The 120,549-nt window shown below is 39.0% G+C and overlaps 4 protein-coding genes across 15 annotated transcripts; 3 read left to right on the top strand and 1 right to left on the bottom strand.

Moving 5' to 3' along the window:
• The first annotated feature begins 6,008 nt into the window (after nt 1–6,008).
• On the top strand, nt 6,009–31,392 carry VIRMA (vir like m6A methyltransferase associated). Its single transcript, XM_021543218.4, has 24 exons — nt 6,009–6,141; nt 8,335–8,450; nt 8,690–8,776; nt 9,170–9,218; nt 9,666–9,834; nt 10,730–10,852; nt 11,676–11,978; nt 12,674–13,826; nt 14,864–15,355; nt 16,105–16,259; nt 18,861–18,943; nt 19,380–19,473; nt 19,609–20,153; nt 20,712–20,947; nt 21,673–21,925; nt 23,456–23,673; nt 24,849–24,981; nt 25,569–25,721; nt 27,382–27,542; nt 27,804–27,900; nt 28,824–28,990; nt 29,149–29,480; nt 30,252–30,395; nt 30,845–31,392. Exons 1-24 carry the CDS (start codon nt 6,079–6,081, stop codon nt 31,000–31,002), a joined length of 5,484 nt encoding a protein of 1,827 aa, XP_021398893.3. The 5' UTR covers nt 6,009–6,078; the 3' UTR covers nt 31,003–31,392.
• Nucleotides 31,393–34,124: 2,732 nt separating this feature from the next.
• Nucleotides 34,125–53,560, bottom strand: LOC110477443 (RING finger protein 151). 7 transcript variants are annotated; one of them, XM_085572353.1, is made up of 8 exons: nt 53,442–53,560; nt 51,793–51,867; nt 49,022–49,133; nt 47,842–48,065; nt 46,434–46,573; nt 44,394–44,645; nt 43,144–43,388; nt 34,125–42,173 (listed from the first exon to the last, which is right to left on the bottom strand). In XM_085572353.1, the coding sequence occupies exons 4-8, from the start codon at nt 48,045–48,047 to the stop codon at nt 41,916–41,918; spliced, it is 1,101 nt and encodes a 366-aa protein (XP_085428479.1). In that variant the 5' UTR covers nt 48,048–48,065; nt 49,022–49,133; nt 51,793–51,867; nt 53,442–53,560; the 3' UTR covers nt 34,125–41,915. The 7 variants fall into 7 exon arrangements, with proteins under 7 accessions (XP_085428479.1, XP_021398891.1, XP_085428481.1 ...); XM_021543216.3 differs by having other exon boundaries at nt 43,144–43,264; nt 44,483–44,645; XM_085572355.1 differs by lacking the exon at nt 53,442–53,560 and adding an exon at nt 52,452–53,170.
• A 38-nt stretch (nt 53,561–53,598) lies between these two features.
• RAD54B (RAD54 homolog B) lies at nt 53,599–115,850 on the top strand. 6 transcript variants are annotated; one of them, XM_021543212.4, is made up of 15 exons: nt 53,599–53,685; nt 56,630–56,783; nt 57,427–57,598; nt 92,349–92,549; nt 94,676–94,963; nt 97,587–97,749; nt 98,437–98,662; nt 104,851–105,058; nt 105,584–105,723; nt 106,298–106,588; nt 107,978–108,150; nt 110,260–110,521; nt 111,793–111,859; nt 112,183–112,383; nt 115,013–115,850. In XM_021543212.4, the coding sequence occupies exons 2-15, from the start codon at nt 56,646–56,648 to the stop codon at nt 115,237–115,239; spliced, it is 2,757 nt and encodes a 918-aa protein (XP_021398887.1). In that variant the 5' UTR covers nt 53,599–53,685; nt 56,630–56,645; the 3' UTR covers nt 115,240–115,850. The 6 variants fall into 6 exon arrangements, with proteins under 6 accessions (XP_021398887.1, XP_085428467.1, XP_085428468.1 ...); XM_085572341.1 differs by having other exon boundaries at nt 53,599–53,789; XM_085572342.1 differs by having other exon boundaries at nt 53,599–53,880.
• On the top strand, nt 71,235–77,441 carry FSBP (fibrinogen silencer binding protein). The gene is made up of 2 exons (XM_021543214.4): nt 71,235–71,676; nt 75,957–77,441. The coding sequence occupies exons 1-2, from the start codon at nt 71,306–71,308 to the stop codon at nt 76,480–76,482; spliced, it is 897 nt and encodes a 298-aa protein (XP_021398889.1). The 5' UTR covers nt 71,235–71,305; the 3' UTR covers nt 76,483–77,441.
• Nucleotides 115,851–120,549: the final 4,699 nt, after the last annotated feature.

Genomic DNA, 120,549 nt, shown 5'->3' with positions numbered 1-120,549 from the left:
GGGACATGTCGCAGAGGGCAGTTCTGCTCCGGCCCTGCTCTGGGCAGTTCCGTCCCCCGGGTGGAAGGGCAGGGGAGAGGGCCACGCCGCTCGCAACAGCCCCGGCGTGTCCCCCGCTTTGGTCGGGGGCTGGAGGGACCAGTGTAGTGCCAGGGAGCGATGTGGCGGCGGGCAGGCCGGCTGCTCCCGAGAGCAGCTCCTTACGAGGGGGACCGGGGGCTCGGGGCGGTAAGGCCTTTTCCGCTGTCGATCTTAAGGCAGCGGCATCGCAGCTGCTCTACGGTTCTGGCACGGCGGATCAAGTCGTGTGTTAACAGCTGGCTGGTTTGGCTGTCGCAGCCTTCCCTCGACGAGCTGGTGATTTTGGCGCTTTTGACAATCCCTCTGTTTTAAATGCATAATTCTCCTACACAATATTTGTTTTCATGACAAATCACAGAACACGGTAAACAACACTAACTTTCTACAGGGAAATCCTGAGTTTCATTTCCAGGTTGGGAAACAGGCAACAAGGGGACCCATCAGGATCATTGAGTACAACTCCTGGCCCTGTGCAGGACACCCCAAGAATCACACCATGTGCCTGAGAGCATTGTCCAAATACTTCTTGAACCAATGAAGGTTTGGTACTGTGACCACTTCCCTGGGGATCCTGTTCCAGTACCCAGCAACCCTCTGGATGAGAAACCTTTTCTTGATATCTAACACAGACTCCTCACTCAGCTTCATGGTGTTTCCTCAAGTTCTGTCACTGGTCACAAGAATGAAGAGGTATGTAATTGCTCCTTGTGAGGATGTTGAGGTCTCATCTCAGTCTCCTCCTTTCTTCTCAGCTGCTCCTAATAAAGTTTTCTCTCAAGGCCTTTCACCATTCTCATGGCCCTCCTTTGGACACTCTCTAAGAGGTTTGTATCTTTCTTATATTGTGATGATCAAAATGTCACATGATACTCAAGGCGAGGCTGGCCCAGTGCAGAGCAGAGCAGGACAATCCCCTCCCTTGCCTGGCTGGTGATGCTGTGCCTGATGCATCCCAGGACAGGGTTGGCCCTCCTGGCTGCCAGGGCACTGCTGGCTCATATTCAACTTTCCACTGACAAGGACCCCCAGGTCCCTTTCTGTGGCGCTGCTCTCCAGCCTCTCATTCCCCAGGCTGTCCATACATCCAGGATTGCCCCATCCCAGGTGCAGAACCTGGCATTAACCTTTGTTAAACGTCATATAGTTGGTGATTGCCCATCTATCTTGATTTGTCAATGTCCTCTGCAAAGCCTCTTTGCCCTCAAAGGAGTTGACAGCTCTTCCCAGTTTGGTGTTCTCAGCAAATTTATGTCTTTGAGTCCCATGTCCAAGTCTTCAATGAAGACATTGAAAAGAACTGGGCCAAGGATGGAGCCTTGTGGAAGCCCATTAGTGACAGGTTGCCAGCCTGATGTCACCCCATTTACTATAACTCTTTGCACCTGACTTGTGAGCCAGCTGCTCACCCATCATGTCACCTGGTTGTTCAGCTGTGTGCTGGACATTTCTATGAAGGTCTGCCTTGTGTGTTTCTTCATCACTACTCCTTATGCTGGTGCAGGTTCACAGCTTGCACCACCTTCTATTAACACAATCACACTTGTTTGGCAGGAAGGGAGCAGATGTGTTTCACCACTTCTGGGGATCCTGTCAGCCACTGACTTGTCCCCATAGTGCCTGGCATCCTCTTCCTGCCCTACTGTGGTTTGGTGCAGCCTGGTTCTGCTTGTGGGGACTGCCACCAAATTCCAGCATGACACATCATAGCTGGAATAATTTTCACTCTCTCTGGTCCAAGATTTCAAATCTGACATTCACTTGTAGCAGACACTGCAATTTAAGGGGTTAAAATGTCAAATTAATCCCTCCAGTTTTTAAAAACAGTAGCTGAAATTTTCCGTGTGAATCCAGTGTCAGGAAACAACTAAGATAATTGTACCCTATTTGTCAGAGGTTTAGAGTACCTGGTTTTCTTTGTGCATTTGTCTTCTGACTTTTGATGCATTGAATAAAACATTTGTGAAGTGAAGGTCTGGGGTGTTTTTCCTCAGTAGTGGCTGCAGGTGATCTGTACTCAGCATCTGAGGAGTAAGGTTGGTCCTCACACAGGGAGTTTGCTTTGTCATCTGTGCCTAGCCTGGAGCAAAAGGATTCAACAGCATAGGATGTCTTTGTGCAGTTTTCCCTTTCAGGTCTTAGGTTACTGCAACTTCTTAGAACAACATTTATACTTTAGTACAAAAATCAGAACGTTTCTGAAATTACTTCACAGTGGAGCATGCCAGACAGAGAGTTCTGTCTTGGTTGGCTGCTCATCTTTCAGTGAAACTTAATCATCTTTCTTAGGCAGTTTCATTCTCAGTGCCAGCTTGGCTTTTGAGATGCAGCTCCTGTCTTTCTGAGAACGATTTCTGGATGGGCACGTGTTCCTTTACTAGTGATTTGTTGTATTCTGACTTACACACTTTTTTTCTGATTTTTGGATGGGCACATGTTCCTTTACTAGTGATTTGTTGTGTTCTGACTTACACACTTTTTTTTTGTCTCTCTTCTGCCTTATTGTCTCATCCTATGTTTCTGTCCATCTAGGAGCATGAGAGTCCCTAGATTATTACTACAGCAGGCTGCATTATGTAAGGCTCCCTTCCAAAAGTGAAACTGTACCCTGAAAGTATTTTTAATTCCCATTATGTCTTTTGGATTACTGGCTAACCCTTGTTTCATTTATTCATTTGTTTATGAAGCTGCTAGTCACTAATTGCCACTGTAGAGCTATTACCTTTTATTTTTCTCTTTCTTGGCTAATACATTCCCTAAACCACCTGTTATCCAGTCACAGTTCCCATTCCACCTTCTTTCTTGCATGCTTGCAGCATCTGGTCTAACAACATGCACCAGTTGGTCAGGTTCCTGTGTTGTGTTGCCCAGGCTCCCATTCCAGTTGCTTGTCCCAGGCCACTCCATTGTCCTGGGACTGGCTAAGCATAGTCTTTGCATGAAATGTCACCTTCCAGATGACATGGGCATTGTTATCTACAGGAAGGAACTGGGGTGCTTTGAAGTAAGGTGACCTCTCAGGGCCAGCACACTGTTACTGTTCTCATCTCCTCTCTGGCAATCCTTTTGTTTCCTTTGTAACCGTTTTTCTGTCGTTTTTGTATTAGTTGTGGTGATTTCCCACCACGTGTCCTTTTGTTCCACTTACTGTAACAGGACAGTTGTGAAACAACTCACACCCTTCTTGCCAAGGAGGTCACACCCCCCGCCCCCAACACTGCAAGACTCCTGTATCCTCTTATTTATTTCCTCCATTTTTCTGAAGTTTTCTTCTTTCACCCATTGATCCCTTCCTAAAAAACAAACAACCTGTGACTTTGCACTTCTCTATATGTCCAGATTTCTTCTGCCAGTTCTGAATTGCCTGCCCTGCTCTATTGCTCTACAGAAGGGTCTTCACCTCAATACCACCTGCAACTGTTGGCCTTTCCTGCACACACATTTGGTCTCTGAAAAGTACCCCACCTGTATCACTTTTCCTCAGTTTCCTTCCAGAATATCAACTTCTTACAACTGAAATTGGAGAATCAGCTCTATCATTCCTTTTTGAATGTGTTCATGTTTACCACCTTTTTTTTTTTAACGTCTCTAAGATAAATGCTGTTCCTAACCAAATTCTGTTGTCTCCACTTTCATCAGTGGAGAAAATACCCCCCAAAATACACAAATTGCTTCTTGATATTGTGCAACTGTGTGTGACGTTCAAGCACTGCTGTTCTTGCAGCAAGGAAATGCCTGACCTGTAAGCCCAGCCATGTGCTGAAGTCAGTGACACTGCATTGAGAGCCACCTAAATTGAATCCTGCAAAGCTGATTCTGTTCAAATCCAGAGCTGCAGCTGTTCCCAGCAGCGAGAGTCACTGCAGATAAAAACGCAGGGCTGGAATTCCCCTGCCAGTTACCAAACAACTCTCAGTGGCTGACCTGGTTGCAGTACTGTTGCAGGCTATCCCAGCAGAGAAGTCATCTGACAGGGACTGCGCTCCTCTGGCACAATGGCACACACGGTGATGCCCATGTGTGGAGCAGTTGCAAAGCTACTGCCTCACAGAAGTCTCCAAAGAGCCCCTAAACCTAATCAAAACAAGCTGTGCCGAGTGTCAAAAGGCATTGTGCTACTGTGGTAAGCACATTTCTCTCTCTCAGAATTTTTCGTAGAGGTGCACAGAGGGAAAGAAAGAGAAAACAATTTCTATTTCTAGTCCTTGTTTTTCCTATGTGAAATGTGTTTGGAGAATTGTTTACCTGGGGTGATTGCTTGATTGGATTCTGTGAGAATTGTTTGAACCTGATGGCCAGTCAAATCCACTTGTGTCTGGACTCTCAAGAGGCGGTCACAAGTTGTGAGTTAGTTAGATATGGTAAGTAGAAAAAGTAAGTATGTAGTTTTAGTATCTCCTTTAAATAGTATATTAATATATTATAGTATACTCATAATAAAAAAAATCATTCAGTCTTCTGAACTAGAGTCAGATGTTATTTCTTCCCACTGGGTTCACCTACATTTACAATATGCTACTTCAGTAAAATACATATAAAGGGGTTTTTCTTCTTTTCTATGTAAAGATACTGTATTTTACTTCAGGAGTCTAGATCTGGTAATTCAGCAGGATGAGACAGGGAATCCATGTTGGGGCAAGAATCACAGTAGGCAAATCTACCAGCATGGCCAAGGATGCTCCTTGGTTTTAAGATTGTGAAATATTTCTTTAAAGGGATTTATACTTTAACTACATCTGTTCAAACAGCATGAGGCAGAATCAGGTTTTCAGTGAACTGAGAAGAAATTCTAGTTGATGAGTATCCCTGCACTGCCATAAAACACCTCTTCAGGTGTGTCAGTAGAACCCATTGGGGAACTGCATGCTGTGGCTGGCTCCCTAACACGTGCTGTGGAGACAGGAACTTCCTGAACTAGTTTCACCACCGCAAATGGATGTATTAAACCACAGCCTTGTTTAAAGTGATGTAACATTTTCATGTGCAGTACAACCTAGAGGACTGCTGCTCCTGGTTTAAGTAAAAGTTTGGAATGATAAGAGAGCAGCAAGCTCAGCTACTGGAACAAAAAAGGGGCTTGTGAAGTCCCTATACACCCATAAACCAGTGTATTTCATAAGCAGCCGTTTCAGACACAAGAGGCAGATAACAAGGAATAATTATCACCCTTAAGGACAGTGCTTAAGGTATTTGGCTGAAGTTTCCATCTAGAGATGTAACACGTCATTTTACCGCTTCCTCCAAAGGCACATGGTGCAGCTTTGCTGTCAGGCACGGAGCTCGTACAGAAACGTGTGTAACCAACACCGCTTGCGTAAGATTAATTCCACATCATTCTCCTGGCCAGGGGCCGGCTTTGGCTTCGTGGCGTCCCCAGTGCTTGATTGCCGTTGCAGAAGAGCAATAGATGCTAAACAGGTACTTTGGCGCTGCGGAAATGTTGAAAGGAATTCTGCTACACGGACTTGAGAGAAGCGACAAGTTCTTCACCTGAAAAGCGATTGCTTTAAGCACGGGAGAAGCTGCAGAGGAAACTTCTCAGGCGGGGCTGAAATTAACCAGCACCGCGCTTGTGAACCCGAGCGGAGGCTGAGGCTCGGCGCGGGCTGCGGGGACTGGGCTCTGTGGAGAGGGGGCAGCGCCCCGCCGCTCACAGCCCCGGCTGCGGCACGAGTTTCAGCAGGTGGAAGTGGGACTCGACGATCTCAGAGGTTTTTCCCCGACCTAACTGAGTCTGTCACTCGATGAGCGCTGCAGGGACGCAGCACTGTCTGCGCTGGCGGCACTGAGGGCGGCGGGACCGGCAGTCAGCCCAGCCCCGCCGTCAGACCAGCCCTCAGCCCAGCCCCGCCCTCAGCCCCGCCCTCAGCCCCGCCCCGCCCTCAGCCCCGCCCTCATCCCCGCCCTCAGCCCCGCCCCGCCCTCAGCCCCGCCCCGCCCCGCGCGGCCCGGAAGCGCTGGCGCGCGCGCCGGAAGCGCGTCCCCCGCGGCCCGGCCAAGATGGCGGCGGATGCCGCCACCGAGCTGCTGTTCCTGGACACGTTCAAGCACCAGAGCGCGGAGGTAAAAGGGCGTTCGGGTTCCGCCTCGCCTCTCACCTCCCTTCCCCTCCTCTCCCTTCTCCTGGGCTACTGCTGGCGCCCCCCTTGCTCGCGCCGGGGCCTGCCGGGAGTGCGGAAGCCCCGCTGGGGCGGGCCCGGCTGCGGTCGGGCAGCAGCAGCCCTGGGGCAGGCCCCTTCGAGGGGGAGCTGCCGCCTCCTTCCCGCTCGCCTGACGCGAAGCCTTGCTCGAGCCGCTGTCCTGGCAGCCTGAGTGCTGCTGGCAGGGGGCGGAGGGTGGTGGGAAAGCAGCGGGGATTTAGAGGTGGCGAGGAATGTAGGCGAGCGGAGAACAAAGAAGATAAACGTGCTTCGAGAAGTCGATATAATGGAAGAAGTTGACTGGAGGGCTATGCCCTGCCGCTTGTGAGATTTCTGATGCTCTTGTGTAGCTGATGATGAGGAGGGATATTTGCGTGTTTGTGAGGTATTCCCTTAGATTTATTTACTTTACACTAAATGAGCGTTTCAAGCTTTTTTGGCAGTGGTAGATCGTGCAAATATTCCACTTTGAGGATGTTGGGATCCTGAGCATCTTTGAAACTGCTGATCTTGCAGCAGATTTGTCTGGGGCTGTGCTCGATGAAGAATTCAGGGAGGAGGAATGGGACTGTTAGGGGAAAAGTAACATGAGAAAGACGTTCAAATTCATAGAATAACTGGACTGCATTCGTGAATAGGCATTAAGGAAAGAGCTCATGCTGCAATGAAATGCAGTTGAAAAGTTATTCTGGAGTGTTGTAGCTGTCTGGATCAGCTAGGCCCCAATTGTTTTTTAATTCCACTGTTTAAAACAATGTTAGGTGGGGAGTGCTACCCAGTGCTATTCCCCTGGATAGAAACAGTAGCCACTCTTAGGCCTCTCCAGGGCCCTATGTTCTTTTGTTGAACATTTTAATCTTTAAAAATCATTTTCTCTCACTTTCATTCTTATCAGTGGCATTGTCCAAACCTGAACCTTAGGTTTTTTATGTGTATATTGAAAGTCTTCTTTATGTTAGGCTAATTCTTTGGCTTTGTGGATTATGAATGTTTTACTAGAGCTTACAGCTCTTGAAAAGTACTGCTGTGTTTTTGAATAAAGTAATTTATTTGGCTTAGCTATACAGTTTAGAGTAGTTATTGAGTAGTTCTGATGGAGGGTCTTTTTTAATGTTTTGTAGGAGAAGTGGGTAGTATTCACTTGCTTTGGTGATGTTGGTGCATGGCTGTCAGGCCATAATCCAGTATCATTTAAAGAGGAATTTGTCTTTATGTGGGTGGTGTTCCTAGGGATGAAGCTCCCCAGAGCAGCCCTTTCTCCAGAAATTTGAGCTTCCTGCATGACTCAGATGTTTTTTAGAGACACAGATGAGCTCCTACAACCCTCACTCCATGTAGGCTGCACTCGCCCTGTTGCTGTTCGTGTGTCTGTGCTTCCTGTCCTAGTGGGATTCCTTTGCTTCCACCATCCAGCTTCTACCACATCAGCCCACAGGCCAAGCTGTGTTGTATTGTCTGCAAAAAAATGTCTGCATCGATTTTTTACAAGACAGTAACACATGCTGAAAACCATATCTTAAAAGCTGTTTTAAAACTCCAGTTTGTCTGTTTCATTGCTTACTAGCTTTCTAAAAATTTTAGTACTTGCTTTCTGCTGGTTTAATTTGCTTTCTGATTGTAGTGAAAAAGATACATTTCGACTGCAAATCAATTTGTTTTTTAATTTTAATTTTTTAGTTGTGTTAATAGACAGGTCGGTGGCTTGGGGTTTTTTTCCTATTAGTCTGGTAATTCAGCTTGCTAATTGGAAATGTGATTCTGAACTTCTCTTAAGAAAGTATTTATATGTTTACAATTAAACATAAATTTTATATGTGTACCATTTTATGCGTATAAATATGATAAAAATGATGGATAAATATAATATGATCTAATGCAGTGAATTTAGTGAGAGAAGATGTCCAGCATTAATTTTTTAGTAGCTGCTATATGAAAAGTCACTGTAAGTTTGATAACTTCCTAGTTTGCTCAAACAGCTTTTTGGAGGGTGTAAGAATTCTTTATACTTGATGTTTTATTATTAAGACTGCAATATGTTCTGTTAGTAGAGAATGCAAGACCATGATGTTGTTTGTGTTTTACGTTTCCTAGAATTTGCTTCCTCTTTGTTTTGTAGCAAAGTACCAATATCGATGTGGTTCGTTTTCCATGCGTGGTTTACATAAATGAAGTCCGAGTCATTCCTCCTGGAGTGAGAGCTCACACAAGTTTGCCTGACAACAGGGCTTATGGGTAAGTGAAAGATTCCAGGTATCAGATTCAAGAAAACCTTCCTCTTACTTTTTTCTTGAGCTTTCATCTCTCAATAGACCTTCCTACATATAAATGTAAAATGTATTTGGTTGTTTGCCACACTTGTAATTATTTTGGGGCATTCCTTAAATAGGATAAATTTGTGGTTTTTATCTCCTTGGTAGTCCTGCTTACTCTGATAAGGAACTCATCTGATTTTACTTTCATTCTGTTCCTAGAGAGACATCCCCTCATTCATTTCAACTGGACTTGTTTTTCAACAATGTCAGCAAACCAAGTGCCCCTGTGTTTGATCGGCTGGGAAGGTAAGTTCTTTCAAGATTAGTGTGTGACTTCCTTATCTACCTTTAATTCCTGAAAATTTTTAGAGTGCAGAGAATGTGCAATAGAAAATCCTCTATCTCCCATGACTTTCACGTTTGGTTTGGATTTTGCTAGTTTGTGTTCTTGTTCTTTTCCTCTCATCTGTGTGGAAGGACAGAGGTTTATGCTTAAAGTAAGAAAAAATTCTGTTATTTTTAAATTTACAGAGTCCATATATATTAATGCCAAGAATTCTGTAGAAACAAGTGATTTTTCTTTCTTGTACGTATTTGTTCAGTGTTTTATTGTTGGCTTGTATGATTACTATTGCTGTGTTTTATTCTGTAGACATGCTTTGTATTAATGGAAATTACTTTGTATCTTCCATTTAACAGCCTTGAATACGATGAAAACACTTCAATTATTTTCAGGCCCAATGCAAAGGTAATGCAGTGTGATTTAAACCTCTTCTTTCTCTGCATATCTGTCATTTAGGTGTAAATATAGTTTCATGTGGTGTGTTAATGCTATGTAAAGTGTTCTAAAACCTGTCTGTAGTTTAGATACTCTTTACTTTAGAGTTTTCTTGTGTTTTTCATGTTGCAGTTTGTTGGGTTTTTATTCGTTAATAGTCTGTAGTAGATTAGGGATCTATATAGTCAATGAATATACTGCAAGGAGTTTAATGCTTTTAGAGAAAAGTTATTTGTTGCTATGATTGATGTGTTCCATGTTTTCTCAGTTTTCAAAATGTGGGATAAAGAGGTGTTTTAATGTTGGATTTTTCTTTTGGCTTTTATGCAGATGCTGATACAGTGATGCTAGAGTAACTGTTTTGAAGTTGTCTTTAAGTGCTTTTACTTTTTAATTTTTTTTTTTTTAAACCAACAGGTCAACACAGATGGATTGGTTCTTAGAGGGTGGTACAACTGTCTGACTTTGGCAATATATGGCTCAGTTGACAGGGTAATAACTCATGAGAGAGAGTCACCTCCTCCACCACCCCCTCCGCCTCCACCTCCCCAGCAACAGCCTGGATTGAAAAGGAATCCAAAACATGGTGAGTCGTGGGAGAAGACAGATTTTTTTTTTTTTTCAAATCAGTGTTACAGTATCCCATCTGAAAAACAAATCCCCAATTCTTCCACATTTTAGATTACAGTGGCTTTCATTTTTCTTTATTGTGTCTTTAGTTTCATATTTTCTTCTAGATTTATACTGAATGGTTTTAAGTAGGGTCTCATCCAGTGCTTTTATGAGAGTGATTTATTGGTTTGTTGCTAGTTACTTTGGATGGTAAAAATGCAGTTTATCTTTTGTGAACTCATTACAATGAAGATGATTAGAATATTTAAAAAAAAAGTGATTAGAATAGTATTAAAATCATAAAAAATTTCACAGTTGTAGTTAACTTTGCTTATCTGACTTGTGTAAAATACATTACAGGAGAGTGCTCTGCACTGGTTTTAAAACCATGAAGAGAATCCATGGTCAAGTTTCTGGTTCAATTTTGGTTTTAGATTTAAAATGAGAACTATTGGTTAAAGTATGGCTAGAAGACTGCAAAAATTGAATACTGTGTGCAGTAGAAAACAGTTGTGAACCATAAAAACCAGTTGAGTAAAATGTGAAATTTTTTTAAAATCAAATCAGATATTATTGATAGAGCTACAATATGAGCAGTGTCAAAACCAAAATTGGCAATTACTCATGTAAGTTTTAAACAAGTATTACATTAAAAAATCAATAATGTTAATAAGCTTGTTTACTGATGTAGTTCTTGTTTACATCAAAAATTACTTTAGAAAGTTGCCTTGTCTGGTGCGGAATATAGATAAAATAAAAGCTGGGCAATGATGTTCCCCAGTCAAAAGTAGCACCAAAACCCAAAAATTTTCTACTTTTATTCCTGTGATTTCATTAAATGCAAGTTTTTATTTTCCCAATAAATATAGTTGATGGAGAGAAAGAAGACCAATTCAATGGAAGTCCTCCAAGACCACAACCCAGGGGACCAAGGACACCTCCAGGCCCTCCTCCTCCTGATGATGATGAGGATGAACCTATGCCAGTGTCAGGTAGAATGAGAAGAGACTGTGTTTTATTTGCTGCCCATCACTGCTTAGAGGAGGAGGCAGAATTCTCTGTTCCTGTCCAGTGTGAGGTTTCTTGTCTGCTCTTACTTTTGCTGGACAGATTCAGTTTTAGGAAAGGGATTTGGAAAAAAGAAAAATTTTGGGTTTGTTTATTTGCATCATTTTTAAAGATAGTGTATTGAGAATACTGGCTGTTAAGCAATACACTGTTGAAGATGTGCTCATGTTTTATATAAGTGTTCTGTTGACTCTGGTATCTATTGTCCTTCTGCATTATTCTGCAGCATCTGCCAAGTTACCCAGTCTCTGTATTGGTTAGAAGTGCCAAGAACTCTACATATTCATAGTCTGGCTGAACTAAGTGCTTGTGTTTAGTCAAATCACGAGAAGATTTTCAAGATGTTTTTTTGCATCTCTAGGGTATGTGATGCAGAATCCTAAAACATATGTTGCCATTAAAGACAATAAAATATTTCTATAAATACATTAGCAAAAAAAAAAAGGAGGACTGAGGAGAATCTTTTCTCTTGGATGCAGGGAGATACATGGTGACAAAGGATGTGTAAAAGGCTGATGTAGTTAATGACTTCTTTGCCTCAGTCTAGTACGAAAATCAGTTACTCTCCAGGTACCCTAGGCTGGAAGACAGATGCAGGGAGCCAAATGACCCCTCAATAATCAAGAAGGTAATGCTCAGGCCAAGTGTATGGGGCCAGATGGGATCTACTCATAGGGCCAGTTCTGTTTAATATCTTTGGATGTCAGAAAAGTGCTCTTATTTCTGAAACTTTGTATGTATTTTTAGTGGTTGGAGAAAAAGAAGATGATGTGGACCATAGGGAGGATTACTTTGAGCCAATTTCTCCTGATCGAACATCCATTCATCAAGAAAGCCAGTATTCTGATGATGGAGAAGTAGAGGAAGATCAGCCAGAAGATGGGGAAGATGATGATGATGTGGATGTTGAGGAGGAAGAGGATGAGGACGATGATGACGACGACGATGATGATGGTCATACAGTAGAGAGTATTGCTGATGAGGAAGAAGAGGAGGAGGAGGAAGATGATGAAGATGAAGAAGAGGGTGAAGAGGAGGAAGAAGGTGATGGTAAGTTACAGAGTTTAGAAAAAAAATTGAGGTTTCTGAAATTTTGATGGCAGTACCTTCATGATGAGTATGTGCAAAGGGAACTGAATATTTTTCCCTTGGTTATTGCAACATTGCCTTATTTGTGGTCCTGACATCTCTCAAGAGCAATATCTTGCTGTGGAATATTTATTCCTTTATAGTAAAACTTTCTGTAAATAGAGGCAAATAGATACAGTTGTATCGGTGAGAATGAACATTCAGTCTTGTTATGTTTTGTTTAAAAATGTAGGAAAGCGGTGAAAGATAATTTCTTAAGTAAAAAAAACAAGTGAAATTGTATATATAATATAGTTAGTTGTCATCTTCTTGTATTAAAGATCCCACCCATGTCTATGCAAAAATTTCAGGCTAGAAGTTCTATTATAGGTGCAGAGGAAGAAAATTGGACAATATAGTTGTAGTAATGTGCAACAAGTTAAACTTCTGTATACATTCTTTTAAATTACTCCAGTATTACATAAAAAAGCCATGTCAGATGTGGCTTTCACTCAGATCTTGAAAGAGAAGGCATTTTGTAGGTTAATGTGTGATTGTTCTCTAGCTAGTAATATTTGTGTAAAATGAATCACTACTTTGTATTTGGAAGATAATATCTGCAGTTATGAAGTGGTGTATTCATAACTGATTTGGTAACTTAATGTGTTTCTTTGTAGGAGATGATGGCTATGAGCAGATTTCAAGTGATGAAGATGTAATTGCTGATCTAGAACGTGAAACATTTAAGTATCCAAGCTTTGATATTGAATATACTCCAGAGGATCTGGCATCTGTGCCTCCTGTGACATATGAACCTTTTGAAAAGGAGCTTGGACCACTTTTATACTTCAGCTGCCCTTACAAGACTGTATTTGAAAATGAAGTTGCTAAAATAAAGGACCAAGACCCAGAAAAAGAAAATTCAGGGGCAGCGGAAGGCTCAGTTAAATTAACTGAACTGTTGGAATTATATCAAGAGGAAAGGGGTGCAAAGTGGGTCACAGCATTGGAAGAAATTCCAAGTTTAATAGTTAAAGAATTGAGCTACCTGCTGGTGAAAGACACAAAGCAAGACTATATTACCCAGCTAGTAGACTGGACCCTGCAAGCTTTAAACCTTCAGGTGGCTCTCAAACAGCCCATTGCTTTGAATGTTCGACAACTCAAAGCTGGGACAAAATTGGTATCTTCGTTAGCAGAATGTGGGACTCAAGGAATAACAGCACTCTTGCAGGCAGGAGTTATTAATGTGTTGTTTGAACTGTTGTTTGCAGATCATGTATCATCATCCCTTAAACTTAATGCTTTTAAAGCTTTGGATAGTGTCATTAGTATGACTGAGGGAATGGAAATGTTTCTAAGAGGTGGCACAGAGGTACATGAAAAAAGTGGTTATCAGAAACTCCTGGAACTCATACTGTTAGATCAGACTGTGCGAGTTGTTACAGCTGGTTCTGCAATTCTCCAGAAATGTCACTTCTACGAGATTCTGTCAGACATTAAAAAGGTGGTGGATCAGTTAGCAGAGAACACTCCTCCTCTTCCTAATCACACAGAGCCAGAACAGGACCAGGACTTGGCAGGACTTGAAAGAACCAACCAAGAATATGAAAATGATGTGGAGGCTCCTATGGATATGGATCATCTTTTGGAATCTTCTAATATAAGCGAAGGAGAGATGGAAAAACTTGTTAGTCTTCTTGAAGAGATCTTCCATTTGATGGAAACTGCTCCTCATACAATGATTCAGCCCCCTGTGAAATCTTTCCCAACTATGGCACGCATTACAGGCCCTCCAGAAAGGGATGATCCTTACCCTGTCCTGTTTAGGTACAGCAGTTGCAAATTCAATTTCTAGAGTGTGTTCCCTCCAGCTTGATAGAGATATATTTCAGGGTTGACTTTGTTGAATAACACATTGCTAGATATTTAATTTAATTCTTTTTTGAAAGATTGTAGATTGTGGGTATGAAGTCTGAGAGAGTTTGATTAGTTAATGTGCTTGTTATTTTGTTGGCTTTTGATCAACCTAGAATGCACCTAGTCATAAGTTAACATCCTTATTGCTCCTTATTAATCTCCTTATTACTGGTAATGTTCTTACCCTTCAGTTGCTTCATAGATGCTAATCAATTATGCTAAGTGCTGTCCAGTTTGAAAATTATTGTAAATCTAGAGCGTTTAATTTCTCATCTTGGAACACAACTATGTGTATAGATAAAATAGGTCTGGATTTCGAGGTGGCGAGATGCAAACTGGCCTCAGATTCATGAAGAGGTCATGCAGTGTTGTCACTGTGCTCACTTTCACAGCACAGGCAGAGGAGCTGAGGCCTGCCTGCTTTCAGCCAGTTAAAGCATCTCATGGATTCTTACTCTGTTAGCAAGTTCTATCTAGAGGTGTTTCTCTAAATGCTGACAGATTTCTTTGGTAGCAGTGGTGTAGGTCATGGCTGAATATAAGCATCTATGTGCACTTAGTCTTCAAAAATTGCCTGCTAGAGATGCTGGAATGATTAATTTCCTATCACATTTAAAACATTGACTCTGGCATTGATGATGATTAAGATGCAGCAAATATAATAAAACATAGTGTTCTGTTTTGTGTGTAGATATAATTGAGGTTTTTTTATTGTTTGAGTTTTTTATGGAGATCAGAATTTTAGGACTTACTTCTTGTAAATATACCAATTATGTTTTGTAAGATTTAAATTTTGTGCTACTTCATAATTAGTTACTATTTCTCCTAGTCCACAGAGCAATAAGTACTGAAGCTAGGAGGTATGTAGTTTTATATAAAGTGTTGAAAAATATTTGTAGCATTGCTGATTATTTTCCTGATATTGTTTTTCTTTTTTTTCCCCCCAGATATCTTCATAGTCACCATTTCTTGGAATGCATTACTTTGCTGCTGTCTCTTCCAGTGACAGGTGCACATCCAGGTGTGCTTCAGGCTATCCGAGATATATTGCGTTTCCTGGCACAGTCACAGAAGGGTCTTCTTTTCTTTATTTCTGAGCACGAGGCAACAAACTTGCTGGTTAGAGCACTTTGTCAGTTTTCTGACCCAGATCAGGAGGAAGGTCTGCAGTCAGATGGTGCCAACGAGGATACTTTTGCCCTGTGGCTGCTCCATTCAACACAGACATTACAGTGCATTTCAGAATTGTTCTGCCACTTCCAGCGGTGCACAGCCAGCGAGGAGACTGACCACTCAGATCTGCTGGGAACACTTCACAACCTTTACTTGATCACTTTTAACCCTGTAGGAAGATCTGCTGTGGCTCATGTATTCAGTCTGGAAAAAAATCTCCAAAGTCTTATTACTTTAATGGAGTACTATTCCAAAGAAGCTTTAGGGTAATGTATGCATTTATTTATTTCCTTTAGTTTTTTAATTTTAAAAGTTTCTATATTTTATAAATAATTCAGTAAATCTAAAATAGTTTTCTTTTAGATCCTGATATTTTTATTTAAAGCCAAAACAACTTTTAAGTAGAAGCATGTATACAAAATCAGGCCTGTCATTTGTAATCAAATTTGTAATACCCCAAATCTTTGTCCGTCATCAACAGACTTCTTGTAATATATTTAAAGCAAACTTTTGATTATGTGAAAAAAATCAGTAAGGCAGTTTTTATTCAAGTATAAAATGTTGCCTGTGAAACAAGCAAAAGGTTTTTTGACTGTGTACAGAGAGTACTGCACACTACTCTGGGGTGGGTATCTCTCAATTCTTCAGGTTCTTGTAGATGTTAAATACAGTAATTGTTTTCTCTGGATAGGCAGTTGTACTACTTTAGGTAGCAGTGATTTTAAAATGATTTGTGAAACAGATGAAGTTACATAAAAATAAACTGCATGCCACTTGACTGGATCTCATGGTTTGTTGATGCTGAAATGAATATGAATGTGTATAAAGTGGCAAAAAGTCTTCACTTGCCAAAAAACAGAGGACGAAATTGTTTGAGTTTCTTTCATTTATAATTATATGTGGCAATCCTTTTTAAAAGTAAAAGTTCTGTAGGTAGATTTTTAGGGGTCAAATAATGAAAATCTAACCAGTTGTGTTATCTGAGATCTAAAGAAAATCCTTATTGTTGTTTCAGAGACTCAAAGTCTAAGAAGTCAGTTGCTTATAATTATGCCTGCATCCTTGTTTTGCTGGTGGTACAATCTTCCAGTGATGTCCAAATGCTGGAACAGCACTCAGCACCTCTGCTGAAGCTTTGTAAAGCAGATGAAAATAACACCAAGTTGCAAGGTACAGTATGTGTAATTATCAACTGAATTGTTTGAATGTATAGAATAAATCTTTTTTTATGTGAATAATTGGTGCTTCACAGCTGTCTGGCTTGGATAATGAAATTGCATTGCATTGTTGCATCTAATTAGTTGAGTCAGCGAGATAATGCACATTTTTTTTTCTGTTAATGAGAGTTAAATCAGAAATATTTATAGTTGTCTTGGTTTGAAAAGACAGGTGTTTGCTGAAGAAGGCAGGAGCCTCCCCTGAAATGGGAAATGTAAACTCCCTCCCTCTGAATTGTTATAATTTTGAAATTAAAGGGCTCTCAGGCAAACATATGGGAATAGGAATAACAGTTCTTTATTAGGAAAGAAAATTTGAAAAAAAAAAAATAAAGTAAACATGCAGTACTACAAAACAACACTGACAGAGTCAGAATACGACCTGACGCCCTGTAGGTCATGGTGTTGGTAGCAGTCCAGTTGAAATGGTGACTGCAGTCCTCTTGCAGTGACAGGTGTGGTTCTGTTGAAACTGATTCTGTAGAGGGGTGTAGTCTTTCTCTAAAGATCCTGTGGTGGTGTAGATGGGCCTGGTCTTCCTCTGGGAATCCAGTGGAGAAGGCTGCCCTGGTGTCCCAGAATCTCAGATTATATCCAGGTAGGAATGCTTGGCTCCTCCCCCTGGGCGGACCATCTCACAATGGGATGGGTAATTTTATCAGTCATGCAGGGAGACTCAGTGGTCCATGAACAGAAGATATTTCCAGAGGAAGGATTGATTTGTGGAAGAGATAAAGAAAACTGCCCAATTAACAGAATATAGCTGCCACACCTCTAACAGGTGGTAAATAGAATACACACTTATCTTGCAATCCAGGACAATAGTTAATTTTTTTTTTTCAAGTAAAATAGCTACCATGAATTTTGGATAATTACAGGAAATTAGAAATTATTTAAACTTTGTAGATAATAGGAGAGCAGATTTCTGTAGAAGTGGACTAACTAGTCAGTGAGCTGAGTCTTATTTTTGTTTGCTATTGCTATGGTTTAACCCCCACTGGACACTGAGTACCACTGTTGCTCACCCCACCACCCATCCCCAGTGGGATGAGGAGAATCAAGGAAAAACAAGTAAAACTCATGGATTGAGATAAGAAGTTAAATAATTGAAAAAAAGTAACATATAATAATACTAAGAATTCCAATGATAACAACAGTAATAATTGTAATAAAAAGGAGAGAAGATATAAAACTGAAGAAAACAAGTGATGCACTGTGCAGTTGCCCACCTGCTGATCAATGCCCAACCCCTCCCCAAGCAGTGATCATCACCTTCCAAGCAACTCTCCCAGTTTTCATACTGAACATGACATCCCATGGTACAGACTATCCCTTTGGACAGTTTGGGTCTGTTCTCCTGGCTGTGCTTCCTCCCAGCTTCTTGTGCAGCTCCTCATTCGTAGAGCATGAGACACTGGAAAGTCCTTGATTTAGGGTAAGCACTGCTTAGCAACAACCACAACATCAGTGTGTTATCAATGTTATTCTCATGCTAAATCAAAAACACATCACTTAACAGCAACTAGGAGGAAACAAAGCTCCTATCCCATCTGGAACTAGGACAGTGATGTAATCTGACAGAATCTTTACTAGTAAATAATTCTGGGACTGTTAAAAGGCACCTAGGCCAGCTGACATGGAATAGTCCATGTTACCTTGTTACTACATATTTTCATGTCCAGGCTGTGTCTTGGTGTTTTCCCAGCTTGTGTTGACTTACAGGTCAGACCTGGAACACTCAGAAAAATCCTGCTGGAGACTGTTCTGAACAATGAAACTCTGATGTCCAAAGTTGTGCTCTGCACTGGTTAACCAACTCATGTAGACAATAATTTGTGCCAAAACTTAAATGCACTGAAAGAAATCAGAATTCTTCAAAGTTTTAGTTGAATCTCTAATTTGTCATGCTCTTATTTTTTTTCCTCACCTGATCATCAGACTGCTTTATGAGAAGCAGGGCTAGTTTATTAAACCAAATAAAAATCAGTCTGAGTCATCAGTTCATATCCACTTGGTCTTCATGTTCTTATAGATATTTTTAGGAACAATGTTTTTTAAATCTTTAAATCTCGTATCCCGAGAACCTAGGAGTTTGAGGTTATTCTAGACTAAGACAGAGACTGATCATCTGTAAGGATTTCTAGCATGAGTGGAGTGCAGGGCAGAGATTGGCTGTATTTGGGCACTTAATATAAGTTTTGTCCTTAGTTTGTAATAACCTATTCTGTGCATTAAGGAGGATGTGTCTTGGTTCTTTTCTTTAGCTGACAGTGCCCCTTAATGTCTTTTGTAAAAAATTATTTGATTGCAGATAATGCAGGTAATGAGATGAAAATTACCTTCAGATTGATTTGAGCCAAATTTTGTCAGTGTGCATATTGCCTGTCCCGAAGTTCTATTTTTATTGATGCTTTTCAGCTGGGTACAGCTGCACTATGTGCTCTGCAAATTTTGTACTTGGCTTTAGTGCCTATTTTGTAAATTAAGTACATTTTGATTGAAAAAGGTTTTATGATCGTAAATTCACTGACTTAAGTATTTTTTTTTTCCCCAGAGCTCAGCAAGTGGCTTGAACCTTTGAAAAGTCTTAGATTTGAAATAAACAGTATTCCAAATCTTATTGACTATATCAAACAGGTCAGTAAAATATAGGTAGATGCTATATTTTATTTATGTTCCATAAGCTTAGACCTTTTGTCTTAGATATGCACTAACATATTTAAAAATACATATTGTTATCCAAAAGAGATGTTTCCGAGATTAAAGCTTATGATCTAGGCTGGGTCTTGCATTGTTATATTTATTGAAACAAAATCTAAGGTAAATATATGATACAAATATCTAATTATTTAAATCTTTTAGCTTCTTGTAAATCACAGTGCAAATGTTGATACTTTTTTTTTGTTTCTGCCTTATGACTGCTTACCAAAAGGTGAAATAATTAAACTTAACTGTTGTGACATACTTACAGTAACTAAATACAGAATTTGAATACTAAGCAAGCAATATACTCATTAAGTCCTTCCTTGTTATACAGGCTCATTCATTTTTTCTTTTTCTTTTCCCCTAAAAGAATATTGATAGTTTGATGACTCCAGATGGAGTTGGTCTTCCTACTGCACTTCGTGTTCTTTGTCATATTGCGTGTCCACCACCTCTGGTAGAAGGTATGGCTCATGGATTTGTACAGTTAAAGTATAAACCTCAGGTTTCTGAGTCTTCTAATTAAACCTGGCTAAAGTGTAACTGTGATTGCCTGGGAGAAATTAGAAATACAGAAGTGTTATTTTTTTTCTGTGCAGGTCAACAGAAAGACCTTAAATGGAACCTTGCAGTTATTCAGCTTTTCTCTTCCGAGGGAATGGACACCTTCATCCGGGTGTTGCAGAAGCTGAACAGCATCCTTATTCAGCCTTGGCGACTCCATGTCAACATGGGCACCACGCTACACAGAGTTACTACTATTTCTATGGCACGCTGTACACTGACTCTCCTTAAAACAATGTTGACAGAACTCCTGAGAGGTGGATCCTTTGAATTCAAGGACATGCGTGTTCCTGCAGCACTTGTTTCTTTACACATGCTCCTCTGCTCTATTCCACTCTCAGGCCGCTTAGATAGCGATGAGCAAAAAATCCAGAATGACATTGTTGATGTCTTACTGACTTTTACACAAGGTGTTAATGAAAAACTTACCATTTCCGAGGAAACTTTGGCGAACAATACTTGGTCTTTAATGCTGAAGGAAGTTCTCTCATCAATTTTGAGAATTCCTGAAGGCTTTTTCTCTGGACTTATATTGCTTTCAGAGTTGTTGCCTCTTCCACTGCCCATGCAGACTACTCAGGTATAACTGAGATGTATTTAGTTTTTAAAGATTTTTTTTTTTATTTATATATAACTTTTTTCCCATTTTTTTTAGTGGTAGAAAGAACAGATATGTGAAAGGATGAATTAGAGTTGTTGTAAAGCATTTGTGCTCATGCAGATTCTTTGTACATAAGTCTTTTTCAGCAGAAGCAAAATTGGTATTATTTGGAGTATTTTTCTTAAGCTAGCAGTCATATGTTGTTTTTTGTCCCATGTGAGATTATCTAGACTCCTATTCTTTTACTTATATGACTGTCTCTGAATCTTTTAATTTAACTCGGAATGCTGAACTTGGCATATTAAGGCTCTTTCTTTTATTGTGGATCTTGGTAAGTATAAAAGGTGTGTGACAATCCATGCTCCTGAAGGAATACCTAATTTGCTAGCTCATGCCCTGTCATTTGGTAACAATGAAAATGGCATTCCATATTTTTAACGAGGACAGTAGTCAAACTTTGTTTATACATTGTGATAGAATTCAGGTTTTATCATAAAAATTGACAGGAAGAACCCTCCTGCCCCTCTGTTCCTGCAGGTAATTGAAGCCCATGATATTTCAGTGGCACTCAACACCAGGAAGCTGTGGAGTATGCACCTCCATGTGCAGGCCAAGCTGATACAAGAGATCGTTCGGTCTTTCTCAGGCTCGTCCTGCCAGCCCATTCAGCATATGTTGAGGCGGATTTGTGTTCAGCTGTGTGATTTGGCTTCACCTACTGCTCTTCTCATCATGAGGACAGTATTGGATCTAATTGTAGAAGACCTGCAAAGGTATTTTTTGTTTTCTCTTGCAAAGATTTATTAATGAACTGTTAAATTCACCTTGCTTCTGTGCAGGAGGAAAATGCCTTTGGAAATATTGCTCATTATGGGCTGAATGAATTCTCATTCCAGTGCTATATGCTGTTGTCCTGATAATGCTTAAAGTTGCCAGAGAGCGAGCTCATACCTCTAAGTTTTGATGTAGACAGTTTCATGTTGTATTTTTATGGTAAGTGTTCTAGGAAGTTTTTTTTTCACGTTGGCCTTGCAAAGCCTCATCTTGCCTATAAAGTGCTTTTAAGGACCTTTATAATGACGTAAATAAGAAGAGTAGGCCAGTAAAGTTTGCTGTGCTGGGATTACGTATGTGTTTCAATGTTTGTAAACTAATGGAAATTGAATGATACAGGTTCAGAGGGTTTTGAAACTGACTGCTCTTTCTCTAAAACATAATTATCCACTTAGATACTGTTTGCATAACAGCATATTTATCTTACACAATTAGATGCCCTACAGTATATTACATGCACAGTAGATAAATTAATGATGTGACAAGAAGTTCTTTAGTGAAAGTTGAGCAGTTGTCAAAAAGTAAATGGAACTGTAAGTTTAAGTATGCAAATTAGGTGGATATTTTTTTAATGCAGAGTTACATGGCTCCTGTGATGGTTGTTTTTATAATTTCTTAGATCACTTTAAACCAGCTTTTTCACAGTGCACTGATACCCTTTCAGCAACACAGAAGATAAAGAGAAACAGTACACTGGACAGACTACTCGACTGCTTGCTTTATTGGATGCCCTGGCTTCACATAAAGCTTGTAAATTGGCTATTTTGCATCTTATCAATGGAGCTACTAAAGGAGATGAAAAGTATGGAGAAGTTTTCCAGGAGCTCTTGGCTTTGATGCGATCAGCTGGCGACAATGTCACTCATCAACAGTGTGCTGAATATGTAACTTCCCTTTTGCAGTCCCTCTGTGATCAGGTATTTGCTATATTTAATGCATAATGGGCATTGATTATTGTAGGAGACAAATTAAATGCAGTTGTTTCTTAAGTACCCTTTACAAAATTAAAAAATCGGCATTGTTAAAACACAGAAAGAAAAGTATGCATGATTGGCTACTTTGGCAGACATGCTGCCTTCTTGTTGTTGATGCTTTCCATTTTATGACATGTCTTTTGCATTATGTGCATTGTTTTGGTAGCTCATTAGAGACAAACTGAATGGCACAAAGATTTCCTGTCCCATTGGCTGAGAGAGGGATACCATTTCTCCATGTGGGCCCCTGGGAAAACTTGAGTTGCAGCTGTACATGTCTTACCTAGTTAAATAAATATGTGTCTCTTAGTGGTCTAACTGAAGCCTCTTGAAAATGTATTCCAAATATAAAGATATGTATGCTATGCTGGCACTGTAAAACTCCTCCCTTAAAAAAAAAAAAGCAGAAGTTCCTAGAGCAACGTAAGAAATGCTGGTTGAAAGTTGATTCATAGACTGGCCCTGTAGTTTCTCATTAATGTGTGCACAGATTTGCATGCCATTATTTGTCTCACTAGTGCATGCATTTATTTGATCTAATGCTTACCCAGTTACACAAAAGATACTTGGATGTTGTTGGTCAGTAGAGCTAATCAGGCATTTGTATATAAACAAGATCTCTCTGTCCATACAATCTCGTTGGGAAAATCAATCTTGTTTTATTTTTATGGAAGTGACAGAAGGTCACCACTTCATAGGTGTTGTCTGCAGTCTCTGAATTTTCACAGAACCACAGCGTCAAAGAATATCTCAAATTGGAGGGGACCCATAAGGATCATCAAGTCCCAACTCCCTGCCCTTCACAGGATTATGTAAAACTAAACCATGACTTTGAGTGTTATCCAGACACTCTGAACTCTGCCAGGCTTTCTGCCTAATCACTTCCTTGGTGTCTAATCACTAACCCTGTTCCAGTGATTGACCAATCTCTCAGTGAAGAGCCTTTTCCTGATGTCCAGCCTGAACGTGCCTTGGTGCAGCTTCATTCCACTTCCCTGTGTCCTGTCACTGGTCACCAGAGGGAGGAGAGCACCTGTCCCTCCGCTGCTCCCCTTAAGGCACTTGTTTAGATTGCTGTGAGGTCACCCCTCAGCCTTCTCCAGGCTGAACCAGCCAAAGAACTTCAGCCTCTTTGACCAGAATTTTGAGATTGAGGGACACATTGACTACCTAGGCAGGAAACTGTGTTGTTATCCAGTGACTATTTGGCTTTTATTTTAACTCTGTTACAATATTTCAGAATGTGAAGCTTTTATGTTTTAGAAATAAATAATGGTTTGTAACCCTTAACAGCACTGAACAAAAAATATACTCTAGATTTCTGGTCAGTATTTGAGTAATAACTGAAATACTGGAATAAGATAATAAAGGGATAATGAAAGAATCCAGCGCTTCTGACTTCATGTATGGTTTATATTTACTGCAGGCCTACAGAATGAATTTTTACTATATGTATAATAATAATTCTTTTAGGATATTGCACTTATTTTACCAAGTTCATCAGAAGGCTCTGTGTCTGAATTAGAGCAGCTTTCCAACTCCTTACCAAGCAAAGAGCTGATGCCCTTAATTTGTGACTGTCTGATGGAAACATTAACGAATTCTGAGAGCAGTTACAGTTGTCTGCTGACCTGCATCCGAACAATGATGTTCCTTACAGAGCACGACTATGGCTTCTTCCACTTGAAGAGGTATAGTATTTTATTATATCACTGACAGCTTAAAATTGTTTAAAAACTGTAGTGTGAAATAATTTTCTACGTTTAGTAGAAAATGTTGAGGATAAGGCATCTAAGCTTTTGTTTCTCTTGGGTTTTCAGTGTTTTACTCAGTATTTTGGTCTTTCTTCACTCTCTGAATAATTTCTGCAGTATGCATACAGAAACACTTAGTTTCAAGAAGGAGACAAAGCATTGGAAACAGGTGTCTACACTCTGTTTCCCCACTCCAAGGCTGGAGGATTACAATGAGATACAGTGCTCTTGTTCTTTGCCTTTTGAGACACTCAAAGAATTCTCATCTGGAGTACTGGAGAGCTGACTGTAATTCCTCTATTTTTAGAGGATTCAGTTTGCACTTCCCCAAGTGTTCTGACCTCCAGACAGTTAAGGCTTTAGAAATGAGTTGTTTTTTTCCAAACTATTTTTGTTCACTCCCTTTGAAGAGAATATATATGTGTGTTGGAAAATATTATGTTGTTTTGACACTCGATTCTTTGTCCTATGTTTGGACCTGTTTCTGTTTCCTGAATTTGAAGTGCAGAGGCAAAAAGGTGAGGTTTGCAGAGAGAAAAAGGAGCCTTGTCAATATAAGGTTGTTCAAAACACTTAAAGTTGTGCTGTTGGATGCAAGAAGCCGTACAATCAGTGAAAAATTAGCAAGTTGTAGATGCTGTTCTTGCTATGATCCTGTATGTCCAGCTGTCAGCTTCAGTGCACAGCCTTGCTATTTCTGTTCATGTTGGCTTTACAGTTTGTTTTCTGCAGCTAGGCATCATGGGATGGAGAGAAATTGTAGCTGCAGGCATGATCCTGCTTCATACATAAGGTCCTTGTGCAAGCACATATTTCTGTACTTCAGTCCCTTTTCTACCAAAGATGAAATTGTAATTTCTTGATGTTTTGGAGGTAGTATATATAGCTGTATACATGTGCTCTGAAATATCTACAGACAGTACTGGTGAAAACAGGAATCTAGTATGGAGAAAATAATGAAGCTCCAGCTTTGTAAACAAGGTTGAACTTGATAAATTGTAGAATTTGCCAGGTTTATTTTGCATATATGCCATTTTCTTATAACCAGTTATGGTGGAATGAATACAATGTATGTACTAATAAAGTATTTTCTCTCTTTGTTTTTCAAACAGCTCTCTAAGAAAACACACCAATGCTCTATACAGTGTATTAAAGCGAGTAATAACTAGTTTCAGCAAAGACACGGGTGAACTGGCCTCTTCATTTTTGGATTTTATGAGACAGATCCTAAACTCCGATACGCTGGTAAGTGAATATGTATTGAATGCTTAAACTCAGCTGTATTCTTCTGCAATCTGCAGTGTGAGACATGTTCAGGAACAATTATTTCAGAAAGCAGTTGATTCTGCGGATTGCTGGGTAAGGCTTTTCCATCAGTAATGTTAGTACCATCTTTAGTTTTTAATGAAATCTCTGAAAGCTGGGCAAGGGTGTATGTTTAGTAACAGGGTTTTTCAGTAGGAAGAAAGTCATATGGGTTCATACTGATTTCCTAAGTGAATAGTATCCTGTGGTGTCCCAGTTTTAGATTCACAGCATCCTGTTAGACAGCTGCTGTATTGATGTGTTGTATAGAAAGGCTATAAAATATTTGTTAATTCTGTGATACAGACCTCATCTTGTACAGGAAAGGGTTGCATTTGTCTTGATGCAGTATATAAACTTGCTTGTTGAAGTGTACTTTGTTAAAATAATTTGCATCATATGTTTTTAAATCAAGAGAACTAATTTTGCTAGATTTGCTCTAATGTGTGTTTGAATTCAAAGGGGTTTGCTGTCCAGAAGTGCTGAACATTTATGAATACTTACTCCTTGACTGTCAAATATTTTAGGGATGTTGTGGAGATGATGGAAGCCTTATGGAAACAGATGGATCCCATTCAGGCAGAACCCTGGGTCTTACCACTGCAGAGTTAAAACATCTACTGCAGAACAAAGAAGAAACCCCAGAAAGCCTGCTTCTTGATCTGGAGAAACATGTTATGGTAAAAGAATTCAAATAATCAAGCTGATGTTGCAGTTTTGTAGTAGCACGTGCTATAAGCCCAGGCAGTTATTGGTGTCATGGAAGGCAGTACATGCCTACAAGCAAAGGGTGTAAGGTAGTGGTGAAGCAGATTGCTAATGTAATAAACAACAGGAGCCTCAGCTTAGGAGTGGCTCAATGTTACTGGTGACTGGTAAGTGGTATTAATACTGGAGGCTGGATATTGTTGGATGCTTTCATCAGAGGCCTGAACAATGAATTTGTTCAGTGAATTTCATTGGATACCAGTAGGATGCAGAGAGTGACTGATCTGACATACGGCAAAGCCTCAATCCAGAGAGACCTCAATAAATGCTTTAGGATTGATTTAGCAGAAAGTTTGTGTGGTTCATTAGGAAAAATGAAAAGGTCTGCAGTGAAAGCAGGATAATCCCATGCCTTGTTGCAGGCTGGGCTGACAAGGGCCAGGCGGTTGCATTGGTTGATAGGTTAAATGTGGGCCGACAGTGAAGGGTCACTAGAAACAGGTGAGTGAGTATGTTCTCAGCCATCCTGGAAGGAGCATGGTCAGCACATCCAGAGGCCTTGTCTCCCACCACGGGATGCTGCTGAGCTCTCATGTGGAGTGTTGTGTTCACCTGTGATCAGCTTTGCCTTCTCACCAGTTCTAGAGAGACGTGGAAAAGCAGGAGAGGGTTCTAGTGAGGTGGTCAGGGACCTACAGCACATGTGCTAGAGAGAGGAGGAAGAAGCTGGGCTTGTTTGGCCTGGTGAAGAGGGCTCAGGAACTATTTCAGAGTTTGCCAGAGCTTTGGGAAGATAGTAACAAAGGTGGTGGAATCAAACTTACTTTGGTAATTCCAGATGATAAATCAAGGGGCAATGTCCCCACATTGTGGCTTCAGGAGTTCAGGTTGACATTAGGAAAAAAAAAAATAATCACTGAGAGAGAAGTGAAGCACTGAACAGGTCAGTGGGGCTGTGGGCTCTCTGTCACTGGAACTTTTTTTAGACATGACTGGATAAAGTTATGGCTGACCTGACCTGGCTTTGATCATAGTCTGGCTTCCAGCAGTGATGGTGTGGACTGGACTAGAGGACATGCAGAATTCAATGCATCTGACTTTTCTGTGATTATAATTGCAAACTTAACTCTGTTATTCAAATCTGATTCTATGTAACTGATGGCAGCCATGCAGTAGAGGCTAATTTAAGAGAGTTCATGAAACACCTGCTCCACAGCCTATTTATCACTAATGCCTTTCAATTGCTGTATTCCCTCCTGTCCTTTCCCTGGCTGCCTACATCTATCAGCTAAGACATTAAGTTATTTTGAATGAGGATCAGTAGACACACAGCATTGGAATGCTTAAACAGAGAGCTTCTTAAATAAAACCTGTGTCAGTGTCTTCCTTGGGACTGTTATAAAGGATATTGCATCAGTTGGGAATGAAACCTAGAATGTGCATGTGGTGACATGGTATGTGTAATACCACACCTAGGAGCTTTCTGCTGAGTTTGTGTGCTGAGGTGTCTTACTTTCACTATTTGTCGCTAGGTAGATTGTTGTATAGTACCTCCCCCTATTTTTAATAAGCAAAACATTATTCCTTCTGTGCAGAGGAGAAAAAATTCTGACTTGTTTTATGTTGACACAGGATCGTTCTAAGGAAGATGATGGCCTTGAATCTTTACTGGACAACATTGTTGGAGTGAGGCAGATGCTGGAATCAGCGGGTGATTCTTGTCCACTGAGTGACCAGGATATTGAGCCTACTCTTTCTGCACCAGACTCTCTTCAGAATTTGTTTAACAACAGGTAAAATGGTTGAGTGTGTCAGCAGTCTCCCTGTGGTTTATTTGAGAAAATGGAGTAATTTATACGTATGTAAATTAAGTATATTAAAAGCAGGATCTAGCACTGTTGTCACTGCTACCTACGAGTCCCAGTGTATTTAATGTCACGTTAAGTATCAAGGATAGGGCAGTGATGCTCACCCCAGGTCCCTGTGGTGCTGTGTACACTTGCAGTTGGTTGTGGTTCATAACCAAACAGGCTTTTGGCATTGTTTTGTTGTAGGACCACGTACGTGTTGGCAGATGTGATGGATGAGCAGCTGAAGTCCATGTGGTTCTCACCCTTTCAGGCTGAAGAAATAGACACTGACTTGGATATGGTAAAAGGCTTCATTAATGTATCTGAAGCTGATTTAAAAATGAGGGTTAATCTGAACAAGTAGCATCAGAAATTCATGTGGCCAAATGGTTTGTTTTCCTGAGCTCACCTTTCTAACTTTACCCAGATAGAGGTTGGCATTTGTTAAAGGGGTTATCAAATGCCTTCAGATTGACTTGGAAGCTGCTACAAAATTCAGATCTTTTCCAGTACCTTAGGGGAACAGTTGCTGTGTCAGTCCCAAACTGCTTTTGCACTGCTCTTGAGGCTTTTCCTCAGTTTGTGTTAAATGTAGAAAAACAATGTGATTTAGTTTCTTCTCCTTGCTCGTCTTCTGTCATTGCATTAATATCCACAAGAGCCTGATAGCTTCACTTTTTTTTATTAAAATACTTGCTCTGATGTGATGAAAGTGAGAAATGTGGCGGTAGTAAATGAAAATACCTGCACAAAAGCTTTTCACCGTTGCTGAAACTTACAATCTAAACTTTAAAGCTAATAGTGAAAAATACAGTAGCATTCCTGGTTTTTTAGAACTAAAGAATTGGCAGTGTCTTAATTTCTTGTGTGAGAAATAATCAGTTTCTGTTGACTTAATTGCTTTAATTATTTTTTAGTTTTAGTCTTTTATGTGCAGATAGTTATGCTTTAATTTCTTAAGCAAAACCAAAACTATATAAAAGTGCCATCAATAAATTTATAGAGCTGTATCTTAAGCAAGAGAATTGTCCCACTGTGGGTTATTAAATGACAAGACAGATGTTCATATTTCAGAGCTATGCCCTTCACTCCTTTTGTGTTCAGATCTGTCAAGATAATTTTGCTGCAGCTCTGCTGCATTTTTTGTTTTGTTACTGCTGCTCTTTTTTTTTCTTTTTTGGAGGTGCTAGTAATGGTTGTTTTGATTAAACTCTCTCTTTGAAGGTAAAAGTTGACTTAATTGAACTGTCAGAGAAGGGCTGCAGTGACTTTGACTTGCAAGCTGAATTGGAGAGGTCATTTTTGTCAGAACCATCATCTCCCGGGCGCACAAAAACCACAAAAGGGTTCAAGCTTGGCAAGCACAAGCATGAGACCTTCATAACTTCAAGGTAAAACGGGTTTAATGAGTTTATAGAGTCTTCAGCATTGATTTGTATGTTGTCAAAATGTCAAATACCTTTCAAATTGCATCTCCAGTATGGAGAATGCCTGACCATCAGTGGTAGAGTATTACATTAGCTAACTAAATCATGGTTTGTCATGACAGTGGGAAATCTGAGTACATAGAGCCTGCAAAGAGAGCTCATGTTGTGCCACCACCCAGAGGAAGAGGAAGGGGAGGATTTGGACAAGGAATTCGACCACATGATATCTTCCGTCAGAGGAAACAGAACACAAGCAGGCCACCCTCCATGCATGTGGATGACTTTGTTGCTGCAGAGAGCAAAGAAGTGGTTGCTCCAGATGGGATACCACCAGCCAAAAGGCCACCAAAAGTGTCACAGAAGATATCTTCGCGTGGTGGGTTCTCAGGGAATCGTGGAGGACGAGGAGCTTTTCACAGTCAGAACAGGTTCTTTACACCACCTGCTTCAAAAGGTATGTTGTTCCTGCATTAGAACTGAAGTAGATGTAGTGTGAGAGCTTCCTGAAGCAGTGTTACTGCAATGAGTTGTTTAGCACCAGGAAAGATTGTCTAAAAGGTGAGAACCTCTAAAGCTGTACAATTGAAACAAGGCTGTGAATTCCTATGCTGCCTTTCTGCCTCTCTTTTACAAAAGGAGTCAGCTATTTTAGCAACTCTTGGAGTGCTTCCCTGCTCTTTATGACACAGTAGTTTCTAAAATCAAGCACCACAGTACATCTCTGGGTTTAAATGAGGCTTTGGAATAAAAGGATGGAAGATCCTGACAATAAGATGTAATTTTCAGTGAACCTGGAGATTGTAACCTACAGAGTGTTAAATTTCTTTCATACATAGAGAAGATTGCATTCCTTTTCCTTCCATCCCATAATTAGGTGAAGTCCTTGCAAAGTAGAAACCGAAAATACTTCTATTCATAAAGTTATAAATATTAGGATTTATTTCACCATAAAATCTGAAAGTCTCTTAATATGCTAGATAATGTGATTTCTTTTCAACTTGAGTCCTTGCCTGATAAATAGATCTGTTCCCCTGATTCTGTGCAGAATAGAGTAACTTGTAGACTTCAAGTTGGAAATACTTAGGTATGTTGATACCAAGTATCTTTATTCGAATTGTATAAATATTATGTTACCACCCTGAGTATTGCGAAGATTGAAATGGAAAACAACCCAAAGCCAGTGATGTTTTCTCAACAGTGTGTTGGTTTTTCTCTCCCTATCTAGGAAATTACAGTCGTCGTGAAGGTGCTCGAGGCTCCAGTTGGAGTGCACAGAGTACGCCCAGGGGAACCTACAATGACAGTAGAGGTGGTCAAAGCAATTTTAACAGGGGTCCACTGCCACCACTGAGACCATTAAGTTCAGCAGGTACATGGTATTCATATGGGCATCGAACTATAGAGAATTCCTTGAATTTCATTTTTGCTTTACAAATGAAACCTTGCAAGGATGCTGCAGACACCTTGAAATTCAGCAAATGTTTTAAGCATATATGAACAGTTTTCACTGAGACCGTGTCAGATACGTACTTTCGTATGAACTGCCCTGTAACCTGTAAAACTTGCTGAATTGAACGCTTGATCGCAGAATCTTAATTTTGCACTCTGACTTTTGTCATTCGATTGTCTTCGTACCTCCATGGTAATCATAGCGCAATTAAAGCAGCAATGCTTGCCTAAAAGAAAAGTGAAAATTAAAAGGAGGAAACAGACGCTCTTTGTATCTCATCCTGGTTTTGTTTCTTACGCTTTTGCAGCAGCTACTCCGCCTAGGGCTTTTTTTTTTTTCCAACTGAGTATACTTTTCTTTGCTTTAAGGCTACCGACCGAGTCCTCGCGATCGTGCTTCCAGAGGCCGTGGAGGAATTGGACCGTCTTGGACAAGTGCTAATAGTAGTAGCAGTGGTGGCTCAAGAGGGAAATTTGTTAGTGGAGGCAGTGGAAGAGGTCGTCATGTACGTTCCTTCACAAGATAAAATAAGACCCAATGGTGGAACAGCTCAACCTTGTGGACTTCTGTGAAGATGACAAAGAAAGCAGCGTCACTAACGGACCAATTCACAGTTTCTGGTATCTGGAGGACACCAAGAGAATATTTTTGTCTGAAGAAAAAGCTTTTGTTTGATACAAGAATTGAAATTTCAATAAAATTCAAGACTTTTTGTGTACAATTGTAAATTTTTTGTTCCTTTTGAAAGAATGTTTCCATTTTTTTGTGGATTTCATTAGACAATACTCAGTAAAGCACCTCTTTGAGTTAAGACTTGAAGGACTTCTTAAATATTCATTGTGCCAAAAGAAGGTGCAAGTGTTTCGTGTGTGACTTATTACTGCAAGAAAATTAAAAAATAATGTATGTAAGGCAATTTTGGTTGTTTTTTTTTTTTTTCCTCTCAGGTTTAAAGCTATTAGCCCTTTTATTCCTTTGTTATTTTGTTAGCCAGTCTGGGTTATTGCTGAATGAGGTGTGTCTGCCAGTAGGTGAAGTAGCCAATGGTAGAAGAATAACTGAAAATAATTAATCTGTTAAAGTATACAAATGTAAATGTAATTTATATAGGTTTTGTTGTACATCTTGGGAAATGACATTAGAAACTTAAGTCCCACACAAAGTAAAAGTTGAATAAAAGCTGTCACTAACTTCAGGGAGAATAAGTCAACATTGCTAACTTACTTTACAACTCCAGCTCATGCATTAGGAGCACAGGAGTTATTTCACTGGAAAGCAGTGTTTGCTTTCAGTTAAAAAGCAAATACTCATACCCTTAAAGTACCTGGAGTTAATTTGTTCCTTGCCTCTCCTCTGCCTAACATAGCTGAGGAGAGGACAGAGACACAGGTGTATAACCTGAGCCAACATGTCAGGTAATGATGTTAAACCTGGTCTATAAAGAGGTGGAGTTTTGTTCCTGTGATTAGACTGAGATACAGTGGAAGAAGAAATAGGATGAATAGGAATTAATAAAGAAATATCAATACTCCATTAAATTCTGAATTTATTTTCATATTGAATTCAGTGAAGTAAGGTTTTATGTGTTTGCATTCCTTTGGGCTCCAGGGGTTTCATAGAATTAACAGATTTTCAGTAGCCATTGCATTTTTGGACAGGGTGGGGTAGCCTAAAGGCCACATGCAGTATTTGCAAATGAGCTCCACTGTCAGACTTAAGTTTGATTTTCACTTACGCTTGGTCTGTTGACATTACAGAAATGCTATAGAGGGATCTTATTCAGATACTGCCCACATCATATTTTAAGTGTTTGTAAAGTATGGTAATATGTTAAATTATTATTTTACCTTTATACTGCCTGCCTCAATTAAGTAGGCTTTTAATCTGATACACAGAAAGCCCCTATTAGCTGTGTTTTTCCATGGAGACTCTCAGACTGTCCCAATGCTTGGGAGGTGATTGAATAACCTATGAAAGTGAAAAACGTCTATTAATTGACTGGGTGCACCTACAGGGAACAATATCAATTCTTTAAGGGTTTAACCTTATTTAAAATAACAGATTTGGATTGGAAGCCAAACAATTTTCTGAATGGTAAAATAAGAGGGAGATGCAATTTTACTAATAATGACTAAAATGGGTAGAGCTTTCACAGGCATTACTGTTACTAATGCTATTTTTTAAGGAGCACTGCATAAATATTTTTAAAGCTGACTCATTCCTTTATACCATGTGTTTAAGGTGGTTTTATTTTTTTAGAAATTTTACTGTTTTGAAAACTAGCAGGGATATAAATAATTTGGTTTTTGTCAGGGAATTTGAAATGAAAAGTAAAGTGTCAAGCATGGAATAAATATGTAAATATTCAGTACTGGTTCTTCAGAGTTTAAAATATACAGCATGTCACATTAGTAAGTTTCAAACTAGGAGGAAATAAAGGGTTGGTTACACTGGTGTACGAAAGCTGTGTAAATTTAAACTTGAAAAAATAAGTGTGTGTATATAATGTTTTGGTTGTGCTTTCTTTTTTCCCTTACTAATGATTTTAGTTCTGTGACCCTTCAATACAAAGTGGTTCCTTTCATAGATAAATCCAGCATGAAAAAATGCTGTTTAAAACTCAGGTGTTACTTGCTCTGCTTTTTAAAATGGGATTGCTACCATGAGTAAATAACACTTCAAAGAAGTGTTCCATTTTGCTTTTGATACTCTGGCTAAAAGACATTTTCCAGTTTTGTTTCCTGACTGGAACACCAGGAAGTGGCTACTCCAGAGACTCCTGTGCTTACTTGATGAGCAGAACAGCAGGAGGAAGGTGAGTGAGGCAGAAGAGATTTTCAGAGCAGCACGGAGAGGCAAAGGCACAGTTTGTGTGTGGCATAGGGGTGAGACAAGTCGTGTGTATTTGGTTTTGCTTCCATAATCTTTAGCTGCTGTGCAGTCTGTAATGTGGCTGAGGGCCAGGTGCACATGGAGAGGTGTAGCAGATAAACAGGTTATCAGCCCAGATCCTGGGCTGGTCTCTGGTTGTGCCATGTTGGCTTTCAGCCTTTTTTTTTCCTGCTGAGTAAGTCCTCCATCAGCTAAGAGAATGTGTCTAGTCAGTGAAGACAGAGGACAGCATGGAGCAAATTCCTGCTTGAGTGCCTCATGTCCAGATTGCTCATATTTAAGCAAATAAAACTGCTGGTTTTTGCTCTTCTTACATGTTCCCACCAGGGCTTTTGTAGTGGCCATAAAAAAACTTGCATTAGGAGTAAGATTCCTGCAGTTGATGGACAGAGAATGAATTTTTCCCTTCTTGCCCTTCATTGTCCTATTATCTGTGCAGGACTGGAGTGTTGTACTCCAGGAATTCTCAAATCTTTGCCTTTGCCTTCCAAGCAGCTGCTCATCCCATTCAGAAACTCCCATCTGTGAGGTGGGAGGGAAACCTGGAGAAGGGGTAGATTGAACACCTGCTTTGTTTATTGCTCCCTCTAGGAGGGGAAATGCCACCTTGTCTACTCCAGGACACCAAGCCTGTAACTGCAGTGCATTTGTGACTCCTGTGCTCTGCAGGCCAGTGTACCTGAATGTTGCTATTCCACCTGATCAAGAGGGTAATCAAACTTCTGTTGATTATGTGAAGAATGAAGTGAAGCAAAATTTGTTAAATTATGGTGTAGACCCTTTATTAGTTCAACTTTTGTACAAAGCGTACTACAAAGTGATACAAAGTGTTACCATTTCTTATACACACTAGAGATTAAGATCTGTTAAATGCTGGTTTATCCTTGTGCATGTAAAGGTAGAAAATGTAAATTGACTGGCAGCGACCCATAATGCTGGAAGACGGTTCAATGTTTACTCAGTTAATAGAAAGTTGCATAGAATTGTAGGTCTTTTATAAAGGCACCTTCTGCATGGTAAAATCTCCCTGACCTACTGTACTCCATCTGACACCAGTACAGGAGAAAGGCAAGGCTAGTACTGCTCCTTGTCAATACTACCCAGCACTTCTAAGGAAAGTGGCTGTAGAAAAGCACCATGCCAGAAACATCCAAGAGGACAGCACATGGAAAACTTCATTTGCAAGGCTACCAATTTCTATAAATTGTAGGAACTGTTTACAACCAGGGACTATTAAAATGTTACTTCATACAAACACCTAAGAACAGTTCAGATCAAACCACTTTTGGCCAGTCAAAAGACATCACTATATATATATATAAATATATAAATATAAATATAAATATAAATATATATATATATATATAGATAGATAGATAGATATATATAGGTATTTTGCTGGACTGTGTAATTCCCTTCCCTTCTATGCTGTCAAGAAACTTTTGTATATAGAAGTTTCACATACCTTACTTAACAATTTGCTCTGAGTTTTGTTTCTGAATCTCCCAGGCTTGGTATTGTGACATTGTGTACCCACCTAACTGTGGATAAAGACTTAATCACCATTTAATACTAATGCCATGTTAACTCCCTGCCACACGCTGGCAGCTCACACTGGTAAGCTGGCTGGTGGCACAAGCTGGTGAAGCCACATCTCTGCTTTTGGGCTGAAGGAACAATCCCACCACACTTGTTCTCTTTACTCTCCCTCTTCCAGCTGCAAAAAGCCAGAAGCAGCAATTCAAAATACAACAACTTGTACAGTTACTGTTACACTTGGAGCAGCAGTTCCACAATGGAACTGATTAAAGTGTGATTTAGTATGAGAATCGTAATACCAGTAATTCCATGCTGGAATCCTCCTGTAATGAACTTTCAGCAGTCTCATAAAATGCTAAAGTATGATCATGACTAGGGAAGTATAATTTTCAAGTGAATATCTAACTTATGTCAAGTCTAGTACAATATTTGGAATCTTAGTTTTTGTGAACAGGATTAACAGACTATTTGAAAGAAAAAGTATCCTTTGCTGCTGCCAACTGCTATTAAGAGCTGCATAATACATGAGACTGGAAAAGCAGAAAGTAGATTAAATATTAACATAACAGGCTGTTTAATGTCAGTCTAGTCAATTGTAAGACAGGTCAAATGATGATACTTCAGCAATGCCACCCTGTGAGGGGTTCATTAGTAGAGGAAAATCTCTAGTGCAGAACCGTTACCAACCCAGAGGAATGGCATAAAGCTTAAAGTCACCAGAGGGACCTGATGCCATTAGCTATTGTGTACCTGTTTAAAACATCTCTGAAAGTGCTTCTTTGCTGCTACAGGACACCCAAACTGACAGCCCATGCCAGCAGCTGGAGGACCCAGAGCGTTGCCACATTTCCACACTGGAAGTTCAGACTGTCAGAGCATGATAGCACACCAGAAAGTCCTTCATTGTCACCTCGGACACGTTTGCTCTTGCAGTTTCATGCCATCACTTAGAGAAAAGACAGCAGGCCAAATGTTAAGTAAACATTAAATAAACCCTATTTCCCATGCTAGGAGGAATTTAGTCAGAAATGTGTGGGTGATGTTCCTAAAGCAAACAAATGCAGAGATCCCATTATGGGGAATGCACAGGGCAGGTAACTTGCTTTCTTCTGTGGTCACAACAGAAAAGGTTGGGTTACTGCCCTCTGACTCAGGAAAGATGATCCAGCTCATCAAGTTCTAATGGATTTTGAAGTAACTTTCTTCTTTACATTAGGCAACGTAGATAAAGTCACATCACAACCACACAGTTACAGTACACAGAAAAGCACTAACTGAATCTAACAGCATGAAATGTAGTGTTGTGAAAAAGCTTGGAAATAAGTGTGAATGCTGCAATAATGTCCCACAGAGCACAGACACTCACAGTTTCCTTGATCAGAACACAAGAGTAACTGCATTCTTATTTTCTACCTATTGCTTTAATACACACATTGACGTAAGTGAACTGACCACTGAACATTTAGCGTGAATGAAGGTCTTCCCAAATTATAGCTACTGGTTTACTGTTTTAGATTGTTAAATACAGCTGCTTAAGAGATGCGCTATGGCATGAATTGGTGAGACTGCTAATGCCCCAAATACTCTCAATTACTTTACAGAAGAGCTATTTATGTCAGGTTTTAAGTACACAAGACCAGTTTTTAAATATGTAAGACCTGAATATGTGCACAACCGCCTCAGTGGTACTAAAGAAACAGCAAGTTAGAAGGATTTATTAATGCCCAAAATTCAGACAGCTCTGACCACAAATCTTCATAATGTAGACTGTGTGTTAAAGAAGATTACTGCCTCTTTCTTTGGTTATGCTATTAGCTATAAAAGCATTGCTCTGAGTGACAGCGAGGCATGCACAGTAATGCAGTTGCTTTCTAAACTATAAAATTAACATACAGGTGGTTGAACCTGTACACATTTTCCTGAGCCTCCAAAACTGATTTAATACATTCAGTAAACAGAAGGCCAGATATCTCTATAGTTAGTCCACTGATAAGCTGAGAATATGGCTTAGTTATACCACTGAAAGCAACATGAACAGGCTGTATAAAAAGGTTGGAGAAAGTCTTGGAACAGGTTTCTCATGCAGTGCTTACAGATAAATGTAAGCCTCCTTGATTTGTGGGTCTGTTAAAAAATCCTATTGAAAACTTTGAATCATAGAATCATCAAGGGTGAAGGAGACCAAGTTCAACCCAGAACTAGCCCTGCAACCCCAAAACCACTGCTCAGCCCCAGATCCTGACAACTCTTCAACACCTTTAGGGATTGTGACTCTACCAGCTCCCTGGGCACCCTATTCCAACACTTGACCACCCTAACAGAGAGAAAATTTTTTTCTAACATCTAATCTGAATCTCTTCTGTCTGAGCTTAAGGCCATTCCCTCTTATCCTCTCACTACAGACACAGTAGTAGAGACCAGTCCCCACCCTGCTACACTCTCCTCTCAGGGAGTTGTAGTGAGTGAAGAGGTCTCCCCTGAGCCTCCTCTTCTCAAGACTAAACAAACACAGCTCTTCCAGCTGCTCCTCACAAGACAAACTTTCTAGACCTTTAATGAGCTTTGTTACCCTTTGCTGGACATGCTTCAGCATTTCAAATTCCTTTTCAAAGCTAAGGGCCAAAACTGGACAGAGCACTTGAGGTGTGGCCTCACCAGTGCCAAATACAGAGGGACAATCACTGCCACACTATTTCTGATACAGACCAGGATGCCACTGGCCTTCTTGGCCACCTGGGCACACGTTGGCTCTTATTAGCCTGGTTGTCAACCAGCACACCCAAGTTCCTTTCTGCTCTCTTGAGCCACTCTGTCCTCAGCACTGCATGTGGTTGCTGCAACCCAAGTGCAGAACCCATCACTTTGCCTTACTGAACCTTGTGCATTCATCCTTGGCACACTGATCAAGTCTGCAGAGCCTTCCTACCCTTGAGCAGATCAACACTCCCATCCTACCTGGTGTTGTCTGCAAATTTACTCAGGATGCACTCAATCCCCATGTCCAGATCATTAATAATGGTGTTAAACAAGACTGGCCTAAATACTGAGCCCTAGGGACTAGTGACCAGCTGCCAAATAGACCTAGCTCCATTCCTTACCACTCTCTGGGCCTGACAACCAGCCAACTTTTTATCCATTGGAGAGTCCATCCATTCAAGTGCCACACAGCCAGTTTTTCTAGGAGGACGCTGTGGAAGATGGTGTGAAATGCTTTACCGAAGTCTAGATAGACAACATCCACAGCCTTTCCCTCATCTTCTCAGCAGGTCACTTAGTCATATGAGATCAGATCAGTCAAGCAGGACCTGCCTTTCTTCAATCTATGTTGTCTGGGCTTGATCCCTTGGTTGTCCTGCATGTGCCATGTAATGGCACCCAGGATGATCTCTTCCAGAGCCTTGCCCAGAGCTGAGGTCAGGCTGACAGGCCTGTAGATTCTCAGATCATCCTTCCAACCATTCTTGTAGATGGGTGTTACCTCTTCTAATCTCCAGTCAGCTGAAACCTCCAATTAAGCAGGACTGCTGATAGACGATTTAAAATGTTTTGGCAAATTTAGAGAATTCACAAAATCACTGGGTTGGAAGAGACCTTCAAGATCATTGAGTCCAACCCATGCCCTAGCACCTCAACTAAACTATGGCACTGAGTGCCAGTCTTTTTTTAAACACATCAGGGAAGGTGACTCCACCACTTCCCTGGGCAGACCATTCCAGAACTTTATCACTCCTTCCATGAAAAACTTATTCCTAATATCCACCTATATTTCCCTTGGTGCAGCTTGAGACTGTGACCTCTCATTCTGTCAGTTGCTGCCTGGAGAAAGAGACAAACCCCCACCTGACTACAACCACCTTTCAGGAAGTTGTAGAGAATGATAAGGTCACCCCTGAGTCTCCTTTTCTCCAGGCTGAACACCCCCAGCTCCCTCAGCTCTTCCTCACAGGGTTTGTGTTCCAAGCCCCTCACCAGCCTTGTTGCCCTGCTCTGGATGCACTCAAGCATCTCAACATCCTTCCCAAACTGAGGGGACCAGAACTGGACACAGCACTCAACGTGCAGCCTCACCAGTGCCAGTGAGTACTTTTGCCAGTTCCCTCATTACTCTGGGGTGGATCCCATCGGGACCCATAGCCCTGTGAGTGTCTAACTGGCACAGCAGGTCACTAACCATCTTGTCCTGGACTATGGGGACTTCACTCATCTGTCCATCAACAACTTCCATCTCAGGGAGCTGGGTATCCTGAGGACAACTGATCCTGATATTGAAGACCGAGGCAAAGAAGGCATTAAGTACCTCTGCCTTTTCCTCAACCCCTGTCACTACACCACCCTCTGGAGTCAACTAATGGTGGAGACACTCCTTGACCGCCCCCCCACTTTGCTGTCAGTGTATTTATAGAAACTTTTTTGTTGTCTAAATGTAGTGGCCAATGCAAGTTATAGTTGGGTTTTGTCCCTTTCAATCTTCTTCCTACATGACCTTGTGATGTCCTTACAGTCCTCCCAAGTTACCTGACCATCCTTCCAGAAGTGATATATTCTCATTTTCCCCCCTAAGTTCCAGCTTAAGTTCTCTGTTAACCATGCTGGTCTTTTCCCCCGACAACTTGTCTTTCCACACATAGGGACAGTCTGTTCCTGAATATTGAACAATTCATGCTTGCAGCACATCCAGCCTCCCTGGACTCCTCTGGCCTTCAGGACTGACTCCCAAGGCACTTGGTCAATCAATGTTCTAAACAGGCCAAAGTCTTTTCACCAAAGTCCAAGGCAGAAGTTTTGCTGCTGCCCTTCCTTACTTCACCCAGCACAGAAAACCCTAATAGTTTGTGGTAACTCTGCCCAAGATGGCCACTGACCATCACACCACCACCAGTCTTTCTTTGCCCACAAGCAACAGGTCTCCTCCTCTGTTAAGCTCATTTATCAGTTGTGTTAGTTAGAAAGCTGTCTTCCACACATTCCAGGAACCCCCTAGGCTGCTTCCTCTCTGCTGTATTTCCAGCAGACATCTCTTAGGTTGAAGTCACCAATGAGCACAAAGGCTGTGACTGTGACACCTCTGCCAGCTACTCGTAGAACGCCTCATTAGCCTGTTCCTGGCTGGGTGGCCTCTAACAGACTTGCACCAAGATGTCAGCCCTGCTGACCCTCCCTGTGATCCTTAGCCAGAGGATCAACCTTGTCATCTCCATCAATTTCAATACAATCAGAACACACCCTATTGTACAGTGCTATCCAACCACCTCTCCTGCTTCACCTGTCTCTTCTAAAGAGCTTATCTCCAGCCATTGCAGCACTCCCATAAGGTGAGTCATCCCACCATTTTTCTGTGATGGTGACATGAAAACTTTCCTGCTGAACAGCAGCTTCCAGCTCCTCCTGCTTGCTGCTCACACTGTGTGTTGGTAGAGATGCACTTTAGCTAGGTCAATGGTTTTGCCTGCACCACAGACCTGCCACCCTAGGTTCATCTCTAGTGATCCTCCACTTTCTGAGGTGCATTTGACTGGTACATTTGCCTCAGGGGAGGTGGAGAATAGCTCTATCAGTCAATCTCTTCCTCAGATGCTCTAATGCCCCCTAACCCTGCCACCCCCCTCCTTTGAGTTGTACTGCTAAGCAGAGCAGATCACTGACCTACTCACACTCACAGGGGTGTTCTGTTACCCTCTGATGCCAGTGCTAGGCTCTGGCACTCCCTGAAGCCTGCTTGAGCACTAGCACAGATGTCTGAAGCCCAAGTGACTCTGCAAATATTCATCTCTTGTGCATATCAAGTAGTCTTAAACCTGCCACAAAAAAATTAAGAACACACTAAGTATCTATATATATAGACATTGAGTACCAAATGAACTGGTCTTATGCTTAAAAGATCCTGTAGAAATACCTGATACTTTCACATATAAAAGCTTCAAATTTTTAAGTAAGAAGCAAACTTAAAAAAAACATTCCCACAAACTCGAAGTTATTCCCACATCTGTTTAAAGGATTTTAAGTTATTCTACTACCTTGGGCTTTAGTATTAGTCTTTTAAGTGTGTTATCAGCCTTGAAAATGAGAAGAAGCTCTAAAGCAACAGTCAACCTCACCCAAAGCTGTTACACAGCAGAAGAATTACATTTTAAAGTGCTTGCTTTCCACCTTTGAAATAAGACCTTCTACAGAATACAAACAAACCAAATCTTGTTAATTTCTATTACTGACTTACTAATTCTACTATTCACTTTCCCCCAGATTAAGTACATCTCAAATGGTCACATTTGCTTTTTTGTTTCAAACAGGGATACTGAAATAGTTTTTTCTTCGTGGTCCATAATAGTCTGTGTCTTTTTAAAAGGCTGTAGCTTTCAGTCTTGAAAGATTCCTGTAAGTGGTACAGTAAAGAAAGAATAAATCAAGTCTACTTTCCCTTTTCTATAAAAACATCAACTAAAAATATATCTTCCAATTACTGGTTTTAATGACCAGTATACCCTCTGGAAAAAAATCTTCTGTTTGTTTTTATGGCCCCAAAGGAAATACAGTTGTAATTTAGACTTCAAAAAAACTCAAGTAAATCAGAAATTATATAAAGTTTACCAATCATTCAAAGAGTTTACCAGAAGCCAGTATTTGAAGAAAATGCTTTCTGAGCTTAGTACTATTTAGATAACTGTAACTTCCCTAGGTTTTCTTTTTACACTCTGTGGAAAATGATGGGAGCCAAGTACATTCTATAGAGATCAAAAAGTCTCAGTTTATTCCAATTATGCATGTACAATTAGACCTGTTATAATGAAGCTCATACATATTGCAAAAGCTAAGCTCCTTATTGGTGTATCCTAAAAAGGTCAACCCCACCTTTGGGGACTTTCTATGCTTGCTTTGTTTCCCCTTGGGGACTTTCCATGTCTGATTATGCTTATCTTTTTGCTGTCTGTTCTGCTGCTAGGAACTAGCTTACCCAAGGACATGATATTGTTGCTACATATCCACTATTGCTACACTAACTGCAATTTTCAGCTATTGCTTCACTAACTGCAGGTAGTCATGGCCTCTCTCCTGCAGCCACTCATCCACAAAACTCTCTAGTCGTGTCAAAGGACGGAAATTTGACTTCCTGCTTCCCTCTGTAGTAGTCAATCTGCAGTCCTTCTGCAGCCCCTTCAGCAGCTCCATTAACTCCCGTTTTTCCAGCTCTGCCTGCTCCAGCTCCTGACGGTGCCGTCTCTCCGCAGCCACCAGAGACCGTACATCTGACATCATTCGTGACATCTGACTCTGAAATGCAAATACAAATTTACTGCAAGAAACAAACCCTCTTCTAATGACGGTGCAGTGAAGTCGAACTGGCCATGCACATAGGGTGATGGAGTCTTCAGAATAAAAACCACCAAAATAATTTTTTGATAGTGCAATAAATGTAAACAATTTGAGACACAATCCAGCATTCACCCTGTGGGATGGTCTTGTTCTAAAGATTCCAGTATGTTTTTCAAAAATATTTTGTTTTTGTATTTTGTTTCTTACAAAGTATGATAAGAAACAGCCAATTTACTCACTTGCTACTTTTATTTTCTATTTTAAGAATCCAAACAAAAGATGGTTGTGGTTTTGTTCAGATACACTCTTCAAGGATTTAACTTAAAATCCAGTAAAAATAAAAATGTAAATTATAAAGTTTTAAAAAACTTTATAAAGCTTTTCAAAACTATTGTTTTAAAAATCACCGTTCTGTGATATAATAAAAAGATGACGAATAAAAGGATAAGACAGCTTTGCTTTTTACTTGATGAAGTTTACTGCGAACCTTTCTAACCTTCTGACCACAGTGTAAATACCACTGCTGGCAACAGGGCTCTGTGCCAGCTCTGGACTAAGCCACTTTGAATAGCAATTAAAAATGGAGCTGGATGTTTAATTACATCCAGTTTGTGATGTATACTCTATATTTAGACACTGAAATCAGTTTCAGATTGATCTGTTGACAGTGTTACACATGAACAGAACATGGATGGAGCACCCAGCTGAGCTCCAGTGAACCTGAAGCAGATAAGCCATAGGAATACAGCATCCAGCCTGCTTCTCCACAGAGCTAACCTGGCAAAGCTTTGATGGCTTTGCTTCCCATACTTAATGCCATCTTCCTCTGTATGAGACTTTATTTACAAAATAAGAAACTGCTACAGGGAAAAGCAAAAAGCTAGACTGTTAAAGAGAGGAAAAAAAAAAAAAAAAGGATTGTATTTACCTTTAGTTCTTCAATTTCATTTTGCAGAATACTCTCTTTTTGGACCATATGCCTTCTCTGTGAATCTAACCTTGACTCCATCTCATGTTTTGCCTCCTCCACTCTGCAGATAATTTCTGACCTAAAAAGTTTATTTCTCCTTGTTACATCTTGTAAGCAGAGAAAAGAATGATCTTCAAAATCCAGAAAACCTTCTTGCAGCCAAACAATCTGAAGTGATTCCCACCAAGCTCTACAGGATGTTTCTGTAGAGGCATGATTTATTAATTTAAAATTAAAAAAAACAATAGCATAAAGAAGTGCATTGTGTCCAGGGGCATTAAAGTTCCCATGAGGAACCTATAGAAGGACAATCATATACTATTTCTCAAATAATTCCAAGAGCTCAAGAAGGTGTATTTATGACTTTATGTATTTATGACTTTTCTGCTGTTTGCCTACAGTATGTGCTTGCTGAGTGTTACGAACTAGAGGCAGCCAAGATAAAATGTCTGAATCCTGTAGTACTGCTCAATACTCTTTTTCAATCTAAAGGATTCCATGATTCTGTGTAATCTTCACTTTTATGGTGTACTCTAAATGAGAGTGTGCAGTAAACTGTTACAGCCTAGTCACTCACATAGCTCCACAGCCAAAACCAGATGGCACTACATTAACCTTTTGAATTCAGAGACCAGGTAGCAGAATCACTCGTGTCTCAATGCATTTAAACTATATTTGAGTGTAGCTTCACAGCAGTGCTCAAAACCACAACACTTAGGAGCTGACATATACAGATGGGACGGAGCATGAGGGGGAAAAAGAAAATTACAATTAGAATATAATGAAAAGGGAAAGCTACAGAAACATACATAAAAGGAAAACAAGGATGCTGTTAAGAAGAGTCATATTCACTGACTGTTAATCTACCAAATTAAAAAAAAAAAATCAAAATTAGACCTTCAGTGGTTGAATCTACCTGTACCTGCCCAAATAATATTTTTATCTTCTCAATCTGTAAAAACATGAACTAAATACAATTATTAAATAACATGGCTTTGTCTCTGTAACAGGCCAATGGAAAAATGAAATTGCCACCTTCAATAAGGTTGCAGTTCTGTTCAACTGTAAGCAATGGTATTTTAAGATCTATAATAACTTGGAAAAAAAATCCCTACTACAAAAGAATCAAAACAGCAAGAATTTAAATTCTATGCTGACACGTAATAAAATTCTGGCCCCAAGTAATTAACGGATGATTTAACATATACCAGAATCCAGTGCTAGTATTTCAAAGTGCTTCATGCAGTGACTTGAAGCCCAGCCCAACGGAGACACGAGAGAAAGAGAAGCTTGGTACCGAAGCAGCTCCAGCTCGGTCCTTAGCTCGGCCACACAGTTGTGCTGCGTGTCCTCTGCGCTGAGGACGGTGTAGCCGCAGCCGTTGGGGCACTCCCGGCTCCGGTACTCGCACACCGCCAGGTGCCCGTCCAGGTTCCGCCGCTCGATCTGCACGGTACAGCCTCAGCAAGGGGAGCAAGGCAAGACTGTCAGCTACAGCAAAAGCATTCTCAGTCATCCAAACAATCCCTCAAGAGTGACTTCTTTAGGATGCGAAATATGGCAGTTACACACACACAGCTACTAATTCAACGCTCTCAAGATGTCTTATTAAGATACTTAACCACTAACTGAACATACTGAAAGGTTGGAAGGAGGTATTTTCTGTAAAGTCTTCTATTGCTGGTCTGGCATTAAATCAATTTCAGTAATGACAATCCTGATGCCAAGCTAAGACACTAGCAGCTTGCCTGTGCTACCACAATATATGGTAATGACTAGAATTTACAAAGAATACACATGTGTAAAAAAAGTATTATGCTACCAAACTTATAGAAAAGTCCAAAGATGTAGTAAAGAGAGATGTGGGTGAGATGGAATGTAAACTTGTTTCGAGACTATTTGTTGGTCTTGTCCATAATGCGCTAGATCATAATAATAAGTTACAAGATTTATTTATGAACATTTAATAACTCATACAAAGATAGAAATATTTCCACAGAAATTCTAGGATACAAACTTTGCAGTTTGGTAGTAATTAAAAGTAAAATGTAAAGAATCAAAAATAAGCACTATATAAATTATTGCTATATTTAACAATCTAAACTTGAAGTTTGTAGTCTCAACTTATGAAGTCAAATTTAGGAAGTTTGTAGTTTAATTGTTGAGGCTCACTTTCTCGAAATACACATTTGCATTTAATTTGAAGAGAATATCAACTTAAGGAAACTGAAACAATGGAATATTGACACTTCCCAACAAACCATGCCAGAAAATGACAAATGAGTTATCTAGAAGAGCTTTACTAATAAATATAATGATTTGTAATTGAGGTACTCAAAATACACTCCATGTATTCTTGGGAAAGAGTTCAAGAGATGTAAGAGCCTTCACACCCCAGACACCCAGTGTGGTGTAAAAATACAAATCTGTAAAACACTGTAAAATACATAAATCTGTAAAACACTACTGTTTTTGTAGGAAGTAGAACAGGTGAATCAATCATCTGCAGAAATCACTTCTGAGAAAAATTATAACTTCTAGCAGAGCAATTCTAGTACCTTAATAATATCATAATTAATTACAATGGCAGACTCAATGATGCTCTTAACATCATTAATTAGATTTTAACTTTATCTAGGTACAGACAACATTTCAACATTTCAAATTAATTCATCTGAGAAATTTTAACAGTATGTTCCTTTTTAGAAGTATGTTTTTTTCTCAGGAGGTGTAGCCTTGCTTTAATAAAAACCTCAACATGAACAATTCTAACTAGAATTTAGCTAGAATAATTCTTATTTCCAAGATACATTCTTGCTAAAACTATGTCACAGAGTTGGCAGCTGCACATGCACCAGGCAACCAGGTGTTTTATAAATAAATTATGATCCTTAAGTCTTCTGCAGGGGCTACTGCATTCATTCAAACATCAAAACATGCACTCAGAACTGGAAAACAAATTCATAACTTGACAGAAAGCAAAACTAATGCACTATTAAATTTCCATACATTTGAAGTTCATCATATTAATTTTGGTTAGTTTTTGGATAAGAAACAGTTGCTAATCATCATGACTGCCATAAACTGGTACTATATTTTGTTCAAAAACAGTACTTTAACGAGCAGATCCTGCCAAAGCTTTGAATTTCTGTTAGAAAATAAGGACCATTATTGCAGTTCTGTTGATGGGAACATGACAATTGTGTTTGTTTAATATAAAGGATTCAACTTCTTTGTATGTTACTCACCAGCATTGGAGCAAGGTATCTGACTGTACTCACACTCCTTTTCATGCCTGTCTATAGACTCCAGAGAACAAACCATTTCGCAGCCATACTCTCTGTTTCTGCAATGTAGCTGAAGACGGTTTAAATCATTTTTCATATATCTATATGCAAAGAAAAGAATTTGTTCTTAAATCTGGGAACATTATTGAAAAATTTGTATTTTCAGCTTTTGGGAAAAGAAAGCAAGATTGTAATCTCCTAATCACATTTCCTAATCATAATTAGGATTCCTAATCACAATTAGGAAAAATTGTGAGTAAGTAGCTGAATTTATTTCTTTTTTTAAGAATTCAAGTGACCATATCAGAAAAAAAAGCTTGAAAGAAACAATGCTAATGAAAAATTCAGTCTCCAAATCTAAATGCACAAATGAAATCTTTATTTTTGAATAATTTTTAATCATGACCTTTCACTGGCTCAGCTGATATTATCAATAACAAACATCAGGGCCACTCATTTGCCATTTAAATTCTGTTTCTAAACATGCCAGACTATAAAGGACTGCAGTGAGTACAGATTAAAAAAAAATCTAAAAGTTAAACTCTAGTGCTCTGTCGACACTATAGTTAGCTTCCAGATAGTAAAATCTCATGAATGAAAAATTATGTTATAAGCGCTAAGAAAGTTAAATTTACTGTAGCTGGAGACTTTAAATAATAACTGCTAATCTGAGCAAGATTAGATAATGCAGATGTTAAACAACAAGCTGTGTCTACTGTTGAAACTGTTTTGTTCTGACACTAGCAGGGAATTAACCATTTAAAATACAACAGTTTGTTTGGGAAAGACCAACAACAATCATATGGTCCAACTGCCTGACCAGTTACCGAAGGCACTAATGACAACAGCCTGCTTTACATGACAAGGTGGTTCACAACAGACATTCTTATGTCTAAAGATCTTTTTAGAAAGGATTTGAAGGTCAGAAATTTGGTTAATATCTCCAGAAATTGTTAATTACAAGTTAACTGCAGCATCTAAGACTGAAAAGAGGTATAGAGTGTGTAGTGTGTGTAGTGACTGGCATTTGCTTGCTTTCTCTAAATTCAAGTATGGAAAAGTTTTTATGGAATACCTGTAAAGGATATTCAGAACAATATTCAGACAGGTATCTAGAATCAGCATTCAAGACATAAAATGGTGGAGAACAAACTAAGTGTCCTTTCAGTTTTGAAAGCCTAACACCCCAGAAGTTAGTCACAATAAATAGAAAATGCTAATGTTTTCATGTAAGTAGTTGGTGTCTGCCACAGGCACACTGGATAAAGACAGCCTGAGCGACAGTATCGACAGGAGATGAAGCTGTGCAAGCAAAATGGAGAAATCCTAAATTAATGTAATTTCAACACACAGCAAGATTATTGGATACCTGTAGAGAGGTCGTAGCAAAGACACATCAATCACTTGTCTGTCTTCAGGGCAGTTACTGTGATGAACAAGCCACCCATGGATACAGGCACTGCAGAAAGCATGTTCGCAAGGAGCCTGCAGTGGATCTTCTAACACATCTCGGCAGATGGAGCACAACAGCCCCTCGTTAACATAGCCCACAAAGCGCTCAATATCATAACCCATGCTCTCCACACCTTCAACCTATTCAAAAACCACAAACACACAGAAATAAAGCAATCTTTGTGCTGAATCTGTATGGGTAGATCCACAAAGAGGCCTGAAAGCAATTTGAAAAACATGGAGAACTTAATGTGAATAAAGAAGTGAATGTGTGAATACAAACAAACATTTACACACTTCAGAAACTTTCGGATTTAAGCAGGAATTTGAGACTTGTACTACTGGATGTCAGAATCACAATTTTCATAAAGAAATTTCAAACTCTGAAAGCAAAGACTTTGGCAGAGGAGCTGTGCTTCTTCTGAACACATTATTGAATAATTGTAGCAGCCACTGTGAAACAGAGTTTCTATTTACATTAACTCTACCTGAAGCAGAAACATCACAGAAGTTTAAATGCAAATGTTTGCTTTCCATTTTAATACCTTTCATTTAATGCCTAACAAACTTACAAAACGGTTGGTTCTTACCAACAATAGCTGTGGCACTTTTAGCTAGCAAAGAGTGGATTGATGAATTGCACATCACTTAAGATATGGCTTTCATACTGAAAAAAAAGATTCTCTCGTCACTGTAGACCTCCATTCCAGAGGGAACAGCATGAAATCTCCACATGATTAAAGACATACTTAATATTCAGGAAGTAAAAGAAGCCAAAACTTCAGCTAACCCAGAAATCATAAAGAGCTACTGTCTTTTCCTACATGATCTATTATATAAAACTGAGGCATTTTTGAATGGATTTGAAAGCTTTGTGAAGAAGAACTAATGCACAATCTGCCTTCATCTAAATCCTATAATGAAAAACCTTTGGAATTTGCTAAAACTCCACAGAACTAGCTTAAAAGAATCAGTTTTAGGCTGTAAATTGCTCCTTGACATGTAAAGTAACTTCTGTAAACCCAGTGAGACTCATGAAAGAGGTTTTCATTAGTTATGAGGTTTTCTAAATAAAATAGAAGAGGAAGAGATCTTACCTTTGTAGATTTTACTACCTAGATATGTAGTTTGCCCAAATACTTCAGAAAGTTTTCTGATCAGTAAGGCATGTAATGCTTCCTTCAGTTTCTCTTCACTCCTTTATTATGCCTATGAGAAAAATTAGGAAGAGTAAGGCTCAGTAGTGTTTACTAAGTTACTGAGTCTATGTCTAACAAGCCAGCTACTGAATAGATGCTATCCTAACAGCCCATTAAAACCAAGTTTTCCAAAGCAAGCCACTGAAAACCTAAAATTCAACACAGGAAAATTGACTAGATTAATGTGAAAATAATCATCAGTCTCTGTTTCAACTACTACTGATGCAGATATTTATCACAAAACTGAACACTCTGCTGATGATCAATTCTGAAGCCAGTTATCTTCTTAAAACTGAAGACAACAGAATCAGTATTACTGAAAAGTAGCAACTGAAATCTGGTAAAATTATATTCCTTAAAAAGATGGAAGTTCCTTATCTACCTGTTTTTATCCAGCCATGACAGGCAGTTCATTTTTAAAACAAAACCATTACAAGTTTGTTGTATTGGCAGATATAATTGCTGTGTAGAATAACTAGGGTTGCTCACTTAAAACATCATAAAAGATGCCATTATTAAACCCCTTAAGTTATGCCAGAGGACTTAAACAGCATATATAGATTAGATAATATGAACTGTAAGTCTAACACTTTGCTTTGGTTTGGTGAATTCCAGAGGATTCTGCTTTTAGAAAACTTTCAAGGACAGATAAGAGAGCAAAACTATGTACTTCTACTGTCCTAGAGTTTCTGTTCTTCTAGAATTGTGGATGCTGTGAGCTACATTTTGCACAAACACTGCTTAGTCCCTGAGGACTAAGTCTTCAAGACACTCTTCAGCACATTTTAGCAAGTTTGAAGACTAATGGAATGCAGGAAAGAGTATTTTTATCAAATGGGGAACAAAAATTTTACTTGTGCTTAACAGAGAAATGAAGTGCAACAGCAGCAATGTATATATTATACACATATGTTTCTGTATATAAATATATATAGATGTATACAGCCCTAGCCTAACTGAAGTTCAAATGAAGAGCGGATGGGAACTTTGAGACAAAAAATACAATCAAGGGGGATTCTTCAGGACATTTTGAAGACTCATGTTGGATCAGCAAAACACAGTGCTGGAACCTTTCTGGCAATGGATCTGGGACCTATGACAACAGCTGTTACTGAAGTCCCAGACTTCTTCCAGTAGAAGTTTTCTGACCTGATGAACCAGAGATATTTTCTTATCAATTTCAAGAAATGCACCTTAGTCAAGAGATAAGCAGAGGGAGAGCATCTGATGAATGTCATGCATTTCAGCAGTACAAATCACTTTACCCAGTATCTTTACCACAAAATGAGATAATTTTCAGCTTCTGCTTATCTCCAGAAACTTCCCTCTTCTCCATTTGACCTCAAAACTTATTTTCCCAATTCTACAATTCACCAATTGTCACACTCTTTTTGATTGCACCTAGAAATTACATTAGTTTGTTGAGAGATGTCAGTTGCTTGCTTAAGCAAGTAACTTCTAAATAGATTAAGTCACTTATAATTACAATACTCTGTTGATTTAGAATGCTGTTTGCTTATATCTACTTGCTTAGCACGTGTAGCTTGGGTTGCTGGAAGCCTTAGGCTGAAAGCTAAGGAATTTTGCCTAGACATGCTTTTGGCTGGAACTGAGTTAATTTCCTTAGCAATTTTCCCAGTAGCTGCTACAGTGCTTCGCTTTGCCTTTAGAATGAAAAGAATGCTGCCAACACACCAATGTTTTAGTTGTTGCTAAGTAATGTTTATCCTAAAGTCTAGGACTTTAATTTAGTTTCCCATGCTTTACCGGGGAGCAGGTGCACAAGTAGCACAAACCAAAAGATAAGGAGCTGATGGTCATCAGCAGAAACTGCAACTCAGTAACAGTTAATAACATGGACATGGAGAGAGAATCCAATAAGCTGTTTAGAAGAGCCCAGACCAAAAATCACCACTGGACTAAAAGGGCTGTGTGAAGAGCATGTAGGGGAGGGTGCATAAATTGTAAGGGTATCATTGTGCAGGGATTTCTTTGTTTGTAAGAGAAAGCACACAAACTGTGACATGCTATTTGCTCTTTATTGTTTCATGAGTTTTATTTTCCCCCGCAGTTCTGGACAAGTAAAAATCCCCTCCAGAATTCACAGGTATCAAGCAATTTTTCAACAGTTGTCATCCCACATTGTTTGTCAGCAGATGCACATCCAAAACCAGCCCTGAGCTGTGGACTTCACTGCCCTCTAACAGAGATTTGGTGAGGATATGGTAACAGGGAGAATACAGATGGGATGTAGTTCCCAACAACATCATCACATAGCTTGCTAAATGCCTGGCACTAATCAAAGCTATTCCACTGTGAAAGTCAGGACACCAAAATTAAATTAGTGACCTTCACTTTTGCATCTGCAGTAGCTTCTGCATTTTAAAAAATGCTTCTTTTTCATGTGACAAAACAAAGCATAACTGTTTGAAAGTCTGGAGTGAACCACAACAGAACTACAAATGTGCATGGCTAAGAAAGCATTTTCAGAAACGCTAGAGGAACAGTCTATGCAGGATCCAGGGATGAGGTGGCACTGAGACATGACATTTCTTCAGCTTTTATTTTCAGAAATCCTGCTATACAGAAGCAATATTTTAGTGTTTTTTGCCACTCTAACACTGTAAGCCACTTCAAGCCAGCATCAGTGCCCAAAGGGGCAGACTCACCCCTTCAACTGTGACTGTACAAGTGGTTTCTCAGGCACTTGATGCATCACTCTGAGTAACTGACCTGTTTTAAGACTGAATTGGGGGAAAAAAAATAACTTTGGCAGTTTTATTACGATAGCGCTAACCTATGTATCCACAAATTAATATTCTCCCCACCTCCTCCTCTGAATCAGTGAGAACAGTCAATGTGCTCTGTTCCTGAACTGGCTCATGCAACTCACCATATAGACAACCATACCCTGATTTAATTTCTTGTAGATGGCTCAGCAAAAGCTCTAGGGACTGCATAAGCAGGGCATGACCAGGGATAAGAAACTGCAGCCAGGGCAGAAAGGGAAGCAAGGCAGACAGCAGCAGTCTGTGGTCAGTGATGCTGAGAGATGCTACTCCCTCAGCTCAGCTCCCTAGAGCGGTACATTGGGGAGCTGGATGAACATTCATGTAAAAGGAAGAGAGGAGGGTAAGAATAAATGAACAGCAAGAGCACCTTACACTGATGCAAAAACCTGATTTTTTTTTTTTAATATAAAAAATACGAGGCAATTTAAGGCCTCTTCCAGGAACCACGTAACCACTATAGCTATTTTGACAAAGAACATTTTTGTACAACACTTGTCCTGCAAAACCTAGTCAGAACAGAGCCATCCATGACCTGCCTTGCACAGACCAGAGTCCAGAGAAGGGCAATGGAGTTGGTGAAGGATCTGGAGCACAAGTCCTGTGAGAAGGGGCTGAGGGAGCTGGGGTTGTTTAGCCTGCATAAAAAGGCTCAGAGCTTTTGGTCCACCTAAAATGAGACTGCAGCCAGGTGAGGGCTGGTCTCTTCTCCCGGGCAATAAGTGACAGGATGAGAGGCCACTGACACGGGCTGTGCTGGGGGTTGTGTTTCAGCTTGGACAGCAGAAGAATTTCTTCACAGAAAGGGTGGCCAGCCACTGGAATGGGATTGATTATCTCAGAGGTCTTTTCCAACCTAATTAATTCTGTGAGCACCTCAGCCCTCCCTACAAGCACCTTCGAGCACAAGGTGCAGGGCTGGGCTCTGACACCCCGAGCCAAGCCCAGGGTCAGACCTCGGAGCTGTGCGAGGGGGAATTGTGTACAAGGAACAGAGGAAAGGCCACCGGATTCGGCCTGGGAAGGCGCTTCAGGGACGGACAACGATCCTGATCCCAGGGCACAGAGCTGGCCCAGAAAAATCTGGAGAAGCAACCCGACACCAAGGAACAGCACCTGCGCTGGCTCAGGCAGCGACAAACACCCTCACAGCTGCACGCACCCTCACAGCTGCACGCATCCTCACAGCTGCACGCACCCTCACAGCTGCACGCACCCTCACAGCTGCCTTCCCCACACGGCGGCGCTGCTGCCGCCGGCCCGGCACCGGGCCCCAACAACGCTGAGCACAAAGCCGCCCGCCCCGGGCCCGGGCCCGGGCCCGGCCCCGCTGCCCCCACCCGTCCCGCCCGGGCCCCGTCTCGCCCCGGCCCCGTCTCGCCCCGTCCCTCCCGGCCCCGGCCCCGGCCCCGCTGCCCCCGCCCGGGCCCCGCTGCCCCCTCCCCGGCCCCGCTGCCCCCTCCCCGGTCCCGCTGCCTCCTCCCCGGCCCCGCTGCCCCCACCGCCTCCGCCCGGCCCCTCTCGCTCACCCGCCCGCCGCCGCTCGCTGTCGCACAGCCGAGCTTCCCTTTACGGCCGCTCTCGCTTGACGGCGGCGCGACGCAGCCGCTCCGCCATGCTGTGCGCGGCAGAGGCCGCGGACCGGCACTCCGCATGCGCGGGCAGCGCCTCCCGGGGGCGGGAAGGGAAGGCTGGCGGGGCGCAGGCGCGGTGCGGCCGCAGGGCTGCCGGGAGCGCGCGGCGGGACAATTGAGCGCGGAGGCGGGAGCGCAGGTACGGCAGCCGCGGGCCCTGCTGGAAGCGACCCCGGGACAGACCCTACCAATGGCATCGCTTCACCCCCCTGCCGTGGGCAGGGACATCTCTCACTAGATCAGGTTGCTCAGAGCTTCGTTCATCCTGGTCTTGAGCGAGGGGGCATTCACAAGTTCTCTGGGCAGCCTGTTCCAGTGCCTCACCGTCGTCAGAGTGAGGAATTTCTGCCTTACATATAATCTATCCCCGCTACCTCAGATTGAAGCCACCCACCCTTGTCCTACTGCTACATGGCTCTTGTAAAAATTCCTTACAGCTATTTCTGGTTTGAAGCGATTTTTCAGTAATGCTGATGTTCTAGGCGATGCGCTTGCTGCCTGCAGTTTAAGGTGATGCTGTGTCACGTCTCCGCAGTTGCCCACAGCCCCTGTTCTGCCTCTGCATCTGTGCCGGCAGTGCCTGTTCAAACACTCCGGGAGCAGCTGCTCGAGTTTGGGCCGGGGTGGGCATTGTGGCTGCCTTTAGCAGAGCTCCGTGCGCACCGTGTTGAGCTGCATGTGTAAAATCTCGAAACGTTCTTTGTATGCATATTTAATTTTCAATGCAGCTACTAATGTACCCTTAAGGGAGAAAGTACAACCGAATTCAATGCCTGACAAACTGTGAGACGGTTTGGGCTGTGGTTACGTGGTGCGCTGGGTTTGGTCAGGCACGGTTGCTAATAAAAGCCGGAGCAGTGCTTTTTGCATTGCTCGCAGCTGTTTCCCTGCAGCCAGACCTAGCAGTAAGGCAAGGGCATGGTTCCCGGTGTACCGGTGCTGTCTCTCAGGAAAGGGCATATTTGCATATTCTTTCATTTAGTTGTAGTCCGGAGCTGTTCCTTGCCATGCTTCACTCACTCTGATCTTATCTGAAGGACCTGGCATCAGTGGTTTGTTGTACGTCCCTGATGTTCTATTCCTATTAGGTAGTAGTGTAAAGTTAGTAGTGTAAAGTAAATTGTAAGCGTTTTGGTTATTTTTTTTAACATATTAAAAATTCATTATATTTTATGAAAACTTGTATTTTAAAAAACAAAGATGTAATTCTGGCTGCCATATTTAATTTTAAAACCCACAAACCTGTAACAGTCTTTTTACTTACACGTAGGTAATATGGTAACAGTGAAGTTACTGAGTTATCAAAGATAGTGTCTTCAAATGTCTTAGTAATTTTCAGATCTCCTAATGAGTTTGTTTTTATGGTTTTAGACTAAGTGATAGTGCAATGGCCAAATAGATTTGGGAAACAAAGCACTTTAGTCATGGATATGTGCAATTTATGAATTATACAGCTTCTCTGTCCCACAGAACCTCAAGTGCAGTGGGCAGGGTTAATGTAGCACTGCAGCCATGCTATGCACAGTCCTCCTGCAGAATCCTGGGGTGTCCTGTAATGTCTTCCCAAGCATCACTGTGTAGTGTCGGGTTGGGAAGAGAACTTGTTCAGATTCCCATGGCACCTGAAGCTGGCTGTGGTGAGCACTGGTACTTGCAGTCTGCTCCCCCTGAATATTCTTGACACTTTTGCAGTGTTCACAGTGGCTTTTCATGCTACAGATCTTCCTGTTATAATAACCATGCTACTCCCTTATTGCATAGGGTTAACTAAAACTCATTTGCTGTCACTGTTGTCAGGTAAGCCTAACTTAAGTGAACTGCTGCATACACAGAGGCTTCTTTCCTTGTATTTTTAATAACAGCCACAGTGGAAGTGACAACAGTTGAGGCCATTTTGCCCCTGCGATTTATGTCTAGTAACAGCATCATATATATGCTAGTTGTGCAGATATGGGGAGAGAGCAGTACTCCTGCTACCAGTCTCTGCATGTTTGAAAAGTCTTTTGGCAGTGCTCTGTCACTACTTCAGTGCAAACCTTGGAAATAATGGTGGTTGTGCCCCAGGAAGCCACTGGAGTGCAGAGTAGCGCCAAAAAAGGTGCAGAAACACACTTGCAGCAGAATGCAAACATGCTTTTGAGATGTTACAGAAGTTTGATTCTGCAATCTGTATTGCAGTTTATTTTTAACCCAGTTGTTGGTGCAATCATTTAAAATAAACGTGTAAACAGAGAATTAAACCTGTAACTGTAGTGCAAGTTGTGCTTGCCTTCTTCATTTTGGCTGCTGTGTCATTCTGTTGGCATTTTCTTCTTTTGTTTGATTTCTGTCCACTTCTTTGAAGCATTAAGATTATAACTTGTTTTTCTATTGGTTGCAAAAGTAAACTTTGTCATATTAACATTGGTATATGTCTGGTTTTGCCCTAAGATTTTTCTGGGGAATAATGGTCTTATACTTTGAGGGAAAACCTATAATACATTCTTTCCACTGTTCAAGTGGACATAACATGAAGCAATAATATTCACTGTAATTCAGTGATAATTTTCTGCTGAATATTAATCTTATTATGGTGAACCTGAATGACCAATGTAATTGACTGTTTAATGCAAAATGCTGGTCCCAGATATGAGACATACCTTCAAGATTCATTGTTCATTGTGCACTAATAATGGGCTTTTCAAAATTATAGAAGAGTGTATAGAATAGTAAGTTTTGCTTAAAATTGTCTTTCTTTTAATAAAACTGCTGTAAGTTTGCTAAGTAGCCCTATACTGTGTATCTCCAGAGCATTTATTACTGTTGGGAACTCCATTATTGTCTTTTTAAATTAAAATCGAGGTGTTCAGTTGCAGAATTTGCTGTAGTTGATCTTTCTTAGTACTTAAACACAGCATTGCAACGATACTACCTTTTCTTAAATGTTACTATGCTTGTGAATTAATATTGTTATTTTAAGATCTTGTATGCTCTTTTATATTTTGAAATAGTGCTTTTGTTGTCACCTATGGATATATTTTTATATTTAAAGCCTATTCTGACTACAATTGTCTTTATCTGCTTCCTTCTTGTCCACTCTGCAGAGCAGTACAGCTGAATATGAGGCGATCTGCAGCTCCCAGTCAAGTCCTAGGAAATGCTGGCAAAAAGCCAAGGTTTATACCACCAGGAAAATGTACTGCTGTTTGTCTCAAGAATGAAACTAAGGAGATGGACCAAGAAATTAAGTCGAAGGAGGTAAACTGAACAGTGTACTAAAAGTATTTTGTACAGTATTGTGATTAAAAGATAACATCTGAGCTCACTACAAACAATCTCTGTTTAAATAATCTATTCAGAACAAATTTTGACAGCTTTGCTGTAAGTACCTTTGACCTTGCTTCTCAGGTTAGGCTTCTCTCACTGTGGAGTGGTTGCAGAAGAATGTTTTTCAAATAAATAAAATTAATCAGTATTGAGCCCAAATGCAATTCCCAAGTGTAAATGAGGTGGAGATTGCATCTTGTCATGGGCTTTATTGGATTTTTTTGTAAAAGCAGTTAAAAAGCAAGGATGTAAAGTCTCAGTATGCTGAGTTGCAGTTCTGCTGCAAAGGGACTTTCTCTGAAACCTTTAATATTGACACAGAAAAGCAGCACAATTTTTATTTATCTACAGAAGACTTGTATTAAACTAAATTCATAAACTATTTACACAAGTGTTTGGTATTGTGTGCACACACATGTTGTGATGCATATAGTTTTGCAGAGATGTATGTATTTATGTAACAATTTGATAATGAAAATTAATATGTCTTGAAATCCCTTCTTGTTGCTCTTTTCTCTATTCCTCTCCACCTGCATGCAGGAAATGCTATTGTGAACTTATTTCTCTTTTGCAGATAGATGAGAAAGAGGGAGATGCTTCATTGCTATCTAAAATAAGTATCCAGAATCAAAATGAAAATTTTACACGGTCTATGGAGTCAACTGGAAAAATAAAGCCAAAAGCATGTTTCAGCATTGACAAGTGTAGCAAGGCAGAAAAGAAAACACTAACTGTGCCCAAAGCTGGTAAGATGCTCTTTCTTTTTTACTACCATATATCATAAGAGAATTTTGAAGCTTATGAATGATAGACTGTATATACTAAATTTTTGTGAAGTGCTATTATAAGCATTGTGCAGCGTTATAAGCATTTTTCGGTGTTATACTGGATAGAGTGATTGGAATAAGTGTTAAACAAATTTTTGAATAAAAAAGGAAAGAACCAAGATGCTTTGGAAGCTAGTTGGTAGTGTTGCTATTCAGGTTTGTGTCTTCCAGGAAAGCCTTATAGTCAACTCACTCTAATCTACAGTTGGTGCAATACAAGAATTGTAATACCTTAAATAGTGGGAAAGTGTTGTAATTTGGAGACCTTGTTGAACTCATGCAGAGAAAGCTAGCCATTCTGAGTGGATTCAGGTTTTTTTCAGAATTCATGAGGTTTTCTTTTCTTCAGTATCTCCAGTGGGCACTTAAGGATTAAGCCAACTTCAGCCACAGAGCAGAACCGGCTTTGATCATTTGTGGGTGTGCACTTCATCAGCTGTGCCCTGGTAATGAATGCCTCTAAAAACCAGGGTAGTAAGCACTGCAAAGACACTGAAGTGTCTGAACTATAGCAAGTGCACTTGGATGGACCTGAGCAACATTGTGGGGTTGAGTGTCTTCATTTCCCAGTCCTGGTGTGCTCTGACCACAGATGCAGCACAGTTCTGTGTTGTGTGAATGCAAGTGTATGACCTCAGGAGCTAAGTACATCTTGAAAGCCTGGCACTTGAACTGTGTTACTAACATTGATGGATGAAAATCACTCCTTTTGGAGCCAGCTCAGGCATTTTAAAAACCTGTCTTACTGTTATTTCACTGTTGTTTCTTTGTAATTAATTACACTGATAATGATGGTTTAAGGTTCATTTAATTAATAATAGTTTGTGTAGTGAGTGAAGTTTTAAAAGAACATTTCAGGGCCTCTTACCACCTTGAATTATTGGAAGGCTTTAGCAGTTGCATTCAATTTTGTTTGTTATAAGACCTCTTAAATCCTGAAGCCTTATTGAAGCAAAACTAACACAGCTCTGTGTCCCAAGGTCCAGCCAATTAATTAGCCATTAGTAAGGCTAATTCCCAGAAGGAAATTATTCCCAATAGGCACACATATGTCCTATATACACATACACATGACTGGTCACATAGGCCAACATAGATACAGAACACTGCACTCAGGCAAGCACAAGCAGTGCCCATGGACACATCCCTTCCCTGATCTGACTGCTTGGGGTAAAAGCCTGTTTGAGGAAAAACAAATGAATGCATATGTATTTATATGTAAATACACGTGCACACAGAGAATTTAGATCCCTCCAGTAACTGACCTGATTCACTCAGTCTGTTCAGTAGCTGGCTTCTTGATTTGTTGGACACCCCAGCTGTGGTCCAAGATGTCCTGGTCTCTTGAGTAACTTGCATGGACTTTTTGGTCCCTTCAGTAGTCAAATCTCCAATATCTGGCCCAGACTCATGGCTGCTCCAATATTTGGCTTCCAAGCCTCTTATACTACTTGCCAGCTAGTCCACGTTAGTGTTTGTTAGCAATCTCACACAGTATATCCAGGCAGCATACTTGGTCTCTGGCCTCTCTGCTTGCTGACATACCAGGTACCTGTAACCTGTCCAACTCCAGCTTCCCCCTGGGAAAATATTTAGAAATGTAGTTTAGTAGGAAGATGGGACTGGGTCTGGCAATAGGATGTAGTGCATTGCTGAGGAAGCTTACTGACCTTCATCTGTTTAAAAGTGGCTGCCTTTTTCCTTTTATTGTTACATGCTTGTTCCTGCCTGAACTATCTTTGTCTGGTCCCTTTTGCATGTCTTTGTAGTTTTTGATTCTTTTTCTCTCCATCAACACCCTTTCTAGCATCTGGAGGTTGTACAAATTCCAGGCCCTGGTAGGCAGCAATCCCCTCCATTCTGTAAGGTGCTTTGGAGAGCCTTTGCCATTGACTCTTCTTTCTGCATTTCAGTCCTAGAAAATGGGAATGTGATAGCCCTGATAGGATGCTGCCACTGGCATGGTATGTGACCCAGAGTGTATGCACTCAATTTGGCAGAGCTAATGTGGGGAAATTCAGCTTCCTTGTAGGTCTTTAAGTCTTTTGTGTTTATCTGCTGCATGCTGAAACTTCTAGTTGACTCCTAGACTTCAAGAAATTTTTCAGTGTCTATAGGACATGTTGAGGGGTCATGCTTCCCTATAGGTACATCTGCAAAAATTTGTATCTGCTAGTTCTGCTTAGCAGTGAACTTAAAAGATAAACAGTGGATTTAATTCCAAAATAACATGGGAAATCTGCAGTCATTATAGCAAAAAATATTATGAAGTGGAAAAGATACTAAATGTCTTTTCCATATCATGAATTCTGGGTGTGGAATTCTGGTTGCAGAATTCTGGTATGGGTCCTCTGTGATGACTTTAGAAAAATAACCAAAAAGTTGTGGAGTGAAACTGGGTGAGCTGCTTCTCTTGATGTGCTGTTGCCTTTCTGAACAAGGCATTTTGTGCCCAGGCCCTTTCTATGCATGCAGAAGGAGGCCAACCCTGCAAGCCTTTGAAAAACTGTCATGAAAGGTGGTATAAAAGAAGGAAGTCTAATGTCAATGTTAGTTATTGTCTTCAGGTTCACTGGTGATGAGAGCACTGTAGTGAGAAAACAAACCTGTATTGAGTCTTCCTTAAATCTTAAGTAATTTTTTTAATAACTCAGATTTTCCAAGACAGTTTCTGCCCTTTACATCACATTTGTCTGCTATTCATTACAGCCAATGTAGCGATTACATTGATTATGTAAATCATAACCTTCTTTGTAGTGTGAAGTTAAATTGTTTTGTCAAAGCTGGCTTTGGTATGAAATTCAGAAGTAATGGAAACCAGTTGTAAAAGCCAGAGTCAGTTGGGTTTTTTTATTATTATTAATATTATAATGGAATTATATTTGACTGTTGGTCTCTGGAGCCTCATACTTCTACTCATACTTAAAGGGGCATTAAAATAATTTTAAGATTGAAAAAGTCTGTGTGTATGCATTATTTTGGTCTCCATAGCATTTAATGCAGATGATAAACAGTTTGATAGTTATGTATGACCCTCAAAACTGCCGTGTTTGGGTTTCCAGTGCTGCAGTGGAATGTGTAAATAAATACCCTAGGTTCCATTGAAATTCTTTTGAAACACCTGTGAACCATTGGACAACTGCACTGTTCATAGACCTAATCTTTTTGATACCCAGCCCTGAAAATGCTGTGCATTCTTAAAAAAAAAAAAAAACCAAAAAAAACCAAAACCAACAAAACTCAGTTATCTGACACATGGTGTTCATTTCTTGGAGCAGGCAAGTAAGGATTTTATTAGATGGAATCAATCTTAAAATTATAGCGTATCTGGCTTAAAAAATAGATGTTTTGCTAAGCATCTTTAAAAAAAATCTTAACTAAAATGTCATTAGTAAAAGTGAAGTGCAAGGGACTCTGAAATTCTGTGAGATGAGGTATTTTCAGAGACATTTAGTAAGTTTGTAGCAATAGCTGAATGAAACTTACCTATGTGTTGTAATTTCAGGAGTGTTTGAACTGTAAGATTTTGAACATGTTCATTGGGCAATTTACAGCTTGTGATTATAAGTTCTGAATACTGGAAAATAATGTTACATGTTTCTTTGTAGGAAAATGAACTTTACTACTCCTTTAAGAATTGGTACTTGCTTTTTTTAAAGAGGAATGAACATGGCAATCTCTTTGGTACGTTTGTTTTGTATTCAGAATATTATACTTGTTCACACAATGGATCTTTGAAAGGGAGGTGATTTATTTGACATTGTCATTAATACAATCCCTCCAAAGAATTCAGCTAAGTGGGCATGCTCTTTAAAAATGAAAATTACTTAAATATTCCTAAACTATTTACTATTACTATAAACTATTTACTATTTCAGTAACTGAAAACAAAACCATTAATGTGTTTGGAAGGATATTGTACCTTTCAAATACTCAGTTTCTACTTGTCCATGTGACATTCTGAGGTTCTATTAGCAATAACAAGAAAATACAAATAAGTTGCATTTGAAGGAACAATGGACAGGCAGACCCCTAAACTATACTTAGTATCTCCTCGGTGTAGCTAGTGAGCAGGATTGGCAAGAACTGAGGTTTTTACCCACATTGCCTTCAATTTAAAGATTTAACATACTTATTTTATATATATAAAGCAAACATAATTTAATTTATGTTTATTATCTGAGTTTACAGCTTACTTTCTGTTGGTACTTTTAATCTAGGAGAATGTTGCTGTGTTCTGCCCTTTGGGCTTACTATTTTGTGTGTGGAAATGAACAGCTCTTTTCACCTGAACACTTGGATGCAACTTTCCAGTTGGACTAAGATTTCATTGTTTGTAGGTGAACAGAAAGAGTGGATGAAGGCTTTTATTCTGTTACAGCTCTCTACCTGTTTGGTTGGTTTTTGGTTCAAGAGTACCTTGTTTTTCATCCATCACTAACATCTGCTAATGCATCTTCCAAGAGGAACTTTGCCAGAAGTCATGGTCAGATACTATCTTTGAGCTAACAATGAGGACAAATTGGAACTAAATTTCATAACAGGATTAATGTGCTCACCCTATGTCTCTAAATAGATGTTTCTGAATGTCTTTCATGATAATATCAACTGTACTGATTATTTGCATACAGTTTTGAATATATTTTCTCTATCTTCTCTGGAATACAGTTAATGTTTACTGACTACATTGATCTGTAAGGTTGGATGCTTTGCATACTTAACCTTCATTTTTCATAATGCGGTTCCTTCAGCTTTTTAGAACATTATTACAGGTTTGTCTGATACCTCTTATCACTTGATATGAATAAAGTCCTTTTAAGCAATTAATGTTACTATTCAGAGAAAATCCACTGTTCATTTATGACAGTAGCAATTACCTGCCACTTTTAATCAGAGGATTGAAAAATTTTATTTTCAAGACTTTCATATTGTCCAATTTCAGTCTAACTGCCTACTTTTGGTTTCTAGTAACAGAACTAAAAACATTCATGCCTGGCATCTCATAATGAAGCAGATTATTCCTAGAATTACTTTGATATCTTTGTAGCTGCAGTTCTGTGTGTCCTTTAAATGTTTTATCAACAACTGGTAAAGCACTTAAATCTTTGGGTAAAATACTCCATAATCATCTGTAGCTCTTAAAAATTACTAAGCACACCTTAGAACAGCTAAGATGTGACTGGATGCCTGAGTGTAAGTAATTTATTACTGCATTTTACAAGTCTATAAATTTTGTTGTAATTTCTTATTCAAAATAGTACCAAATTACTTTGTTAGATCTTTATGATTTAAAATGTTCTCCTTCTCCCTGCAATATTCTAGAAGAATCATTTATAATAGCAAACAGATACATTTATAGACAAGTTTATTCTCAATTCAGGATAGTTTGTTTACTGTTTAGGTGTCATCTGTGCCTGTTTGATCAGTCCATCGCAAGAGATGGGGACTGGTTAATAAAACTGGACTGATGTAAATGCATGGTAAGATAAATTGTCTGTATCTGATTGGATGCTGGTTCCAGAAGTGTTTATTTATACATCAGTCACAGTGGGTCTCATGTTTTGTGGTCTGTAGCTTTGGGATTCTTTGACATTTCCTCAAGACAACACCTTTTACTTGGTGTTCTTCTTTGGGGTGTGAAAAGGTGTATTCTACTCTGCAGCTGTCTTAAGGCCTTTCCTTGTGTTTCCACAGCTGATTGTGCACACTCAGTGTTCCCCTGGGCTGTTGTTATGTTCCTAACTGTGTTTATTCATCTTGAATTTGGGATGCCCACCAGCTGAGTGCTGAGCTAAACAGTGCTAGTAGAATTAGCAGCCAAGAGTGAGATGGAAAGAAGGAAATTTACAGCAGCTTCACCACCAAAGGCAACATCTCATATAATGCTCAGCAACTGCAAAAGTGCTTTCTTGGATGGGGCAGCCATCTGCAATGCTGCTGTAAAACAAATCCAGACTTGCATAATTCTAGTGGGATATTCCACACTTAATTTATAATTTGGTATGATCATATCTTGCTGTCATATGAATAACTAGGCTTTATGTAATTATAGATGATATAACCAGGATATTCACACATTGGAGAAAAGAACCGTGAATTGGCAGAGAAATGTACTTTTCATCTGCCCCAGTTAAATGTGCTTTGCATTTGAGCTAATGAAGATAATGAAGGCAAGTGGAAGTAAATCATAAATTAGAAAGGGTATTACATGATCAGAAAATAAAGAAAAAGAATTATATTAGATGTAAGATATTCAACATTTTCCAAGGAAATTGGAGGGATTAAAATGAAAATTGCACACTAGTAACTTGTCTATTATCTGTGGCTGCTTCTTTTCAATGAAACATATAAATTGCCAGGTTCTTTACTTTTGAGCAGTGATACATACGTTACTGAAGAAAGCTGTGCTCCATGTGAAGATGATAGTCTTTCATACATTTTTAAAAAAAGGTGTTAAGTTATTGAAAATTAAAATTTATAAACAAACAAGCAGAAAGACTTAAAAACTCATGCAGAAAGAGAAGTCTACTTGGAAACTGGAGATACAAAGCAAACACCCCTTTCCAAGGGCTGGCAGGGGATGGGTTGGGAAATGAACTTACTATCCCAATATATTTATTACAATTTAGCTCCCTAGAGTTGCATGCAAGCACACAGCATGTAGTCTGCAATATACAGAAAAGAAATTATCTAATACTGTAACTTTAAAAATTAGGCACTTGGAAAATACGCTGCGTCAAGATTTTCTTAAAGAATTCAGGTTTATCAGTAATAATTCTTTCTATTCCCTCATCCTTTCTGAGGAGAGCTGTACACATAGTTTCTTCTTACTTCTTTTTTGATTTTCAAAATCTGTTACCAGGCTGTACAAATGTAAGATGGGTCAAAGAGAAATGCATGGCTATTCACATTTTCTCACATGTCTTTATTTTCCTTTTCTCACCCCTTATAAAGTTCTAGTTTGGAATGTGAGGTTTTGGTGTGTATATTCTCAGCTTTCCTGTCTCAAATAGATATGAAGGTGGTCTTAACAAAAGATGAGGGAACACAGCTATCAGGTGGAGGGACAAGAAATGCCTTACTGAAAGGAACTGGGAGGTTTTTTTGAGCTATCATGAGTATTATGACAGACTAGGCCTGAATGCCTTCAAAGCTAGTTGTCAAATCTTTCTGTGGCTGTGCTCATTGTTTGGATCCCCTTTGTTGCCGTGTCAGCCTAACTAGAGTTCAGTCCCAGCTCTTGGCTTTGGGCCTGAAGTTTTCCTTGAAGCAGAAGCTTTGTCATAGTATGACTTTCCTTGAGCCAACAAGACAATAAGATGATTATCTCACTGTCTTCAAATCATCCACTGAGCAAGATTAGAAGAATGGAGAAAGCTGTTTCTCTGTCAACTGCAGGGAATAGTGCACAGGGTAGTATTTTCAGCATAGTATGTAAAAGCATAATCTCCAAAATTTTAATCTCTCTATGAACAAAATGGGAAACTTGCAGAAACTTGGCTTCTCTTACACTATTTCTTTTCCTAGGGGCTATCTTGCTAGCAAAGAAGTGAGGAAAAAGAATACTTTCAAACCTTTCTGTATTTCTCAGCTGTTTTTGATTAGTCATCAAAAAGCTTGTTGGAAGAGAGGATCAGAGAAGGTATAAGCATGTATTAGGAATTGATGCATTTCTTAATTTGTAAATAATGGGGCTGTTAGCTTTTCTATTTTTAAGGACACAAGTGAAGAGCTAATTAATGGATCTGTACAGTCACGCAGTGTTATATAGCTTTAAGCCAAATGTAGTTTGAAGGATGGTTACTGATCTGAATGTGTGGGTCTTGGAATGACACAATGAGATGAAGATAAATTCTTTAAAATTTGGCATGGAGGGCATTTTAATTGGCTAATTCATATATTCCCCATTTCAATAGGCTAAATGTTGAGAGAATACCTTATATCAGCAGAAGGGACAGAATTGTATTTATCTTTCATGCTTGGAATTTTAGCTGATAAGCACCCTGAAGCAGGCTGGAATTCTTGTTCCTGCACCAGTTTCAAGACCTGTTAGAGATTGGAAGGTAATACATGCTAGATACAGATCACAAAAATAGATACAGGACAAAGAAAAGAGGTAAAGTGTTGCCTAATTTGTCTCATGTCACATGCAGGAGAGGGGTTTAGAAATAATTGTGCAGGAGAAACGAAAGGAGTGGTCTAAGAGGTCCAGGTACAGCAAAGATAATAACAATAAAGTATAAAACTGATGGTGAAAGTGCTGATGAAGATGAGGAAAAAAAATCAAGTGACATGAGAAAGCCATTTGAAATACAAATGACCTAAAACTATTATTTCTAAATGGTCTGATGTGAATGTATTTAAGCACTGTAACTTCTAGGTGAAGTTGTATTACAGCTTTTGGTTCACAAAACTTTGTCATCTTCAACCCTATTCTTAGTGACTAATGTCTGCAACCCTTACCTTTAGACCCTGCCCATGAAACAACTGGCCCTGTGAGAAACCTTCCAAGCAAAGTTTTCTTACCCACCCTTTGCTTAGCAGGCTCTTAAAGACAGGCAGATCGAATGACTTGGCACTGTCTTGCTGTCGTGTCAGTAGAGAGGACTATATGATGACCTAATGGAAGTTTTGCAGCCCTTACTACCTATAGACACTCTCATCTTATGCAGCTGCCAAATTCATTTGCAAGGGTAAGCAACTGCCTTGATAGTTGCCAAATGTTTCCACTGCCATAATAGCCCAGTATATTCAGTTATGTATAACATACCCCATGCTAGCTGCTGAGTCTTTCTACATTATTTATAAGCACAGGGGTGCCAGGGTTCCATTTTAGCTTTGATTCAAATCTTGCAATCATCCTCTTCTCAAGGATTTTCAGGCTGCTAGGTGATTGCAAATGCTAACCCCAGGCCTCTGCAGAGCTGGTTTACTTGCGTATTACTAAATAAGAACAGTAGTCCTTCAGACTTATCCTGGGGCTACCACTTTGTGGGCAAAACATCTTCACAGGGCTTAGCAATCTGGTGATTTGATATTTTTTGCACTAGAAGGTCCCAGCCTGAATCACTTAAGCTGGTGTCATTCCTTTCAACATTCATATTTGCTCTCTGTTCCAAATGGCATCTTTCAAGACACATTCTTTCTTAGGGCATTCTCAGTTTTCTCAGACGTCTTTTTCTCTTTGTCTCCATGTACCTTAAAGTGATTCTTTTTTTAAGTCTGTCATGGAGAGATTCCTCCTCAGTTCTGTGTGACAAAAGATCCTCCCACTTCCTCCAAAATGCTCCCTTGATTTAAGACATTCTCCTTTTCAGGGTGTTTTGTCTTATAATGTGTCTATATTTACATGGGCCACTTGATGCAGTTAGTGGCAGTGATACAAACTTATCACTTGTAAAATTTGTGGCCACTGAGCTTTTTCAGCAATCCACAGTGATTTGGCTACTTGAATTCCTGACTGTATTAGAGCTGTGATTCATTAATCTCAATAGTTCTGCAGGATGCACTGTTTGTATCATTTTCTGGTATTAATTCCAGACATTTTCACAGCAAAACCAGGAGGTATAGAAGGCAGTGAAGTGATGTGAGGGGTGCATGTATGTTTATTTTCTTCAATGCTGAGCAGAATTTCTCTCCTGCTACCTGTGGTTTGCTGTCCCCTCAGTTGTGGTAATACAAGTCTTTAGGAATATGGTTTCCAATTAACCCTACTATGATCCAGGTAGAGTCTAAAGAAGCTTTATCAAGATATTTCTCTGTGTGAGTTATTGATCCTGTGGCATACCAGATTAGAGAACTGCTGGTGATTTAAACTAACTCAGCTCAGAAAAAAATTATTAATATGACTTGTCCAGATTTGCGAGTGCTCATATCAGCACAGTGAAGTGGCAGGAACATGACATGGCTGGGGGGAGGCAGAAATGACTGTTTTGACAATGTACCACATCTGTGTTGACTTAAACCAATTATTAAATTCATATTAAATTCTTATGTTTGCAAAATAAATAGATTATTCTGTAGCTAGATCATCTTGCTGAACTGGCTGGGCACTGTGTTGCATTAAGTGCAAGTGTTGGTGGAAGGTGTAGGATGAAAGGTGGATTGTGGCAGCATCTTCAGTTTTTGTAATTGTCTTGGAGCTACACCTACTGTTTTAGCTTGAAGATGTCTCTACATAGCATTAATATCCAGGCTTTTCACATTCTGTGATTTCTCATCCAAGTACTGATATGACCTTAGGCTGATGAGCAGAGCTATTTTAAAAAGGGGAAAAAAAAAAAAAAAAAGAAGGAAAAAAATCTTGGTTGGCAGCCAGCTTCATTTTATACAAGAGTTATTTTACACTCATGCAGAACAATATGTAATTCAGGCATTTCATGAGGCATTTTCTCAAAAGAAAACTTTATAGCAGTATTCTGCTATAATTACATTGGAGTGGAAACTTAGTCTCTCTAGCAACATAAAGCACTAAGGTAATAGAGTAATACAGGTTTAGATGAGTCTAATACTGGGAGTTGCTGCATCTGGTAGCCCATAGTAGAAGAGACTGCTGCAGCTCCTCGTGGCCAGGACCACAAGGATGTACCTTTAAGAGGCACATATGCACACTATATGTGTAGAAACAGACAGACATCAAGAAATGCAGCACTCATGCAAATACAAGCAGCTTCAATGGCCTCATCCTTTCCATTCACTGGCTGACTGTGAAGAAAGCTTGTTTGTGGCAAATGCTTACGTGCACAACATGGATCCTCCAGCAAGTGGCCTTAAATTCTTACTCTGCTCAGTTACTGGTCCCTGGATCCCCTGGTCTCCCATCTGACACACAAACACACACTGGGTCTCTCTGGCAGCTGGTCTGGCCTGCCCCCAGGTGTCCTGGTGTCCATCCAGTAGCCAAATCTCAGACCTTCTGGTCTCTGCAGTATCTGGCCCAGACTCATGGTTGCTTGGCTCCCAAGCCTTCTGTGTGGCTAGTCTGGTTTGGAGTTTGCCCGAGGTCACACACTGACACAGGCATCCAGGCCGTGTGCCTGGGCTCCTCCTGCCTTCTGGTGCCTCAAGCACCCTGGGCCCCTGTGACCCGTGGTGTACAACTCCAGCTGCTGGCATCTATGTTTCTGTACATGGTCACACTGAATGGAGATTTCCCCTCACCCAGGAAAATAGCTGCAAATGTAGTTTAACAAGCAGATGGGACAATCTGCTATGCTCGGGCCTAGGGCATGGTGAACAACCATACTGGGCAATACCTGTATCTGCTTACATTCACCTGGCTCCTGTTATCCCTTTTCCCCCATTCTCCCAGTATCATCCTATGCTTTGTTCTTTCCCAAACCACTTTCATGGTTCACTATCCCTTGTGTTGACTTCAGTTCTTCCTCTAAATATCCTTTTAGATATTACTATATTTTTAGAAGTACTGCCTTCTGCAATCCCAAAATACTCTTTTGGGCATCTCATATTGAGTCCCATACCCAGTGGGCAGTAATGCCCTCCTTGCGTCTGTGAGGTGGTCTAGAGAGGGCCTCTCCTGTGGACTCTGGGTCTGTCTTGCCCCTGGGGCCTGGGAGCAGCTGGACTGAGGGCTTGGTTCCTTTCATTTGGGTTATTGTGGTTCCTCTGCCCCACACTGTTCATTTGTGCTCTTTGTGTCTGTGGGGAGGAGCCTTTAATCACTGACTTATTTTTGTCTCCAAAAAGTCAAGAGTCTGGGCAGGCACTGCACAACTGCTTCAACAATGGAGGGTACATTATAGGCTCACCTGTGACTCCTCAATGCTGATACTACCAGAGTCTAAACCATGTGAAGCACATCCAATTTTTGTTCAGTTACTAAAGAACAATTAAGAACACTAATTAGAAAACCCAAAACTCTAACCACCAGCTTTATATTCTTAATATTAGTAAAGTGCAAAGTGAGGGGAAGTAGGAAAGGATTAGGTGTTTATATGTAATGGTTTTCATACAGTGCTTCTAACCACAAGAGTATTTTGTTTCTCAAATTTAAGTGTAATAGGCTTCAGACTATAACATGCTTTATTTAATCTTGGCTTGAAAGCAATGCCAGCAAAGTGGACTGGTCACAATTTTGTTAGATGGTACTGACAAGCCAAGTCTTAGAAATGGTTCCAGAAGTGCTTGTTATTTTAAATGCTAATTGATTTTTAGCAGTTAAAAGTCTCCCTTTGTTTAGTGTGAATTTCTTGTTTCGAATGCGGCTCTTGCCTGCTTTGCGTTTTTTCCCCTTAGAGCAAACAAGTTTATACCTAGATCTTTATAGCCTTAGGATATTTCAAGCTATAATTATTTCTCTTTCCTTCCCCCCCCGCTTCTAGGCTCCCTTGTTTTCAAGGCTGGACATGTTAAGCTTAGGAAGCTGTTGCCACTATCTCAAGTGGTGTTTGTTTCCACCCTCCGGACGCTTTCAATGGAGTACGTCATTTTTCAAACTTAAGTTTTTGCTTTTTGTACTTGAGAACACCTTTCCTGCTATCTATTGGGTTTTCTCTTTTTCCAGTTTTTGGTTTTGTTTAGACCACAGAAATTTAAAGCCTGGCATGCGTGTTTATGTGAAGGCTTGCTTTAAGGCGATACGTTGTTGAGCAAACATTAGAAATGGAGGCACATCTTGTTAATAAAAATCCTATTTTTTTCTTTATCCTGGAAAAGCGCCTGGATAAATACAATAAAAGTCATTTGTTTGCTGGTGGATACTGTGAAACCCCCAGTATCCACACGCTGTAAGGCGCTCGGCGCTCTGTTACGACTGCGGGCGGCCCCAGCCCTCGCGGGGCCGCCCCGCAGCCCCGGCCGAGGGGCGCAGCCGGGGCTCGCCCGGAGCCGCCCCAGGGCCGCACTCGGGGCCCGCTCGCACCGAGGCGACCGTGCCGCTCCTCCGGCGCCGGAGCTCGGCCGGGGAGCGCAGCGGGCTCTTTAAGAAGCCCCCGTGCCGGTGGCTGTCGCCGGCTGCCAAGTGCGGGAGAAGCCGAGCTTTGCGGCGAGGCCCGAGCGTAACCAGCCGGCTGGGGGAGATGCCGCCCCGCAGTGACTGACAGCAAGACCAGCTCTATGCAAATGGCGCCGGGGGCTCTGCCGGGGCTCTCGCCACACGCGCCGCCGCCTCTCGCCTCCCGCTCCCCGCAACGCGCCCTGCCTCGCACAAAGCAGTTGTTGCTTTTCTGGGGGGGACATCGTTACACGTAAAATCATCTCCAGCACGGTTTCAGTTTGAGATTGTGTGAGGGAGCTGGGAGATGTGTCAGAGCTTGTTACTCCAGCTAAATTAGGTAATTTTTAGCTGGGTAATGTGCTAATCTTTAAACCTTTATGTTTTTAAATCCTGCATATGTCTGGTCTCTTCATACAAAAGTGTATTTTGCTTGTTTCTTCTCGCCTTCTTCAGTCTGAAGCCTTATGTAGGTCAGGCTTGGCTTAAGCAGATTTCCTGAACCTGCGTCAGCTTAAGCTGAAGGAATTTTAATAAACCCTCCCTTGTAGGCGTGGGCCTAAATGAGACTAGCCTAGTTAAGCCTGATCTTTTTCTGTTTGTGAAAAAGAGCTGAGCAGAGCTAGGGACTGCATGGTGGCTCCAGGAACGGCTTCCTTAATTCAAAGATAACAATGGTTGGGAAGGCCAGATCTTCTAATTTTACCTTATCTGAAAAGCTCGATTTGCTAAAACTCGTGAAGCCGTATGTTAAAATTCTCGAGGAACATACCAATAAGCATTCTGTAATAGTGGAAAAAAACAAATGCTGGGATATTATAGCTGATAACTACAATGCCATCGGAGTAGATCGCCCTCCTCGTACTGCACAGGGCCTGCGCACGCTGTACAAGAGGCTCAAAGAATATGCCAAACAGGAGCTATTGCAGCAAAAGGAGACTCACTCAGATTGTAAAAGCAGCATTTCCGAGCCAACCAAGAAAGTTGTGGAAATGATTCCACAGATTTCCAATGTGTGTTTAAGAGACAGGAGCGGTGTTCAAAGGTGAGACAATTCTTTTTATTTTGTTACTGAATGAAAATTATGGCGCCTCCTATCTACTTTGTAATGCTTTTGCTTGTGCTCAGGCACCTAGAGGAAGTGTTTATCAGAGAAAATTCCCAAATGGGAAACAATGAAAAAAATAATACTGCTGTTGTTTTATGAGAAGCTTTATGTTGACTTAGCATTGCATTCATTTTTTTCAGCTCTTCCAAAGCTTGTTTCAGAGTCTTTGTCATACTCTGGAAAGTGAGGGTTAAGAGAGAATCAAAGAGAAATAGTAGCTCCAACCTCTACCCCTCCCCTACCTTTTAATAGGCAGATTATTCAAACACTGGCAAAGTGATGGCTATTCTCCTCCATTTAAGGTAATACTGCAGTCATTTTGCAACATATGGAACTATTACCAGTTTATATAAGATTTTTAATAAAGTTAGTTCACAGAGCTGAAAAACATTTTTCACATTTTTTCTCTCATTTACTTTGGTGTTTGCATGTTATGTTTTAGCTAATCCCAACCCTTTAAAGAAAAAAAAATTGATTCTCCATACTGCAATGCCTTTGTGAGTGCAAATGTTTTTTTAAATGATACTTTTCTTGTACTGACGATGGATCCCTGAAGCTGGAGCAAAGCTAATTGCAGTCTAAACTCCAAGCAGTTCTGTGTTGTATGTGAGGTAGTTTAAATACAGGGAGAAACTGAGAGGTACAGCACTAGAAGTTTTCTTTTTTTTTTTTTTTTTTTTTTTTTTTTTTTTGCAAGGTTTCTTTTTTTTACTGCTCAGTAAAGTGAGACACACTGTCTAGATTTGAGCCAGACATAATACAGGCAGGCACTATGCAGGCTTTCTCCCACAGCTGGCTAATGCCCCTCATATCTGACTTGCAACACTCTGCTGGTTCTGTATTGGTCCTTGAGGGATCAAAAAATGCCTGGGTCGGATTTTGGTTCCTCCAGATACAAAAACTAAGCTAGGGAGTGGGGGAGGGAAGTCAAATAACTCCCCAGCAACCTTGAGAAAGCTCGGATTTTTCTTATTTTCCCAAGTAGATTAATGGGAAGCAAACTTTCCGTATTTTAATCAGATATGCTGATAGTGAGTGCAGCAGCGTAACACTCTAAGAAAAGCTGGCATGCGCACACTCGCTGAATTGGATTCATGGTGCCACTGGTTTGAACTGAATAGTAACAATTGTCTAAATCCCAACATGCCAGATGCTCTAAAAATATTCTGTTGTGGGTCCTTTGCGTAAAGAAGTCTAAAGCAACTGGACACTGTGCTGCTGCTCCTCATGAATGCCCCTGGAAGAACCATTCCAAAGAATTCTCTGGAGCAAAATGAGGCTTTTAATTGTGCTAATAAAGGTTGCAGTGTCTTGACTACCAACTTTTGTAAGGAGGGGGAAAAAACCATGGTGTCAGAACTTTAGTTTGTAGATCGGTTTATAAAAAGCACTGACACTTTTAGTGAATGATTAAGAGCTAATGATCTCCATAGTTTGTCTCCTGTAATTTAAACAATTTTTGCAGTTTTTTATGGGTCTGGGAACACTGACTTGATTACTGCTTACCCAAAATGGTTGTTCCTAGGAAAAGCCACTACACTGTGGGCTGAAGGAAAAGAACATAATTCACAAGATTATTTTTTTGTTTGCCCAAATACATAATTATTTGATAGTTTTCTAAATTGCACTTTATTCTTAATTTTATAAACCTGGTGTTGGGTTTTAACTCACCAGGATATGACTTAGGTTTTGGAGGAGGGAAATATGACTTATAACGAGCCCAAATTCTTAATCGCACCTTTAAGGAATTTCTAGCTCGCTGTGATTAAATGAAACCTGGTGAATCATGGGTGCCTGCAGGGTTATAAACACCATGCCCCAATTGTGGTAACTGTTGTTTGTCTTTCTTTCAGTCAAGTTGTCAGAAACAGCATTAGTAACCACCATACAGGCAGCTCTTTTGTTTCTCAATTCCTTCTTTCTCTCTTTGCTGTCTAATTGTTTTCCACTTAAGAGGCTGACTAAGGGAAAAAAAAAAAAAAAGCCTTATCAGAGTTACCTGAAGATTTGGTAATTTTTCTGGTTCTGTGTGGATTACACTATTAAGAGCTGGATTTGTTTTTCACTGTTTAGAGGCTTTAGTCCATGCTATACAAAATCTCACCTTTTTTTTCCTTCTATTTAACCTCTCTTACTTTCTCTTTCTGCTCTCTGTCAATTTCCTTTTGTCAGAATGACCTGCTTCTCCTGCTGGTTGTTTCCACTTTTCTCAGGCTAGAAGCTGGCCAGGAGCCAGCAAATAAGAAGGGGAGAAGCTTTATTAGAAGCTATGGTTGTGAAGAGGGGGAAAACTCAGAATTACACTCAGCACAGGGGAAAACAAGTGAAAATTTGTGTGCAGGATAATGCTTCTGATGATGAGAGGACTAAAACAATGTGAGAAAGAAACATGTAGGAAAAACTGAAGCTTTGTGGCATGAGGTGGAAAGGAGTAAGGTGATATAATTGATACTCTGTAGTTAGCTCAGGTAACAGTCAATAGAATTAAGATTATCTTGGTTTTTTTCTTCAGGGGATTAATGAAAGGTCAGTTTTCAATTCCTGCTTCAGATGGACAGTGGTTTTTAAAGAATCTTAAGTTTGAATAGTTTGTGTGGCTGACAGGCTTTATTTTTGGAAAATACATTGCTCTGACCCTCACAGGCCTTTTTGTAACTGAGTATTGAGAAGCTTTCATGCTTTTATTATAGAAAATGCATTTTCATGTTAATGGATGGCAGGCTAGGTCAGGGTCTTTCAGAAATTGCAACTATGATTGTTTGTTTCTTTTAAACCCAGAGTTTTGAAGACCATGGGAGAAACAGAAGTTATGATCATGCTACCTTTTCATTAAGGAGGTAGTGCATTTATGTGAGAACAAGATGTATAAATTACATTTCTTCTTTGCTTCTGGGAATTTGAACCTACATCTCTTTCAAATTAGGATGGTGGTTTAATAATCAGATAGTTTCTCAGTGTGTGACTTGTAGGGCTCTGAAGACATTTTGAGGTGTAGAAAAACTCCATTGCTCACCCTCAGATTTAAGACGGTGACTCAAATCCTCCAGGATTGTAAAGTATCTGTGAACATTATGTTTATCATGGATCCACTTGCTGCCTTTGACTGCTAGCAGCAGTTTTTGTGGTGTTCAGAAATGTCTTGAGTCTGCAACCACCAGTTATGGCCTCTGTTTTAGACAGTCCTGGCCATGAGAGAGTGCACTGACTTGGCTGTCAATCCCAAGTTAATATATTCATGTTCCCATGTAACTCTATACTGCCATCCCAGTCATGCAAGCATTCTTTGTAGATCTGTGCAGTAATAGATCAAGAAGCTGGTCTGGCTTAAAAAAGCATTACCTGAATAAAGGAGTGATGTGCAGAAGTGTAGGGTTTCAAACACAACTGATGGTAGACAAGTGTCAGGAACAGCTTGAACCATTATCATCATCAAAGCCAGTGCAATGCCAAATCATGATTTGAGATGCTGCTGACTCAGGGATTTACACAAAGACAGATGAGTCAAGTGGGTGTTGTTCTTTAAAGAAATAAATGCACAGAGCTATAGGTTGTTCTTAATGGAAACATTTCTGTGTCTTGAAGCTTCAGAAGAAATATTAAGATGGATGATTCAAAAAGAAGGAACATGGATTAGCTTGGTTCCCAAATCTGCTGGCAAGGGTTGTCTTTTAGGCTCTGGTTTCTTTTCTCAAGGCATTTTGTGTAATTTTATTTAGTGATTATTTTATGTTGGGGAAAAAACCCAAATACTTGGGTGCATGAATCAGAAACAGGGAGCACATTAAAACAGGGGGAGACAAATAAGTTTGGGAGATGGAAATGTTTGTGCCATGGTCCACTCCACCTAAATTAATGTCCTTTTAAAATCACCTTTTATATTATACAAACTTTTTCTTCTATTACTTGCATGACTTGGTGCTGCCTTTTAATTTTTGTTTTCATTTGATATTAATAGCCCTTCTTGCTTCTTCAGTGTCAGACGGGCCTACCAGACAAGTTCTCTATTTTCTGTACTGCCTTTAGAACAATAAGATCTGAGTAGGACAGGGTTTTGTCTGTGTGGTAAGAAAGAGGGGCACAAGTGGTGTTCAGGTAAAGAAATGGAATCCCGGGCATAGATAGCGGAGTAGTATTCAAATGAAGCTTTGGTTACTTACAGCTATGCCTTTTGAAATAGTTTTTAATGGATTATTTAAATATGATTTTGTGTGTTCTAGTGCTAGTATCGATAAAGAAACAATTGCTGGTACCAGTTCACCACAGGCAATGTTGGATCACCATCCTGCGACAGTCATGATGGACTTGCAGTCAGAAGAGGATGTCAAACCTCCTCCTTCTCTGATTATAGACTCACAGCAAAATGAGAACTTTGAACAAGAGGAAGAACACCAGCTGGTGCATATTATGGAAAGGTCTCCTTCAACATCGGTGTCTTCAGTTGATATGAGAGTGATGATGTCTCCTTCCCCTGTACCAAGAAGAGATGAGTTTTTTAGGCTTGAGGTTGGAGAACGCTTTAGACCAGTGTGTGGTTATGACCCTCAAATGTTACAAATGCTGAAAGAGGAGCATCAAATTATATTAGAAAACCAAAGAAAAATTGGTCTTTATGTCCAAGAAAAAAGGGATGGTTTGAAAAGAAAGCAGCAACTGGAAGAAGAACTGTTGCGAACAAAAATCAAAGTAGAGAAGCTGAAGGCAATACGACTACGCCGTGATCTGCCAGAATACAGCAATATCTAAATATTGCTAAATCTAAATATTTTATTACTTCTGTCATATTCTTTGAAATAATAATAAATGCAAAATTGTTTTTTATGTTAATATGGATGGATCAAAATCTGGGCTTGAGACATGACAGCATATGTTGTTTAAGTACTTTAGAAAAATACTTTGTATGGGTTTGAATGCACCAACTCTTCTGGTCTAAAGTACAGTCAAATCCATGTTTAAGTGTTCAGGTTGATAAAAAGCCAAATTTTAAAAATATTTCTACTTACCTTTAAAATTGTGATGAACTAATGGAAATTTAATTCAGTTCTTGTTAAAAATTTTGGTCATATGCATTATTTTTTCAAATAATCACCTTTAATATCTTAATGAAGTTGCAGGTAAATAAATGCATATAAGAAGGAGAAATAAGAGGCCATGTTTAAATGTTTTATTCTTTTCAACTTGGTAAATCTTATGACAGTAGTGACATTTGGCTGATATATCAGCTTGGAAAGCAGAATTACTGGATTGTTATATTTTTTTAATGTTCAGTAGACAGTTGAATAAATGTACATCTTTTAAAAAGTTAATACTTTTTAATTGTTTCCAGTGGAGAAGTATTTCCATAGGATGTTATCAAAATAGAGACAATGAATGGTTTTTAAAACTGCATGCATGTGTAATTTGTGTGTACAGTTACCATGATTGTGTATTCAGTTATAGTAATTATACTGGTGATCAACCACCTAAATAGCTACTTTGCTCATTTGCATGCATAATTACTGCAGTGCATGTGCAACCAAGACAGTTGCGGGTGCCTTTGATCAATATCACTATGACTATAAGCTACTGAAATAAAATAGTTTATGTATGTAAGTAACATGTGACTTGAAATCAACACAAGATTGTGTTATTCTGGGTCCATTTTATAGATCCTGTTGCTCCAATCTTTCAATTAGTTTCAAATAAAAAGCCCCAAATGAAAGAAATATTGATTCTCTTGTCTGTCCTGGTAGGAGCTCTTTCTTTCCTCTGTAGTTATGATCAATGCTCATAACTGGAAGAAAAATACGTGGAAAATATCAGTCCCAGATGATTAATTTCTTCATAATTCATAGTCTCCTGCCTGTTGTGAATGGATCCACAACTGCCTTAGATCTCTGACTCCTTATTCCCTGTAACAATGCTTTCCCCTTCCTCTAACCTTTGCATCAAGAAAAGGAAATGAAGGACAGCATCAAGGAAAAAGAACAAAGGAAATGTAACTCCTCTGGTGCCTCCCATCTCAGAGGGCCTCAACAACAGAATGAACAAAAGCAATTGGAAGAAGATTATTTTTTCCTCACTCCTGTCATCACTGTTTTCCCTAATTTGCTTCTTTCTCCACTCCCACAAACCTCTGCATGCAAGCATGGGGCACTGGTCTGCATCAGCAGACTCTCAATGAGGTAAGCCTCACACCTGTTTGTTGGTCTTCTGAGTAAATCAGGTACCACAGGAGTCGGTACTTACTGAAAGCTGAAGACTGGAAGCATGTAAGTGTAGTTGAGAAGCTAATGGAACTTAAAGAATTGTCGTTAAATTTTGTGGTATAATAATCTTGACTGTTACTGCCCAGATAACTTTAACAAGTCTCAGGTAGGAAGAGTAAAGGGAAGCAAATACTTTATTTGCAAACTGAGGAAAACTATAGAACAGTGAAAACAGGTGTTGACAATCTGGAGTTCCTCAATACTTTGTTTTCTTGAGAAGAGAGTACTGTAAGTGTTCTGGGAATTTTTGTGTGTACTGAAAATGGAAAATGATGGTGCCTGGATAAGTGGCCTTTGTTCTAGTACAGTCCTTGGCTTTCTGCTGTGTTTCTTAGTTCAAGGACATTGATCTGTTTTTGTGTAGCTGGAAATGCTTCAAGGAGGTACTCACTTCTTCGAGTTTACAAGAATCAAAATTATGGCTTTAATAAATAAATACAGATTTTATTTGTTCTGCTTCTCAGAAATGGGAAACAGCACTAAATTATCTGCCCTTGTCTCGAAATTTGAAAATGTATTTTCAAATGTATTTCAGTTGAAGATCAGAATTCTAGTTTCTAGTGGTAAGGAATTAACTTCTAGTTTCTGTTCTTATGTATTATGCAAATGAACAAGTTTTTAACAGTTCATAAAATAATTCCCATACGGCTCATAGTCTTGGAGTGGTTTTGAATTATAGGTACTGTTAACACTGGCCACCAAAATGCTCTGGAGACTTTAGGATGTTTTCTTGTGATGCTATATGACTTCCAGGGTTTCTGCTAGCATGGTATTTTTATTTCGAAGACTAGAAGTAGAGGAGTTTTCAGTCTGGGAAAGCTTATAGTATTTTCTCAACTGGCAGGCAAAGTAGTTGCTAAAATAGGACTCTGCATAGAGCAAATTCTCCCTCGTGTTCTTTATGTTGGAAGGGGAAGGATGCAAATGAGTCAAGAAATAAAATGCCCTGTCCCCTTATAGCTGGTCTTCTTCCATGTTTCATTGTTCTGATTTTGTGTCATTTGTTGGTGGAAGACTTTTGTTCTTATCTGCAAGCAGCACCTCTAGTTAGAGATCTCATGCTTCTCATTTGCTGTGTTCTCAGTTTTGTTTCTTTTGACTTTTGGGGAGCTTTGGAAAGGGGGAGGTATGTATTGAGTGCCCATGGAGCTTGCTCCTTTCTTTACTGGTGAGATGATTATTTCCTTTCACTAAAGAAGTGTTTCCTCCTTCAGTGCCATTATATTGCTCTCTCAGTTCAGTGTGGTGCTGACCTCTCTATGTTGATGGATTTGCATTTCTTTCTCACTCCACATCTGCTTTGCAGTATCAGGTTATCTTTCTGAGTCAGACTTCTCACTTCTCTGTGTCTGTTCCTGATTTTTTTCCATGTATTCCTAATGTTGGGTACATGCACCACAGCTGTTGCTGGTCATTCTGGACCATGAAGTGCTATGAATTTTTACTGTTCCAGCAAATGATACTGTGCTAGCATGTGTGAAAGGGATGGTAGGAAGCCCTTCCCTCCTTCGCCCTCATTCTTATCCTCTTACTCCCTTTGCTACATCTGGCAGTGCCATTCCCTCTCTGCATGTTTATAATGTAGAGTACAAGTAGAATAATTTAGGCAAGGATGAATTTCTACCATATGTTCATGTCCTTCTACTAAGATAACTGCAATAAACAGGCTGAAGGAGTAACTTAATGCTAAACATCTAATGAATTTATGTTTAGTATTAGAATAAAAAATTGTACCTATGATAACTTTGTGATAATTATGATAGCATTTTGTGTAATTTCATCTATCCAAGTCACTGGCTAGCAATCAGTCTATAATGTCATCACTGCTACCTAATTATCTTGGTTTTTTTGTTCCTGCTTCCCCCTGTAAGCCTTTGATTTCTGTGGAATGCTTGCCTTAGATGAGAATTCTTACCAGGTAAAAAGGGTAGGAGAGAACACTCCAAGACTGGGAGAGATTGCTTGTAGCTAATTGTACTTGTCATACTCCTGTTTTCTAATATTTTCCACCTAACTAGCTTAAATTTGTTTCTTTAATTTATACTTCTACACACTTTCTGACTTGGGATTTTTTCTCCCTTTACATTGAAAATACTTGCATACAGTCATCTTTCAGCAAACCTTTGCTCGCTGGATTTCCAGTAGTTAAAGCCATTAAGTTCCTTATAATTAAATGATAGTTGTTTCTGAGTGGGAGGAAGAAACAAGATTGTGCTACCCAGGCTGCCTGGCTAAGCTGCCTTTTAAAATTTCCTATGTCTTTTTTTAAAGTGCTTTAGGATGCTTCCATGTCAATTTTAACTTCAGTAAAATAATAAAACGGTTTCTCAAGAAGATGATAAAATGTTGTTTTCCTAAGATGTTGATTACTTTTCCAGTTTGCTTATGAAAATAAAAAGAGACCTCTAGAAAGAACATTTTTAGCATTAAAATGCATTAAATATAGCTTTTCAGTGTGTATTCCTAACAAGTAAGGTCATTAGACTGTTTTCAATATCCAGGTCTTTAATAATGTGAGAAATCTTACTGCCTGTGTCTTAGAGTGAAAAAAAAAAGAAGTGCTGTTTACAGTAGTTAAAATAATGTCTGTTAGCTGTCTGTATAGTATAGAACTAAGTTTCAATCATTCTGTGACCTCTGTTTCTGTTTTTTACCTCTGCAAAAACTAAAAGTATTCACTTTGGTGTCAACCTGTGTGTTGTGATGCTTGCTCTTAAATGGCATCCAGTTTGTCTGGGTGAAGTTTTTCTCCATACTAAATATAGAGTTTCCTGAAGTTCATTGAATGCTAACTAACAAAATATGGATTCTTTCTTGTAAAACTGACAGTTGTCCAGTGGTAAAATAGTTGAAAACCTTGCTTTTGATTTGTGTATGTGGGGAAGTGGATGAGGGTCAGAGAACCCAAGGAAAGCTCAGCCATCTGTAGGCATTGGCATTCCCCACTGTCCCTGCCTTTCTTCCATGCTATGGGATTTTCACACTGTTTTATCCTAGTGACTACACAGAATGATTTGTTGATGCATCCAAATATCTCTTCAGTATAACATCTTGTTTAACTCTGTATTACTCACACAAGAAGAATATAATATAATTTTAATTGAATACTTAATCAGCAGTTACTCCACATAATTTATGATTTCTATTTGCTCTTTAAACAGCAGATTTGGAAAATGCTACTGAATTTTTTTCTTTGTATTTTACACATGCAATTTTTTTTTTTTTTTAACAAGTCATGGTTTCCTGGTGATTCCCTTTTGGCTCTTGATTTTCATTTATAGTTAGGCACAATAATTAGCATAATTTGACATAAATACAATGAAGAAACAATTCCACTGACTTACATTGCCCCACCAGATTTGGTTGACTTCTGGGCCCAGTTTGGTTAGGGCTGTCCTTTTGTTTACAGTAGTCTGTGTATTGACATATGCTTGCTTTGTATGTTGTTGTAAGAGCCTTGTCTATATTACTAATAATTTCTCAAAATAAATGCATTTTCAAAGTTTGGAACTTTCTACATACTTGAAATAAGTAAACTAGCTTATAAATGACTGATCTTTAATTTTTTTTTTTTAGCTTTCACTTAACAGAAGCAATTAGACAAAATGTTTATCTAGTTTGGGGATAGGGAGAAGGGATATTGAACTGCCTGTGGTTAGTTGCTACAATATTGTTTATCCTGCATTGCATCAGATAAAAACTTGCAGTAGTGTCGTGTTGTATTTGTTATTAATCACTGAATATGTCATGTGAAAGAAGTAATTTATCATAGCTCAGCAGCAGTTTGCAGATAAATTTTACATAGGCTACTTGTTGATACTATTAAGAATACCATTATGTAAAGTGAAAGCTTTTATGTGTGGTATGTAACAGAGATACAGGATTAAAAGCAGTACGTTATACTGCTATTGCCGTGGTCTCCATTGTAATATGGCATTTGTTTCAGGCTGTGCTGTAAGCCACCCCAAACAAAATTGACTTGTAACCTCTGCAGGTTTCACCCAAGTGAAGTTTGCATTGCTTTGCACTGTGAGGAGGCTTTGGCAGTAGCTTGTACTTGACAATATGACCTTAGTAGTTAACTGTCAATTTGGCCAAGCTACTTTATGCTGTTACCTCCTTTCAGGCTAGAGTGTGTGTTCTATATATGTGTTTGTTGATGACTCATCTTTTTCCTGTGAAACAAATTGCAGGGAGAATACTCTGTTTAGCATATATTGAATTTTTATCATACTTTCTTTGTAGTGTTCCAGTTTCCCTGTGCTTTTGAAAAAGTACTTGAAACTTGGCATCAAGCTGGTCTTTGGCCATTCCTGTAAAACCTCACTCAAGTTTGTCTTAATTTGTAAGTCATTAACACAGAAGGTGGTAGTTTTCAGAACAAGTTTGTTACACTTTGGACATAGTCCATAATAACTGTGTCTTAAGAAAGCCTGTCCAGTCTGAGCACATTGTGCTCCTGAGGGTGGATTAGGGAGTTCTCAGCTGTGAACACATTGAATGAAAGCAAGAAAATGTGTCTGTAGTTTTGCCAATAATGGGACAGACACCTCAGTGAGGAAGCCACTTTGTTTAGTTCCAGAAGGTTGCAGGTGACAATGAGGATCTCGAGCACACGTGCCCTTCTTTTGGGGCAATAAGGATTTCAGAGCTGTTGGACTGTCCAAATGGATGGGTAATGGCCCAGCTCTTTTCCAAAAAGACCAGCAATAGCCTGGAAAATATGGGTTGTAACCCTGTGATTAAGAGTGCTGCAGTGTGTGTGCAGAAAAAGACTGGGCTAAGTTCGTTTAGGGAATTTTGCCTTTGCTGTTATAATATTTCTGCTAGATAAAATCTATTAATTTCAGAATAGTTTTTGTTATGTAACTGTATGTGCTAATTTGTTGTACTTGAGTTTTGATAATACACAAGTCCTAAGTGAACATTTGAGATGGCACTAAAGATGTTTTTCAGCAGTACAGAACTTAAGTCTACTTGGAGAGTTTCAGATACTTTAGCTCTGAAGATCTAGTGGGCATCTCTAAAGCTTGTTTTCAAAGGAAATAGAGATAAATTTAGTCTTTTTCTAAATCTCATCCTTCTCTCATGAGTGTGCCCATGCACTTACATTTGTAGGCATACATATACCAAACGAGATACACACAGGAGCAGTTGGTAAGAAGAGCTGCACTTGCTGCAGAGGCTTTCCAATGGCACCAAGGGTCAAAGCAGTCTTTTGGGAATAGCAAGTAGAGCTGGGCTGCTGATGGAAAGCTGCCACATCTCCATGTCTTCTAGCGTTTCCTTATATAAGTGGTCAGCTCAGGACCAAAAATAGGTAGGGTTGACATAAACTAGGGTCTGCTAAAGGCATCACGAATTTAAGGCTTCCTGCATGGAATCATCTTATTAATTTGCATTGGAATTTCTATGCAATTTAAGTTTATTCAGTTTTCAGAGTCAACAAAGTAAACGCCTCATATCTCTACAGTGATGAATTTCTTCTGTTCCCTCCTTCATTTTCCCAGCTCTATTTTGCTTTCCTAGTAAGAATTACAACTAAAGCTCTATGTTTCTGTGTTTGGAATATAAATATTACTTTTCTACTTGGACTACTGAATGGATTACATTTATGTAAATCAAAGTTATGTAACTTGATTTGGAAAGATTACTTTTCCCCTTTCCAAATATTTCATCAGCCACTCTGCAAGTAATCATTGCTGCATAACACATGAAAATTCTAAAAAATATGACTCATCCTTTGTGTGCCTCTTCCCAGGGTAATGTTATAAATTTTAAACAGTCCTGTTTAAATAATTTAGGACAGGAATATGTTGTGTTTCATGCTTGTGACAGTGGGCATAAGTTTTATGATTACTCGTATTTTAAGGACTCTTTACTACAATCCAGGAAAATCAAAGATGGCCATTAACAAACAGAACATTAAAAGTGTTTTTACTGCCAGTATGTGCTAAAACAGATGTTAATATGAAGGATATATAATCTTAATAAATCCCTTTCTGCCTGCTTTCTTTTTGTTACAGATCTAAGTCTTTGCATTTCAGAAACAGATTTTGTACAGTGCAGAAACAGTTCTCTAATAGTTTTCTAAAAAAAAAAAAGACAGAAGTAATAAGAAATGCTTAAGAGAATGCCAAACCACATATTTTCAAAATATCACATGTGGGTTTAGCTGAGTACCTTCCATTTACATTTAAACACAAAGCACAAAAGGAAGAACACTTTTATCTCTGCAAACTGCTTCCAAAAAGGACTGCTTTTTGAGAAGGCTACAATTAGCCTGTGATTGTGTAATAGTCTATTAACTACTTTTTAATATAAATGTGGGGTTTTTTGTAATTTAAATATTTGGAATATTTTCATATCGCATTTAAACTATAATTTATTGCAATAATATTCAATATTTACAGAATCCAAGAATAAATTTTGCTTTGGGGTCTCACTTCTGCTTTTTTTTTTTGAAGTAAAAACCCCTTTACTTGACAAATTAATCAAAACAATTTTTGGTGTGGATGACAACATTAAGAAGTATAGTAAACAGTCAATTTGGATGGCATTTTACTGGTTCCAATGTTTTACTGAGCTGATCTGGCTCACTGCACCAAATGATGCCTGCAGCCTTTCAAAATTCTCAATGATGCTGCTTTTTCCTTTGATAATAGGACTTGCACATCTATTTCTGTAGACCTGACAGAAGCTTTCAGCTTAGTTCATTAAATTTTTACAGTGAAAGCTGGAGTTGGATTTTTAGACAGCTGAGAGGTTTAGGAAGAATAGTTTTCTGCCATGGAGCTGTAATTTTGAAAGTATGTGCTCTCCATCCTCCCTCCTCTATAGTTGATATGCTTAAGAGGTAAATGTTTCATTAAATGGTGATGAGAGGATTCTTCCTAAATGTTTGAATTAAGTACATTCACCAGCTCTGTCACTGTATATAGAAGGCTTCTATTTGCAAATAAAGGTTACTACTCAAGTGTTCAAAAAATCGCAAATAACACAAACTGAACCCAGTTTCCACATTCTCTTGGGTATCATCATTAGGTACATGATTAAGGATTGTATTTTTGTAGACTTCCTTGCCAGTTCACAGAATGGACTGTGTCAACTCAGTGAGTCACTATTCAGTATTTTCTTTGCACCTCTTTGTTCAGTTACAGAGCTACACCTTGTTCTCAGCGTATTTTTCAAACTATTTTGAATTAATTAGCTTATTTTTTTTCCTCTGGTGCTCATTGTGATAGTATCTGAATGCCTATGAGATGTAATTATGTTTCACAACATCCTTGTGAGACAAAAAGTTGGTGTAACCTCCACTTTCTAGAAGATAAAGTGCGAGTTGAGGCAGAGAATAACACCAAAAGGCCCTACTTTTATGGATGGTGCAGACTGAATCATGGAGGACTGCATTGTCTCAGTGCTTTAGGATACTGCACTGTTAATCTTTCCCAAGCACCACTTCCAGTTACACCCATGAGTGTTCACTATTAATATAAATGAGACTGAATCACAAGTCAGGCGCTCAGACAAATGTTTATTGCTAAAAGTTGAGGTTAAATGACTTTCTTTACATCACAGAGAAACTCCAGAAGACATGCAAGTAAAGTCCAGTTCTTTAAGGCATTATTCAGCTTATCTAACCACGAGATTGGACTATCTGTCCTTGCAGCCTTGTCCATCGCACACCTTTTGCAATTTGCAATAAAACAGTGGAGGGATGGCAGAGGCAACAGCAGCCTTTTTTCCCCACAACTTTTCCTGGCTTTCCAGCAGTTCAGTTCTCTGCACTGAATGAACAAGAGGTCCCACAGCAGTGTAGGGCAGCATGCTTTCTCTAAGGACTTTATCATGGATCACAGTGGGTCCAATCAGGTCACTGGAACACCTTATTTCTGACATCTTCAAACTTTGCTTGACCTTAGAACTATTCACTTGATGAAGATGGGTCATAGGGCTGGTGGGCAGGTGGGTAGCATAGTTTTTTACCACAAGGTTGTTAATCTTCTGGGTTTTGGAGCAAATTAACATTTCTAAACAGATTATTCTATATAATTTGATATTTTCATCTATGTAAGACAGGGTTGAAAACCTTACCTTTCCCCTTTAAAGTAATAAATCAAATTACTGCATTAAGATATCACTGAATTCAGTGTACAGTATTAATATCTATCGAGGCATGCAGTGGTTTGCTCAGTAAGTTTTGCCCAAGTTTGATGACAGCAAAGAAATTGAAAGACCAAAAATTTTTCATGTTGAAGAGCAGAAGATACTGAGAGGACTTTAGGGAAAGTGATATGATGATTCAAGCTCTAGCTCCTGCTTTGTCTATGTGGACTTGTCCACTAGAAGATATTTGTCTGATTCTGGGTCTTCTGCTGGTCCTAAACTCAGAATTGATGTAAGTTTGTCTTGCAGGGAATGATCTGTGAAATGGATCCAGTTCAGGAGCTTAATTTCCTCCATCTCTTACATTGCACCTAAACCTTCCATTACAGCCCTATTCACCTGTAGAGTAACTACCAAACCTGAGTCTGCCCTCTTTACCAGGATGCTGTGTTTATGTGAATGCCCTTCATGTCTTTGTGCAGTCAGTGCCCTTCTGTGCTCAACTGCTTGCCATTTTTTATGTGGCAATACCACGTTGTCTTTAGTTGGTATCTTCTGTTGTCATTTTCCACTTCTATTTTCCCTGTCATTGCCTAATAGTTCCTGTTCTCATTTTTTCCTCTGAAGTTGTCCTGTGATTTCCCTCAGTGTTTTCCAGCTGTACATTTTCCTAGTGAATCTTGCATTTTGAGGGTCAGAGGTGAGAGACAGTAAGTTATTTTTTTTTTTTTTTGCACCACCTCCTACTCAGAAAATTCCAACTCTGTGCCTGGTCCTTGACTCTTATACTGGACCCCAATCCCATTCTGCCTGAGTGGTTCTCCCCAGCCATCCTCCTAACATATCCTGTTGTTTTCTTACTCTTTTACTCCATGTCTTCTAGCCTGCATGCTCTGCTTCCAGCTCAGACTTTGAGTCTTCTACCCAGTTGCCAGTTTTCAATTGGTTCAACATCAGCCTTCCTTTCCAACAATAGCCTTTCTTGTCAGGCTTCATCTCTGAAGTTGCTTTTCCTTGTAGCTGGTCTGTGTCCCTTCTGCCATCCTTACCTGTTTGGTGCCCAAAGAGACCTGCATAGTCTGAAGGAGGAGACCATGGGAAAAATTCCCTGCTGGAATTGTGGAAGAAACTCAACTTCAGTCTGAGTAGTGAAAGCTGTGACTACAGAGAAACCTGTTCTTGGCCTCAGTTAGAGCATGTCCAGTGTGTAATCCTCAAGAAATTAAGCTGTAGATACTGTACAAACTGCATTTATTTCTAAGAGGTTTTAGCTTTCAGGAATAGAAAAAGTTGTAGCTTAGCAAAAAAAAAAAAAAAAAAAAAAGACTGGATTAATCTGTGATTTTTTTATAAACAGTAATTTTTCTTTCACTGCCAGTTTTTATGAACATTGTGCAAATGTGTGAATATGTGTGCTTAAACTGAGGCAGCTAGCATAGAAGATGTACTATGAACTCATGAAGGCCTGTCAAAGTTATTAGCTTTGTAAAATAATATCTACTGAAGGAAATCCTCATAGTATTTCATAGTCAGGAATCTAGAGCCTAGTTTGAGTGGCATTTCAGATTATTGAGAGACTTTGAAACAGAAGTTTAAAAATATTATTTTTTTTTATCATTTACATTTTTCTTTAAAAATAATTTTGCATTTAGAACAATGATGTGTTTTCCAAAGAAAATATTCCTGCTTGAAATATCAGTCTTTAGGTGAGTTTGTTATCTATGCTGATACATGCAAAAGGAATTTCAAATACATTTTGTCTTGGAAAGAGAAGTACAAAGCACTGGGTTGTAATCAAATTACTCTGAAATGTACTGCCAACTGTCATTGATTGAGGTTTAGGGCAAGCCAGCTTGACTCTTGCTGTTTGCACTCCTCCTGAGGTCTCAGAAGTGCCATGGGAAGAGTTACTGCATTTTTTTTTTCCATCTTGGAGGCACACAGATATATATTTACATGTTCGCATAGTATTAAGTTTATTATTAGACTGAAATAGCTTTGCAAGTGAAAGATAATGCTATCTGACTCATATTTCTTTAAATATTTCTGGGATATCTTAGAAGTGTGTGACATATAGATCTTTCATAGGCAACTAAACATTTAACTGCTATGTAAATGTCTGTTCTCAATATGTTACAGATTAATTAAGGAACTTTTTGGTTACTTCCTCTGCTCAGAAGAAAGAGATGGTGCAGGCTCCATGGAGCAGACTGATGGCACCTGAGCCGAGTCACTGCAGAGGCTACAGCAGAGCACTGGCATTGAGTTTAGGCTGTGATTCATTCAAAGCCCCAGTCTCCTTTTACTGCAGTTCAGATTTTTTGATTTGCCTCCCTCTATTTCTTAATTCCTTAGTGCTATAGAGTGCAACTTTAATCAATGTTATCCTCTCTAAGCTGCAATTTTTGCATTATGACAGTACTTTTTAATGAGAAGATTCAGAGCAGTTGAGCAAAAACTTGCCTGTTGTTTCATACATGCTTACATTGTGGAAGTTCAGGTGTGAAGGTGATTTGTATCACAGGACCCATGGTTTAAAAATCACCCTACTGCTACAAAAAGATGGGCAGCCTCCCAGTCTCCTTGGTCCAAACTGCACATGCCCCTTCCCTATATTGGCTGTAGTTGGTGATGGGATTCATTGAGCTGGCTTTCGTGCAGCTGGTGGATGAGAAGCAGAGCTGGAGAGGGAAGGAAAGGTGAGCTCATGGGCTTTGGCAGCAGCCTGCAGTCGGATTGGGTTAAGCCGTCCATTAAACCACACCCAGGCCAAGGTGCCAGTGCCTGGCTCACTGGAGCGTGCCCCTCACTCAAGGCAATGCGTGCGCGCTGACGGAGCTGCAGCCCGCAGTGTCCTGAAAACGAACGCTGGAGTTACCTTGGGTAGTCTTTCATAATGCAGCTGCTTTCTTGCTGCATTGGGAGTAACCTAACGCACTTAATCGATGCATTTTCTCGAAATCTTGCTCATCAGAAACTGGTTAAACTGGTTTGCCATTGGAATGCTCCCATCCCCTCTCCTGGATCCAGTCCCGATTTCTGTAAATCATCACCTTCCTGAGGCTGCTGAAACTTTTCCTCGTATCACCGAGGCTGTGGGTTTATATCTTGAAACTTAAGCCCTTGTTTTCTCAACCACAGATAGAAAGCTTTATTTGTGGAAGCTTTTCAAAGCCTTGTTAGCCGTGTCTTTAAATTTCCCAAACCCTTCCTTTGGGAGGAGAGCCATGCCTCTTGCTACTGTTTCTTCACGATTAAGCAAACCTTACTGCCAGGCTGGGTTTTGGCTGCTTGGGAAAGAAATGAGTGGGCATGATTTCCTGATGTTTCTCATACCACAGGGTATGCACGGTTGTTGTTACTTATTGTTTTTACTCCAAACTGATTAACAGCAGAGCCCAGAAGGTCCAATTGCAGTTTGTCTTCCAGGATCTCAGCAAATCCAGCTCTATTTCAGATACTGTCTATGGTCTCTGAGCAGCAAGGGGTTTTTCTGTTGAATCCACTGTGCACTGTACCCCTAAATCAAACACTGAACTTAGTTCCTGTGTATAACATACCATTCTCATTTCAATTCCTGAAAAGCTCATGACACTGAATTTGAATATTCTGCTATTGCACTGCAATAATCTTTAAAGTTAAATAGGTGTAAAGCTGAATGCAAACAAAACTGATAAGATAAAAAGAAGGTTGAATGAAAGTACCTAATCAGCATTGTTGGTGAACAGGTTTAGGTTTTCTGTTCAAGGGAATTATGTGAAAGATAATTTTGAGAGGATGTAATTATTTTTACATAAAAATGTTTAATTAAAAAAAAACCCACCTTACACTTTTATCTGAAAATATACTGTAGTTATTGGTAAAAGGAAGATGATTTATGAAACATAAATTATAGAAACAAATTGTTATTGCATACTTCTGTAAACAGAAGTTATGGTAATTCAGAAGACAAATTTAGGGAAGAAATCTGAACATTGCAGAGGCTATAATTTTTCATTTTCCCCATAAGAACATGATAGTATTGCATGGAATATTGGTGCCTGGTTTGGTTCTTACTGGGGACAGGTTGCTTTGGAAATATTTTTCGGCAAAACTTACTATAAAAAAAGTCTATCAATTTCCAGCTTTGTTTCTAAATTATTGGTTTTCCAATTATTTTAAATGAAGCAGGGATAAGAAAATTTTGAACACTTGTTATTGATTTGAAAGTTAAGCTACTCTTGATTCAGATAATACCATCCAGGATGCCCTGAGTAAAAGAGCAATGACCATAACACAGATCTCGGGGCTCACCAAACTCATGTGGGAGGTCAATGAAGGAGACAAAGAGGTGGTCATTTGTTTATGGATGGCCATCCTTCAAGAAAAAAGAAGAAAATTCTGAAGTGAAATCTCCAGTTCTTGTAGTAATAGTTTAAAATCTTAATATAAGGAAAGTAGTTGTTGATTAAACTAAGAGAATCAGTTTGAATAACAAAAAGAAAACCATCTTGTATTTTTTTGCTGAATCAATTTACAATTAGACGCTCAATATAGAACGAAATTAATCTTTTGCAAGGTACAGGTTTCCTCTCTTCCCCCCTTTCACTTCTCTAAATCTTACCACTTGTGATTACTGAAGATCTAATAGAGCCTTTTAACTCTTACAGAGCTGCATGTTAAAGATTTTTTTTTGTTACTGTCTGGTTCATTTACCAAGATTCATCTGCAAAGAATTCCCTACATTTCAAAAATGGCTACTCTGTTCCATATTCTTATCCTTCTTGTGAAATGCCAGTGTTCAGTGGCTGCTCTGTTATTCCTTGGAGATGGGGACACATCTGCTGCATGGAACTACAGATGTTGGCTAATGCACTCAAGAAACATCTACAGATGGAAAATCCTGTCTGCTTTAGGCACTGCGTCAGCATGGAGCTCTATACAGACAATACAACTTCTGGAGTGTTTTGGAAAGGAAATTCAACTAGATAAATACAGCATTTTTCATTTAGATAATACTTTTTTAGTAAACATTAGTCTGAAAAATTACTCTCATTTTAGGCATGTAACTTAGGAGTATTTTGAAGTTTTGAGAATATGTAGACTTGATGTAGAAGAGTTAAAGCTGCTTCTTTGTTGGACTATTACTGTGAGCAAGAATTTCCTCTTGCAGCTTCTCCTTTAAATACCAGCACACTTGCAAATTTTGGAAACATTAGTCTGTGGCATAAGTGCTTTTCTTATCAGATTTGTATAGTGTTGAATCCCAGATGGAATCAAAGGAGCAAACCTATTTAAGCTTTTAACCAGCATGCAAGGGTATTTTAATGAAAATTAGTCTGATTCTCCTTTTGAAGCTGTGCATGTGCTGAAAAGGAATGCTACAGATACTCCTTTAGGTAATGCTGGCAACTTCTCTACCATTACTTGTCTCGGATTGCTAACTCTTGAAAGCATGTGTTTATTCTTAATTGATGTTACAATCAAGTGCTCTCTCTTCTGTTATAATTTCTTAACTTTATTAGCCTAAATATAGCATAATAATATTTACATCCATGATACTTATAACTGGGTAGCTGCTGACAAATCTAAATCAATCAAAGCCTAGTAACAGTGTGTTTGAGTTGGTGCATACTCAAGAGATGGCCTGTTTCAGGGTTTGCACAATTAGTTATTTTTGAAGGGTGCAAAGAAAGAAAATGAAATTATACTTTGTATTATTACAGCTATGGTTTATAGTGTATTCAACTTAAAACACAATCTTCACCACAGTGGTTATTCTGCTAATTAGTACAGATGACTTCAGCTCCAGATGTGGTTCCTGGACTACTTTGTTCCCTTTTCTGAGTTCTGTGTTCCTGTCCTTGCCTTCAGAACATTGCCCAGCACCATCTCATGAGGACCCTGTTTTCATTTGCTCCTCTGGTCATTTCCCTTTTGCTTTTGTTTCAGCCTTTCCTTTTATTCTTTTTCCATTCTTATCATCTTGTATATATGTCAAATTAGGTCACTTACTAATGCAACAAGTAATCTGATTTCCCTGAAAGTACATACTTTCTGAAACAATGTAATGTTGTTTTGTTTTTAGTTTTTTTTTCAGGATTATTCCTTATGTGGTGTTCTGTCTCAATCTAAACTTACCATAAGAACAGGAAATATACCACTTTGTTTATATAAGACAAAATGTATAGATTGACCTTGATTTTTTTGAAATGCAAAAGACTGTACACTTTAATAGGAGAAGCTGAGATATTCTTTATTATTTTATTTCCCTTTTAGATGCACTGTATTTGCCAACATCAGGGACTGCAAAGGAAGAAGCAGCTCAGGAGGCACCTGACTGCCTTGTGAAATATTTCAGTGTCATGTGGTGTAAGGCATCAAAGAAAAAGCACAAGAAGTGGGAAGGCGATGCTATTCTTATTACAAAAGGAAAGTCAGTAATATTGAAAGATATGGAAGGCAAAGACATTGGCAGAGGTACTGTAGAATTGCATACTTGCTCAAAGGAACACCTGGCAGAAAAATCACTGTGCTTTGAATTAACAGAAACCCAGCTCTTTAGATATTTTAGTTCTTCATACTGGTGTTGACGACAGGATGAAAAAACAGTGGAGTGGGCTTGCTATTGGTTTGTCTTTTTTTTCAGGGTGGGGGGAAGACTGCAAGACAGCTTTATATTTATTACATGTAAGGCAGATGCATGGGGGAGGCTGTAGCAGGCTGAATAACATAATTCACAGAAACACCAAATGCTAGAGAGAATCTGGAAACCAATAGCTGTACTAATTCAGCCAAAATACTAAATGAGAGATGAGTAGTTGATTTTGGTAATAATGCAGAAGTGAAGGAGTTAAAATTTGGGGAAAAGATACAGGTAAGTTGCTTGTAGATATTCCAGTCAGCAGCAGGGCAATCAGGAATCTCAGAGGTTGGATCTTTACTTTTCAGCCAGTCAAACAGCTAAAAATATTATCTTTGTTGGAAAGACAGGCAAACAGCAACATTTTCCAGCCCAGCCAAAGTCAACTGTGTAGCAATTTTTAGTCTTGTAGTTTTAGCAGCAGCTGCTGCTGTAAGACATAGTTTGGGTTGATATCAGAGTTAAAAATAAGACTTGCAAACCATAGGCTGCCATCAACTTGAAGCAGTAATTTTTTACTGAAAGCAAAGCAAGAATCAACTTTGCTAATGGAGCCAAAGATATTCTGTAAGGGAGTAGGATTGGACAATGTTTCTGCAAAGCATAATTTGATTTATTTTAGGTCAGAGATGGCTTCTCTGCTCTTTTATTACAATCATGACATTGTGATCTCATGACATTGTGAGCCTTGTTAGGACCAGGCAGTTTTGATTTGCAAATCAGTCTGTGACTTAGAAGTTAATTTGAATTTATTTATAGCAAAGCAATATATGTACAGACTTGCTTGTTTTTGAAGAAGGCAGAGTGAAAGAGAGTAATGCCTGGAATGCATCAGCCACCACCCTTGTTCTTGTGTTTTTTCAAGTCCTGTCTTCTTGAATTAGCTGCAAACACAATAGAAAAATGAAAATTGTGATTTTTCTCTTAAAACTTAACTTAAAAAAAAGTTAAAAGTTTTTTTACCATGTTTGATGGCATCAGAGGTCACAATACCAATGTCATTAGTGCTAACTTGCCTATTCAGAGTTGCTTTCAATTCAGATTGATTCTAAGAAAATAAATTGACCAATTTAAGCAGTGTGAGTCTTAAAAATCTGCAATTATTTAACTCACTGAGTGAGAAGGAAAGGTCTAGAAGTGATGCTTGCCTCCAAATTTGTATATAATACTGGGAAGTTTTTAGTGAATGTGTATGAGCTCTTGGGATTATTATTTTTAAATGGGAAGAAAAAGGCAAAGGAAGAACTTTTCTTTTTTTCCTTAGGCTTACCAGGACAGGATCAAGGATGGCACAAGGGAGCCTGAAATCAGCACAGCTTATAGCTCATTTTTGAGGCAGCAGAACATCTTACTGTTCTCCTCTGCAATGTCCTAATTCCTTAATAATGCATTGCAAAGAATTTAGGACATGCTCTCTTGTAAATTGCTGTATGCTACAGAAAAGGTTATTTCTGGCAGCTGCATAAACAGTTGAGCTTTGTAGTTTTACTTTTTGCGTTTTCGGTTTCTATTTACCCTTAAAGCCCATCCTGTCTTAGAATTAGACTCTTCTGACCAGAACCTGCACAGGAATATACCTGTGTTCAGTATGTTCAGCCTCAAGCTATGTAGTGTAATAAGAGGAAACAAAAGTGCGGAGCAAAGGAGATCATAAATGTCCTCCCTAAGCTTCCTATTTAGGAAGACACATGGATTCTTTTGTGTTCAGGCATCTTCAGCTCTTTCCTGAGAGCAAGTGCTCCTTTAGGAGCCAAACAAGGTTCACTTGTTCACAAAGGAATTAAAATGCAGACCTTCACCTTCCAATCTTTCACATTCCTAGAAGCAGGACTCGAGCTTTGCAATTAAGTGTTTCAGAAGGAGTTACTTTTTCACAGTTTTTCCATCCTGCAGATGAGTACTGGTGTTAAGGAAGTAGTACTTGCTGTGTTGTCCTAATGATTTAATTTTTATGTTCTTTTAGGTACTGGATATAAAGCTAAAGAGCTAGACAGCCTTGCTGAAGGTCAAACACTGATGGTTGGCGGAAAAGAAATTGAAGTGATGGGTGTAATTTCAGCAGATGATTTCAGCAGTGGCAGGTGTTTTCAGGCTGGAATAGGGACTCATGAAACAGATGCAACTGCATTATCTCAAACTAATACAAAACCATTCTGTAAACCATTCAAAAATGTCTGTCAACCTAGTCCTAAAGAGAATACACTCAGAGATTCTCAAAGCTGCAAACCTCGCCATGATCCAAATGCTACAAGTAAGATTGAAATTTTTAAGTTTCTTTAAACATCCTCTGACTCTCAAAAGCATGTAACCAAAATCTTCATGTTCCTCAATGTATTACTGAAGTATTTTTGACATACAGTACTAGTATCTAACCATGCTAGGATTTGGTCATGTGTGTTTCTAACAAGTAAAATACTCTGCACTGCATAAAGCTTTTCATACTTGTTAGAGATGGCTGTGGAAACACATCAGAGTAGTTTCTAAGAGTTTTGCCAAGGAAAATGAGTGTAATGATTGTTGAAAAAATCTGACACATGGTAGAAGTTCTAGATGAGTTCCAGCTTCCCACTGGGGTCAGTGAAATACGGTCATAATGTGGCAACACAGTAATTGCAGTGGAGGATCAGTTATAGAAAAGTTGTGCCACTTTGAGAGAATTGCTTCTGTCAATGCCTGATGCTTCACAGCCAGAGTGTAACTAAAACTCAACCAGATATGTTTTGGAATAAATGTTTAGTTTTATGGTGCTAAAAGAAGTATTTGCTGAAGAGCCATGAGAGTTCACATATTGTATAGCAGCAGACTGGTTAAGCAGTTGTGTAAGTGGTGTTGATTATTGAAGCAGAACTATTCTTTTGTTTACAAACCATATAGGACCTATATTTTGCTGGTAGCTCTATCTTTCAGATGGAAGATAAAAATGAACGTAAAAAAATGTTGCTAAACAGAGCAATGCTTATTTAAAAAAACATTACATTACTTTTTTTTCCTACATTCTTACTATAATACCTCTATCCGAGTTCTTACATCATATCCTGATACTGTGGGACTTTTTGAAGCTGTTACCTGGCTGCTATGTAAATAAACACTGAAATCTTAGTCAAGTGATAATTGTAAAAGAGCATCCTTATTAACACCAGCTTCTGTTCATAATTTAACTTGATTACATTTTATCTAAGGATGTTTCTTCCTGAGATTGCAAGATGATGCTGCATTAGCATTCTGACTGAAAATCTGACAAAAAAAAGCCAATATATTCAGCACGTAAATTAACAACTTTGCTGTTTCTGCACTAGTTTTTTAAGAAGTTACTTTTAGTTGTCTTCTGTGACTTCAGGTGAATTTGAATACCTTATATTTTGGGAGCTTTCAGCACATCAATAGTTTGGACACCGAGTTAAGAAAATAAATGTCTTTAGGCTTGCGTACACAGGAGAATCATGTTATTTAATGTCTGATTGCATAACTTCTTTCAGAAGTTACTGAGATACTTTACAAGACCAGGACCTTGATATTGGAACAGAGGTTTTTATTTTGTCATGAAGTCTATTATTATTAGTTGATTAAAATGCAGCTTCTACAGAATGGAAAGCCAGCAGAACAGAGCAGAGTGACAAAGATGTAAAGCTACATCTTCCACATACAATTTCTAAGCTTTTTAAGTGTTTATCCATACCTTGTTTCTTCCTCATTTCCATCCAAATTTTTGTCAGAAAAGTTATCTTTTTGTCACCTCTGGCTCTTAAATATATGCACATGCAATTTGATTTAATCCATCAGAACTCAAATTATTAGTTGATTAAAATGCAGCTTCTACAGAATGGAAAGCCAGCAGAACAGAGCACAGTGACAAAGATGTAAAGCTACATCTTCCACATACAATTTCTAAGCTTTTTAAGTGTTTATCCATACCTTGTTTCTTCCTCATTTCCATCCAAATTTTTGTCAGAAAAGTTATCTTTTTGTCACCTCTGGCTCTTAAATATATACACATGCAATTTGATTTAATCCATCAGAACTCAACCCTTTGTCAGTAGGAAACAAAATCTCCCTGACTGATAGAAGCCTTCAACCAACCTATTCCCATAAATAAATTATCAATATAGATCTACTCTAGTGACATATAAAAAAACCAGAAGCCATAAATTGCTTTCTCATTCTGTCCTCTGACAATACAATTTTTCAGTGAAGGTGTGTAGCAGCAGCAGCAGCAAGCCAAGTATGGACATTGTCTAGTAAAATTACTGTGTTTGTAAACAGATTATGGCAAGCAAAACTGTTACTCAGATGTTGCTCAACACTTAATTCTCTTGGCTGTCTTCAAAGCTGTCAACTTCTTCTACTCATGCACTGTGCTAGTCTTTGTCAGCTCACACTCCTTCCTTATTTTTCTTTAGCAAATCGGTGGTTTTTATCTCTGCTTCTTGGGCAGAGAAGTCTTTCTTGGCTATTGCAAGAATATCCCTATGAAATGTAGTATTTAGATTTTATGTAGGTCATTGTTTATTTTTTTTTCTTAGACTTTCAATTCAGAAGTATTTTGGATCTTCTTCTAATTTAACTTTATGAATTCAAAGTCATCAAGCAACTTTTATTAGGTAGGCAGTTTCACCTCATCTGGAAAAAACCCTCATATTTCTCAGTTTATCATCTTAACCTTTGAAAAAAATACAAACCATTTGGAAAACCTCTTTAAAAGAATATTTTTATGTAGAAGGCAATCTAGGTACTTATAAATGCATTTTCAGTCTGAGAATGGTCAATATATTAAACAGTATTTTTAACAGTAATTAGATCATTGACTTTAATAGGTTTTGCTAACAGACTAAAAATAATGCTTTTGTGTAATACTTGATTATGCTTTGAACTTGAAGATGCTCTGGTTATGCCCCGACCAAATGCAAGTCATCAGTGGATGTTCAATAAGGCTGGTTTACCTGTGGTGGACGTAGTTGTAGATCCTTACATTGCAAATAATCTCCGCCCACATCAGAAAGAAGGAATTATATTTCTATATGAATGTGTAATGGGAATGAGGTAGGTAATAATTATCCTTTTGGTTTTTAATACCTATAATATTTTCCTGCCCGTGTTTGAAATGTGACATCTTGGGAAGTGTTGAGCAATTGTTCAGTTAATTAATATTAGCAATTTTGTCCCAAAAGTGTCTCTGTAAGTTTTTTTTTACCTAAATGTAGCATCACACATGCCATCATTTTGCCAGATGTCATGAGAAGCTAGTGCACCAAAAGGCCTGTCATTTCCATATACCAAATTTTGTAAACACAGATATAATCAAAGCCATGTTGAAAAACACTGCTTTTTGGGATTTATATTTCGTATAATTCAAAATTATTAATGTAATTTATAATTCTGGCATTTAGAATAAAAAAGGTGTTATTTCAATTAACTTGTTAAAAAAATACAGCATTGTTTTCAAAAGTGTCTTCCCAAGTCATAGATTCCTTAAGGTATTGGATAATTCTAGTTCTAAAGGCAGATTTAAACTTTTGTTTTAGAAGACTAATGAGTTACTGTAGAAAATGAGAATTTTCATTTCAAGATCTTCTAGTTAACTGCATAAAAACCTACAGCGGACATAATAAGTATAAATAGGTTCTTTATACTTCAGAAAACAAGCACAGAAGCAAATCCCTAAAGCAGTTGTGCATAGTTAGAGGTATGTCTTTCAGAATGACCCCAGCACCTGATTACCTCTTACAGAGTCAGTGGCAGGTTTGGAGCTATTCTGGCTGATGAGATGGGCTTAGGAAAAACCCTGCAGTGCATTGCACTTGTCTGGACTCTTCTGCGTCAAGGGCCCTATGGATGCAAACCTGTACTAAAGCGAGCGCTGGTAGTCACCCCTGGGAGCCTGGTGAAAAACTGGAAAAAAGAATTTCAGAAATGGCTCGGAAGTGAAAGGATCAAAGTCTTTGCAGTTGATCAGGTAAGATTTATTTCCAAAAGGGGAAATAGGAATTATGGGTTTTTTTCCCTTTTTTCTTTTTTTTCAACCAGAGACCAAGCCTAGTAATCTTTGTTAATATTTATTTGGAATACTTTATTTATTTTTCAGATAATTGTCCATATGGTTATTTTGCTATGAGTCACCAGGTCATAATGTCATAACCCAAGCTCACATGTGTTATATGTCTGTCTCACCTTTTTTCTGGTTTCACCTTTGAAGTTGTAAAAGGCGACATGCTCCTCCCTGTGCCTCTTCAGTTTAAGGAGTTTTCTGTTATGTACCAAGGTGCAGACCTTCCCTGCTTTACATACCAAAACATCTAGGTTGTGCTCTGTTTCTGTGGTAGTTGCTTTTGTTCTGTACTGAAAACTTCTAATTTGTTTTGGCTGCCTATTTTGGGGTACTTCAGGTTATTCCCTTTACTATCAGAGTCAAGAGCTAGATCTCTGCTGAGATGATTTAAAGTCTTAAGATTTACCAAGTCTAGAGTCTCAGTGTTAGGTAATGAGACTATCAACTGTCTCTAGAAGAATGCAGACAGGTACAAATCTCATTAAGAAGCAGGATGATGCTGATCCCTGTCCCTCCTGTAGTGAAGCTGTTCCTACTAGTATTGACATTCACAAGTTCCAGGGAAGTGGAGACCTTGTAGTACCTCCACTGGTGCTTGCAATAAAGATACTTATATTCCAAAATTATTTTAATACAATCATTTAATACAGGTAGACTGATGAAACAAATAGTACTTCATTCTAAAGGTTATCCAATTCTTACACCAACCAGATTTGCCTTTAGTTTCTTGCATCATCCTTATTGGAAGAATTAATATTTCAGATGAAACAGAAGTTTTCAATGGATGTTTACTTCTTAGTAGACTACAAAATTCTGTAAAAATATTTCTATAAATTTGACTCATTATTGCCAAACTCTTGAAAATGTTGATCTTCCATTGAAGACAATGCATATATAATAGGTGCATTTTGCATCATTTGCTTTCTTAGCAACTTGTTTCAGGTTGTGGAAATGAAGCAAACTGACTTGTCAGGAGCTGTAATATAGGTTGGGATGGGAGAGATGAAATTTCCTAAAAGAAATGGATACAAGGCAAAATATAATATGGCAAGATTTTAACCTAAAAGACTAGTTAGAGATAATTAAATGTTTTCTTGCAGTTTTTATGAATAATGTTGGGAGAAGGCCTGAATTTTATGACAGTTACTATGCCCCAAAATGACAGTAGCTTTCATTTTCTTTAAACTTAAATAACTTTAAAACTGTTACTCATCTTATTGAACCAATTTGACTGGGGACACTCAGCAGCTTTAACAGCTGTCTTCACAAATACCACAGAATACACTGTCATGCAAAAAGAAGACACAATATGACTTGCCTGGGGTATAATTAGGTATTTCAGAATAATTTACTGTCTATCTTCTCTGGAAAAACAGCAATTACCATACTGTTATTTCTCCAGTATAACTTAAAAGAAATAGCTTGTCTCAAGCATTTTCTTCTGTTCTTGTCTATAAGGAATACCTTCAAAGAACTGGTAGACTTTTTAAAATGTTTTCCTCACTTTCACACTGAAATGCCACTAATGGATCCTAACCCTTCAGTAACAGACTTTTAAAAACACCAGGATATTATCTGCTTTTAAATGTGATTACAGTTTAATTATGTTAATATGCAAATGCCATGTAGAGAACATAACATTTAAAATGCAGACATGCCCACAAAGGTTGCTTTTAGGTCTTGTTAATTCCTATTATAAGCATTTGTGATGTATTTGAGAGAATAATTCCTTTATTATAATACTCAGAGTATTACTTCTTACTGGAGTTGTTGTGATTTGGTTTTTAAATCAAAATATCTGGAAAAATAATTAATTACAGGTCTGCATTGCTTTATGATTCAGTATTTTTGAATTTATGCTTTACCAGCTACATTGGATTTGAAATAGTGCAAAGAAAGGTCTGCTCAAAGAGGAAGTCTGGGACATTATGGACCCCTAATACTGATTGATAATTGCTCCATATGTGGCTCCAGCCAACTCAAATCTGTCAAGTCACTTTGGATAATTGTTAAAATGGAGGCTATAATATAGATATATCTTGCAGCTAGTTAAGAGTATTAATTAACTACTTGAAATTAGTTTGTAAATTTATTTTAATTTTTCATCCATCATCCACTGCTCTTGTCACATACAGTAGGAAATACATTATAATTGACTGCAGGAGAATCCTAAGGGACTCTCCTGGCTTTTGGGGTTTTTTTAAGGAGTATAAACTCTCCTGCACACTTGATATTTTTCTAGGGGAGGGATGTTGGTGGCTGTTCCCCAGTGCCTCAGCACTTTTCCCATCTCAGCTCCCAGCCTGAAAGTGTACGAAAAGGAAATGGTTTCTGAACCCTGGGCATCTTCTGATGCTTGCCCATGCCAGGAGAAATTCAGAGAGGCATTGCCTCAGTCTTCCAGGCTGCAGTGTGGAGCCTATATATTGGGCTGGGACAACATTGGGTCTTCCCTACAGGGCTCCTCTGTGTCTCTGTTCCTACGGTGGGAAATTTTCTGTTCCTGTTTTGAAAATGGCAGTAAAAATACAACAAGGAAACAGGCAGTTAGCTGCTGTCCTGGAAACAACAGGAAAGCTCAAGTCCAGTCCCAAACACCTGGAGAAATGGGTGTCCTTGTTACCTGGTCCTTACTACTCCTTGCTTCCTCCAATATGCTGGGCTTCATTGTGAGCAGCACGTGGGGCAGTGATCTGCTGCATGGTACTTAGTGAGATTAATGTGCTGGATTCATCCCCTGGATTCATCTGAATCACCTGCTAGGAGGCTCTAAACGTTGTGATAATTAAGTTGTGCTGCTTTTACAATGTATTAGACCATCTGGCTTCAGACTTAGTTGTCTGTGTTTGGTAACTGATCTTGTTTCAAAATAAAAATACCTTCTAAGGCACTGATTTGCTTTCACAATTAAAGAGGTTGCAGCTTGTCAGCTGCACCCACAGCCTGCTTAGTTAGTGAACACTGTTAGGACATAGGAAGAAGCATTCAGGAAATTAGCATCTGGAACCAAGTAGAAAGGTAAGGAACATGCCCACAGTAGATTTTTTCAATTTTATGCATAATTGCAAGACAGGTAGATAATCCTAGTACATTTACAAATCTGCACAGAAATACAGCTGTTTCTAGGAAACTTTTTTTGAAGGAGGAGCTCTGTCCCTATTTAGGGCCTATTGAGTGTGTGCATTTCCTTCCATAGAGGAAAATTCTTGGTGTCTTTTGAAGGAAAAGGTCTTGAAGGATATATAAGAGTGGAGATGGTTGCAGTCATTTTCTGATCAGTAATACAGGGATTAGAAATCTAGCAGTAGACAGACATGTTTTCTGGGGCTGATTATGGACTCTTATTTTCTGAGTCCCAGGGTGACTTTAACTGTTGGCCAGCCCATCAATGTTAAGGGTTAGTAACAAAGTTAATTACAGAATAATCATTAAATATCCTGTTGAAAGGGATCTCAAGGGTCCTGCAGTCCAGCCTTTCTTGGCAAAGCACCATCGGGACAAGATGGCCCAGCATCCTGTCCAGCCAAATCTCCTCCACCAATCCCCTGGGGAGATTATTCCAATGGTTGGTGATTCTCACTGTGAAACATTTTTCTCATGTGCAATTGTAACTTCCTCAGGAGTAACCTTGTACTCATTATCCCTTGTCTTTTTCATGTGACTTCTTGTAAAAAGTGAGCCTCCATCTTCACTATAAATAGTGGAACATGGTGATAAGGTCTCCCATAAGCCTTCTTTTCTCAAGGCTGAACAAACCCAGTTCTCTCAGCCTTTTCCCCTCTGACAGGCTTCCCAGTCTGTGGCTCTTCCCTGGACCTTCTCCAGACTGTCCACTTCTTTTCTGCACAGCAGGGACCAAAACTGAGCACAGTATTCCAGTGTGGCCTGAGCACTGAGCAGAGTGGTACAATGACTTCTGGATCTCTGCTGGTGATGCCGTGGTGATGCAGCCCAGCACCCCATTGGCTTTTTGAGCCAGCACAGCACTGTTTGCTCATGTTGATCTGATTGTCCACCTGGATTCCCAGATCCCTTTCCACAGAGATGTTCCCCAGCTGGGGAGATGCCAGCCCATGCTGGACACCTGGGTTATGTTTTCCCATGTGCAAGACCTGATGGTAGCCCTTGCTGGACTTCATCAGATTCTTGTTAGCCACTCTCCAGCCTATCCAAATCTTCCTGCAGGGTGGCTCTCTCTTCCAAAGTGTCCACTTTCCCACTCAGTTTGGTATCAAGTTTCATCATGGTACACTTGATCCCATCTTTCTAATCACTTTATGAGGATATTAAACAGCACTGGGCCTGACATCGATTCTGGGGGATCCCACTTGTGCCACATTGCCCATTTGAAGAGGAGCCATTTACCAGGCACCCTCTGGGTGCTGCCTCTCAGCCACTTCCCACCACCACACCGAGCACTCACCCACACCACAGCCCATCTGTTTCTCCAGAGGGAGGTTGTGGGAAACCATAATGAAAGCCTTGGAGAAATCCAGGAGACAATGCCCACCCCCCAGCCCACATCAACCAAGCAGCTACTTTGTCACAGAGCGTGACCAGGTTTGTCAAGCTCAATTGGTGAGTTCATGTTGGCTTTTCCTAATCCCTTGCTTCATCTGACATGTGATAGCTCCCATGAAGATTCATTCCATAGCTTAAAAGTTCCTCCTTTAAACTCTACTTGTAGATGGAGGTATTATCCTTCCAGTCCTCTGGGACATCCCCTGCTCTCCTTTGACTTCTCCAAAAGTTATGCTGAGTGGCCTTGCAATGATGTCACTCAGCTCTCTTAATACCCCTGGCCAATGCCAGGGCCCATTAATCTATAGAGGTCAAGTTCCTGTAAGAGCTCACCCCCACTCCCTTCACTGACACTGGTAGCCTGGATTTTTGTTCCCAGGGCTGGGGATCCAGCAGTGCTGGTGAAGACAGAGGTGAAGAAGGTGCTGTGACTTATTCACTTTTCCTGTTTATTGGTAGGCCACTATTTTCCTTCTATTCCTCTTTCTTTTGTACATACCTGAAGAAGTGTTTCTTGCAGTTTTCAGCATTTCTGGCTAAATTAATTTCTAGCTGAGCTTTTGCTTTTCTGTCTGCATCTGCAGGCCCTGGCAATGCCCTTGCAGATTTCAACAGGTATTTATCCACATTTCCATCACTGTGCACTTTGCTTTTGGTTTTGACTCAAAAGGTTGCAGTTAAGCCAAGGGGTCTCTTGCTCCACCTGTTTCCTTTATCTTAAAAGGGATTAACTATTTTTATGCTTCCAGAAGAGCATCCTTGAAAAACTCCCAGCATTTGGGAGTTCCTTTGGCCTTCATGAAAGCTCCCTGCATAATCCCTCCCACCTGATCTCTGGGCAAGCTGAACTTTGCTCTTCTACAATCTGATACCTAGAACCAATTCAATAGGTTAAATAATACCAATATAATATAATATAATATAATATAATATAATATAATATAATATCATATCATATCATATCATATCATATCATATCATATCATATCATATCATATCATCAATCATATAATATAATATAATATAATATAATATAATATAATATAATATCATATCATATCATATCATATCATATCATATCATATCATATCATATCTATAATATAATATAATATAATATAATACATTTAAAATTACAAACGGAAATCTGGTAGAATGTGGTAACATCCTACTGGACTGAGATCCAAAGTGAATGTATAAGAAGCTACCTGTGGCCCTTTATTATCTTGGCTTTAATTATTCATTTGAAGCTTACCCAAATGCCAGCAGTGGAAAGCTATTACAGGAATTCTGTGCTTTTCACCTTCATGGTAATGTGTCTCAGAGGATTTGAAGGCTTAAAAGAATAATAAATTTTCTTTTAATGAGGTGGTAAAATTCTAAATTGCTGTATCAGATCTCATTCTCAAATTAGGAAAGAATCAATAATCCAAATTTATGAAGGAGGTAGTAAATATCTTGTGTCATATGAGAAGAAATTTCTGTAGTTACTGGATTTTTAAGCAATGTGATGATTTTTAAGGAAGTGATCTCTAATGAAACAGTTGTATGATTTATTTTCCTTTATGCCTGCAGGACCACAAAGTAGAAGAATTCATCAGTTCTCCACTTTATTCTGTAATGATAATCAGTTACGAGATGCTGTTGCGATCTTCGGATCAAATTGAGGCTGTAGACTTTAACCTCCTAATCTGTGATGAAGGACATCGTCTGAAAAATAGCACTATTAAGACAACTACAGCCCTCACGAGTCTGTCTTGTGAGAGGAGAATTCTCCTCACTGGTTAGTATCCATAGTTACTTTTAATATTTTTTTATGTTGATAGTACTAGGTTGGGGTAAAAGAAAAAGATATTCTAAATATAGCATGAGATCAGTTGGAATTTTGGCAATGGGTATTAATTAAGAAATCTCAGGTCTTGTAAAAACAGATTATTTCCAATTTTTTTCCATAAAGGCAAAATTTGTCAGTCTTCAGGGGCAAGCAAGAAACCTTGGATCGTCTGTAAAGGAATTGGGAGTCTGCATACACTCAATGTTTTCCTTTGTAGTTCTTTAATACAATTAATTTAGAACTTGACTTTTTAAATTAATTTGTCAGAACAATTAAATCTGCAGCCTGTTTAGTTAGCAGTATAGTATCTTGCTGTTCATGGTAAAGTTTTAGATCAATTCAGGACTCTGAGTAATTCACATTGAAATAAAACATCTGTTTTCAAGATATGTTGTCAATATTAAACTCTTCATTTATGTACTTCCATCAGCCTAAAGAAAGAAAAATTGCAGAATTATTTTTTTCTCTTTTAAGGTACTCCAATCCAAAATGACTTGCAAGAATTTTATGCATTAATAGAGTTTGTGAATCCAGGAATACTTGGTTCTTTATCCACGTATAGAAAGATATATGAGGAACCAATTGTCAGATCTAGAGAACCTTCAGCAACAGAGGTATTTGGTTAAAAAATTTAGTTATAGAAGAAAATTCATAATAAAGTGAAATTTGCGTTCTGTGGAGCAAAGTGAAGCTTGGGACTACTAATTGTAGCTGAAGCTTTTCACCTCCCTATTTGACATGAAGCCACTTGTTTTCCAAAGGGAGCAGAAGGAGAACACACATGTTAAAATCTCCTCACTTCGGCTGCCTATTAATTAGCAGGCAACAACTGTGCCTCCAATGCCTACATTCCCCAAAAGAACATGTGCATTGCCATGTGATGATACTTTATTCATTATTAGCTTCTCCACAGCACTGCATGCTTTCACTGCATCTCAAGAAATTCTAGAATATAATTCAAGTCTTGGTTGTCATCTGGGACGTTATTTTCCTTTGTTTAAGACTTTAGAAACCAGACATAGAACTAATGCAGTGGTACTAATTGGAGAAAAATTGGTCATTACAGTCTCATGTCAGAAAGTGGTATCATACTCTTAAAAGGTTATTTAAATACCTAATTAAAATCATACAGAACATTGTTCTGATGAAATGCAAGATTATAATTAATTTTGTGCTTTGTTCTTGTAGGAGGAAAAGGAATTAGGAGAAAAAAGAGCAGCAGAACTCACTCGCCTCACTGGACTCTTTATTCTAAGAAGAACACAGGAGGTTATAAACAAATTTCTGCCCCCCAAAAAGGAGAGCATAATCTTCTGCCGACCAACAGCGCTGCAACTTGAATTGTATCGCAAACTGCTTGGTTCTCGTGTTATTACATCGTGTCTGCAAGGCAGGCTGGAAAATAGTCCCCACCTAATATGTATAGGGGCTCTGAAAAAACTTTGCAATCATCCATGCCTTCTGTTTAAAGCTATAAAGGTTATAGCTTTATCTATTTATCTATTTAGGTATCTATTTGCATGGGGGTGTGTGCTTGCAATTAGTCATTTCAGCAGACACAGATCACTAAACCTGTGTTATCAATGTGCATGTTGCTTAAGGTCATTTCCATACTCTTACTCTCTAGGAAGTCTGCTTTCAAAAGCACAAGTGTTAGGAAATCTGAATGTACTCAGGAAAGTAATCTCACCAGTTTCCTATTGCCTTATGCTGTTTTCTCTTTCTTAATGTATTTTCTGTCTTAACCTTGTCTCTGAATATTTGTAAAAGTACATATAAATGTGAATTTTACAAAGAGCACTGTTAACTAGAGATTACTAGTCTAAATTACTAGTATGTACTTTGTCTGCTGTTTTCTCTGAAACCTCCCTGTCCACATGATATTTTCACTTTTCCAAGCTTAATGACACTGGGAGCTGCAGACTCAAGATGTCAGTGGTACTAGATGTCTCCATTACCACTTCTCCTAGGATTGTACATAAATAAATGTACTTATTCCTATAGGCAAATAGTATGATAGTTAGAACTTGGTAGTAGTAACTTCTATGGCCACTAGCTGAAGCCCAAGTAAGGTGGGTGGAAATGTAAATCTTTATTAAAAGATGTACTTTATGACTTTGGTGGAATATCACAATGCAGTATCCCTGTAACCTTCAATGCTACCAAGTAAAGTGCATTGACTTTACTTCATAGTATAAGTGTTAGAAAGCTTTTATATGCAAAAAAACAAGCCTTTATTAAATATAGGGATGGAGAGGACTGTATGTGCAAATCATTTATTGCCACTGTGATTTTGGCATTTGAGTAGTCTGGCTTTTTCCTCCCTGTGAAACATTGATTTTTCTAAGTACAGCAAAATATTACCTGTATTTCTGCTATTTTACTGGTTTTACTTGCCAGCTTTTCTTCATTTTTGATAGTATAAATGAATCTTAGCGACAGTATTTTCCTAAACAGAGTAAATGATTGGGAAGTTTCATAATAAGATATTGTGGGATTTAGAAAGAATAAACAATGTATTGATTTCCTCCTCACTCCCAAGGTTAGATATATCTTTACTGTGGAAATACATTTGTGTGGTTGTTTAAGAAGAGAAGTTGTATGCATTTTTCAGTTTTTCAACTTTCTACTTAGCTGCAAGCAATGTCTTATATTAGAGAATGTAAACTGAAATAAACACTGTAAGTACTTTAAAATTGCTTTTAATCCCGTGTTTGGAGGTTGTCATGCTCATGATCACACTCACATAATACATTGCTTTGTGCCAGCTTTTTATGCCTGCTTTTGTCTTTGTGATAAAAATATAGCAATCTTAAAAAAAAATATGTTAGAGGGGATATGGAATTTTAATACTTTTATTTTCAACAGGAAAAAAGTTCTGATCCTATGTCTGAGGAATATGAGTCCAGCCTCTATGAAGGTGTAATAGATGTCTTCCCACAAGATTATACTTCAGACACTTTCTGTGAAACTGATTCAGGAAAATTGCAGGTGCTGGTGAAGTTGTTGGCAGCAATCCATGAGCTCAACTCTTCTGAAAGGCAAGTGTGAAAGAAAGGTAGAAGGGAGGTAATGGGAGTGACCTTCTGGATATTGATTTGCTTTTCAAATGCATGGGAGTATAACATTCAAAATAAAGGTTTTGCAGCTGTTTGCAGGGGTGCCAAATGAATTTAAGCATTGTAGTCCTGCCTTTTTTGTTAAATTATGAAATTAGAATTTGCAGATGACATAATTTTTAAGGATGCTCTTCATATTTTTTGCAGGTACTGATACTTGTATTTTTTACATTGTAAGGCAAGTTTGCTACAGCCCTTGTACTGCCCCCTGTACTTGCAGAGGCTCTTCAGTGCTTTGTATCTTCATGAGAAGATGTGTTATTGTATGAAACTGCACTGAAATATTTTCATTACTAGATTATAAATTATCTCCCCTTTAATCATGCTTAACTGCTCACTGCTTGCTGCCTTTTCTAAAGTTCAGGGCAATCATTCTCAACAGATGAACTTGCCCAGCAACCACTTATTTCCCCTGTGGTAAATGCCACTGACATGTAGGAAAACTAGTTATCATGGGGTAAGAGGATGCACATGATTAATTTCTGTGCAATTGCTGATTTGTGGGAATCTCACTTGGTGTCCCAGGATAATTTTTATGGACTCATGCCTTAAAGCCCAAATATTCCAAAAGTATTTAACTTTTAACTTTTATTTAAAGTGATGTTTAAATAGGACTCACTGTAATTCAGTAGTGGGAAGTAATAGGAGATCTCTTGACATTGATGTAATGGAATATGAAGATAGTTTCTTTTCACAAATCAGAAAGTTGAGCCTGTTGCTGGAGTTTATATACTTAGGATCCATTGAAAGCAGTGACAGCTGAATATCTAAATGTACTGGCCTTGTTTCGTGGAGGTCAGCGAAACCAGGAGTGTCAGTAAAACATGTACCTCACTGTAATAGTACTTTAGGAGCTGATGAGTTGAGGAATTCCTTTATGCCTTTAAGTTTTGTTGCATTAATTTAGTGCAGCTCATGTTTATTTTTCTTTGGTTTCTTTGCTTTCATTGGTACTAAATAGTTTTTGCAATATACAGCCTCAATTCCAGCCCTAATTTGAAGTTTATATTATATTTCTGAGTGCAGACAAAGTTGTGAATGTTGTGTGGAATGACAAAAAAGTAAGTCTTGCAAAGTCTTTACAAACACATCATGGATGTAGTTCAGTTCCAAAACACTTCTAAAATGTTAATATTTTAATTTTTCCCTGAAATTATTTGTCTAGTTCTTCAGAACTTGTTTTAATCAAAATTATTTTTAAAAATAATGAAATGTATAATTACTTTTTTTTAAAAATGAAATATATTACATTTAGTTTAGGTGACTAAAGACCTCCACATGAGATTTGGCAGAAAATGCCCTGCTATTTTACTTATGCCTTAAATTCAAAAGATATGTGTACTTACTTGAATCATTCTCAGTATTTGGGAGGATAGGAATGCTAGATTTTCAGATCTTTGAAACCTAACTAGGCAAAATTTCAGAAAATAGGCCAACATAGCTTGGACCATTACTGTAAGGGATCAGACTAATTTTGCTTTGTGGAAAAAGCCAGTGTCTGTCTTTCACTAGTCTTCATTCCTGTTCTTTTCAGCCATAAAATGTAGGAAAGTATCTCTGCTGTCCTACTCAACTTTCATTATAATTTTTGTTAGAACTTTCTGAAGTTTTCTGTAAAAATTCATACTAGCTTTTTCAATAAATAGAATTTTATATATGTATATATTAGCTCCTATAACATCCTCTGCAAATGCTGTCTTAACAACAGTTATTTTGTATAAACAGATTTTTAAAAAAAAATCTTTGTGATTGGTTCTGAATGCCTGCAATCTACATTATGCCAAATTCTGTTGCAAAAGGAGACATTAATTATTTAACATTTGAATGCTTGACAGTAGCTATAAGGCATCCAGATCTGGTATGTGCTTCTAATCAATTGGAAATGTTTTGTTTTGTAGAAAGTAAAAGTAGCCTCGGGTTGATGTGTAATTTTTCACCTTAATTTTATTTTCTTAGATGCCTTCAGTGATTTGTTATTGGACTTAAAATTTACCAGGGTCTGGTTGATGACTTTATTTTACTGTTTGACAGAGTCGTGTTGGTATCAAATTACACTCAGACGTTAAATGTATTACAAGATGTATGCAAACATTATGGATACTCCTATACTAGACTTGATGGACATACTCCTGTCTCCCAGAGACAACATATTGTGGATACTTTCAATAGTAAATTCAGCCCAGCTTTTATCTTTTTGCTGAGTTCAAAGGCTGGTGGAGTGGGACTGAACCTGGTTGGAGCATCTCATTTGATCCTGTATGATATTGACTGGAATCCAGCTACAGATATTCAGGTCTTGTAACAGCTGTGTACATGTGGGTTGGGATGGGCATCAAATGAATTCTTGACTGATTTTTAATTACCTGACTTTACATGTCTTACTGCTACCAATTATCACATTGTGTCTGGACAAGTACAACAACAAGGGAAAACTATTCCTGAGAAGAAAAGAAGAAACATTTCTCTGTCATATTATATCTGTTTGGATCAGTAGAAGCCCTCTTGCAGTAAAAAATAAAAATACTAAATTTTACTTTCTGTGGAGGAGTGAGTCATGTATTGTCTTTGTCTCTTGATGTCTTTTTATCTGGAGAGTTGCTGTGTTTCTAACAAGCAAAGGAAAATGGGATTATGGGATTAGATTGCATAGCAAATGTTGCTGTTGATTTGCAATCCCTGAGAAAAAGGGAGAGACTCTGATCAGAATTGCAAGAATGAGAAAATTACATGGCAGTGATGTCAAAAGAAAGAAGAGAAAGCCAATGCTGTGCTATTCTTGTAAAGGCACTGTTGGCCTCAAGGGATTATTTAGTTGGCATAAGAGTCTTTAGTTAAAATTGTCCTTAAAAATAACAATTGGAAAAATCTTTTTATGAACTCAGTAAGAAACTTTTTATTATAGAGTAATGCTGTGTCCATAATACCTGAAATAAGCCTTTGCTCCTCTTCCCAGGGTGAATTAGTACCCTCATGTGGTCACTTGTCTTGTTGCTTGAAAAAGTCTGGTAAATCAGACAAAGTTGCTACAGGTTGCCAGAGACTGCAAACCTGTTGTGTGAGTTTGTACTGAGGATGTAGGTGTAACCCTTACATTTTGAAGAAAAGATCATATAGCAGTACTCAGTTTTACATTTTGTTTGTTTAAGAAATAAAGGAGGTGCAAACAATCATTTTTAGAATTTCAACAGAAATATATAAGTAACTTTTAAAGATGTTTTGTGGGAAAAAAAGAACTATTTTGTAGATGGGGGAGAATGATCAGTATTCCTGAAATATTAAATAGTTGCTAATACTTGGAAAACAAATATGAAGAGGGTATTTCTTTCAGGAAATAATTGAAACACTTACTTTCCTCCTTTACTGTACAGAAAGGAAGAGAAGCATAAATGGCAGAAAGGAAATTATATTTTCAAAAGTGTTGACAAATTAATACCAGAAAACTTACACAAACACAGAGAGTTATTGAGGAATGAGCTGGTAATTTGGTCAGTGAAGACTACAAGCTTTAGTGAAGTATCCTTATATAGCAGGCTGTTAATGCTCTTTATCTTCTTCTTTCCTCAGGCAATGGCTAGAGTGTGGAGAGATGGTCAGAAACATGCTGTCCATATCTACAGGCTACTAACCACAGGTCAGAGATGGTGCTCAGCTTACCCAGCGTGCGACAGATGTTGACATTTTGTCCATAAAAGAAAGAGAGGAAATGTTTTTGGAAATAATTTGTTCTTTAAATATATATATATTATTTTATATTAAAAATATAGATTTGTTCTGAGTTCAGTTAAGATGGAGACATCACACTGATTCACTTGCCTTTGCTTTGCTTTTTGTTAAATAACAGAAAACAGTGATTTAGCATTATCTATGTCTCTTGTTATCAGGAAATGGATTTGACTTTTTTGGAAATACTGGTCAAAAATTATCCCAATTTATCTGTTTGTCTTTTCAATACAGGTTCAATAGAAGAAAAGATTTACCAAAGACAGATCAGCAAACAAGACCTTTCTGGGGCAGTTGTAGACCTTTCCAAGACATCTGAACACACACATTTTTCTATTGAGGAGCTTAAAAATCTCTTTACTCTACATGAAGATTCCAGCTGTGTTACTCATGACTTGCTTGAGTGTGACTGTATGGGAAAGGTTGACCATCAAAGTGAGTTTGTTTTTCATTATCTCTGGTTACTGCTGTGGAACCCATTCTTTATATATAGTCTATCTCTGGAGAAAACTTTGATTCTCAGTAAAAGAGGATTGAAATAATGAGGCTCATTATGGAATCTTCCACATACTGGCTGATTTATCTAATCCATAGGAGTCCTTCATGAAAAGAGAAGATTAATTCCTTGCAGTAACAACCAGTTTATTTATCATGCAAGTTGCACATCTTTTCTGTAGGAACCTGTCTCCTGTTCTGCTGGCATATCAAAGTTGTTTTCATACCTTTTTTTTGTACACGTATATAGGTTTAAGTTGAAAACAGGATTAAAAAAAATAAATGATCATAAGTTATGTTTGCATCTTATCCATTTTCGTTTTTATAGCTCATCTAGTTTCTTAAAGGAAAGAATGTCTATTGCCTTGGTATGTTTCTCTTGTGGGCATGAAATATCCATGTACACTATTTACAGGAGTGATAGTGTGATACCAATACTGATGTCTTCTAAATGCTCACAGAAACCTCAATAAAAAGAGCTCAAGAAATGGGTACATGAGCATGTGTTCTCAAGAGACAGGGCAAGAAAAGAAGTAATGCAAACCCAATACTTTTTTGCTTGATGGTTTGCGTGTTCCCAGGTAATAGGTTAGACTTGTACTTCTTTCTTTTCTCATTCTACCGAAAATGAGGAAGACTTGGCTAGTGATAGCACAGAGTTTCTGTAGACATAAGAATTTGATTTTCTCCTTTATTTTTGCTCCATATGCTGATTAAATCATCTTTGTATCTTTCTTTAATGATTGAAAAATTAGACCTTCTGTTTCTTCTTAAGTGATTTTCTAAATTTATAGTCCTCCTTTTAGGTACTGTTACAGGATCTGTGTGGGAAAGGCACCTTCTGAATTAAATGTTGGCCACATTTTCCCAGCAGTATGCAGTGAGGCATGTGTGGCTCCTGGATTGCAGAAATCCAGAGAAATTTTATGTTGCTACTGTGATGAACACTGGTGCTTGTAATTTTATTTAGCAGATTGCAATTGTCTTAACTTCTTGAATTCTTATCTTATGCTTTGAACACATTTTGGTTTCATCAATTCAATCACAACATTGGCCTCTTGGGTACTGTGACTTTTTCAAGGGTAGTTTCTGTTCCCTGTGAACAAAACCTTTTGGCAATAAATCAAGGTAAAGCCTGAAGGCCATTATTAGACTTAAGTGCTGGTAATGATAGAGTGATAGGAAGGTTTGACATCCTAAAGATTAGAGGACAATCTGGCTCATTGTCTCCCTAGTCAAATTGTTCTGAGTCATGGGCTTCAGTTTGATCACCCCAGAATGCAGCTACCGCTAGAAGAACAGAAAACTGTCAAATTATTGCATCAAGGAACCAGTTCCAGGCTACTGGGGATAGATTCTGCTGTACAGAAAAGCCAAGAACTTTCAATTATTTGTTTCCTCCATTTCAAGCAAGTATGATTCAAAAGATAAACTAAAGAGGAGCCAAACAATATAATACAGGTCTCACAACCATCATCTCCTGTGGTCCATTCACACTAGGGTCATCTTTAGATAACTACAGGAGGATGTCTTGAAAGGAGGATGTCTTGAAAGGGTGGATCATGGAGATGGGTTGCTTGCTATTCTGCTGCCCTTCACATCAGCTGCAAAGCTATCAGCCTGTTGTTTTACCTCATCATAGTGTACTTCAGGAGTTAGGAAGGCAGAATCTGTAAATGCATCTATTCTAAATGTTCTTCTGGCTAGTAAAAAAATACATTTCAAATCTACTTGAAACATCATATGTCAGTCAAAAGGAAAGTTTTGTGTTTATGAGTCTTTATGGACTCTCAGACACTTAAAAATGCCAGGAATAGTCTGAGTCATGCTGCTCATATCACTGGTCTTTCCTAACGAGCACATAATACTGCTATGAAAATATTTGATGGTAAGTTTTAAACCAGTAACAGTACTGATGCAATTTTTTTTCCATACAAAATTATTTTTTCATTTATCCCATGCATCAGATGAATCATAAAGCCATCAATGTATGATGTGCACTGCAATGACCTGACTATTTGGGGCTTTAGGATCCTCTCTTAGAAGTGAATTAATCTCACAGGAATAGTCTTTTCCTTACTGTGATATACAGTATTGTGTATATTAAACAACCTGGCATAATCTGGATGTGCAGACTGTACAGATCTAGTGTGCTGAGTCAATGAAACAGCTACTCAAATTATTCTTAGCTGGCTGGAGTGATTCCTTTGGGAAGAAATTGAAGCTAGCATGAATTTTGCTGCAACATGCATCTAGATTCAGATTTACTCAAAGAATGAGAGCAGGCCAAATGTCACAGAATTAGGAAGACACAGGAAAGGAAGCTGGCAAATAAGATATTTCCTTTCCCATTCATGTGTAAAAGGATTTGTCTTTATGCTAGCATGTGGTAATTTTGATAACCTCAATCATTGATCAAAAAACAGCCTTCCCTCTCTTACTGTGGATATATGTTTGGATTTTGTTGGTACAGAATGATTTTATGTGCTGTTCTAATCAGCTGTCTTATTGATTCAGACTGAAATTTTCTTAGTTTTCTCTGATTAGTCTTCTGCATCATTTTTTTCAGATACTTCCTCAAAAAAGCCTCCCATATCTAGAAGCTGCCAGCTTGAACAAAACCATGGGAAGCCTAATTCAAAGAAACCACTTTCCATGTCACAGTTGATGCAATGGAAGCATTTCTCTGGGCAACATCAGCCTCTTGCTGATCCTTTCCTTGAAAGGATAAAAGAAAATGTTTCTTTCATTTTCCAGAATGTAACCAGTCCTACTTCCCCACCTAATAAAACTTGAGTGTCTTTTTCTGCATCCTCCTTGTCAGTAGGCCTTGTAAACAACTGATGTGCACTAACCTATTGTTCTTTTTGCCCAGTTCTATTTTGTGTGTTTCTCATGAGGGTTCTGGGTAAATGTGATTCCTGGTGTTTATACAAAGTTACAGTTATTAATAAGTTAGTCATACCTGCTGTAATTATAATATGGATTTTTAAAACTAACTTTGCTTTCCAGTATTCTGTTCCTTTGATAGCATAATTAATATGCACATTAATTTTTATGCACATTAGTACTGTAAGTCTACTTCGGTTTATATTTTTCATTTTATCATAATGATTTATTGTTTGTAAAGCTGGCAACTCTTCAGCCAAATTTTATAAATTAAGTAATGCTATATACATGTATATAATAAGACTCTGGTTGGATTTTGTTACAACAATGTTATGTGTCTGGATAAATGAAGCTTTATAACAAGGTAGATGTTTTTTTCTGTTGAATTTACAATTTAATGAAATTCAGAGCAATAATCAATAATGTCCAAAATTCTGATGCACAGCTTGAGACTGTGTCAAAATATTCTAAAATTCTCCTATTGCTTTTACTTGGGAAAATAAACTTTATTTCTCAGACATATATAGTGCAGGTTTATCTTCATTTTGTTAACTCCTTTTAAGGATGTGTTTTGTCAGACTGAAGTACTGAGCATCTTTATGGTATATTTTTTAATGACTGCATTACCCTTCTTTCAAGACACAAACATTCAAAATCAGTTTATAGCTTTTAAGTGAAGAACTTCGAAATGCCCACAAGAGCAGAAGAATGGATAATTTTCAGAAATACTGCAAACTTACAGAATTTGAAAGACCTTGAGCAAGAAGAGGGCTCCATTGTCATAATCCTGCATTGTGTTTGATATGACGACATATGGTATTTGTGGCAACAGAGCCTAATTGCCCAAACACAGAAGAATTTAAAATTATTCTCTGTGTTACTGTTAGTACTGCCTCTTTCCCTAGACTGGCATTGAATTCACAGCCCATCCTAACACATCATCAGATATTCTCCTTGCATTTTGATGCAATTTTGGAACTAGAGAGCCATGAGCACTGCCCTCTATTTGCCATCCATGTTTATTTCAGAGGATTTTTTGCGTTTCCTTCGACTCTAATGCGGAATGACACCAGAAAGTAATGAAGGCTGAAGTGAGAGAATGAGAAAGTCATCAATTCTGAACATCTTTTTGGCATGCATATTGTGTTCTTGGAAATAATTAGAATTGTGCTAATAGGTGGAGTTTAAATCTTTAACCTTTTAGGCTGGCTGCTATCTTCATCCTGTGAGTGGTTGTGGTGGCCAAGCTTATCCAGTTGCTGTGGTGCCCATTTGCTGTCAGGCAATGTTCACACAGCTTATTTCACTTAGCAAGGACAAGGCTTGCAGCTTTGTAACTCAAGGTGGAAATTCTAGGCACTCTGTATAATGATGGTTATTGTAATTAATAATTATCTGAGACTGATGATACTCAGATCTGTGCTGCCCATAAATCTTTGTAAGTTTGCTCCTGTCCTTGTCTGTAGGAGCACGTGCTGGCCTTCTCTGCTGATTCTGTCACACTAAGAAATGCTGCTTCAAGGTCAAAAAGCAGCCCATGCAAACAAACTCAGTGCCAGTCACAGCTTCAGTATGATTCCCTGTCTATGCCAGGCTGCCCCAGATCTCTGGCAGTGGCAGCTGCAAGGTGATGCTCAGGGGACAGCTCCTCCTGCATCCACCCTGGCAGCCAAGTGTCTCCCCCTTCACCTGTCACAACTTCAGGGCATGATGGAAGCATGCATGTGCTTCTTGGTGGTGTGGGTAAGATAATACTATCCAAGTAACAGGTTGCACATGGCACTACACGTGATGCAGATTGAAAATCTGATTCAGAAATTTTATTTATCCTGAAAAATTATGTTTCTCACTGGAAGAATACATTGTGGAAAACATAGGAAGCGTGAATACAGTCTCTAATTTACTGTGCCATCTGTGATTCTCTCACAGTAGTCTGCAACAGCCTTCACAGGGAGACCAGCCCATCCTGCTCATGTTTTATCATAGTATAATAATCAGTGCTTCCATACAGACTGCAGCAATTGGACATGTGAATTCCTTCATCCTTAGAAGAGAAATGCCTCCTAGGAAAAAGTCCCTGTGGTGAATTTACCCTAATCTAACTGTTGACTGGTAAGGTATATTGGGGATTTCAAGTCTCCAGCTGTGCCACATTGCCCTTCTCTTAACAAGAGTGAAACCCTAGAGAATGGGGAAGGTGGCTGGTGCTGAAAGACAAATATCAGGAGGATCTGATACTTGATCTAGCAAATGGTCTCAGATGCAGCTTCTGGATTTCTTGCCAGTGATGCCAGCTCTAGAGCCCTATGTAATTTATGTTGCATGGTCTCACAAATCAGTCTTAGTGTCTTAGATCACAGACTTGCTCTGCTTGAAATACCAGGTGTTAATGTACTTGGTTGCCTTTTCCAGTTTTTGAAGGAATCATGCATTAATCCACGAAATGGTAGTTCTTATGGACATATGCCAAGGAGCAAGGCAAATCTGCCTAACAACAGGTCTCAAATGCTGCCTCTTCATTGCAGCATGAAGAGCAGCAAATACAGGTGTAAGCACAGTGGCATGCAGCATATTCTTTCAACAACTGCTGAGCAAAGATTGCCAATATTTGACATTTATTAGTGCTATGGGATCAATACAGAGGTATGTCTGGGGCAGCAGGTGGTGAGGGCAGTGCCAGCTAAACATCCCAGTGCCTTCATAGATGTGAGATGTTGAGGGTTATCAGGTCAGGGTGTGCTCCATCTGAGCTGAGGTTGTTTTAGGGCACTCTCTGGAATAACATTGATTTGAGCTGTTTTTCACCAGTGGCCCAGTGAGGAGTGCTCACCCTGTCAGAAGAGAGATCAGGAAGACACACTCCTTAGGGAATGGTCTGCTAATCTTAGAATAGCTGCTGCAGATCTCTGAATCACACTGGGCAGGGAGGCCTGTCAGCCAGTCCTCAGACACGGCAATCGATACTGTGTTTGTTCCTTGCCAGGTCTTAGATGGGAGGAGGGGATTTTGGAGAATTTCAATTACTTCTGGTACAGGGCATGCTGCCAGAGATACAAGTGTACTGTGTGTTCTTGCCTGAGACCAACTCTGATTTTAAAAAGCAGAAGGAGTGGTGTTTTATTTATTTCTGTATAGTGCAGCAAAGTTTATTTAATGGGTTTCATGTGACTGTTTTTGTTGATTCAGCTTTTAACCATCTTGGCATGAGTTTTCTTGTCACTGGGATGGTGACCCTATAATCATTATTCACTTAAAGAATAACAAGCTGAATTGTAACTCCATTCACTTTGGTGTCATACAAGTTTGTATGGCAACTGCCACAGATATGTCTTGCACTCTGACAAGTGGTTGACATCAAGGCCAGTTAGGGTCTGCCTTTTTCAGAGGTCATAAAGTTCTTTCACTTGTCTGGTACGGAGAGGTGCCAAATGGTGACTGAATGATTCTGTAATGGAAAAAACTAAGAGGAAGTTCTTAAAATGCCAAATATGGACCAAGCTTTGACAACTGCTTGGGTTTACCACCAGGAATTTGGAAAGACATGTTCCAGTCCTTGCAGGCAAGTAACACACAGAAGGAAAGTAGTTCTTTCATGTGCTTTCCATTGAATGAAAAGTTGACGTAAATCATGGTTGTTTATGTGTGGCTTAAATAAATTATGTGTTTGTGGCTAGAAGATCTGGGAAGGCTATAAACAACAATGAGAAAAACCACTTTGGGCTTTATGGAGTAACTGAAGAATAAGCTTAATTGAAAATTGAAAAGCCTTGTATGCTTTTCCTTGGTACAAAAGCAAGGCTGCTTTTGTAGGCACAGGTACTCACAGGACTTAGAATGTACGATGCACTGTTGCACTCCTGTGAGGTGGTACATGTTTGCAGAAGCAGCGCCAGTCAGGACCAGATAAATAATCCTGAACACTGCAACCAACTTGTGAGTATTGTGCGAGAAATTTCCCTTCTCGGGTGCATTGGTTGCTGCTACCTTCTCCCAACTTTTCATCAGTGTGTGGAAATATAAGCAGATTTGAAGGAAATATGTCTAAAAGTCTCTGTGGCTGTTTCTGCTTCCAGCCTTTTCTTCTCTCAGCCTTGATGTCAGCCTGAGCTCTCCCTGTACTCCTTTGTTTGCTTAGTTTGATTTACACCCACTTGACAACATATGCTCTTCATTCTCCTCTAATTAATTTCCTTCCAAGTAGACAGAATGTCAGTCACTGTGACAAAAGCCTGGGCCCCTCTGAGCTAGATTTTTGGGTGTTTTCTGTCAGTTAGTCGTAGATCTTTTCCCTTTGTTCATGTACCTCAGCCCAGGTTTTAGTTTTCTAGAGTGTGATTTATGACATGCAATAGAGAGTTCCCTCTTGACCCTTGACTTTTCAAGGTTCCTTTTGAGGGATAGATTTGCTCAACAATAGAAGTGCAGTCTGAAATTTCCTCCCTCCACCTGGAACATGTTGCCTTTGATGGGGTTTTCATCCTGTAGGTGGTTTGGGCAGACAGGTCTCCACAGCCTCATTGAGCCAGAGTTCTGTGCAGGAGTCAAGGTTTATCCAAAACTTTGAAGAGCCAAGATTTAAATTCAATTCCCAAAGCAATGAGTTAAGTAGATGAACCTTTGTGTGTCATTCATGCTAATGTCACATTTGATCTATGTACTAAAAATGTAGAAGGGGTTAACAGTACTTCCTAATGCTAAAGCTGGCCAGCACTTCCTACTATACACCACTTTCCTCTTTCCTTTGCTATTACGAAACTTTTCCTCTTGTTTCCCCATCAATTTTTTGCTGCCAGGCTGATTTATGTTTGTGTTGCATCAAAACCTTCAGAAAAAATATCTGATCTGTTCCTAAGACTGGGTAGGAGAAAACACTTTGCTTTGTCCTTATTCCAGAACTGGAAACCCTTCTGCTGAAATGCCTTCTTGCCTTCATATTTTGGATAAGGACTTAAAATAGAGGTGGGAAAAAACAGAAGGAAAAGGCATGGCTTCTGCACTAACGTATTTTTCACTGTTCCCCTTAGTTTTTGCACCAGTTTATAAATATTTGCAAAAAAACAGGCAGTAGGAATATTCTTTCTTTTGAGCAGCTAAAATGTCCCCTGATTTCTTCTATACTAGGTTTTTATGAGACTCAGAACTGCAAAGTCTTATCAATTTGAGCAAGCCGCATTCCCTCAGAGCTTTTACCAGTGATGAGGCCCTGAATGCCCCACA

The sequence above is a fragment of the Lonchura striata genome, chromosome 2 (assembly GCF_050655825.1).
Source record: "Lonchura striata isolate lonStrDom1 chromosome 2, ASM5065582v1, whole genome shotgun sequence".
NCBI classification, from domain to species: Eukaryota; Metazoa; Chordata; class Aves; order Passeriformes; family Estrildidae; genus Lonchura; species Lonchura striata.
Note: the sequence above shows the minus strand (reverse complement) of the source record. Positions and strands in the feature narration are given on the sequence as shown.

Bases quoted from the DNA above. Each gene is read 5' to 3' on its own strand.
- RAD54B (XM_021543212.4), top strand. From the start codon at position 56,646: ATGAGGCGATCTGCAGCTCCCAGTCAAGTCCTAGGAAATGCTGGCAAA. The intron at 98,663-104,850 runs GTAAGATTTATT...TTATGCCTGCAG, and splicing joins AAGTCTTTGCAGTTGATCAG to GACCACAAAGTAGAAGAATT. The intron at 112,384-115,012 runs GTGAGTTTGTTT...CATTTTTTTCAG, and splicing joins GGGAAAGGTTGACCATCAAA to ATACTTCCTCAAAAAAGCCT.
- FSBP (XM_021543214.4), top strand. From the start codon at position 71,306: ATGGTTGGGAAGGCCAGATCTTCTAATTTTACCTTATCTGAAAAGCTC. The intron at 71,677-75,956 runs GTGAGACAATTC...TGTGTGTTCTAG, and splicing joins GACAGGAGCGGTGTTCAAAG to TGCTAGTATCGATAAAGAAA.
- VIRMA (XM_021543218.4), top strand. From the start codon at position 6,079: ATGGCGGCGGATGCCGCCACCGAGCTGCTGTTCCTGGACACGTTCAAG. The intron at 8,451-8,689 runs GTAAGTGAAAGA...TTCTGTTCCTAG, and splicing joins CCTGACAACAGGGCTTATGG to AGAGACATCCCCTCATTCAT. The intron at 27,543-27,803 runs GTAAAATGGTTG...GTTTTGTTGTAG, and splicing joins CAGAATTTGTTTAACAACAG to GACCACGTACGTGTTGGCAG.
- LOC110477443 (XM_085572353.1), bottom strand. From the start codon at position 48,047: ATGGGTTATGATATTGAGCGCTTTGTGGGCTATGTTAACGAGGGGCTG. The intron at 43,389-44,393 runs GTATATGTTAAA...ATGCCTCTACAG, and splicing joins AATACTAGCACTGGATTCTG to AAACATCCTGTAGAGCTTGG. The intron at 42,174-43,143 runs GTAAATACAATC...TTTGCATTTCAG, and splicing joins ATGAAATTGAAGAACTAAAG to AGTCAGATGTCACGAATGAT.